Source organism: Adiantum capillus-veneris, chromosome 15 (genome assembly GCF_014529385.1).
Source record: "Adiantum capillus-veneris isolate H3 chromosome 15, ASM1452938v2, whole genome shotgun sequence".
In the NCBI taxonomy this organism is placed as follows: Eukaryota; Viridiplantae; Streptophyta; class Polypodiopsida; order Polypodiales; family Pteridaceae; genus Adiantum; species Adiantum capillus-veneris.
The window spans coordinates 111986084-112130262 of record NC_140945.1 but is presented as its reverse complement, the minus strand read 5'-3'; the positions used below and the strand labels follow the sequence as shown (position 1 = coordinate 112130262).

Genomic DNA, 144179 nt, shown 5'->3' with positions numbered 1-144179 from the left:
CAATTTGATTGCTTCTCACTAATGTACACTCTTAGCATATCCTCTAGCACTTGATCAACACTTGAAAGCTGCCCATCCATCTCTAGATGATCGACAATACTGATATTGAGTTGTGTTCCCAACCATTTACAACCAATCCTACAAAAATGACAAGTAAACATGGGTTCACAATTACTCAAAAAATTGCAGGATGATCTATATAACCGATATAGATTGTTAACATCCAAATTGGTTTAAGATTGGACTTGACTGGAATAAATTTACAAAGCTTATGAAATCTATCTACAAGCATCCATACCAAGCCATGATTGTGCATGGTGGTTGGTAGACCGAGTCCCATAGAGATACTAAACTTGTGGTGCTAAAAAGCTTCATAAGCTATCAAATTTGTGAAGTTGCATACCGCTGCAAATATTCCTTTGCTAAACACTAGGGTCCATAAAACCTTATGTGCATCCACTTAGAAAAAACCTATCCAAGCTTGGATTTCCATGACTAATGATTTGTAGTTGCCAATGCTCATGGCGGATGTTATGGTCATAGCATACATGAAAGATGAAGGAATAAGTGTGTGATTCTCTTTGAAAAGAACAAAATACTTCCCCTTGCATTTTTGAGATAGCACTGCTAAAACATTTGGACCATAATAGAATGTAAGCATATATCATATCTAGGTACAAATAATGAAACATTTTCATTAGCAGGACATAGCCTTGCTATATGAATGACATGAATGCAAAATTGCAACCTAAAAAGTTGAAACAACCATTCATTAATTTGGATTTATAATACTCTTTACATTAACAAGTCTTACTAGATATCTGATAATTTTTTGCCACTGAAATTGTTCTCGATTTCACGTGCTCAAAATGGTCTATAAAATAGATTTGACCAGAAACTAGGGACTCTGTCATGACACATAATTGAGGAAACAAGCACCAATGTCAACCCTAGAGACTCATATTCTCCATATGTGAAATATGTGTCACATATTGATATCAATAAGTATGACATCGATCAAGTACAAGAAGTACATGTGTGTGCAGATAAATGGAAACCCTTAGTGACATGAGTGAGAGAGAAATATGTCTCATATATTGGTATCAATAAGTGTGACATCCATCAAGTACAAGAAGTACCTGTGTGTAGAGATAATTGGAAACATTCAACGGCAGGAGTGAGAGAGACCCTCATAAACCTTGTTCCACATTGGCTAAACCAAACTCCATGAGTTCCTAGACCATGTTGTACACCTTGTGTGATTGAAAACATGTGCCAAAAAGGGAACGCCACCTTGTAAGCCTATGATTATAACAAGAGAGTTAACCACAAAAAGAGTATAAAATACCCAAAGTGGACCTATGATTACATCATAGAAAAAGTAATAGGAATAAAGAAATTTAGAAAAGGGAGTATCCGTCTTAAGAGAGGTAACAAAGAAAATAGTATAAAATAGCAAAAGTGAACCTATGATTCCATCATAGGAAAATTAATAAGAATAAGAAAATTTAGCAGAGGAAGTACCCGATACATCAACCTCTAATCCTGTCTATAATGACTACCATGTAGCTATGCATGACCATGTCATGTGAATCAAAACAATTTGCGCAACATTGTTGCACAACTAGGAGAAAACCTTGGTTTTCTTTTGTCCAAGAACCCTTGGTGTTTCCTTGGCAATCTAAACCCCTTGGTCAAATTCTGAAAAGAAACTCCTTAAACCATTAGGTAGTTGAGACCAGCAGAGGCTACCATGGTACCGATAATGATTGTACATAGATTAGTATGATGCACTTAGTCATGACCCTTTGGTAGTTAAGAAGGTCTTTCCTTGAAAGCCCAAGTGTGAAGAGGCCAAAAAGCAACCATTAGCACATTAAATGGTTTTTTCAATCACAAGTTAGGTTGTACCCAAAAAATGCGCTTCTATGGACACACTAAGTGTTGTAGACGAAGCGAGAGATCCTCTCAAGTTGGAATCATATTCACAATTGCATCTTTGAAACAATCATATCTCCCCATTGAAAGAAGAGAAAGATTTTCAAAACCCAAAGAAAATAGCCATACTATGTATTCTTTAGTTTTGTTGAAGATATGCCTTGCATATTGTAATGTAAACAAGAGATTTCCTACCTTGAGGCTCTCATAGAATATTCATGTAGCACATAAACTAGTTCCTTTATAGTCAGGCCATGCATGTCTACTACATAAGAAAATTAGCACCTATAGTGCATGCACCTTGTCTGTATAGCCAATGATATAGAGTGTCCATTGATACATTGATATGTGACGAACACAAGTAAATATGTCAGTCTCAATTGCTATTGGGTACAAGGTTATTATGAGTAACCCTTGCAACACTTTGAACATAAGAATTATCAATAAAAAATCACTAGAAATGAACAAGATCTTCTCTTGCCTTAAAAAGGCACATGATTCTAGTGCATATGGAGACTACGGTGAGTTGAATCCACCTTGACCATTAAGTCGATAATGTTGTCCTTGACAGAGTATTTAGTGTCATAGCAAAAGCTAAACATTTACTTTAGCACACAAATCTACGCATTGCTTCTTCCAAGTTTTCATGAAAACTTAGAAAAACATATATAGACTATGTGCATGCAATGCATGACTGTATAGCTTTGCAAAAACTCTCCGTATGAGAAAAGAACATACATGTATATGCCTCATGAATACACAAAATCATTCTTATGCTTACAAACTAGCACATCACAAGAGTGTAAAGAAACCACATGTGCATAAGCAAAAGCCTCAACATGAAAGTTCTTGAATTCAAAACGTATTTTCTTGCCTGCATGTGCATGCAAGAGCAAGAGTGCAAAATGCAACATGTAGAGGTTATTTTGCCTCAAGAAAGTGGAACACGCACTACATGAATGCTCCAAAGGATGTCCGACATGTAGATCTATGAAAGAAGCTCTTACCATAAGCACAAACACACCTAGTAGATCTTAAGACATCCGTAGAGTACTTTCCAAAGGATATCGGACATGTAGATCTATGAAAGAAGCTCTTACCATAAGCAAAAATACACCTGGTAGATCTTGAGACGTCCGTAGAGTACTGTCCTCTATACAACTCAAAATAAATTTTTGAGGGCATAAACGACTTCAAAAAGGGGTGAAACCATAGAACGCCAACTGGAAAAGTTTTAGGAATTGCGAGTATGCCTCCACAGTGAGCTCTATGAAAAAAAACCTAAAAAGTACGATCATGTGTGTGGTGCTTGTGTGGACCCAAAATTTGTTTGTAACCGTGCTTTGATACTAGTGAAAGGTCTAGGGTCCTACTGCACGCTCATCTCCACCCAGTCATACTCCTTTTATAGGCCCTTGGCCCTCCTGCAAGAGACCTCTTGACATGCATGAGTAGTTTAGGGCCTTGCCCTCCTTGGTCCTACCATAGGCCTGACAGGATTAGGAGCAAAGGAAAGAAAATTCCTCTACAAGAGAAAAGGCCTTTGTGGAAAATAGCCAAATCAGCCAAAAGGGTTTTGCACCTAAAGTTGGGAGTAGATCGACAAATTTGAGAGTTGTAGACTCTCACGTTTGGATCAAGGAGTAGGTTCTTGACGAGGGAACTTTGTGTCAAAGTTAGATAATGTCTTGATTTGATTATGATTTAGATATGATGATTTGAATATGGAGTGATTAATCTCTAATTATCATTATTTATGAGCAATGATGATAGTCTTCCTTCTAAATTTGTGATAATGGTGGTCATGCAGTTTAAATCCAAGGCACTTATTATTTTCCATGATTCTCGGTGTGCATCCATGCACAATTCGTTTATGCTCTCTGTGTGTGTGTGTGTGTGTGTGTGTGTGTGTGTGTGTGCGCGTGCGTGCGTGCGTGCGTGCGTGCGCGTGTGTGTGTGTGTGTGTGTGTGTGTGTCAATGTTACCATTACAAAACAAGCTTAGGCTTGTGAAGGTAGCTACACCTAGTAGCATCACGTAGGTTTCCTTTGAAGAGACAACATAGTGCACACACCATTGATCCCACGTGCTCACCTACTTTCTTATCACTACACATAGGTCACAAGTGCTAGCTAGGTCTTGCTCACTTCTATCACATTGTTTAAAGGTTTGAAGCAAAAATAAACCAAGCTCAATTGATTTTCATTTCACTAGAATGGATTCAAATGTTGAATATAGTCTATCTATGGAAGGTAAGCTAACCCAAACCTAGGATCAAAGGATCTCGATAAGTAGTGGCTCACTATGTTTAACTCCAAGTGAGTTAAACATCTTAAGCAAACCATTCAACGTCGGAAGCGGTGCGCTCTTGGTGTCTTGCGAAGCTTGGGCAACGGTTACGAGCTCATAGGCAGAAGAATAAGGTGGTTCGGCACATAGGCGGCGGAGGCAATCTTGTTGATCAAGCTACAGGCTAGGAGCCTATGTGCGTCCACTCTCACCCCCTTGCTTATGATCCTCAGTCGCTCGGTCAGCTCTGTGCGTCGTGCCCGAAATCGCAATTAGTATCTTCAATAACGCACTGTGAGCCTTAGTTAATAATCTCAAGTGCCTTTAGTTAATAATCGCATGCGCCTATTGTTCGTTACCCTCTTCATAACTTAGCTTTAGAAGTAAACTATTTTGCTTTAGCATCCTTATCCTCAACGATTATTAACTTTTTGTGGAAAAAAAAAGAGAGGAGGTCATTACACCCCTTCGGTAGGCTCGCTCAATTTTTGAAATGGGGTCTATTAGATGGAATCTTGTTTGATGCTTTGTTTTGTTTGAGGGGGAAAAGGGTGGGGGAGAGAGAGAAAGGTAGATAGACAGATTTTTTTGTGTGGATCGTAGTGGAGAAAAGAGCATGTTGCCTATTGTGTGTGTACGTCAGGCAAAACCATGCGAATCATTTTTGTATTGATTGTCATTGTGCAAGTGGGAGCATGTTGCAGAAGACGCAATGAGAGAGAGTGATGGTCCAGGGTTGTTGGTGAAGACGGAAACCAATTTCCGTATTGAGTGAGGTACTGGTTTGAAACAAGGTGAACGGTGATAACCCTCATCTGCGTGCAAGAGGTGTAGACATTATGGTGAGATGTGAGGTAGGGACGATGGGCCAACATCTCCACAACTAAGAGACAGTGGTGCCATGCCAAAAAACGCTTATGTGGGTGCTTATGCAGAATAAGAAAGGCGTGTGTGTCGTCTTGCAGACCATGACTGACGATCGAATTAATATGCTAGCCACAACAGGTATAGTGTGCCTTGGGATCCAGAGAAGGGGCAAGAGTTTGCAGATGGAGCCATTGTTGAGGAACTACAACAGGGGTTGATGGCGACAATTTGCTTGGGAGGTGCAGGGTGCATGAGTGAGAGAAGGAGAAGGAGAGAGAGAGACAGAGAGAGAGAGAGAGAGATGTTGCCCTACCTACAGAAAGATGCAGAGAGCGAGAGAGAGAAAGATAGTTTCTGCCCCATCTGCGAGAGAGAGATTCCGCCGCTTCAACCATTCCTTGACCTGCAAACGAGGGCCTCACAAGCCCGGACGCTCATGCGCTTGCTGCCACAACAATGAGCTGGAGGTCTTGTTGATTGTCTTTCACGAGCCATGGCAGGCGGAGCCAGATTTTTGTAGTGGATGAAGCAAAGGTTCTTTGTGTACAGAGAGTGGGAAAGCTTGAGGTCCATGCGATGGTCGCGAGCAGACCAGGCGGGGGCTGAGGTCTCCATGGCGCTTGGTCTTCGCAGGGGGTGTGTGCTAACGTGGTGTGGGATTTTACCTTAGAACTTTTTATTCCAGAAGGAATCTTGCCTTTAAATTAATTAATGAAAACAAAGTTAGACCGAATAGGCCCCTTCAGTATGTGGTCCTAATCTTGCAAGCAGGTGAAATTAACGGGAATGTTGGACACGACACTTGCTAATGGAACTCAATGTTCTGGCCGCAAGTGAGGACATCGTAAAATTTTCACAGATGTTAGCGGCGGGGAAAAGGTCCGAAATGGAGCTAGTTGTGCCAATGGATGTAGGCGGTGGCTCGGTCTTAAGGCCGATGCATGACACGAAAATGTCATGCCCCAGCTCGCCAAAGGTATTAACCATGAAAGAGGTCAAAATTGTCCTGACTGAGAAAATACCCTCTGAGGAAACAGGAGAGAAAATGAGCTCAGCGAAGGGTTCAAATTCGAGGTAAAAACCATCAAAGACGGGGTTCCGCAGGGTCCCATCTGTGCGAATGTAAATAAAGCGCCAAGTGCATCGGCTACTTGCAGGCCAGGTGTATCGTTTGCTAGCATACTCAAGGGTCCTAGCTCTAGGGATTATGGAAAAGGCGCAGCAAAAGGGATGTCAAGTGAAGAAGATATCAAAAACCTGCACAATACAAAAGCTAGGCTTCAACAAGAGCTCTTGGAAGTCAACAAAAAGATTGAGACCGGCCCTAACAACAACAAAAGAACCTGCTCCCATTTAGAATTCAGTGGTCTAGTAGATGACGGGTTGGCAGATCGAGCCTTCTCTGCTTTAAAAAAGTCTTTGCCACAGTAGGTGGAGGTTGCCGAGGCTATTACCATAGCGATTCCACCAGCACTTATAAAAAAAACAGCTAGCCAGACAAGCTAAGCTGACGCTTGTATTTGTGTTCAATGGAAGGATCCCGAACAGGTTTGAGATGATCCAATGGCTTCAGGGCCCTCAAATTCTTGGTCATGGAGGAGCAGTTGAAAGTACTTCCTACCTAGCTAAAGGTTTTTGCTCAGTGAAATTCAAAGAGGCCTCCAATATGGAAAAGATCCTTGACAAAGGGCCCCTAGTATTTAATAGGGCTATGGTGTGTGTGGTGCCTTGGGAGCCAGTGTTCGACTCAGCTGAATCTTTGCAAGCGTTTCATCCAGTTTGGGTTGAGTTTGTGGGACTGCCTAGCTGGCTGTGGGATAATCTCAGGATGCTTGCTAGCCAACTGGGCACTCCCTTGTTTATTCCTAGCAAGAGAGGGTTTGGCAGAACCTCAAACAGGGTTTGTATAGGATGGGATGCGTCTAAAATGCCACCTAGAAGCATGGTTATCAATGTCGAAGCTGGGCTTGTTACCATTCCGCTAAACTTTGGAACATACTTTGGGGCATGTTTCAAATGCAACAACTTCGGTCACTTCGCCAAGGATTGCCCCTTGAATTCTAATGGTACTGCAGCTCCAACAGCGCAGGCCCCCAATAAAATGGAATCCCCGATGGGAGGGCTGGAGAAGCAGGGAGACAATAACCAAGGGACTAATACAGTGAAGGATGAAAGAGAGATGGTATGTGAGAAAATGGATACGAAGATGCAAGAAAAGTTCGTGGAGGAATTGATCCCCATACAACGAGCTTCTGAAGGTACAGGCAATAATAATAGGATCATTACTCTAGCTACTACCCCCAAATTTATGACAGTGACAACGGCGATGGCTGTCCAAGTCCCTGGTCTGAAAAGAGCCAAAAGAGTGAAGGCAGTGGCAAGAGACTCCAAAGTGCTGCAAGTCATCAGAACACTAGAGGTGAAAGAATCTAATTCATCCTCCAACCCTTTGAAAGGAGGGGGGTTGAGTGTCCCTCTACACAATCCATTTGCAGCACTGCAAGAAAAGAAATCCTCTGACTTGGAACCCCCGAATTCTCTTGAGACCAAGGAAGGGGGGGGGGGGGGGGGGGGGGGGGGGGGGGGGGGGGGGGGGGATTTTGGATGCTGAAGAATTTGTTCCTCTATCCCAATGAACCCCGTATTAATGATGGAGTCTCTTACTATCCAAACTTGGAACGTAAAGGGGTTGAAAACCCGTAAGAAGAGTACCCTATTCTGGGAGGAAATAAAAAAGGAGAAGACAGTCAACTTTTGGGCCATCCAGGAACACCACCTAGATGCCCATAGCAAGAGAAAGCAGGTGCTAGGAAATAAACTCGTATTCTATGGAGAAGGAAATAACGGCCTCAGTGGCGTCCTCAGCATTGTGGACAAAGAATTTGGAGCCGAAGTTGGTTCTTAACCACCCATCCCGCAGAATCCTGGGGATTAGAATCAGATGGGAAGGGCATCCCCTCACCATTGTGAATGTGTATGGCCCTTGCAATGCAAAAGATAGAGCTAAACTATGGATGCATCTCAAAGATACCCCTATTGAAGGGGAGTGGTTGTTGGTTGGCGACTTTAATATGGTGGAAAAGAGCAGGGATAGAACAGGATCCTCTAGTCTGTTGGCTGGCTCTGAAAGGTCTAAATGGCAAAGTTTGTGCGAAAAGTGAGCAATGATCGACTTATGGGAAGTTGGCCCATGGAACAGCATGCTTGGATTCACTTACACAAGCCTCCAGTATGCCCGCACTGCCTCCAGATTGGATAGATGCTATTGCTCGCACCAAGCTGACTGGATACCAACGTTGATGGAAATTAAGGTGGTCCCAAAAACAATCCTCTCGGGTCACATTCCTTTGCACATACATTTTAAGAAGAATAAGGAGGAGGAGCAGGCCCCAAGAGGTGAGAAAAAACTATTGGTAACAGGGGCACGCCTATTCAAAGACCCTCTTTTCAGGAATCTAACCAAGAAAGCACTGGGTAAGCTAAAAAAAGATGTCGACCTCAAAAAACACAATGTGTGGGACCTCTTTGCTCGGAACATCCAAAAAGTAATCAAAACCGCGGGCCCCCGAATCAAGAAAGCTAGGGAGGATCACCTGTTGCATCTTACAGCGGAGGTATAATTGCTTACCTCTATAAAAGCCAATGGGCATGCCATTGAGGTCGAACACAAACGATGGCTTGAAGCCAAATCAAACCTTGCTAATGAGCAGCTAGAAGATATCAAAAAGTCTAGACTTCTCTCTAGGGAGACTTTTCTGCAACCGAAAGCCTCCAATCAAGCTCAGTTTTTTAGGGCTTTAAAAATCAAGAAGAGCCGGGGCCACGTCCGCTCGCTCGATGATGAGAAAGGGACAGCAGTTCATAACCAAGATGAAATGGCTAGTCTGATGCTGGGCTATCTCAGTCAAATCATTGGACGGCCGGAGTCCCAGTCCCAAGAAGTGGACGAAGCCAGAGAGACCTTACTTCAGAGTGTCAAGAAGGAAATTCCCCAATCAGAAGCTAATAACTTGGAACGCGCATTTTCTGAAGAGGAATGTTCACTAGCATTGCAAGCCCTTGGCAAGGAAAAGTCCCCTGGTTGGGATGGGATGACGGTGGAATTCTATAGAGAATTTTGGGAAGATCTCAAGGCCCCAATCACAAGGTTGGCCAATAAAGCCATGGTCGAAGGGTCGTTGGAGACAAGTGTGAAGAGAGGGCTTATCAAGCCCATCCCAAAACAGATCTGTTGTTCTAAACTAAAACATTGGCGCCCTATAACGATGATGTCGGTGGCCTACAAAATTATAACTAAAGCAGTGGCCCTCATACTGGCCCCCTTACTAACCAAGATCATCTCCCCCCATCAACATGGTTTCATAAAAGGAAGGTCCATTTATGATAACATCTTGGCAGCAATGGTGGGCATAGAATACGCAACTGTCATAAAGCAGGAGTGCATTCTGCTGCAGTTGGACTTGGACACGGCCTATGACAGAATAACATGGACATATATAGAAGCCGTCATGGAAGCTCTAGGCTTTGGTCCGCGCCTCTGTCGGCTAGTTCGTGTAATGGGGGCTGGAAGTCAGTCAGAGCTCCTATTCAACGATAGAATTGTAGGCTCTTTTGAGGTCAAAAGATCTATTAAACAGGGATGCCCTCTGGCCCCCCTACTTTTTGCCATAGGATCGCATCCTCTAATCACGACGCTCGAAGCTATTGCTGAACAAGGGGAGGTGCAAGGCCTTGTTTTACCAGAAAATTGCCAACTCCTGGCGAAACTTTTTGCAGACGATTCTCTCCTCTTCTTGAAGGCATGCCCCTAGGTCATTAGAAAAGCTCTGGAAATTGTACAAATGTTCTCAGTAGCTTCGGGGTCCCATTGTAATATAGAGAAGTCAAGGATGATTTCCCTATCGGAAAATGACTCATTTGACCCTTATGTCTGGTCGGGGGAGATTGTCACAAAAGGGAATATTTTTAGACATCTAGGATCCCCCTTGGGGGTGGATGTAACTCACAAGCAAAGATTCGAGTGGGTGCTTGAAAAAATCAAAACAAAAATGAGCAGGTGGGAGTATGCTCTTCTCCCATTCCCAAGTCAGATAAGAGTGATGAATGCCTTTATGATTCCTTATATTGCCTTCACTAGCCCGCTTCTCAAGATGGCTAAGTGTCAATGGAAAGAGTTCTTAAAATCAGTAAAAATATTTTTATGGAAAAATAACACGAAATCTTCCAGACCATGGCAATGGGCCCGTTGGGAATCAGTTGCTCAGCCGGGGAATCAAGGAGGCCTCAAAATTCTCAACCATGTGGCCCATGCGAAAGCTTGTTGCGCCAAATTTGTTGCTTCCTTGGCTACACAGGATCAAGTTTGGGCTGTCATGATCAGAGATATGATAGAAGCAGCTAAACTTGGCTCGAAGGGTGGCAAGTGGAGAGAGGTGGAGATTCATGACACACTGTTAGCCCCGACGTGGTGTAACTTAAGACTGGGCATCAGTTCAAGAGAATTGGTAAGAAAATGCAATAGAGAAGTAGGAGTCTTAAAGTGGGGGGAAGAAGCCAGATACTTCAAGAACTCCATCCTGCATTGGTCCCCCTAGCTCTCCAAAGTTATAGATCCACCACAAACTCCCTATTGGATTGAGACAGCTAGGAAGCTGAATAATAAGGGTCTGAACCGGCTTGAGCACTTCTGGGACAACGGCAACAAGAGTTGGAAAACCATTGACCTTATGGTTGCCTAGTACCAACTTAATAGCTTGGAGGTCTTGCTTGTCCACAAAGTGATAAAAGAGCTTGACAATCTAGTGATGCCAATTTGTGATTCGGAGTTGGACTGGAATGCCTGGAAATGGTTTGGAAGCAGTCTATTGTGGAAACCCCATACTAAAAGCATTTATCAGACAATGATGCAAAAGGAGAATTGGTCTAGCACCCTTAACAAGCTATGGAAAAAGCAATGGCCGGAGGAAAGGTGGGAGCATGTAATGGAGTACATTTGGAAGCCAAAGGTTCCGCAGTACATGAAGGTTTTCTTATGGAAGGTTGTTTGGGGTGCTTTACGGACAGGGGTGAAGATTCAGGAGAGAGGGATTGGGTTAGATCAATGCTTGGGGTGCAGGTTAGCTAGTGAAGATCTGGCCCACCTGTTCATGGATTGCCTAGCTATAAAAGGCCTCGCAGGGAAAGTATGCAAGTGGGTCCAGAGAACATGGAAAATTAGATTTTTCAAGACTGACCTATACCTTGGAGGGAAAAATTCAAGTAGTCCTGCACTCCTCGTCAGCACTCAGATCGTCAGATACTTCTTCTTTCATAATGTATGGCAGACAAGGAACCGCCATGTTTTTGAAGGAGGATTTGAGGTGCCAAGCTTCGCAAAAATTATACAAGAAAGCAAAGTGCTAATATGGGCACTCGGGCGCAAGCAGCACTCGGAGGATTGGTCTAGGACTACTTGTGCCTTGTTGTCAGCAGATGGAATGCCTAGGATGGGGGCAAATCTTGGCCATCGGTACATAGAAGATATCACTATGAGGCGGGGTTGTAGGGGTGGCTGCCCTCATTGTAACGATGATCCCTGGATGTTGTCATGGCTTAACATGAGCATGACAAAACCTTGTAATTTTTTGGGTTGCTCAATATAATCCACTCACAATTGTGAGTTTTGCTATTAAAAAAAAAAAAAGACTTTGATGGCAAAGAAGGTGAGGTGTTGCTGTTGCATTTGCTTTCTTAGGACGGAAATGCTTTTGATAATTTTAAAAGCCTATGTAAACGAATATGGCAAGTTGGTGCCCATAAGTTCTTTGCAAATGCATGGTGAAGATGTGGCAAAGTCTTGGACCAAGGTACATAGAAAATTGGGGCATGTAAAACTTGTAAGAGCTTAAAAGCTTGCAATCATTACTCTCCATATTCCTCCAAAACTAAAACTTGCTTTCGACTCTCTCTCTCTCTCTCTCTCTCTCTCTCTCACACACACACACACACACAATTTTTGACCCACCTTTTCTCTCTCTTGCCTCCCAAATCAAAAAAATTACAATATTATAATCAATTACCATTATCTTGGGGGCTGAACCAAGCCTCTCAAGGGCTGTAAAATATGCATATTCACTCCCAAAACCCATCTTTTCTTTGCCTATTTTGTTGTTCCATCTTCACACACTTATTCCCCATTGTACGCGGCGCATACACACACACACACACATTCTACTACTAGTAGCATGAAGAAACTTAACAAAATTGGCTATGTCTATCATGTGTATACTTCTACATTTCACATTTCTCTACTAGAATTCACCTCTCTCTCTCTCTCTCTCTCTCTCTCCCTCTCTCCCCCCAACCCCCCCCCCCCCCCCCCCCCCCCCCGCCCCACCCCTACTAACCATCAATGCTCCAATTATTTAATTTTTTCTTTGAATTTTATCTATAGAAAGTGCAAGAAAGAGGATGAAATTAGAAAAAATAAACCACATCTTATGAAAGAGAGGGACTCAAAAAGAAAGGCGCAACTCATAATGTCCTCAACACCAAATGGAAAAAAGAGAATAATTTTTTGCAATTTTGCTGATTTTCCACCCTATCTTTTTTGTCGTTGGTAAATTTTCCTTGACATTATCCATTCATTATGAGAATACTAATTACAATTTAAACTATTCATAACCTACTAATGTCAATCTTAGCCTTATGATCAATTTTTTTAACCAATTCACGTATTTTTCAAGAGGGGATTTAACATTTGAGAGTTTTTCACTTCAAGTTTTTTCGACGATTTCATCAAATTTTTGACTTTTTTGAATCAAACATGTGTCATAGCATTAAGTATTTATTTAATGTAATTTTCAATCATCATAAAACTCATATATGTGTGGTTGATGGAGAGAGAAAGTATAATTCTAGAGAGATAGTATCTATGTATGTGACCCTTGGAAGAAGAGATTATAAACCTTAGAGAGAGAGAATGACTTCTTTTCTAAAATCTTTAGAGAGACAAAGTAGAATTCTAGAGTTGCATATCACTGTGTACACCAATTCAAAGCTTATATAACTTTTGACAGCCAAATAAACCCTAAACCTTGACTACATTGGTAAGCTATCAAAATTCTGGCAGCATAACGACGTGAAAATGCAAATATAAAAAATTTCTCCATTCCTTACTTGCTTCCATGTAGCAGCTCAATGCTCACGGGAAGAAGAAAATATATACGCAAGAAAAAGATGTCATGGTATATAACTACATTGACGAGCTTCAAAATTTTGGCTCCATAACGGAGTGAAAATGCAATTTAAAAAAATCCCCATTCCATACTTACTTCTGTGCAGCAGTCCAATGCTCACGAGAAGAAGAAAATACATACGCAAAAAAATATATGTGTTGGTATATCATTGTGTACACCAATCCAAAGCTCGCCTAACTTTCATCTAGCATTGTATACATGAAACCATGATTACGTTTCCAAACATGATCAACACCAAAAATCATGATTATATTGACAAGCTATTAAAATTTTGGCAGCATAAAGGCATGAAAATACAAACAAAAAATATCCCCATTCCATACTTGCTTCCGTGACGCAACCCAATGCTCATGGGAAGAAGAAAATACATACGCAAGAAAATGTGTGTTGGTATATCACTTTGGTAAATACAAAGCTCTCACCTAATTTCTATCTAGCATAATAAATATGAAATCACGATCGTCATTGATAAAGACTATCAACACAAAAAACATGTCTTCAATCAAATCAAAAAAGTGGTACCCAAGTACCATAGTCATACATGGTCCCATACATATCATAGTCTAGAAAACACCATAGACAACACCAATGTAGATGCCAATCAAGGGCAATGTGATCCGAGCTCATATTGTTGCTAGTCGGTCTCCTCATCACTATATGCATCAACTGCTAGAATAGCACTTACACATTGAGCCTTGTAGAGTGCAAGATGTTGCTGAAAGACCTGTGGATCACTATCCACGCAGAGGCAATGTCTAGACAACTCAAAGCAGACATAGCCCAAGCCACCACATCCAGAAAAGATATCAGCGACGGAGGTGTATTCCGCAGTAAATGTCCACAAGAGCCAAATGAAAAGAAAAGAAACATGCGCATATTTACTTTGCATAACATAGTCTAACAAGACTAGTAGCAAGCATATCTTCTTACCGAAAGAAGGCAACGTTACGCTTGGCGGCAGCTCTAAGAATGCATCCTCCAATGTACTCTCTGTCAACATGCTCCACCAATATCCCGGATTTTGCATCGAAAGATTTATGTCCATGCTCTCTCTATCTCGTCGGTCGTAGATAGGACGTTGACCTTTATGATAAAACAATCCTAGCAATAGTGTTTCCACCTACAAGTTACAATTAGAGTGTGATCTAATTGAAGAAGCTTCAAGAAAACTACGACCATGCTTTTTTAATCAGCAAATAACTTTACTTACTCTCTCAATCTCAATGGTCTTTTTCACATAACCATCGAGGATCAAAATAAGGATGGTGTGCATTATTTGAATCCCATCTCAATGGCATGGCCAGAAACAATGCCAAAGTGATCAGTGGAGCTTAAGGTGATATACCACCCATTGTCTGCCACATACTTAGAAGCTATTATGGCCACTTTCTTACTCAATTTTTGAGAGAATTGATTCCATGGAGGGACTTGCATATTACGCATTGTAAATTTATTTAAAGTTCCAAAATTGTCATAGAGTAGAGGTGCCCATTGAGGTTGTGAAGAATGCATACCTTGTTCTCCGAAAATTGCTCAACTTTAAAATTGCTGAAAAATCCGCAAACAAAAGAGAGGCCACTTCATTGCTCTTTCCCCATCAACATTGGCTGAATGTAGACAATCCAAGATCCTGCATACAATTAAACACATGTATTTCAAACATTCACAACACACACCACATAGTCACTCTTTCTTCTTACATGTATTTACCATTTCTCATCATCGAGAGAAATTTTGTAAACATCTGTCATGTTGCCAATAACGGTCACATCATAATCTGTGGAGGGCACTGCATAACCTGAAAATCATCAAGACTTGTTGAGTAGATAGAAAGTGACAGCTAGATATATTTACAAGCAAGTTTACCTGTGGAACCTTGAGCACCTATTTTGTTCTTTTTGGGGGACTTCTTGGGCTTCTTGGATTTAACTAATGCCAATCGTTTCTTTGATCCCTTTGATCAATCATTTTCCCTTTGATCCTTAAGCATTGCTTCAAGAAAATCCCCAATACCATTCTTTACGCAAATACTTTCTAAATTTCATGGCACTAATATAACGCTCAGAAGTAACGTCATCTACATGACAATGCATCAAAGAGTGCAATATTTCCTTTTCCCTATAAAGAAGACAATAAAGAACCATAAATGCATTGATCCATTTTGATGATTTCGTGTGCATTTTTGGGCCAAGGATTATTACCTCTTTGGTGATATTTTAGAAGTTTCCAAAGAGTGGACTTTGTCTCTTGTAAGGCCCACCTGGTCCTTTTCTCTTACCCAATTGAAGTTAAATTACAAAGAGAAGAACCCTTGGCCATTGGCGGGGTTGGCAATGGCCAACATCTATGTTGCATTTGCACCAAATGAAATTCAATAAATAGAAAAGAAAAAGTAAGATCTTACAAAATTATACCTAGCATTAGAAATTACATAAAAAATATATTTTGAAGTTAAAAAGTATACCTTCCATATGAGCATTACCAATAAAAGAGTAGGAGAGTTGTACCAACTCCCTTTAGATGCCTTCTTCTTCCAAGCAAGCTCTACCTCTATCCATCGAATCCAATCTTGGGGAAAGTCTTTCATTAGAGAATCTTTGCTTGCCACGGCTAGTTTTTGGAACAAGAAAATCTCCTGACCAAATTTTTTGCTCATAGTGGTTTTACCAATCCTAAACCACAAAGTGACAAGCACATAAGGATTTGTCAAGGAAAATAGCAAGATAATGATATGTACATAATAATAGTAATATCTTTAAAAAAAAGAAATGAGCTTATTCATTCTGAGAGCGCATAGCTAGCATAAGCTCTCCCTCGGCACTTCTATCAGCATTGACAAATTCAAACTTGACAGAACAATGTCTCCACCTTATCATTGATAATTCTACGACAACAAAAGGGCAAATTAGATAGCACAATGTGAAACAATACAACGTTATATTAAACAAAGAACAAAGCACTTACACATTTTTATCAAGCACATCCAAGTTTTCAAGCGGTGATTGCCATCCCAAACAATAAATTTTTTTCCCCTAAGTCTTCCCACTCTAGAGGAAGGGAATTATCAAAATCATCGCTAATTTCTTGCCAAACAGGCCCCCATTCTTCTTTGTCTAAGTCAAAAACATAATGTTGATCATGGCAAGGCTTCTTAAATGACACAAGAAATGAAGCTCCAATCTCACTATATCTAGACATCTCAAACCTTTTCACTAAGCCCTCAGTGCCTAGACCCACCGCTCTAATGGCTTCGTTTATCATCAATCTGCAGAGAGGAATGTGAGGAGGTTCCCTGCCCACTTAGCCTTGCTTAGGACCTTTGTCTTGACAAAGGCATTTTATTTATAGTTATTTCTCCTTAATCTTCTACTAGTTATCAAATTATGGTTGATATCAAGTTGTAGAGAGAGAGAGAGAGAGAGAGAGAGAGAGAGAGGCAAAAATAGAGGGAAAAGTTGATAGAGAATAAGAGAGGGAGAGATAGATGAACAAAGAGAGAATTTGTTGAACAAAATCTATCTAATTACTTGCGCTCACATTATTTATTGTTTCCCAAAGAATGTGCCTTATTTAATAGGATTGTGAGCGTGATCCAAAGAGGTTTTTATGAGTAAGATCTCAAGAGACCCTCGATCGCATCTGGGTTGTGGCATCTCTTCTTATCATGTACATTTCTTCTAGGGAGGCCATATGAATACGGTCACAGGTCGTAGACCTCACAACACCCAAGAAATTTGAATATCAATGACTTATAGCGAATTCCTTCACAATAACATAGTTATAGCATCTATAATCTTTACAACATTGCTGTATGTTGAAAAGTCTTTCTTTATGATAATTATGCATATCATGTTTTAAAGTTGAATCTGTAATCATAAGAGTTATGGTAGATTGTACCCTTAGAAATCGTGATAATCCAAAATCTTCTCTAGTTTATGAGGTTGAATGGGTGGCTTGATTATGCTAGTCAAAATATCTTGATTAACAACATTCTCTTTATGTCATAACCAGTTACATAGATGGCTAACATGAAAAAGAAGGCGTATACATGAATGTGTTGAAAAATCCAATTTTTAATCACACTTAGCTATCTTCTTAAGAATCTTAAAAGGAGCACAATACCACGGTGAAATCTTAGGTGTGGGTCCAATTTTGAGACTTTTTGAACATTTTGGAACCTTCAAAAATACCAACTCTCCCTCCATTGAGGACACTTGTTGGTATTCCCAATAAAGTTTTTCGTAGCATTCCCAAGCTTGCCTAATATTTCCCTTAGCAATATTTAACATAACCAAATTTTATTTTAAGAAATCTTTTGCCAAATGCATGCATTCATTGGCCAAACTTACGAAAATAGGAGATCAAGGTTGATAACCATACAAGAGCATCAATGGACTAAATCCAGTGGAAAAGGGCTTTGCACTATTGCACACAAATACCAAGATTGGCATATAGACTTCCTAATGTGCTTGCTTCTTATTACTAGCACAAGCTTGTAGCATATCTTTTAATACCTGATTTATTTGTTGAGTATCTCCATCAGTTTGAGGATGATTGATTGTACTCAAATTGAGAGTAGTGCCTAACTTGCAAAGCATTGCTCTCTAGAAATGGCCATTACATTTTCTATCTTGATCGCTATCAATATTAGACAATACAACTTAATACATTCTCCACAATAGCCTTGCAAGGTCTATACTCTTGATTTTAGGCTTAGTAGGACTAAACCTACAGATATTTGACTCCTGGCCATGAAATCTCATAGGTAAAGCAACAATAAAATCCTTATAGATGCTCTTCCATTGCCTATTAGGGATCTCTAAATGATGTAAAAGCCCACCTACCTTGAGATGCTCTGCTTTTGTCACTTGATATTTTTGGCAATGCAAACATACTCATGTACATCTTTTGGAAACCTGGCCTATAATAATTCCTTTGAACTAATGCACGTGTATCTATAATACAAGGATGACCTACACTAGGATGGTCATGACACTCAAAAAGAATTTGGCACCAAGTGTCTTAGGGGCACACATGCTCTCCCAATGGGAGTAAATACCTATCTTCATAAGAAAAAATCTTCCACTGTTGTGGTTCTACTTGTGAAAAAGTAAAACCTTGTATAAAGTTAAGATTTACACTTTGGCATACCTTTAGCCTACTCATTTTCAGCCCTTTCCTCATCAAGTACATCATGTACATCTGCATCAGTAATAGGCTAATCTAAAACATTTTCAAAAACCTCCATAGGCTATACATTTGCCTCATTGGAACTTACTCCACCACTGAAAAGAGGCAACAAAGTGTCATAAATGTCCTGTGAGCTTACATTACTGTCTCTAGTACATGACAACAAAGGCTGAACAGAATCTTCCACAAACACTACATCCCGAGAAACCAGAATACGTTTTGTTTGCAGATGATACAACCTGTAACCTTTGCTTTCAGCACTATAACCAACAAAAATACATTTGATAGCCTCGTCATCCAATTTTCTGCGCCACTTGTGGCACCAAAGCATATGCCAAACAGCCAAAAACACGCATGTGCTCAATAAATGGCTTTCTATCATGCCATGCTTCATATGGAGTAATAGACTATAAAGCTTTTGTAGGACACCTGTTAAGTACATAAGTGGCACACATGATGGCCTCAAGCCAAAAAGAATGTGGTAAAGCTTGACTTTTGACCATACATCGTGCCATTTCCATCAGTGACCTGTTTTTCCTCTCAGCAACACCATTTTGCTGAGGTGTATAAGGCACTGTACATTGGTGTTTTATCCCACAACTAGCCAGAAATGCATTAAATTCATGAGACATATACTCCCCTCCTCTATCGGAACGGAGGGTGCCCATAGTACATTTCGAGACATTTTTAGCCATAGCCAGAATCTGTTTGAAGCACATAAAAACTTCGGACTTCGCTTTAAGCGGAAATACCCATGCATGCCTGGAGTAATCATCAATGAAAGTCACGAAGTACATGTAATTGGCCAAGGACAGAGTTTGCATGGGCCCACAAACATCACTATGCACAAGCTGCAACCTGCATGTGGCCCGAACTGAACCATCCTTTGGAAACTTAGAACGTTGCATTTTACCCAAAATACAGCCTTCACAAACATGTTTGATAGGTGCTTCAAGAGGTGGCAAAGAAGCAACCATATCAGATTTCTGCAAACACAGCAAACTGGCAAAATTCAGATGACCAAAACGTGCATGCCAAAGTTTTGCATCTGAAATAGCCCTTGAATCTGCAACAGCATTTGCAAAATTTTGTCCACACTTGTCATACAAAGTGAGCTTATACAGCCCACGGCACAAAAGGCCAGATGCAACAATTTCATCATCAAAACTGAGATCATGAACTGTACATCTGTCATCCACAAATTTGACTACAAGTCCAAGTCTAGCAAGTGCGGATACAGACAAGAGATTCTTCTTGATCCCAAGTACATAAAGTGCATCAACAAGTGTGAAAGAACTGCCATTAGCAGCAGTAAGCACAATCTTTCCAACTCTCTGAACCGGATAAGAGGCGTTGTTGGCACAAGTGACTGAATTCCCATGAGGGACAGACTCGAGAGAGGTAAACAATTCACGATGTGAGGTAATGTGCTTTGTAGCACCACTATCGAAATACCACACATGTGAATCTGCAGCAACTGACAAGCATGCATCATGGACAGCAAGATTGTAAGTGCACTCTGCGCTAAAAGCCCATTCTGCATCAACATCAACAACATAGTCTCCGTTCACAGAAGACTCAACAATGGCTGCATTTGTAGTGGAACCATCATTTGCAGTGGAACCACCCTCTTTCTTCTTAGCCTCTTTGGCCTTAAACTTAGGACACGACTTGATCAAGTGATCATTAGCTTTACAATAATGGCAACGCATCTTCTTTTTGCCCTTATCACCAGAATTGCCAGACAAAGTGCTGCCAGTAGAAGCATTGGGAAAAAAAGTTTTGCCACTCGCAGCAGAACCATAAGAAGTGGTTGCATTGCTGTTACCACCCTTTCTTTGAGAAGCAATAAAAGCATGTTCAACTGCACGCTGTCTAGTCCTGTTTTTTTTGGAAAGTGATTCTTGCAATAGCAATGTGCATAATGCATCAAACTTGACAACTTCTGGATTTCATTGGGTCATAAGTCTCCAAGTACTAGCAAAATTCTGGTAAGAATCTGGTAAGGCATCAAGAACAGTCTGCACAAGGGAACTGTCTGAAATGACTTCACCTGCAGAAATAAGTTGCTCATTTATATCCTTGACACTAGCAAGGAAAGTGTCCATATCATCTTCCTCATGCATAATCTTCGACTCCAGCTCTTTATGCAGCAAAGCAGTTTTAGCCTCATTGCGGCTTGCATAAAGACCTGCTAGAATATTCCAAGCCTGTTTTGCAGATTTTGCTAAACGGATGTGAGGAACAATGGTGCACTTCACAGACAATGCAATCAATGCATGAGCCTGCGCATCCTTAACATCCCAACGAGCTTGTTATGCTGTAGGTAAAACAACTCTAATAGCAGCAATCCTTGCAGCAAGACCTGCAACATCCTCAACATCGCCTACATCCTCAGAACCAGGACGTACATCAATGCCCTGCACAATGTTCCAGATGCCCTTTGACACAAGAACATGTTGCATCATATAAGCCCACATAGGGTAGTTATCCCCATCCAACCTGTCCTCAGCAGCAAACATCTTGGAACACATCTGTGTTGTTGTTGTCAGCCATGGTAAATGCTGCACCTGATGTGAAAACTGCCTAAAAATAGGAGAAACGAAACGGGAACAACACGTGCTATATAGCACAAACTGTAGAAGACTATAAGGCACCTGTTATGCAGAAAACGGAACTCACAAAATTTTTGCACAACATGACAAAATTGCCTGTGCAGACCTGCCTGTAGTGGAAACGAAGGCCGAAATGAGCCCGAATCAAAAATCTGAGCAGATTAAGCTCATTGAGCTTTCTCGAAATGTTTTTCGACCTTCGAACGCTCACCAAACCTCACTGAAATCGGAGAAAGTGAGCAGGCGTGTGCTGGAGCAGGCGACTAGGCCCGGGAGGACACAACCTTCTCTGATACCAATTGTTGGAATTAGGGTTGCAGAGAAATTCACACAGCTTGGAGAAGATGAAGGAAGCTCAAGGCACACAATAGAGAGTGTGTTACTTAGTGTGCAATGGAAAAGATAGATAGCCCTAGAGTGATGGGTGTATATACAATGCACGGGGGAAAAAACCTCCTAAAGAGGGAAAAAATGCCCCGACGGTCCTAGTGTGTTCACACACATCACTACCACATGTATATGGTAACAATGGTCCACTGCTTAAGCTACCCAAATTCAGCTGGAAAGAGTTCTTAAAATCAGTGATGAAAAGATTTCTATGGAAGAACAACACTAAAGACTCGATGCCTTCGCAATGGGCAAAATGGGAGACGATTGCGAGACCTGTGAAGCAAGATGGCCTCGGGATTCTTAAACCTAGTATTCATGGTGGATGCCTGATGTGCCAAGTTTGTGGTCGCACTCAAAAAACAAGACCAGGCATCGGATCTCATGAAAAAATCCATGATGGTCAATGCCAAATATCTCTACTCGCAAGGAGGCCAGTGGAAAGGGCTTGAGGTGCATGACAAATTCGTTGCCTGTTGATGGGTTAGCCTAAAACCTGGCAAAATAACATGCAAGATATCTAGGAAATGCAAGAAAACAACAGAGACACTTGAATGAGGAGAGCTAACTAGGTAATTTCTCACAATTTGGTAACTCACTGGTCCCCTTCTCTCTCTAAGGTGGGAAGCATTCTTTTGAACCCATTCTAGAGGGAGGTGACTAGAAAGGTCAATAACAAAGGTATCCAACGCATGGGTCAACTTTGGGATTATAGGAGTAGCATCTAGAAAGGATCAGACCAACTAACATCCCAATATAAACTCTATGGGATGGAAATACTATTGATCAACAGAGCCCTTGAACCGATTAGTAGTTGGTGCCTACCTAATTGCAAGTCCAAGTTCGAGTGGAAAGCATGGTGGTGGCCCAAGGAGATACATTTCCACAAGCCATAAACTAAGGAAGTGTACCACACCTTTATGTTTTTAACAGATTGGTTTTCCCCTTTGAACAAGCAATGGGGCAAGCATTGGAATGAGTCAAGATGGGAGGTTGTCGTGAAGAATATCTGGTGCCCTCAATGGCCACACAGGGTGGTCTTATTGTGGAAGGTATTATGGGGATCCTTATCGACTAGGGTGAAGATTTGTATAAGGGGCATTGGTCTAGATAGGTGCTTGTAGTGTAGAACTGCTAGTGAAGACCTCTCCCATCTTTTTAAGGGATGCCCGATAATTTGTGGCATAGCGGGAAAGATTTACAAATGGGTCCTAAAGACCTATAATATATGATTCTTTAAAAACGATCTTTTCTTGGGAGGGAAGGTGTTCAAGAGCTAAGAGATCCTTATTGTAACTCAAATTGTTAGATTTGCTACTTCAAATAGGTTTGGAAGGCCACAAATTGTCGAGTCTCTAAAAATACCATGGAAACAACTAGGTTCACAGAGATAATTCAAGGAGGGGGGGGGGGGGGGGGGGGGGGGGGGGGGGGATTATTTCCATTGGAAAACGGATACTGATGAGTGGAATAGGGCTTGTGGTGTAGCAATGACTGACCCTTCTACGTAAAAGGTGTAGGCCCTTTCAGGCGGTGTAACTATGGTCTTCTAAAGATGTCATGGCTCGGCACGAGCATGGCATGATGTTATATTTTATGGTCTTGATAATATAACCCACTCAACATTGTGGGTTTTGCAAAAAAAGAAAATATATACACTCCCGTCAAAGTGAGAAGGTGCCCTCCTTTCTACACGACTCCACACCTAACTATATGATGAATTTTGCTTGCACTTCCCTTGAAGAGAGGCCAAGAATTCACTCTTAATTTTTGTGAAAGAAAGAGAGGTTTTTTTTTTTTTTTGAGGAAAGTAGAATTGGATTAAAAGCGCAGAAAATGAAGTACAGAACCCTCAAGGTAGGGATGAGGGATGTCCCAGGATGAGAAAGGTGGAATCATACAAGGGAGCAAATTGAGTAAACCATGTCTAACCTTAGGTTAGAGTAAGAACTTTCTAGTAGAGGCTTCCATCTCTGCCAAGGGCAGTGTTTTTGACTGAAATGCTGAGAACCAACAATATCCCTCATGGGTTTGATGCTGTACTGAGCCAGTCTATGTATGTCAAATCTAAAAGAGTAGGATAGATCCAGGGCCTTCCCATGCAGAATTGCAGACCTATCCAGCCAGGTATGCCAAATGTATGAGGCTCTGATTTGATTCCATCGACAGATGCATGTGTTTACATGATCCCAAGAGGAGCTCCTCATATGTGAATTCCTGAGGGTGGATGGCAGACAAGCCTACTTGCAAAATGTGGAGCAGCTTCTGATTCCTTGGGCATGTGATGAAGAGGTGGGACAGAGATTCTTCTTCTGTGGAGCACCTAGAGCACAAATCCCTTGTGTGCCTGATTCGGTTGGCTTTGGCCCCAGACCAAACACCATTGTGGATGATGAGCCACAAGAGTATGGACTGTTTGGTGGGAGTAGGAAATGCCCATAAACATCTAAATATGTATCTCCATTGCTTGGAGCTCCAGTCCACATGCCATCTCTTGTTCAGCTTTGTCTTGAGCTGGTTGCTGACCTCCTTGACCTGCACAAAGCCAGAGTAGACAACAGAGGCAATACCACCTAGAGTTTGGGCTTTGATACATCTAACAGGAGAACATGAGATGGTATCCAGGAACTGCTTCAGGATGCCGTCAATCCAGCTGGCAGAGGGGTTGGAGAGGTTGAACTTCAGCTTGATCTCCTCCTTGGAGAGCCACTTTCCATGAGAGTAGAGGTCCCCCCAAGATTTTAATCCCTTGGAGAAGCAGGTGTGAGCCCTCCTGGATAGAGGAATCCTGAGTTTGGAGCCAATGGGGCCAAGCCAAATAGAGTCCTGAAGGATGAAGTGAAAATCCTGCAAAATACAATCAGGGATCATGGTAGCAGATTGCAGAGTGGCCCAAGAGAGCTAGAATCTGGATCCAATGGAAGAGCCTTTAGCTTTTATCTTATGTTGAGAAAGGAGGATTTCCCTCAAGGACAGGTTATGCTAGGCTTTGTATTTTTGGATGCAGAACAGGTCCAGCTGCTTGTGGAGAAAGAAGGCCCAATAATCTGAGTTGGAGGTAGCCCTCATAATCCACTTGGAAGCTAACTTGGTGGCTAGGTTCTCAATGTTAAGAATCCCAAGACCACCTGCATCTTTTGGAAGACAACAAGTGTGCCAGTTCACTTTAGGGATTTTGACTGTGTCTTCATTGCCCCCCCATAGAAATCTTCTAGCCAGCTAAAGAATTTTGTTGATCTGCACTTTAGAGGGTTTCTAGCAAGCAAAAAAATACACCAGAGATGATAAAAGAAAGTGGTTCAAGACAAAAAGTATGGCAGGCAGATTAGGTTGCATATTGTGCCAAAGGAACATTTTAGATCTGAATTTATTTAGAACCCATTCAAACCTTTGAGCCAGAGTGACCTTAAAGCCCATAGGGATTCCCAGAAGCCTGAATATGACTCCATCTTTTAGTTCCTGACATCCAGCACTAGTTACAAGGACTGGTTGAGAGGAGTCCCTGGTTTTATAACCTGTCTTTGAATGATTGATTTGGGATCCACTGGCCAAGCAGAATAGTTCAAGGCATTGCCAAAAGTGAGAGATCGTAGAATCCTGATTATTGAGGAGACTGTTAGTGTCATCAGCAAACTGCTGCTGCAGGCATAGTTCCTTGTCGAGTCCTGGAATTTTGATCCCTTGGATTTGTTTCTTGTTAATCCTGTCAAGCACTAACCATCCTAAGGAGTCAGAGGTAATAGCAAATAGCAGAGGTGCCAGAGGACTTTCCTGCCTTATGGATCTAGTAAGAACAATTCTCTGAGTTAGCTTACCATTGATGGAGATTTTAGCAACTGCATTACCAAAAAGGATGTGGACAAATCTTATGAACCTGTTTCCAAAGCCAATGTCAGCAAGATATTGAAGAATAAACTCCCATTCCATTCTGTCATAAGCCTTGTCAAAATCTATTTTGAAGAAGATAATGTCTTGATCTGATTCGATGGCATGCTCTATGGCTTCCCACAAGGTGATGATAGCATCAAGAATGAATCTACCTCTGATAAACCCTTTTTGTTCTTGGAGGATGATCCTGTCCATAATGGGGCTGATCCTCCTGGTAAGGGAGAGAGAAAAGATCTTATATATAGAAGTCAGACAGGAGATGGGTCTCCAGTTACCATGATCATCTTTAGAACCTCTCTTGTGTATGAGCTTAATGACACCAGTGTTAATAGAGGTGGAAAGAGCTCCTAGTCTTACAGCTTCTAGCCAGACTTTAAGGATGTAAGGAGTGAGGAAATCCTGGTATGTCTTAAAGAACTCGTTAGGAATCCCATCAATGCCAGGGGTCTTCCCATCCTTCATAGCAGTAATGGATTCTCTTATCTCCCCCTCACTGAGATCCTAGTCCAAGATTTTAGCCAATTCTTTGGACAAAGTAGGTTTCTTGATAAGAGCAATGTGGGCTCTTGCATCCCTAGTGGGGGGGGACCGAGAAGGGGGAGCAGAGAAAACATTAGTGTAGAAGGAATGGGCAACCTTAAGGTTATCTTTATGGTCAAGAGCAACATTTCCATCAAGTTTTTTCAAAAAGGGTATGAAGTCCCTAGCTTTCTTCTTCCTGAGGAGGTTAAACATTTCCTTGGTGGGCTTATCAATCCTGCCAGCCCAAAATTCTCTAGTCCAAGCTAGGGCACTGTAGGCATCTAGGAGCTCTTCCTGCCTGAGGGATTCTTTAAGATCCATTAATTCCTGAGAAGGAGGTTCTAAAGATGATGGGGAGTTCTCTAGGTGAGAGATTTTCTCCCTAATCATCACTCTTCTATTAGACCTTATCTCTCTAGCCCTTTTCCTGAGGTCAGTAAAGAGTTTTTGAATCTGCTTGACTGCCATGTCCCAAGCTCTGAAGGGAGAAATATTCCCTTGAAAGCATTCAATAAAAATAGAAGCCACCTTACCCCTGACAAACTTAAGATTGAGAAGAGACTTATCCAGATGAGGCCAACCTGACTTATAAATACCCTCTGACTGATCAAGAACAATGACAACAGGCATGTGATCAGATATGAGAAGTGCAGAGTCTGATTTACAGTCAATGAGCTTGTGAAGATGAACAAGATCAATAGTCATGTAAATTCTATCTAGTCTAGCTGCCCTGTAACAGCCACCTAATTGTTTGTTAGACCAAGTAAAGCCTGTAGCATCAGAGACATCAAAAAGATTAAGCTTTTCAGACATGTCATCCCACTTGGATTTTTCTATCCCTGCCATAGTCTGTCCCTGCCCTTTAAATCTGTCTTGAAGGGTTTCCACATTGTTGAAGTCACCTGCCAAGATGATTTTAGTGTCAAGAGAACTAAGTTCTGCCCATGTGGAGGCCCTACTAGAAATGGAGTTAGAAGCATAAAGACTGAGAACAGCATAATCAAAAGGTTTTGCCAGCTTGACTCCAACCTAGGAGCCCTTTTTAGACTGAAGAATATCTTGAACAAAACCCTGCATTTTAGTATCTATTCCAATGGCAGCTCCCCCTTTTCCTGAAGGGTGATCAGTAAAGTGCCAGGAGTAGTTGGAGCCCAGCCGCTTCAAGTTAGTTTCCAAAACAGAATCTGTGCATTTCAACTCCTGCAAGCAGACAATATCAGCAGACAAGGAGATATCCAACATCCAAGTTTTTATACTGGCTGACTTGACATGGTCTGTTAAGCCTCTGCAGTTGTAGCTCAGAATAGTGATTTTGGGAGCCTTCATTTTTTGCTAGATTTTGCTGGTTTGGATAGGACTATTGAAGATCTGTTAGGATCAATATTCTTTTCCTTTTTCCTTTTGGACTTAGTTGTCAGATTGGGTAGGGCTTCTTCTTCTTCTGCAGAAAGCATTGACACATCTTTAGTGGTGTCAGGGGAGGTAGCAAGCATAAGCTTTGTCCTTTGGTCGTCAATGGCAAGTTCCTAATCAAACTCGGCTTGAGTATCCACTATTTGTATGATAGGAGCTTGAGTGTTGGGGATAGAATTCCCTTCTTCATCACTGTCAGAACCTAAGGAGTTCATGAAAGTACCCCTTGCAAAATCGTTAGGACTAGGGGGACATTGAGGCATGTGTTGGTCAGGTGTCAAGATTGTAGAGGGGTTACCTTCAGCTACCTGGGGGATAGGTTGAGGAACAAAGGCTGGATTCTGAGGGGTATCCTCAGATGGGATAGGGAAAGAATCATGAGTAGGAGGTTGAGCTTGGTTAGGACCAGGATGATCTTTTTGGTCCTCATCCTGATCAGATCCATCATCAAAAATTTCACAGTTAAATGGGTCATATACCTTTTGCAAGTAGGCAAATTTGTTTTGATTTTTGGAAGAAATAGGTTTGTTCTTTTTTGGTGCTTTATTTACATTTCTCCTTTGGACCTGCTGAAAAGTTTTCTCTTTTGCCCCAGAGGTGTTTTTCTCAGATTGCTCTGGTTCTTTCGGGGCTAGATCTGAGCAGTCCTTGATCATGTGCCCATGTTTCATACAATGAAAACAGGCATTTCGATAGAGGATTTTTTGGGTATGTAGTAGGTGCCCCAGGGAGTCCTTGATGGTGACTTCATAGGTTAGGTTAGCAGAGGTGTCCAGCTCTATTAGGAGTTGAGGATCCCATTTGGGGTTAATACCCCCTCTCATTTTTTGGCCCAGAACTACACCCAACTGGGAACCCAGTCTCTCCAGCCAGGGATAGAAGTCCACAGGGAGGTCGGGGAAATCTACCCAAACAGGAACTTTGGAGGGTTTGTTTATCCTAGGGTTAAAGCCAGCATACCATTTGAAGACAGAGAGGGGAGTGTTTTTTATGATCCATTGACCTTGACTAATTACCTGAAGAGCATCAGAAGGTCTGTCAAAAAAGAACAGAAAGTAATTGTTGGGGAGGTATTGGACATTGTTAGGCCTGATGTTCCTACTCCCCCAGCGCTGATTCATCCATTGTTTAAGAACTTCTATAGGTGGTCTTGCCCCATGGCACAGCCCAATAACAACTCTTTCCTGGAGTTGACCATACCAGCTCTGAAGTTCCTCCATCTCAATGACAAGAGTGTTAAGGTTTTGAACAGTGGGAGAAGCATGAGACTCACCAGAATCAGAATAAGCTGGAGATGGGCTTCTTGGCTGGTCTGCAGCAGGAGGAGCTGTTCCAAGACTTGGAGTGGCATGTGAAGCAGTTAAGGGAGCTTGATTCCCATGTGCTGCCGAAGGAGAGGCTAACTGTTGAGGCAGCGGGATTTGCCCGCCTTGAATCCATAGAGGGGAAACACCTGGGGTAACTTGCGCATTAGATTGAAGGTGGAGACCCACAACAGAAGGAAGGTTGACAGAGGGGGGCCTTGCAGTGTGACCTGCCACAATGCCCGCATAGGAGGACTGTGGCTGCGGGCCAAAGTGTTGAGGTTGCAGGGGGCCAGAGATGTCAAAGATCGGGTTCCATGTCTGATGTAGATGAACAGAGGGATGACGACCATCATTAGCGGGGTGGGTGTCTGAGAAGTGGACAAAAGGGCCAGGAGCAGAAAAAGGCCCCTGGACCAAACGTTGCTGAGGGTAGCTTGACGTGGGGGACAAAAGGGCCAGGAGCAGAAAAAGGCCTCTAGACCAAACGTTGCTGAGGGTAGCTTGACGTGGGGGACAAAGGTCCTACTGAACAGGTAGCTCCTCCCGCCTGTGGAGCAAGTAGTTGTGTTGAGGCAGGTCCGACAAAGCCATCCCTGAGGGCGTCGTGGACGGCCATCCCTTCCCCCGAGGGGGAGGGGGAGGGGGAGGGTGCCTAGTACAGGAGCAGTGAAAGAGGGGTCGTGAAACAAGAGCGGGGTAAAGAGGTTAGACGCGAGCCGTACAGAATTTGCATTTAGGGTTAATAGCTAAGCTTCCATCGCTAAGCTAGTGGGCTTCCATCGCTCTCTCACCTCATCTTCTTCTCTCAGAGCTAGAGTTTCTCTCAAGCATATGACTTAAAGCTTTGGCTACAATGTTATATGTTATAGCGATCTTTAAGATGCTAGAAAGAACAATCATAGCCTTGAAAGATCTCTACCCTACGAGCCTTACAACCTTCGAATCTATTTGACTTGTAAACCATGTAATGTTGGCATGTTCAAAGACAATCTAAAACTCTGCATCGTACAAAGGATGCTGCCACTTGTGAAGAGCGTGTATAATGGCTTATAACAACACCATTAGTGGAAAAATCCCCTTTACCTTTATTTTTTTTTTCTTTATTTATCTTGCATACCAAGCTGAGATCAAGCCCAAGGATTATCGCACCAAAAAAACCGGGTGCAGGCATGACCCTCATCAACATCGACCAGCACCAACATCGCCTAGCGGCATCAACAACAATGCTCACATGGCTCGACAAGAATGTGACCAACTTATAATTTCTCATCATAGTGGAAAGATCCTTTTCAGAGGGTCGATCTCTAGAAGGCTAGCTTGGCCCTCTACATTGTGTCAACGACTAATTTTTATTTTCTTGAATGTCGACATCATTAAAGTATCATGATTGATTAGTGCAACCTGTAAAGGTTTACCATAGAGAAGAAGGGAGAAAGGTAGAGCCTCATATGACTTTTTGGCCTTATTACTAGCATTAAAGGTTTTGCTGTGATCAATAAAGGAGCCTTAGCTAAAGCTGTTTTAAGATTATCAAAATTACTTTGTTACTCATCTCGCTAAATAAATTGATGACCTTGACCCTTCAATTGGTCAACACATTTATCCTTGCATAATTCTCAATAAACTTATGATAGTAGCCAGCCACACCCCAAAAAATTTGAAGCTCTTCCAAAATTTCTAAAGAGAAGATGAACGTAAACCTTCAATTGGTCAACACAACTATCCTTGCATAATTCTCAATAAACTTATGATAATAGCAAGCCATACCCCAAAAAAATTTATGAAGCTCTTCCAAAATTTCTATGAGAAGGCCACTTCAAAATAGCATTTACCTTACTAGGATGCATCTTAAGACCCTCATCATAAATAATATGCCAAAGTATTTCACTTATGTGGGCCCAAAACCACACTTACTCTTCTTGACACGTAATGCATTCTATCGAAAAAAATAAAATAATTTTTTGAGATGCTCTAAAGGTTCCTCTTTGGAACGATTGTAAACGAGGATGTCATCCAAAAAGACAACCACAAACTTACCTAAATAAGGTCATAGGAATGTGTCCATAAGGGGCATAAATGAAGCTGAAGCATTTGTTGACCCATAAGGAATAACAAGAAACTCAAAACAACCAAACCGTGTGTGTAAAGCTGTCATAGGAATATCACTGGGGCCAATTAATTTGTAATTGATGATATCCACTTAAATCAATCTTTTGTGAAATATCTAGCCCCTTGGAGTAAATAAAAAAGCTCACCCAACTTCGGGCATAGGATATGTGATTTTTTTGTAACCTTATTCAAACCACGATATATACAAACATACACATAGAGCCATCCTTCTTATTCAAGGGCACTGGAGATGCCCAAGAAGAAGAATGTGAATAAAACCCTTAGTGAGAGAATCAACAAGTTGACGTTCTAAATCCTTAGCTTTGGATTGACTTAACCTATATGCTAGTTTGTTGATAGGTTTCCTATCTAGCTGCGCATCTATAATGTGTTGAATTTTTTCTCTGCAGGTAACCTTCGAGAGGCAAACCATTCGGAAACACATCTTAATAATCATACAAAACTTCATTAAGTTCATCACTTTGAAAAACAGAATCAGACAATGCTTTCATTTTTGTGTACGAACAAGTGAGACATGCATTAACACAAATAAAATTTCTCCCTTTCATATGCTTGTTATAATAATTGCGGCTCGACGATACATATTAGAGGAAAAGAGGGTACATCATGCTCTCCAAAAAGCAAAACATGGTCTCCATCATCTTCAAAGTAAAGAGTGTTATGTTCATAGCTACATTTTGGAGTAGGTCCAAGGTCATACAACCACTCATGTTCAATAACCACATTTTTGGAATAGGTCCAAGGTCATACAACCACTCATGTTCAGTAACCACATTAGGTCTTAACATGTTCATAACTTGAAAACTTAATGTCATTGGATGGCCTTGAACCTCCAACGGAACACCCTTAACCATGAAATCCCAAACATTGGAGCCTTGCCCTTGTGTAAGAGAGACAATATAATTATGTGTTTATAGTATTGGAAGTTTTAATCTCTTAACCAAAGCATAATTCAAAAAATAATGAGTGGCTCCATCATTAATAAAGATGTGCACCTTGTGCCCGATAATGTATCCTTGCAATTATGAGGACAAATTGGTTGCTACCACATGGAAGCTGCAAGTCAACATGCATGTGCCTCTCTAGAGTGAGAGACTTCCACATGAGAGAAGTTAGTGAACTCACTTAATTGCATGGTGTGCAGAGCCTTACCTTTTCATTTTATTGCCTCTTTATCATTGTTCTTGTCCTTGTCCTGATGTACATTTTGATTCAGAGAGCATTCTCCCTTGGTATGCTTGTCTAATAAACATCTAAAAGACAAATTATTCTTCTTTGTTCTTGCAAAATATAAGATAGATAAAGGGCCAAGAGGATCCTTCACCTTTTTTGTAGACTCTTGGCTTTAACACAAAGTCTTTCTCATCCACATCTAAACTTGTTCCTCTACAATGGCATCTTCTATAGTTTTAGGACGGAGATGAGTAATTTTAGCCTTAACATCATGATGTAATCCTTGTAGGTATCCTTGCACCTTGTGAAATTTGTTGAGACCATATAACGTGAGAATAACTTCTTGATAAGAGATATGTAAGTAGTTAGCGATAAAGTATGCATAAAACACTCATCCTAGGCTTGCCAATTTCTTTTTTTCCTCATTATTGGGAAGAAACTCCTTCTAGAACATTGAAACCGTGTCTAAGTTGTAGGCTTTTTCTTTGGTTTACCGACATGCACCACTTATAGGCCTTGCCTTCCAATGTTGAATTGGGTTCCATGGGACGTAAAGCATCTGGTGTAGCATGGAGATGCTAAACATTTCTCCACCTAGGCATGAACATGCTAAGTGCATCTTTATTATGCTCCCATTCTTCACCCCTGTAGACCGGTGGCTTCGTGTCCTTCACCCATGATGAAGTTTTTTTATTGTCATTCCCCATAGAACGAGACTCTGATGATGACGGGACTCCATTAGCATCCTAATCTGTCACGATTGAAATCTTCGATGGATCCATACCAACTTGCAACATAAAATTATTAACCAACTCCATGAGTGTAGTTAATTAGTACTAATTAGAGGCAAATTAATTTTCATTTGTTGACTTTGTCGTAGAAGAGCATTGAAATCGTGCATGTTGACGAAACCATGATTGTTTCTAGATCATTGTTGTCTTCGGCTCTCATATTTGGCATAGCTTTATTCGGCCTTGAAGGCGGAGTCAGCTTGGGGTTGAACCAATGAAAGTAGAAAAACTCTTTATATATTGAAGATATGTTGCTCTTGTTGTAGCGGAGTTACACCTTTATGTAACTCTACACAAAATTACAGCATCGTATTACTTAATTACCGTATGCACAAATTGAGAAAACAAAAGAAAACTCAAACTTGAAATGATATGCAAACACTTTCTTTGTTGGCATCTCCGAATTCTTGCCAGTCCTTGCCAAGGGCATTAAGCCCCTTGTGTGAATGCCCCTATGTTGAGGGTCTTGGCCACCATAAAGCCTCAAGCCTAAGAATAGAGTGTCCAACGTGTGAAATAGCTATGGAAGGTGGCCTAGTAGCCTGCGAGAGAGGAGAAGTGTTTTCTTTAAGGGTTGCTACTAGTTAGAGTCCCATTTTCTGCATTAAGGTTTGAACAAAAGCCATGTGAAGAAAAAAGAAGCGTTTTTGCTACATAGAGCTTTAGTTAGAGCCCCATTTTTTGCATTAAGGTTTGAAAAAAAGCCACGTGAAGAAAAAATCTTGGTGTTTGGCACCAACAATTACTCTTCCATGTCATTGGTGATGTTTGTTGTGCTCTTGCCAGGAATTGCCAATCATCCTCTACAAAGTACCATTATTATGTGGTTCAAAGTGGCTACTACTGTGATGTAAAGCTCCTAACGGCTGTTGAGTTGTGAGCCGTCCTTCTTCCACTAGTTGGTAAAGATGTAATGAGGGTAGTTCAAAGCCCACCCCTCTGCCAATTCTGAACCATGAAGTTGTCATAATAGCTAATATCTAAATCTCCTAAATGATTTTCTCATGTTAAACTGATCATTTAATATGGGGAAGTACCAGGGGAGAAAAAGCTAGAGTATTGGTTAGGCTGGCAGACTGGTCACAGTAGGGATCCAAAGTAGGGAAAATAGGGATCCAAAGGGGGGGGGCATCTACAAAAGAGCAATATGCATCAATGGGCTTCAAAGACCCTAATGTTCGGCCCATTAAGACTTCCAAAATGCTAAGGTTCCAAAATTCAAAGGTAATGTCCAATGGTCAAGCCTTAGGGTAAATTGCATGCTTGTGGAAAGACTCAAAAGTCTTCCCACATCCCTATCTAGGAGGGGGGGAGCCTTTTATGTAGGGGATAAGAGAGAAACACACACACACACACTCTTGCAAGCTCCCTTTACACAAAGGGCATAGTGGACACATGTCAACTCCCTAGCCTAGTTGCCCCCAAGGTGCATTCAAATCCTATTGGATGGCCATAGAGGTGGACCAATGAGAATTAGGCTAGAGTAAATTTAGTTTAATTCATTTAAAAACACTTGATAAAAGAACCAATAGAAATTAAGTTCTCTAGAAGACTATTGGACAGTCTTCCAAGGGTTCCAATGAGCATTGAGCAGCCCAATGGCTTGCCTAATTCCTATTGGCCAGAAGACTAAGAGGTCCAATGAGAGTTTAATTGCACCATTAAATGTGACATTGGTATCAGAGCACAAGGTTTCTCTTTTCTTGCTCAAGAAGAGAGGTCCTCAAGCTAACTATAAATGGTTGGTATTATTAATTGCAATTGAGTAAGTAGAATATGGATTTTTCATCCTTGCAGTGCGCCTGCTTCGTGCAGATAACGGGGGATCACCGTCGAGAGCTATGGTCATAATAGTGGAGTCCTACAGGACTTGCCTACGGCTTAACCACTATTGAGCTATTAGGAGCTTGACAGGATCCGGTACTATTTTGGTGGTGAAAGACCCTCTCTTCTATTCCTTGCAATTAATGATATTTGAGCCACGGGTACATGAGCTTGAGTGCTTTTCTAAAGGGGTTAAGAGGAGTAGCAACTAGGGCTTGAAGTGCCAAAGTACACCTAAAAACATTTACACCTAAAAGTTGTTAGAATGGTTGACAATAGTAAAGAGATGAAATTAATGTTGATAGCTTTGATTTTGCTAATGAACAGGCTACTAATGATGTCCCTATGTTTGTTAAATACCTTGTTTCTAGGCTTCAACAAGCCATGGGCAATCCATCCCTCCAAAGTGAAGTGCAACGGCAGCTACGTGCTCATGGGATTCTCCAAACTCCCCACCAAGAAGAGAGAGTACCTACCAAAAGAGGCCTCTCTCCGATAAGGGAAGAAGAAGAGGATCCCTACGAAGGGCTCAAAATTCTACTACTTGACGACGCATCTCCTTCCTAAAGGAGAACTCAAGTTTCAATGATAGAGCCCCGACCCAAAGAACGAGAAAGAAGTGAGTCCCCTGCCACCTCGACGAAGATGGCTCCACGAAGACGGTGGGAAAAACGCTCTCCAACACCCCCTAAACAGAGAAGACCATTGCACACTTCTCCACACCATAATTCAAAGAGGGATGATAGAAAACAAGAGAAGAAAAAAGCGAGAAAGAGGTCACCCTCTTCTCCATATTTTTCATCCTCTTCCTCTTATGAAGAAAGTGATGGTGCAGACAAGGAGGAACAAGCGAAGAAAAAGGCAAAAAAGAGGTCACCCTCTTCTCCATCCTCTTCAAATTCTTCCTCTTATGAAGAAAGTGATGGTGCAGCTTTCAAACCCCCAAGAAGAAGAGGCCATAGGAAATCCTATGCCACGTGGAAGAGGTCGTCCAAGCTCAAAAAGTTCAAAGAGGGAGGAAAGAACATTTCTTTCCTTACCTACGATGGCACCTTTGGTGCTACGGATAAAATCTTGGCCTTCATCCAAAAATTCGATGCGGCGTTTGGAGATGAGGGCTTCACGGAGTTGTCTAAGCTACGCCATGTAGCTATGCATTTTCAAAAGTCTGCCAGACATGGTGGTCTAGCCTACGGGCAAACGATGAAGCTCCACAAACATGGAAAGCTTTAACAGCTTCCATCATGAAGCAGTTTTTGAATGGCAAATCTTGAAGCTCTCTTTCTACGAATCTATTCACAAATATGTAGACAAGTTTTGGGACTTACATCTCAAAGCCGCTGTCTTCAAAAAGATGGATTTTGGAGAGCAAAAACAACAATTTTGTGCGGGTTTAACTGAAGATATGGCAGAGTATGTCAACTCCCAAAGGCCATGCACTATATATGCGGTCATACACCATACCATGGTGGCTTCACAAATCAATGGGGCTAAGAGAAATCTTAAGCCCACGTAGAACAAGGACCGTAATAACGAGCCTAAGGGGAAGGACATTGTCCAAAAGTCTCTTAAAGGCAATGCCAACAACAACAAAGCTAAGGAGAAGGGAGTTTATAAAGGCAAAAATAAACTCTCTCCTGAAGAGCTAGAGTGTTATCGTAAAGATAACCGTTGTTTCAAGTGCGGGGAGCACTTGTCCCCACAAGAATACACGAAATGAGCCTCCTAGAACTACCTTGGTCGAAATCCAAGAAGAGGATGCTCACCACAAAGGATCTCCTCTATGCCATGCTTGGGGAAAGGTAAGACAACATGAGGTTTTTATTCTCTCTGACCCTGGTTCTACTCACAATTTCATATCCAGAGAGTTAGCCACCAAGCTAGGCATCCAAGCCTATGAGATGGGAGATGTCCTACCCGCTAATGGTGCTTTCAAGGGGCAAGAAGCTTCAGTCATTCCCTTAATTGGGAAATTGAGGCTCCATGTCCAAAGCTATGTGGACAAGGAGGACTTCTTTATCTCTCCTCTCAAGCACGAGGATGTAATCCTAGGGGCACCATGGTTTGATCGCATGGTTACCAATGTTAAATTCCCTGAAAGGAAAATCTACTTTAGGTTCAAGAAAAAAGATATGTACATAGATGCTATGGAGTTGGGAAACACCATACCCATTGTACATACACAAGCTTTGAATAAGTCAATAAAGAGCTCTATTTCCATGTACGTGATTTTTGTTAAAGATTCCCAAAATGAACCTAATGCTTTAGCAAAAGAAAATATAAACAACCACAAGGAAATAGAGTTATCCCATTTTCTCAAGGGATTTTCAAGATGTTTTTATTGACGACATCCCTTACAAACTACCTCCTAAACGAGGCAATGATGACCATGCAATTGAACTTCTTCCAGGAAGTTCACCACCTAATAAACCTCCTTATAGAGTTTCCCAAGCTCAACGAGAGGAGATTATGCGGCAACTGCATAAGTTAGTTGAGAAGGGCATGGTTAGGCCTAGCTCATCTCCATTTTGTTCACCCGTGTTATTTGTGCAAAAGAAAGACGGCACAGATCGTATGTGTGTCGACTATAGAGCACTAAATAGAATCACTATCAAGAATAGGTTTCTCGTTCTTGGGTAGAAGACCTATTTGATAAGCTACAAGGGTCGACCTACTTCAATAGAATTGACCTAAAAAGTGGCTACCATCAAATAAGAATAGTTGATCAAGACATTGTAAAGACCGCATTTCGCACTACATTTGGTCTTTATGAATACATTGTAATGCCTTTTGGCTTGACCAATGCATCAGCCACATTTAATTGCTTGATGGAGAAGCTATTCACCGAACCTTTACTGGAGTGTTCTTTGATGATATAATCATCTACTCTAATTCACTAGACGAACACAACCAACATCCCTAGGTAATATTTCAAGTCTTACAAGAGAATAAACTCTATACTAATCAAAAAAAAAGTGAGTTTTTCTTACAAGAGATTCAGTATTTAGGTCACATTATCTCTCAAGATGGCATCCAAATGGATCCATCAAAGCTAAAGGTAATAAAAGGATGGCCTAATCCAAGGAATCTACATGAACTAAGAAGCTTTATAGGTATGTGTGCATACTATAGACGCTTCATAGAAAAGTTCTCAGAAATCGCGGGACCATTATATGACCTAATAAAAAAAAAATTTAGGTATACATGGTCTGTCAAGGAGAACAATGCTTTCAAAAATCTTAAAGAAAAGCTTATCTCTCAACCTGTGCTTAAACTACCGGATCTCTCAAAGCCATTTGAGGTCCAATGTGACACTTGTGGTGATTGCCTTGGAGTTGTTTTGCTCCAAGAAGGGCACGCCATAGCCTATGAAAGTCGAAGGCTCGACCCTGTTGAGCAAGCTCTAGGCATATATGAAAAGGAACTCCTTGCAGTTCTACATGCCTTAGACTCATGGAAGCACTATTTATTGGGGACTCCTTTCATTATACGAACGGATCACCAAAGCCTTAAGTACGTCATGACGCAGACCAAGCTCTCCGACAAACAAATGACGCAGACCAAGCTCTCCGACAAACAAATGAGGTGGGAAAATTTCCTTTCGCAATTTCATTTTCATATTGCTCACATTGCTGGCAAGCATAATCAAGTAGCCGATGCACTCTCAAGACGGTCGAGAGTGAATGCGGTTTCCATAGCAACTCACAATGATCTATATTCTATGATAGATGAGTATGCTATTGATCCCGATTTTAGAGATGTGATTTCAGTCCTTGCACTAGGCAAGAAAGAGGAACCATTTACCTTACAAGATGGTTATCTTCTCTATGGCAATAGACTATGCGTTACTAACTCACTACGTGAGAAAGTAATGTATGAATCTCATGCTTCTCCTTATGCGGGGCATAGAGGGATTTAGTCTACCCTTAAAGGGATAGAAACATATTTCTATTGGCTTGCCATGAAAGCAAGCATACAAGAGTATGTTTCTACATGTGTGGTATGCCAAAAGACGAAATTTGATAGAGGGAAGCAACCTGGATTGCTTCAACCTTTTCCAATCCCTAATTCACCATGGGAGAGCATATCCATGGATTTTATCTTTGGATTGCCTAAGTCTATCCATGGGAATATGGGAATATGGACGATAGTAGACGGATTCAGCAAACAAGCTCATTTTATACATGTCAAAAAGACTATCAAAGCCCATCAAATGGCAACCCTCTTCATATCACAAATCTTCAAGTACCATGGCTTGCCAATGTCCATAGTGTTGGATAGAGATCCTAGAATGACCAGTGATTTCTGGAAGGGTCTCTTTGAGAATTTAGGGACAAGGCTAAACTTCTGTTCGGCCTATCACCCTCAAACGGATGGCCAAAGTGAAATAGCTAACCTAAAAATACTTGATCTACTAAAAGCCTACGTAATGGAAGTAGATCAAAGGTCCCAATGGGAGAAGTACTTACCGTTAGTGGAGTATGCCTACAATAACACTATACATACCTCCACCGGAAAAGCACCTTCTGAGGTAATTAAGGGAAGATCAAAAAGTCCCGTGCTACTTAAGGTACACGAGAAGATCTTCGCTGCAAATGAGTATAGCCGAGACCTACAAGAATCTTTCCAAAAGATTAAGGATGCTATCACTATCTCACAGCAAAGGCAAAATGTTGCTGCTGATAAGCACTAAAGAGATCAAGCATTTAAACAAAATGATTGGGTCTTACTGAAATTTCCCAAGGCTCAATTAAGGCACACAACGCGCAAGAATTCACCAAAAGTACTATGCTAAATTAGCAAAAAGGTACTATGGTCCCTTCCGAATTCTTAGACCAATCAATGAGATGGCCTATCAACTCAAGTTGCCTAGTCATTGACTCATACACAATTCCATGTGAGCCTACTAAAGCCTTACAAAGGAGAGCCACCTCAAGAACCAACTATTGAGAGGCCCACTGGAGATCGAGGACCAAGAAGAGGTGCTGCAGCCCGAGTCCATTCTCTGACATGAAGACAAGGTATTGAGAGGCGGTAAATTATCCGACGATATCTTATTAAGTTTAAGAACTATCCTTTTGAAGATGCTAGATGGATGAAATGTAACATTTAATGGTCTAGTAACTTGTGTGTAGCGGAAAATAGCATGAACATAGTGAGCATTTCATTAGAATAGATTCCTAATGAGATTAACAAGAGTGCTTGGGTAAAGAGAGCAACAGAAAGCATAACACCTAGTTAGGTAGCATGAACAATACTTCAAAAAAGAGAGAAATTAAGCGATTGACAACAATTGAGGACCGGATTTGCATGGAGCCGGTCCCCCCTCCAAAAGGCTTTGTATTATGGTTTCTCCCATCAAGAGAGACATTTTACAATACAATTCTTTGTGTTCCTTCAATACTAGTTAGTGCAATGATGATGGAAACTTCATGCACTAAGTAAAAACACTTATCAAACACAACATCAATTCCCTCACGATCTCAGACCCAAGACCTCACACACCTTCGAAGATGGTGAGAGCTAGCGGGATATGAGAGTAGATTGAGAGGAAGAAGGAGTATTCTTACGAGAAAGATGTACATCTCCTCACATAATCGCTCATATTAGCATAGCTTAGCTTAGTAATTAGCATGGTAGAGGAGATGAGCATGCATTGAATCTTGGATCTTGGTTGGATTTGCATCACAAAGCCAAGAGTTGTTGGTGTAGGCCTCCCTTCTCACAAGCTTGGAGTAGGTGGTAAGCTTTCCATTAAAGCTTGAGAAGGAGAGAGATTCTTCTTTGCTTCATACATGAGATTGTGTGAGTGTGTGTGTAATAATGCCTTGCAAAAATCATCTCCCTCTCTCTCTCTTGGTCGACCCCCCTTCCAATTTGCTCTTGCTATAGTCCTATTGGACCTCCCCAGGCCTAGCCAATGGGAATTAAGCAGTATAAGTGATAGCCTCCTGACATGTGTCCCCCTTTCCCCTTTTGTGATAGCTTTAGGTAATTGATAAATGCAACTAAACTCTCATTGGACCCCTTTGCCTCCTGGTCAATAGGAATCAGGCAAGCCATTGGGCTCTTGAATGCTCATTGGTCCCCTTGGGAAACTATCCAATAGTCTTCTAGAGAGCTTAATTCTTATTGGTTCTTTTATTAAGTGTTTTTAAATTAATTAAACTAGATTTACTCTAGCCTAATTCTCATTGGTCCACCTCCAAGGCCATCCAATAGGAATTGGGTACACCTTGTGGGCATCTGGGCTAGGGAGCTGACATGTGTCCCTCATTCCCTTTGTGTAAAGGGAGCTTGTGTCTGTGTGTGTGAGTTTCTCTCTCATCCCCTACTTGCAAGGCTCGCCCCCTCCTATGTAGGGATTGATAAAGACTTTTGGGACACACACAAAGCATCCAACTCCCAATGTTTGACCTTTAGACACAACCTTTGAATTTTGGAACCTTAGCATTTTGGAAGTCTTAATTGGCTGAACCTTAGGGTCTTTTAAGCCCATTGTTGCACATAGCTCTTTTGCAGATGTCCCCCCCTTTGGATCCCTATTTTCCCTCCTTTGGATCCCTACTGTGGCCGGTCTGCTAGCTTAACCAATATTCTAGGTTTTTCTCCCCTGGCACTTCCCCATATTAAATTATCAGTTTAACATGAGAAAATCATTTAGGAGAATTAGATATTGATAATTATGACATTACCTCTCTCTTGAAATCATAGTCGTCCTCGACTATGGGGTAGAGAAGATAAAGCATATTCATTAGCCCTTTTCGTAGCGGGTAGAGGATCCCTATGTTACCCTACGACATCGTTCCAGAATGGATGACTAGTCCATTTGGCACTTGAGAGCCTAAGCTGCCACAAGCATGTCTGCACATTAGTCCTATCAATCTTCCATAGTAGAGTGACAAGCTCTACTTGGTGTTCGGGAGACGTCATCTCCGTAAACTTGATCTAAGCATGCATACTACTTATTTTTGTGCACAATAAAGAAAAAGAGAGTCTTATAAGACAAAAACTTTGTTCATTTTAAACATTTGTACATTTGCTTACTCTAGGGAAGCATTGTAAGCATTGACAAGGTTTAGGTTATCCTTTAATTGTATGCCTTGCATCCATCTAGCAGCTTCAAAAGGGTAATTTTTAAACTTAATAAGGTATCATCAGATAGTCTTATCGCCTCTTAGTACCTTGTCTTCATGTCGGAGAATGGACTCGGGCTGCAGCACCTCTTCTTGGTCCTCGATCTCCGGTGGGTATTCAATAGTTGGTTCTTGAGGTGGCTCTCCTTTGTAAGGCTTTAATAGGCTCACATGGAAAGCATTGTGTATGAGCCAATGACTGAGAAACTTGAGTTGATAGGCCATCTCATTGATTGGCCTAAGAATCTGGAAAGGACCATAGTACATTTTTGCTAACTTAGCATAGCACTTTTGGTGTCCCGTAGGATTCTTGCCCGTCATGTGCCTTAATCGAGGCTTGGGAAATTTTAATAAGACCCAATCATTTTCTTTAAAGGCTCGGGCTCTTATGTGCTTGTCAGCAACAGCCTTTTGCCTTTGCTGTGAGATAGAGATAGCATCCTTAATCTTTTGGAGAGATTCTTGTAGGTCTCGGCTATACTCATGTGCAGCGAAGATCTTCCCGTGTACCTTAAGTAGCAAGGGACTTTTTGATCTTCCCTCAATTACCTCAAAAGGTGTTTTTCCCCTGGAAGTATGTACAATGTTATTGTAAGCATACTCCACTAAGGGTAAGTACTTCTCCCATTGGGATCTTTGATCTGAAGTCGCGGAGCGGAGCGTGGGTCGACTCTCTCTCTCACACACACACACAGTGAGCTTACACAGTACAGTACGCAGAGATCTGTTAGAAGGGTTATCTCCCAAATCCTTAGTATTCACAAAGAATATGTTAGTATATACAAAGAGTTAGAGGTAAGTGAGTTAGGCGGGCGGCCGGCCATATCCGCGTAAGAGGCCACTTGGGCTTTAATCCCAACAACCTCCCACTTAAAGTCCAATGTGGCACTTTAAGTAACTGTAAATCTATGAACATAAATGTACAAAGATTTACATGGCTGCCATCTATCCAATGCCCAATAACTCACGACAATGCACAAAGCCCTCTCCTGGAAGTCCCTTTGTGAGTAGATCAGCAGGATTGTCCTTGGTGTGGATCTTCAGCAGTTGTATCTGCTTGTCTTCAAGTACTTCCCTAATGAAGTGATACTTCACATCAATATGCTTAGTCTTCGAATGGAACACTGGATTCTTTGCCAATTGTATAGCACTTTGACTATCACAATATAACTCTGGCATATCTGCATTGATTCCCAAGTCTACAACCAATCTACCAAGCCAAATAGCTTCTTTGCATGCCTCATTTGCTGCAACATACTCAGCTTCTGTAGTAGACTGCGTAACACAATCTTGTAATCGAGATCGCCATGATATGGCACCTCCAGCCAATGTAAAGACATAGCCTGATGTAGATCTCCTCTTATCCAAGTCTCCTGCATAATCTGAGTCAGTGTATCCTCTGACACTCAAATCCTGACTACCATAGCATATGCGCATACTCTTTGTATGTTTTAAGTATCTCATGATACCTTTCACTGCCTCCCAATGTTTCTTGCCGGGATTTGACATATATCTGCTAACCACTCCCACTGCAAATGCAATATCCGGACGTGTAGCAATCATTGCATACATCAAACTACCCACTGCAGACGCATATGGAATCTTATCCATTTCAGCCTTTTCTTCCTCAGACACAGGACAATCTTGTTTGCTAAGTTTCACATATGGTGGCAATGGAACACTCAATGCCTTTCCCTTCTCCATATTGAAACGTTGCAAAACCTTGTCAATATACTCTGTTTGAGATAACCAAATCAACTTCTTTGATCTGTCTCTCTCAATGCGCATACCAAGTATATGACTTGCCTCACCCATGTCTTTCATGTCAAACGATTTTGCCATCTTTGACTTCAAAGCTGAAATTTCTTCCAAGTGTTTGCCAGCAATCAACATGTCATCCACATACAAAATAAGGATCAGCCAACTGCCATCCTTAGCCTTCTTTGTATATAGACAGTGATCGAACTCACTACGTTTGTAGCCTTGAGAAAGCATAAACTGGTGGAACTTATGGTACCATGCCCTCGGTGATTGTTTTAAGCCATAAAGACTCTTTAACAACTGGCATACCAAATGTTCCATGCCTTTCTCAACAAACCCTTCTGGCTGCTGCATGTAAATTTCCACATCTAAATCACCATGCAAGAACGCTGTCTTGACATCCATTTGGTGCAACACCAAATCCAATATAGCAACCAATGCAAGAAAGCATCTCAATGTAGTCATCTTGACCACTGGAGAGAAGACTTCATCAAAGTCAATGCCTTGTTCTTGCTTAAAGCCCTTGGCAACAAGCCTTGCTTTGTACTTTGGCTGACTATCATGAGCGGTGATCTTATACCTGTAAACCCATTTACAAGGTAGAGCCTTTTTGCCCTGTGGTAATTTAACCAACTTCCATGTCTGGTTTTTATGCAGAGCTGTCATCTCTGACTGCATGGCCAACTGCCATTTTTTCGAGTCAACCACTTGTAATGCTTCCTTGTAACAAGATGGTTCTCCGCAATCTGTGAGCATGACATAATTTAGAGATGGCACATAACGATCAGGTGGTTTGGAGACACGCTCAGAACGTCTCACCACAACTGATTCTGCCTCTCTAGCCACTATAGGCTGTTCCTGAGCCTGACCATGCTGTCTTGATGTGCTAGCACTAGGTCCATCTTCCCTGAAGACAACTCTTCTGATCTCCTCTGTCTTCTCTGGCTTAGCATGAAACTTGGCTTCATTGAAATGCACATCATTGCTACGAATAAGCTTTCTGGACTCAGGATCCCAAAGCCGGTAACCCATCTCGCCCGATTCTCCGTAGCCAAGAAATATACACTTCTTGCTCTTTGGTTCTAACTTATTTCTGAACTCCTTAGGAATATGGCTATAAGCTTCACAACCAAAGACTCTGAGATGCTTATACGAAGATGCTTATATCCGCGTAAGAGGCCACTTGGGCTTTAATCCCAACATGATCTACTTTTGTTACATAGGCTTTTAGTAGATCGAGAATTGTTAGGTCAGCTATTTCACTTTGGCCATCCGTTTGCGGGTGATAGGCCGAAGAGATGTTTAGCCTTGTTCCTAAATTCTCAAAGAGACCCTTCCAGAAATTACTGGTCATTCTAGGATCTCTATCCGACACTATGGACATTGGCAAGCCATGGTACTTTAAGATTTGTGAAATGAAGAGGGTTGCCATTTAATGGGCTTTGATAGTCTTTTTGACAGGTATAAAATGAGCTTGTTTACTAAACTTGTCTACTATCGTCCATATTCCCGTATTCGCATGGATAGACTTAGGTAATCCAAAGATAAAATCCATGGATATGTTCTCCCATGGTGAATTAGGGATTGGCAAAGGTTGAAGCAATCCAAGTTGCTTCCCTCTATCAAACTTCGTCTTTTGGCATACCACACATTTAGAAACATACTCTTGTATGTTTGCTTTCATGGTAGGCCAATAGAAATATGTTTCAATCCCCTTTAAGGTAGACTGAATGCCTCTATGCCCTGCATAAGGAGGAGCATGATATTCATACATTACTTTCTCACGTAGTGAGCTAGTAACGCATAGTCTATTGCCGTAGAGAAGATAACCATCTTGTAAAGTAAATGGTTCCTCTTTCTTGCCTAGTGCAAGGACTGAAATCACATCTCTAAAATCGGGATCAATAGCATACTCATCTATCATAGAATATAGATCATTGTGAGTTGCTATGGAAACCGCATTCACTCTCGACCGTCTTGAGAGTGCATCGGCTACTTGATTATGCTTGCCAGCAATGTGAGCAATATGAAAATGAAATTGCGAAAGGAAATTTTCCCACCTCATTTGTTTGTCGGAGAGCTTGGTCTGCGTCATTTGTTTGTCGGAGAGCTTGGTCTGCGTCATGACGTACTTAAGGCTTTGGTGATCCGTTCGTATAATGAAAGGAGTCCCCAATAAATAGTGCTTCCATGAGTCTAAGGCATGTAGAACTGCAAGGAGTTCCTTTTCATATATGCCTAGAGCTTGCTCAACAGGGTTGAGCCTTCGACTTTCATAGCCTATAGCGTGCCCTTCTTGAAGCAAAACAGCTCCAAGGCAATCACCACAAGCGTCACATTGGACCTCAAATGGCTTTGAGAGATCCGGTAGTGTAAGCACAGGTTGAGAGATAAGCTTTTCTTTAAGCTTTTTGAAAGCATTGTTCTCCTTGGCAGACCATGTGTACCTAACATTTTTCTTTATTAGGTCATGTAATGGTCCTGCTATTAGTGAGAACTTTTCTATGAAGCGTCTATAGTATGTGCACATACCTATAAAGCTTCTTAATTCATGAAGATTCCTTGGTTTAGGCCATCCTTTTATTACCTCTAACTTTGATGGATCCATTTGGATGCCATCTTGAGAGATAATGTGACCTAAATACTGAATCTTTTATAAGAAAAATTCACTTTTAATTCGATTCACATAAATTTTATTCTCTCTTAGAACTTGAAATATTACCTGGAGGTGTTGCTTGTGTTCGTCTAATGAATTAGTGTAGATGATGATATCATCAAAGAACACTCCAGTAAAGGTTCGGTGAGGCCTGAATAGATTCTCCATCAAGCGGTTGAATGTGGCTGGTGCATTGGTCAAGCCAAAAGGCATAACAATATATTCGTAAAGACCAAACATAGTGCAAAATGCGGTCTTTACAATGTCTTGATGAACTATCCTTATTTGATGATAGCCACTTTTTAGGTCAATCCTACTGATGTAGGTGGACCCTTGTAGCTTATACAAATAGGTCTTCTACCCATGGAACGGGAAACCTATTCTTGATAGTGATCCTATTTAGTGCTTTATAGTCGACACACATACGATATGTGCCGTCTTTCTTTTGCATTAGTAGCACAGGAGAACAAAATGGAGATGAGCTAGGCCCAACCATGCCCTTCTCAACTAACTCATGCACTTGCCGCATAATCTCCTCTTGGTGAGCTTGAGAAACTCTATAAGGAGGTTTGTTAGGCAGTGAACTTCCTGGAAGAAGTTCAATTGCATGGTCATCATTATCTCGTTTAGGAGGTAGCTCACAAGGGATGTCGTCAATAAAGACATCTTGAAACCCCTTGAGAAAATTGGATAACTCTAATTCCTTTTGATTGTGTATATTTTCTTTTGCTAAAACATTAGGTTCATTTTGAGAATTTTTAACAAAAATCATGTACACGGAAATAGAGCTCTTTATTGACTTGTTCAAAGCTGGTGTATGTACAATGGGTATAGTGTTACCCATTTCCTTAGCATCTATATATATATCTTTTTCCCTGAACTTTAAGAAGATTCTCCTTTTAGGGAATTTAACATTGGCAGCCATGCGATCAAACCATGGTGCCCCTAAGATTACATCCTCATGCTTGAGAGGAGAGATAAAGAATTCCTCTTTGTCCACATAGCTTTGGACATGGAGCCTCAATTTTCCGATTAAGGGAGTGACTGAAGCTTCTTGCCCCTTGAAAGCACAATCTGGGGGTAGGACATCTCCCATCTTGTAGGCTTGTATGCCTAGCTTGGTGGCCAACTCTATAGATATAAAATTGTGAGTAGAACCAGGGTCAAAGAGAATAAAAGCATCATGTTCTCTTACCTTTCCCCAAGCATGGCATAGAGGAGATCCTTTGTGGTGAATTTCCTCCTCTTGGATTTCGACCAAGGTAGCTCTAGGAGGTTCATGCCGGTTGTTCTTTTGGGAACAAGCGCGGTACGCATGCCCTTGCTCGCCGCACTTGAAACAACGATTATCCTTGCGATAACGCTCAAGCTCTTCAGGAGAGAGTTTATTTTTGCCTTTATAAACTCCCTTCTCTTTAGCTTTGTTGGAGTTGCCCTTATGAGACTTTTGGACATTGTCCTTCCCCTTAGGCTCGTTGGAACCCTTGTTTTCCGTGGGCTTAGAACTTCTTTTAGCCCCCGTTTGGAAATTGATTCGAGAAGCCACCATAGTATGGTGTATAACCGTCGATATGGTGCGTGGCCTTTGGGAGTTGACATAATCCACCATTTCTTCAGTTAAGCCCGCACAAAATTGTTGCTTTTGCTCTCCAAAATCCAACATCCCAAAACTTTTCTACATATTTGTGAATGATTCGTAAGGAGAGAGCTTTAAGCTTCGCCATTCGGTCAGTACTTTGTCTTTGGCATCGGTGGCCAAAAATTGCTTCATAATGGAAGCTTTTAAAGCTTTTCATGTTCATGGAGCTTCACCGTTGGCCCGTAGGCTAGACCACCATTGCCTGGCGGACTTTTGAAAGTGCATAGCTACATGGCGTACCTTAGAGGACTTCGTGAAGCCCTCATCTCCAAACGTTGCATCGAATTGTTGGATAAAGGCCAAGACTTTGTCTGTAGCACCAAAAGTGCCATCGTAGGTAAGGAAAGAGATGCTCTTCCCTCCCTCTTTGAATTTCTTGAGCTTGGACGACCTCTTCCACGCGGCATAGGATTTCCTATGGCCTCTTCTTTTTGATGGTTCAAAGGTTGCATCATCACTTTCCTCAGAAGATGAAGAATTTGAAGAAGATGGAGAAGAGGGTGACCTCTTTCTCGCCTTTTTCTTGCCTTGATCTTCATTGCCTTCACCATCACTTGCATAAGAGGAAGATGATGAAGAAGATGGAGAAGAGGGTGTCCTCTTTCTCGCCTTTTGTCATCCCTCTTTGAAGTATGGTGTGGAGAAGTATGCGATGGTCTTCTCCGTTTTGGAGGTGATGGAGAGCGTTTAGGCCGCCATCTTCATGGAGCCATCTCCGCCGAGGTGGCGGGAGACTCACTTCTTTCTCGTTCCTTTGGTGGAGGCTCTGAGTTCTCCTTTGAGAAGGAGAGGTGTCATCAAGGAGCAAATGTCTAAGCCCTTCATAGGGATCCTCTTCTTCTTCCCGAATTGGAGAGAGACCTCTTTTGGAAGTCTCGCAAGGAGGCTTCCTAGGTGTTCTCTCGTCATGGTGGGGAGCTTGGAGAATCCCATGAGCATGAAGCTGTCGTTGCACTTCCCTTTGGAGGGATGGATTTCCCATGGTTTGTTGAAGCCTAGAAACAAGATAGTTAACAAGCATCAGGGCATCATTAGTAGCTTGCTCATTAGCAAAATCAAAGCTATTAACATTAATTTCACTCTCTTTATTATTGTCGGCCATTCTAACAACTTTTAGGTGTACTTTGGCTCTTCAAGCTCTAGTTGCTACTCCTCTTTACCCCTTTAGAAAAAGCACTCAAGCTACTATACCCGTGGCTTGAATACTATTAATTGCAAGGAATAGAAGAGAGGGTCGTCCATCACCAAAACAACACCGGCTCCTATCAAGCTTCTAGTAGCTCAATAGTGATTAAGCCGTAGGCAAGCCCCGTAGGACTCCACTATTAAGACCATAGCTCTCGACGGTGATGCCCCGTTAATTGCACAAAGGCAGGCGCACTACAAGGCTGAAAAATCCCTATACTACGTAATCACATGCAATTAATATTACCAACCATTTATAGCTAGCTTGAGGACCTCCCTTCTTGAGCAAGAAAAGAGAAACCTTGTGCTCTGATACCAATGTAACATTTAATGGTCTAGTAACTTGTGTGTAGCGGAAAATAGCATGAACATAGTGAGCATTTCATTAGAATAGATTCCTAATGAGATTAACAAGAGTGCTTAGGTGGAGAGAGCAACAGAAAGCATAACACCTAGTTAGACAGCATGAACAATACTTCAAAAGAGAGAAATTAAGCAATTGACAACAATTGAGGATCGGATTTGCATGGAGCCGGTCCCCCCTCCAAAAGGCTTTGTATTATGGTTTCTCCCATCAAGAGAGACATTTTACAATACAATTCTTCGTGTTCCTTCAATACTAGTTAGTGCAATGAAGATGGAAACTTCATGCACTAAGCAAAAACACTTATCAAACAAAACATCAATTCCCTCACGGTCTCAGACCCAAGACCTCACACACCTTCGAAGATGGTGAGAGCTAGCGGGGTACGAGAGTAGATTGAGAGGAAGAAGGAGTATTCTTACGAGAAAGATGTACATCTCCTCACATAATCACTCATATTAGCATAGCTTAGCTTAGTAATTAGCATGGTAGAGGAGGTGAGCATGCATTGAAGCTTGGCTCTTGGTTGGATTTGCATCACAAAGCCAAGAGTTGTTGGTGTAGGCCTCCCTTCTCACAAGCTTGGAGTAGGTGGTAAGCTTTCCATTAAAGCTTGAGAAGGAGAGAGATTCTTCTTTGCTTCACACATGAGATTGTGTGAGTGTGTGTGTAATAATGCCTTGCAAAAATCATCCCCCTCTCTCTCTTGGTCGAACCCCCTTCCAATTTGCTCTTGCTACAGTCCTATTGGACCTCCCCAGGCTTAGCCAATGGGAATTAAGCAGTATAAGTGATAGCCTCCTGACATGTGTCCCCCTTTCCCCTTTTGTGAGAGCTTTATGCAATTAATAAATGCAACTAAACTCTCATTGGACCCCTTTGCCTCCTGGCCAATAGGAATCAGGCAAGCCATTGGGCTGTTGAATGCTCATTGGTCCCCTTGGGAGACCGTCCAATAGTCTTCTAGAGAGCTTAATTCTTATTGGCTCTTTTATTAAGTGTTTTTAAATTAATTAAACTAGATTTACTCTAGCCTAATTCTCATTGGTCCACCTCCAAGGCCATCCAATAGGAATTGGGTACACCTTGTGGGCATCTGGGCTAGGGAGCTGACATGTGTCCCACATTCCCTTTGTGTAAAGGGAGCTTGTGTCTGTGTGTGTGAGTTTCTCTCTCATCCCCTACTTGCAAGGCTCGCCCCCTTCTATGTAGGGATTGATAAAGACTTTTGGGACACACACAAAGCATCCAATTCCCCCAATGTTTGACCTTTAGACACAACCTTTGAATTTTGGAACCTTAGCATTTTGGAAGTCTTAATGGGCTGAACCTTAGGGTCTTTTAAGCCCACTGTTGCACATAGCTCTTTTGCAGATGGCCCCCCCTTTGGATCCCTATTTTCCCTCCTTTGGATCCCTACTGTGGTCGGTCTGCTAGCTTAACCAATATTCTAGGTTTTTCTCCCCTGGCACTTCCCCATATTAAATGACCAGTTTAACATGAGAAAATCATTTAGGAGAATTAGATATTGATTATTATGACATACAAGGGATACAATTAAAGGATAATCTAAACCTTTTCAATGCTTACAATGCTTCCCTAGAGTAAGCAAATGTAAAAATGTTTAAAATGAACAAAGTTTTTGTCTTATAAGATTCTTTTTTTTTAATTGTGCACAAATGTTAAGAAGTATGCATGCTTATGATCAAGTTTGCGGAGACTACATCTTCCAACCACCAAGTAGAGCTTGTCACTCTACTATGGAGGATTGATAGGACTAATGCGTAGACATGCTTGCGGCAGCTTAAGCTCTCAAGCGCCAAATGGATTAGTCATCCATTCTGGAACGATGTCGTAAGGTAAAATAGGGATCCTCTACCCGCTAGAAAAAGGACTAATGACTAGGCTTTATCTTCTCTACCTCATAGTCGAGGACGACTATGATTTCAAGAGAGAGGTGATGTAATAATAACTAATATCTAATTCTCCTAAATGATTTTCTCATGTTAAACTGATCATTAATATGGGGAAGTACCATGGGAGAAAAAGCTAGAGTATTGGTTAGGCTGGCAGTCTGGTCATAGTAGGGATCCAAAGGGGGAAAAATAGGGATCCAAAGGGGGGGCCATTTGCAAAAGAGCAATATGCATCAATGCGCTTCAAAGCCCCTAAGGTTCAGCCCATTAAGACTTCAAAAATGCTAAGGTTCCAAAATTCAAAGGTAATGTCCAATGAACAAGCCTTAGGGTAAATTGGATGCTTGTGGAAAGACTCAAAAGACTTCCCACATCCCTATCTAGGAAGGGGCGAGCCTTTTATGTAGGGGATGAGAGAGAAACACACACACTCTTGCAAGCTCCCTTTACACAAAGGGCATAGTGGACACATGTCAACTCCCTAGCCCAATTGCCCCCAAGGTGCATTCAAATCCTATTGGATGGCCACAGAAGTGGACCAATGAGAATTACGCTAGAGTAAATTTAGTTTGATTCATTTAAAAACACTTGGTAAAAGAACCAATAGAAATTAAGCTCTCTAGAAGACTATTGGACAGTCTCCCAAGGGGTTCAATGAGCATTCAGCAACCCAAGGTTCCAAAATGTTAAGCTTCAAAAATGCTAAGGTTCCAAAATTCAAAGGTAATGTCCAATGAACAAGCCTTAGGGTAAATTGGATGCTTGTGGGAAGACTTAAAAGACTTCCCACATCCCTATCTAGGAAGGGGCGAGCCTTTTATGTAGGGGATGAGAGAGAAACACACACACACACACACACACTCTTGCAAGCTCCCTTTACACAAAGGGCATAGTGGACACATGTCAACTCCCTAGCCCAATTGCCCCCAAGGTGCATTCAAATCCTATTGGATGGCCACAGAAGTGGACCAATGAGAATTAAGCTAGAGTAAATTTAGTTCAATTCATTTAAAAACACTTGGTAAAAGAACCAATAGAAATTAAGCTCTCTAGAAGACTATTGGATAGTCTCCCAAGGGGTTCAATGAGCATTCAACAGCCCAATGGCTTGCCTGATTCCTATTGGCCAGAAGACTAAGAGGTCCAATGAGAGATTAATTGCATTATGTAAATACCTAAAGCTCTCACAAAAGGGGAAAGGGGGACACATGTCACAAGGCTATCACTTATGCTTCTTAATTATCATTGGCTAAGCTTTGCAGGGGCCAATAGGATGCCATCACGAGTAATTAGCAAGAGGGGTTGACCAAGAGAGAGGGGGGGCCTGATTTTTGCAAGGCTAATATTATCACACACACACTCGCACAATCTTATGTGTGAAGTAAAGAAGACTATCTCCTTCTCAAGATTTAATTTAATGGAAAGCTCATCATCTACTTCAAGCTTGTGAGAAGGGAGGCCTACACCAACAACTCTTGGCTTTGTGATGCAAATCCAACCAAGAGTCAAGCTCCAATGCATGCTCATCTCCTCTACCATGCTAATTACTAAGCTATGCTAAGCTATTAAGAGTGATTATGTGAGGAGACATACTTCTTTTTGGTAAGAATACTCCTTCTTCCTCTCGATCTACTCTCATACCCCGCTAGCTCTCACCATCTTCGAAGGTGTGTGAGGTCTTTGTTCTGAGACCATGAGGGAATTGATGTTGTGTTTTCAAGTGTAAACTTGGTGCTTGAAGCTTCCATCTTCATTACACCAGCAAGTTATTAAAGGAACACAAAGTATTGTATTGTAAAATGTCTCCCTTCATGGGGGAAATCTATAATACAAAGCCTTTCGGAGGGGGGACTGGCTCCATGTAAATCCCATCCTCAACTGTTGTCAATAGCTTACTTTCTCTCTCTTTTTGAAGTATTGTTCATGCCTATCTAACTAGATGTTATGCTTTTGTTGCTCTCTCCATCCAAGCACTCTTGCTATGCTCATTAGGAATGTAGTCTAAATGAAATGCTCACTATGTCTATGTTATTTTCCGCTACACACAAGTTACTAGACCATTAAATGTTACATGTAAAAATATTTGTGTGCAAAAATAGCCTCGACGTTGTACTCCTAAGGGGTTGCACTTGAAGAAGTCAAGCTGGCAAGCCAAAAATTTGTTAGCAACTACTGTGCGTGTGCGTGTGAGTGCTAGAGAGAAATCATCTTTATCATTTCTCTCTCTAGTCTAGAAAATTAATCTATGCTTTCAATTGATAATAGGAAAGCACCATATTACTTCATTTAGACTTTGAAAGTAAAAGTTTCATACCTTTTTAAAAAACAACACAAGATGATTGTGTGTGTGTGTGTGTGTGTGTGAGAGAGAGAGAGAGAGAGAGAGAGAGAGAGAGGGGGGGGAAGAAGAGACCTCAATGATCGATTAGATAAGTGTTGAGCTCAAAACGGGGATAACTAACCTACCACATGGGTCACAGAAAACTTTCCTCTCTCTCTCTCTCTCTCTCTCTCTCTTAACAGGTCTTGAGTTCAACTCCTCGTTGGCTAGATCTTTAAGGTCTAGTTTCCTACGACGTTAAAACTCTCTTCTTCTTCTTCTTCTTCTCTCTCTCTCTCTCTCACACACACACACGCACGCACGCGCGCGGTCACGCGTTAGTAGAGAGAGCATGGCAGCCGCGATGGCCGGTGGGCAGGCTGCTGCTCAGCAAGTAGGAGGAGGGGGAGCGGCGCCTGCAGGCCCACCTCCAAAGAGTGAAATGTCTACCATGCTGCAGCAACTCAACTTGGAGTCGATTCGCACTCGTTCCCACGACCTCTTCACTGCCATATCCTCCATCCTCCAGTCCTTCCAAACCATCCCTCACCACAAATGGTATCCTCTTTGCTCCTTCAATTCATCTTCCATTTTGTGCTGAAAACTTAAGGTAGCGAGGGAAAAGAATATCGTGAGGATGATGAGGATGAGGATGAGGATGAGAAAGATGAAGAGGATGGGATACCTCCATCTTTTGGTTCGACTTTTGGATGAAAACAGAACCACATTCTTAGGCCAACAATGGATGATGATTTGGAGCCGAGAAAGGCGAAGAAAAAATTCAAGGATGGTGGTCAAAGTGTCAAGTTTGATACTTCAGAGATATGAATGAGGCTTTGGCCTCAATTCAAAATTTTTGATACAGCTTTCTCAAGAGACAAGTTTACCAAAGATTCCAAAGTGAGAAAAGTAGCTTCTCGTTTGAAGGGAAATGCACAGACCTGGTGGTCAACTTTATTGTTGCACGGGAGGGCACCTCACAGTTCGGTAGGGTTTAAAAGACTTTTCATCCCAATGGTTGACACCAAAATACGAAGCAAAAATTTTGATTGCTTGGAATCATCTTCGGATGACAAAGGAAGACACATTTTCTATGTATAGTCAAACATTTTGGGATACTTTTCATCTTCTAGCTTCTTTCATGAAGATTCCTTTGAAAGAGCAGATGCACTGGCTTACTTGACGAACTATAGATTTATTGCATAAAGCACAAGTCCTATAGTATTTAGGAGCTTATGAGCACGTCTATTATTTACTCATAAGCTCTTGGAATTTTTAGACTGTTGCTCTGGTATGCAAGACAGTCAAAAAAGGGACTTTCGCAAGAAAGAAGAAGGGCAAGAAACCGGGAATTCCCATGTCGAAGTACTTCTTTCATAAAGTCATCCAACAAGATACTGTCAGCACATCAGTATCCTTGAAGTCCAAAGGAAAATTAGTGACTTTATTCCATCTTGGTAATTCTTCAGGTGTTTCGTAAATCTGGGGTCTCCGGAGTACTTGATCAATCTTTTCACACACTGTCAACTTGCAGTTGACGCTTGTACTTGGCTGTGGCAAACTTCTCCACCGAAAAATTTGCCCAAATCTTCATTCTTTTCTTCAATTCCCGTGCCGAATTTCAACTTTTTTTTTCCTGCCTATCCATCGAGAAGTATTATCTTTGTCAGATTCTCCGCAAGAACCCATGTGTAATCTGGAGTTTTTTATGGCTTGTGTCCTGAAAGACAGAGCGATGAAGACGGGAGCGCGTTCGATGCACGATATACGAAGGATGGGAGTGGCTAATAAGTACGAGGTCGGGGCACGAAGATTCTTTCACAAAAGCCTGCGTGTGCTGCAAAAAGGATTGGATCCTCCGTAGTAGAAGAATCTTTATGAGCTCTGATACCACTGTAACAGGCTTGGACACTCCAAGCGTGAAATCAATAGCAACACACGAATAGAAACTTCAAAATCACTGAACTTTAATACGAGAGAGAGAGAGAGAGTCGACACAGCCCGATGGAGTTTCGTGTCCATAGGTATTGGTCCCATAGTCTGGCGCCCCTTTCGGTATTTCTTTATCATTAATCATTGCAAAGTACAACTCCCGAAGGACCTCTGCTCTTAGACCCTGCGTCCAGGTGCTCTGCAGAGTGAGGCCCCAAGGGCTCTTATACAAGGGATGCCAAAAGCAGAGCCCCAAAAGCAATTAAACTCGAAAGCAACTTGTTCCATAAGCATCCGATCCCAAAAATTGTCAAAAAGCAGCCATCACAAATTACGGAATTTCGTACAGCCTGCCACGTGGCATGTCAACGCAAAACGCAGACCACGTCAACATGTCGGCGCAATCTTCGAAAATCCGTACTGTCGAGTTGTCCGTACTGCCACATGAGGAGTTTGTGACACCCTACACTTCCTCTTGAGTGACTTAAGGATCATGTCATCGACCTATTGGACGGAGCACAACCTGTAAGTTGGGGTGATAAAGCCCAATGTGTGTTGCGCCTAAGTGTTGGGCGGCCGGACACTAACGAGGAACTAACACCGACCATTCATTCTACATAAAACATAAGGACTCATAACCCTAAACACTATTGTGTTTTGAGTCCACCACAACCTGTGTCTCCTCTCTTCGTCTCTCTTCTCCATTATTGCACACACACTCTCTTGCTCGCGTACTTCAATTGGTATCAGAGCCTGAGGATTAGAGAGCACCATTAGAGCTCAGAAGGGAAGAAGGTGGTGAAGCAGCAAAAACATCAGCACGTTTTTGCAGATATGTTTTGGTTTGTCAAAAGGTTTTCGTACAGGCCGATTCCTGCCATTCCTGACCGATTTTTTCGTGCTCTTCAACTTTGCTGTAAGGTGCAACGGAGGTGAATGTTGTTCTTTCTCAAGATGAGTGACCCGATCGTGCTCAAGGTTCCTTTTACTTACAGAAGGGAGAGCCTTCCGTGCCCTTAATGAGAGAGTGCAAGTGATCACAAACAAAGTGAAGACACTGTGCGTGAAGGTGCTGAGACTGAGAGATAGAGATAGAAGAATACGACACCAGAGGGTTGTCAAACCCTCCTCCGAAGGCCCCTCTCTCGATGGTGAGAGAGGTCTATGCTATTGATTGCACAATCTGGTACAAGACACTGATGCAAACTTGGAAAGCTATTATGCAATGAGTGGATATGACGATGTCGACGACGACTTGAATCTCTACCTTCTGCTGTACAAGATGCTGATAGAAAACTCTGATCTTGCTGAGTCTTTTTTTCGCTGAATTTCTGCTGCTTCAAAAACGCCACTCGCTGCCCTTTTAATCTTCCCGAAAACGCTGTTTTACTGCTGTTTGAAAACGCTGATTAGGGCTGTTTGAAAACATTGAGTTTGCTGCTGTTAAAAACGCTGCTCTGTTGGTCCTATGCTTGCTGAATTTCCCTGCTGAATCGCTGCTGCAAACACTACTGAAATCGTCAAAGGCAGGGCTGAAAATGCTGATGTTGCCTGGTGGAAAAACGCCAGCCTAGGGGGGGAATCTTGCTTGAGAGAGAGAGGGAGGAACCTGCTGCACTTGTGCCTGTGTTCTCCTTGCTCTTTTGCCAGATTATGCTAGGCCTGGTTTTCTTCTATATTATCTTACTCATTTTGCCCTATCCAGTTTCTCAACAAAAGTCACTTAATAAAGAAGTGAAAAATGTCAAGAATAGGGATTATACACTGGAAACTGCTCCTGATGGATTTTGATGGTAATGCTGATGATCATGTTGTGTGCAACAGAGGATATGCATCTGCTCTAAGTGTTTGGGCATGCACGGTCTGCGAACAGACTCACAAAAGTGCCAGAATACTTCCTAAGCTAGACTGACTGGACTGAACTGAACCTTTATAACCGGCCTATACAACGCAGAGGGCGGTACTATTTCAATTACCTTGTTAACTTTACACAGAGCACTGAGAAGGGAAGAGAACACAGTTGCGTCCAGCGACTAGAATGTCACTGCGCACACGAGACCCCAAAGATTGGCGCCCCTTTCGGTATTTCTTTATTCAAATTAAGGAAGACGATCCGACCACTTAGCAGAAGCTTTCACAAAGCTGTCCAAACCTGGCGAGGGCTGAAAACGCAGGTTTTTGACCGGATTTCGACAGCATAATGGCGCAAAAACCCCTGTAGGTCAAAAACACCTGTCTAGGACGGATTCCCTCGATATCTGGAAGCTTTCTGGTGAGCTGTCACAGAAATTCAGCGGGCTGTAATTCTCTGTTTTTCACTGCCGGGAGCCCAAAAGCCTATACACGCATCCCAAGGCTCTCATGAGGCTCCCCCGATGTTCCCTTGCAGTTTAGGTGCGAAACCCTAAACCTGCAGAAAAACACAGCAGGCTGTAATTCCCTGTTTCGGATCGTTTTTAGCGGAGCGAACACGCCTACGCGTGTCCCAAGGGCTCCCGCACGCAATGGGACAGTTCCCCTGTGAATTGGACGAGTTTTCACGCGAGAAAACTCTCCAAACTCGCAATCTTTCGTGATGGAATTGTGCGTAGCTGTGGGGGATTAGCAATTAGCTAATCCGGTTCCTGTTCAGAAGGCTCTTGCCTTGGCAAACGCGCATAAACCCCCAGAACTGTACATAGGTCAAATGAGAAGCCCACTAGTGGGGCATAACATATTGTACGTAGGGGAGAAAGAGAGCAGTATGTAGCGTGCGGGGTATCACTCCCGTCACCATACTGTGCATAGAGGGCAAGGTAAGCATTCCATAGCTTCTGTACCTGCTACAATCCACCTGAGGCTGAAAATGGCGCCCCCTTTGTTGATATGCAACTCGTTTTTGCCTCCCAGAGTGGCAGAATCGCTCACAGGCTAACACGTCGCCCAGTTTCCAAGTTTGGGCTTTCCCTGCTAAAAATATCTCAACTGGTGCGTCAGTTGACTTGGCAGCAGAGCAATAAAATGTTCCCCTTGTCATTCTAGAGCTAATGACGCGAACACATTTTCCGGTCAAAAATAGCAGTTCCCTAAATTTTAGGAGATGCTTCCATGGCGTCCCTATCGGTCTCCTGACCATCATTGAAGACTACCATTTGACCAACATCTACAATGTGGGTTAATTTACTGGCCCCTTTCAACTTATAAATTTGCTGTGACTTGACGAGTGGCCCAAATTCCAGTTTGGCGCACACGAGCTTCCATACTCATCAGAATTCAGTGCTAACTGGCCCGGGCAGTCCCTGTCTGACCGACCTAGATCCCCGATGTGAGAAACCCATTTGGCTGCAGCCGTTTCACACTGGCCATGCAATGTCCACTTGCACCTTTTCAAGGGTTTTGGGACAAACAAGTAAAAATAAAATAAATATATCTAATACTTATTTACGGAAGGCAACAGGAAAAATACACCTCCTGGTGACAACCTTTGTCATGCTGTAGCTTGTCCACGGACACATAGGGTTGGATGTGTCACGTGACATCCCCTCCTTTTTAAAGTGAGGTACTGATACCGAGTTGCATGGCTTCCTTGTAGTTTGCCAACAACTCTGTGTAATCTTTAAAAAACTCTTTGTCGATCCCCACTGCTTCGTGGGTTCCTCGATCCTTGAACTTCAAAAAGTATTGTCTCACTTGCTTCTTCGAACTATGTCGGAACCGATGCAACAACACTTGCTCTGGTTCCATGATAGCTTCATCGATGATCTCCGGTTCTTCTTCTTCCGAAATGTCCTGCGGAGGTGTTCCCTGAAACACTTCCAACGAAGAAACATGGAAAACGTTGTGCATTGACCATGAGTTAGGCAACTGCAATTTCATTGAAACCTCATTTATCTTTTTAATGACTGGAAATGGACCATAAATCCTAAAAGACAACTTGGGACACTTCTTTTCAACTTGCTTAAGGCGTTGCTTCATGATTTTTAAATACACCCAATCCCCTTCCTTGATCGAAACATCTTGACGATGCTTATTAGCCTACCGTGAATAAGATTCCCAAGCCTTGTTTAGCCGAAGCTTCACACTCTTAAGAAATCTCGTGCAATGGCTGACTTTCAACATTGGCATCAGACATTTGACTGACTGAGCGAGTCATAAGTGACTGGAATGGACGGCCAAAAGCTGTCTCATACGGAGTTCGACCAATGGCAGAGGAAAAAGATTCATTTAAAATAGCCTGGACCAATGGGAGATAGAGCTCCCACTGAAACTGCTGATCATGAACATATGATTTTAAAACATTAAAAGCTAATTGATTGTAAATCTCTGTTTGACCATTTGGCTGTGGATGAAAAGCCGATGAAAAATTCAACTTAGTGTCGAAATTTTCAGAGAGTGCGCGCCAAAAATTGGACGTGAACTTAACATCCCTATCTGAAACAATTGATTTTGGCAAACCACAGAGGGGGTACCAATGCTTAATGAACAACCCTGCTACATCTTGTGCAGTGATCGTGGCTTTACAAGGAATCAATATGTAAAACTTGCTGAAACGATCAACAATTGTCAAACATTGAGTGTTCCTTGAATGCAAACTTGGTGGGAGGTTAGTCACAAAATCCATGGAGATATCCTGAAAAGGTCCATTGGGAATAGGTAGCGGAAGCAAGAGGCCTTGCTGCTTACCCCAAGGAGCTTTTACCTTTTGACATATAGTGCACCGTGTGACATAACGAAACACATCCTTTCGCATTTTAGGCCAATAAAAGAATCTTTCTATTTTTTCCAAAGTGGTGTTTATTCCCCTGTGCCCACCTGTGAGAGAATCATGTGCATCATGCAATATGGTTGGCGTGAGAGAGGGCAACACACATAAACGTTGACGAAAATACAACAAACCATCACGAATGAGATAGTTGCTTGGCCCTTGGGAAGCAAGAGCTTGTAACCATTGCTTACTAAACTCGGAATCTGCATATTGGTTCTTCATGCTGTCGAAAGACACACCATGGACAGAAACCGTGGATCTTGACTCAAGAGCCAAAATCTGTCCTTTGCGACTCAACACATCTGCAACAGGGTTAGCTTCCAGGCACATACTCAATCAAACCTCCAAATTGCTCAAAAAATTGTGACAACCGTGCTATAAAGAAAATGCTTCCAATGCTTAAGAGAGTGAATGACAGACAAAAGTTCTTTATCATAAACTAAATAGTTCTTTTTTGTACTATTGAGCTTCCAGCTAAGGAAAGCTACAGGACGATTATGCTGCTGAAGCACAGCTCCGATGGCGACATTGCTCGCATCCGTCCATACCTCAAAGGGGTCATCCCAAGAGGCAAGGATAAGACACGGTGCTTCTGTCACTGCAACCTTGAGAGCTGCGAAAGCCTCAATGGCTGCTTCGGACAAGTCTACGTGCTGATGGCGAGTCTTTACCCCTTTCAAAACATCAGTCATAGGTTCGGCTATGCGTGCAAAATTCTCTATGTGCGAACTATATGCTTGACATAAACCAAGAAAAGAACGCACTCATATGCGGTTTTGGGCAATTCCCAATTATGTACCTGTTCCACCTTCGTGGGGTCTAGCTTGACGCCTTCTGCAAAAATGATATAACCCATATAAGTAACTTCAATGAGAATTAACTCAGATTTCTTAGCTGCAATGTACAACTGACACTCATCCAAACGGGTTAGTACCCTCTCGACATCCTTTTCATGTTGTTGCCACGATGCAGAAAAAATGAGAATATCATCCAAAAAGATGAACACACATACACCGACCATAACGCCGAAACGGCGTACCATGAGATGATTAAATGTATCCACGGCACGTGTCAATCCAAAAGACATAATAACATACTCCCATTGCCCTCGCTCGGTGTTAAAAGCGGTCTTGAAGATGTCGCCTTTGAATATCGTACCTGATGGTATTGTAAGGTGTAGCGGAATGAATGTTTGAACTTTGCTCAAGATGAGTGCTCCATAATGTGCTCAAGGTTCCTTTTTGTTCTTATGGAAGGGAGAGCCTTCCGCCTTTAATGAGAGAGTGCAATGATCATAAACAAAGTGAGTGGACATCGTGCGTGCAAGTGTATGAGACTGAGAGGTAGAGAGAGAAGAGAAATACGACACCAAGACGGTTGCAAAACCCTCCTCCGAAGGTCCCACTCTCGTCGGCGAGAGTGGTCTACTATTGATTGCACAAATTGGTACAAAGTGAATGCATGTGACCGATGCAAGTCTAGGCTAGGTCGATGTCGACGACGGGGATGACGAGACGGACGCTATGGCTGAAATCTGCTACTCTTTATCTGCTGTCCAAAAATGATGCTGGTTGAATTCTGCTATGGCTGAGAACGCTATGGAAAACGTTGATTTTGCTGGTCTTTAGGGCTGAAAATCTGCTGTTAGTGTGGGGTTGAATTGGCTATGGAAATGGGTTGAAACAACCAGCTGAAAATCGTCAAACGCTAAAATGTGCAGCAGATACTACTTGTATGAAAAACGCTAGGTTGGATGAAAGCTTGGCGATGGATGTCTTCTGAAAACGCTATGTCCTGTGATGGCTTGGCGGTGAAGATCTGCTGAAAACACTATGTTGAGGTCTTCTTGCGGCGGAACCTTGATGAAAACGCCAAGGGATGAAAAACGCTAGGCTAGGGGAAGTCTTGCTTGAGAGAATCGCCCCCAAGGGGTTCTTGCTTGAGAAGTTGCCTGTTGAGCACTGGTGCTCCTGCCGCCTCTTATGCCAATTAGTGCTAGTATAGGTTTGCTTATATACAAACTTACTCAATTTGCCGTACCTACTTTCCACAAAAGTCACTTAAAAATAATAAGTGAAAAATGTCAAAAATAGGCTAAATGCATTGGAAAATTCCCCTGAAGGATTCTGATGGATTCTGATGGGAATGCTTATGATCATGCTGTGTGCAACCAGAGGATATGCATCTACACTAAGTGACTGGACATGCACGATCTGCGAATAGACTCACAAAAGTGCCAGATCACTTCTAAATCTAGACTGAATGGACTGATTGAACCCTGGTCATGATGTAGCTTGTCCACGGACACATAGGGTTGGATGTGTCCAAGACATCCCCTCCTTTTCAAAGTGAGGTACTGGTACCGAACTGTATGGCGTCGAGGGAGATCGCCAATAGCATCTGGAATCTTGGAAGGGACTCTTCGCCGGCCCACTATGATGTGTGGGTCGTGCGGTACTTGAACTTCATAAAGGTCTGCAACTCTTGCTTCTTTGGGCCGCGCCGAAAGCGACACAAAGTCTTCTGTGGCTCCTTCAATGCTTCAACTTCGTCGAGTGTCATGCTTCTTTCTTCTTCAAGAATCTCCGTGGCTGAAAATTCCTGAAACCATTTCCAACACAAAACCATGAACATACCTATTCCATGTAAGGTGAGTGGAAAAAATATTGTCTTCCTCAAAGACTGTGCATGCAATGTAGATGAACCAAGAGACAGAGTGCTAACCCGTTCACCACACACACGCAAACAATGAGATCGAATCGTTCTTTTAGGATCTAGAGCAATCACTGTGGCAATTCACAACGGAAATGCCCATGCTTGGTGCTCATACTTCCATGTGCTCTTTCTACGAATGTGTCATGCCAAGGAAGAGACATGGAATGTGACTTCCTTGAATGCATGCTTTTCAGCTTTTCATGAACAATCCGCATACATTCGTGCTCATTCATGAGTGAAACGTGCTCAACGTATAATATGTCATGCCTAGAAAAAGGGATCACATCAAGACGTTGACTAAAATAGAGGAAACGATCACGAATGAAACACTCGAACAATGCGTGCGTTGAATCATGCGAACACATAATATTTCCTGTGAGGTTTCTTTGGACCTAGGCTCGAGAGCCAAGATCTGTTCTTCCTAAAGGGGTGCTTTGGACCTAGGCTCGGACCTAGGCTCGAGAGCCAAGATCGATCCTTCGTGATTGATCGAATCTGCAACGAGGTTAGCTTCGCTAGCAAAAGCATTAGCTAACTCATCATCCTTATGAACAATCACATCATCTTCATGCAACTCATCATGCTTGTGAGAAATCACATCTTGATCATGCAAATCATCATGCTTGTCATTGTCATCCAAATCATCATGCTCATCATTATCATTCAAATCATCATGCAAATCATTGTCATTCAAATCATCATGCAAATCATGTGTGTCTTGCTTTGGAGGAGTAGAGATTGAGAGAGTCTCCGTCTCCTGAATCTCTTGCATTTGTGCCTGCACTTGAGAAAAGAGTCGCAAGAACTCTTTCATGTGTTGGTCGCTCTTTTCCTTTATGGCTTTGTACTCGCGATCAAATTTGGCTTGACTTTCTTTGTTTTCACGATCCAATTTGGCTTGTCGTTCTTTGTCTATGGCTGCCATGCTTTCTTCGTATTCACGATCTATGTATGCCATCTCTTCTTCGTAGGCCTTTCTGTTTGCTTCTCTTTCTGCTTTTCGTGCTTCGCGGTCTAACTATCGTTCCATAAACAACTACTCAACTCCTTCAAAGGAGTTAGTGAAATCCTTGGCGTAGATGGGGAACGGGGAGGGTCGGAAAAACCTCCTGGTGGGGAAAATTCTTCTTCGCCTCTCTCATGCTCATCACCTCCAAGCGAAGTATCCATTCCGCTTCGAGTGATGACCATTCTGAAGTCGTGGGTTCTTGTGGGTTCTTGAGTTCACGAGGAACTTGGGTTCTTGGGGTCTTGGTTCTTGGGATTCTTCAGGGTCTTGAGGTTCTTTAGGTTCTTCTTTCGCTTGCAATCTGTGTTAGAGAAGGATCTTCTCTTCACCCGAGTTCTGCTCTTTTTTGCGGGCGCACCCCTTCGCGGCCTTGGGCTCACACCAAGGTTGCTTTTTCCCACCTCATGTCGATTGGCCGGCCGCTAAGTGCACGGTCCGCTCTTAATGAGTGAAAAGAGGCACAAGGGAGGCTGGACAAGCCCTTCTTTCTTGGGATTCCTGTCACTCTTCAAAAACACGATTAGGAATCAACACGCCCAAGCGAACTTGGGTTCATGCGACCGCAACAAGCAAAAAAAAATCTTGTGATTCTTGTGGTTCTTTTCTTGAGTGATACAGAACACTGCCAAAGCTCTGATACCAATGTAAGGTGCAGCGGAATGAATGTTTGAACTTTGCTCAAGATGAGTGCTCCATAATGTGCTCAAGGTTCCTTTTTGTTCTTATGGAAGGGAGAGCCTTCCGTCTTTAATGAGAGAGTGCAATGATCATAAACAAAGTGAGTGGACACTGTGTGTGCAAGTGTATGAGACTGAGAGATAGAGAGAGAAGAGAAATACGACACCAAGACGGTTGTAAAAACCTCCTCTGAAGGCCCCACTCTTGTCGGTGAGAGTGGTCTACTATTGATTGCACAAACTGGTACAAAGTGAATGCATGTAATTGATGCAAGTCTAGGCTAGGTCGATGTCGACGACGGGGATGACGAGACTGGCGCTATGGCTGAAATCTGCTACTATTTATCTGCTGTCCAAAAACGCTGCTGGCTGATTCTGCTGGTCTTTAGGGTTGAAAATCTGCTGTTAGTGTGGGGCTGAATTGGCTATGGAAATGGGCTGAAAACAACCTGTTGAAAATCGCCAAATGCTGAAATCTGCAGCAGATACTACCTGTATGAAAGACGCTAGGCTGGATGAAAGCTTGGCGATGGATGTCTGTTGAAAACGCTATGCCCTGTGATGGCCTGGCGGTGAAGATCTGCTGAAAACGCTATGTTGAGGTCTTCTTGCGGCGGAGCCTCGATGAAAACGCCAAGGGATGAAAAACGCTAGGTTAGGAGAAGTCTTGCTTGAGGGAATCGCCCCCAAGGGGTTCTTGCTTAAGAAGTTGCCTGTTGAGCACTGGTGCTCCTGCTGCCTCTTCTGCCAATTAGTGCTAGTCTTGGTTTGCTTATATACAAACTTACTCAATTTGCCCTACCTACTTTCTAACAAAAGTCACTTAAAAATATCAAGTGAAAAATGTCAAAAATAGGGAAAATAGGCTAAATGCACTGGAAAATTCCCCTGAAGGATTCTGATGGGAATGCTTATGATCATGCTGTGTGCAACCAGAGGATATGCATCTACACTAAGTGACTGGACATGCACGGTCTGCGAATAGACTCACAAAAGTGTCAGATCACTCCTAAATCTAGACTGACTGGACCTAATGAACCCTGATCATGCTGTAGCTTGTCCACGGACACAAAGAGTTGGATGTGTCACGTGACAAGTATCCACTCTTGAGATCGACCTTACTGAAAACCTTTGCCTCATTGAGCCTATCAAGGATATACTTAATGCGAGGCATCGGAAACTTGTTCTTGACGGTCATCTTGTTCAAAGCCCTGTAATTAACACACAAACGAGACGAACCATCCTTTTTGCGAACAAACAAAATAGGAGCAGCAAAAGGACTTACACTAGGACGTATGAATCCTCTAGCCACCAACTCTGTGAGTTGTCGCTCTAATTCTTCCTCCCGTGTCTTGTTCAAACAGTAGTGTTAGGTGCAGTGGAATAAATGTTGTATTTTCTCAAGATTAGCGATCTTTATTGCTCAAGGTTCCTTTTAGTTCTTAGGGAAAGAGAGCTTTCCGTCTTGTAGAGTGCTGGTCACGAACAAAGTGAGTGGATATTGTGCGTGCAAGTGAATGAGACTGAGAGAAGGAGAGAGAAGAGATACGACACCGAGAGGTTGTAAAACCCTCCTCCGAAGGCCCCACTCTCGTCGGCGAGAGTGGTCTACTTTGATTGCACAAAGGTGTACAATGCGTATGCAATGGACTATGCAACTTGGTCTATGCCGACGGTGACGACGACGACGATGGCTGAAATCTGAGATCTTCTAATCGCTGAATTTCGGGACTGTTTCGTTGACTGAAAAAGACTGTTTTGGCTGCGTTTTCTTGGCTGAAAAATGAGGTTTCTTAGGGCTGAAAACTGATGGTCTTTACGGGCTGAATCTGCTACACTTTAGGTGAATATTGCCGGTCTTAATTTGCTGCTGAAATCCAAAAACGCCAGGGCTGAAATTGGTCCTTCTGTCGCCGGGGTTCTGCAAATGCAAAAATGCTAGGCTGATCTGCTGTGTCGTGATGACGCCGAGGCTGATCTGCTGTGCACAAATCGCCAAGGCTGATCTGATGCAAAAACGCTAGGTCTTCTATGGAGAAAACGCCAGAGTAGTCGCGGGGGTTGGTCTTGCTGAAAAGTTGCCTGTTGAGCAAGGTGCTCCTGTTGCCTCTTTTGCCATTTAGTGCTAACTTGGGTTTGCTTATATGGAAACTTAGCAAAATTGCCCTACCTACTTTTGTAGGAAAGTCACTTGAAAATAATAAGTGAAAATCCCAATAAATAGGAAAATAGGCTAAATGCACTGGAAAATTCCCCTAACTGATGCTAATGGATTTTGATGGGAATTCCAATGATCATGTTGTGTGCCAACTGGAGGATATGCATCTATGCTAAGTGACTGGGCATGCACGGTCTACGAATAGACTTACAAAAGTGCCAGATCACTGCAAATCTAAATTGACCGAACTGACGGGAACCCTGCTGTGGTGTAGCTTGTCCACGGACACATAGGGTTGGGATGTGTCACGTGACAAGTAGGGAGGCTTAGGCAAAGAATGCAAACCTTCCTCAGCACGAATGATGATGGGGGAGTCAGTCTTGGCATTTGGTGTGAGAGTGTTGGTCTCCCAATCAATGAGAGGGTTATGCTCACGAAACCATCTAATGTCCAAAAGCATATCACATCCTGAAAGAGGAGACACGAGAAATTTTCTACGGAAAGCAACTTGTTGAACTAGGCTAAAAACGCTGAGGTTTATGGCTTGAAAACGCTGAACTTAGGGCTTGAAAAACGTTGCTACAGGGGGTTGCAAGAGCGCTGTCCAAGGTTGCTGAAAACGCCAGGTCTTCAATGGTTCTTGCTTGAGAGAGAGAGGGAGATGCCTGCTCCAATTGGTGCCTGTGCTCTCCTTGCTCTTCTGTCAGAAATGCTAGCGCTAGGGTTTCCTCATATATTGTCTTAAGCAATTTGCCTTACCCAGTTTCCCAACAAAAGTCACTTAAAATAATAAGTGAAAAATGTCAAAAATAGAAAAAATAGGTTTATGCACTAGAAAATGCTCCTGATGGATTCTGATGGTAATACTGGTGATCATGCTATGTGCAAGCAGAGGATATGCATCTAATCTAAGTGTATGGACATGCACGGTCTGTGAACAGACTCACAAAAGTGTCATATTACGTCCTATTCTAGACTGACTTGACTAAACTGAACACTGGTCATGCTGTAGCTTGTCCACGGACACCTAGGGTTGGATGTGTCACATGACATCCCCTCCTTTTTAAAATGAGATACTGGTACCGAGCTGCATGGCTTCTTTGTAGTCTGCCAACAACTGTGGGTAATCTTTGAAAAACTCTTCATCTACCCACACTGCTTCGTGGGTTCCTCGATCTTTGAACTTGAAAAAGTATTGTCTCACTTGCTTCTTCGAACCATGTCGAAACCAATGCAACAACACTTGCTCCGGCTCCATGATTTCAGCTTATCGATGATCTCCGGTTCTTCTTCTTCCGAAATGTCCTTTGGAGGTGTTCCGTGAAACACTTTCAACCAAGAAACGTGGAAAATGTTGTGCATTGACCATGAGTTAGGCAATTGCAATTTCATTGAAACCTCATTTATCTTTTTAATGAGAGGAAATGGACCATACATTCTAAAAGACAACTTTGGACACTTCTTTCTAACTTGCTTAAGACGTTGCTTCATGATTCTTAAATACACCCAATCCCCTTACTTGATCGAAACGTCCTGATGATGCTTATTAGCCTGCCTTGAATAAGATTCCTGAGCCTTGCTTAGCCGAAGCTTCACACTCTCAGAAATCTCATCCAATGACTGACTTTCATCATTGGCTTGGGACATTTGACTGACTGATCGAGTCAAAAGTGACTAGAACGGACGGCCAAAAGCTGCCTCATATGGAGTTCGACCAATAGGAGAGGAGAAAGAGTCATTCAAAATAGCCTGGACCAATGGGAGATAGAGCTCCCACTTATGACTCTAAAACATCAAAAGCCAACTAATTGTAAATCTTTGTCTGACCATCTGACTGTGGATGAAAACCGATGAAAAATTCAACTTAGTGCCAAAATTTTCAAAGAGTGCGCCCCAAAAATTGGACGTGAACTTAATATCCCTATCTGAAACAATCGATTTTGGCAAACCACAGAGGGGGTACCAATGCTTTATGAACAATCGTGCCACATCTTGTGCAGTGACCGTGGCCCTCCAAGGAATCAACATGCAAAACTTGCTGAAACGATCAATAATTGTCAAACATTGAGTGTTCCTTAAATGCAAACTAGGTGGAAGGTTAGTCACAAAATCCATGGAAATATCTTGAAAAGGTCTATTGGGAATAGGCAGCGGAAGCAAGAGGCCTTGCTGCTTACTCCGAGGAGCTTTTACCTTTTGACATATAGTGCACCGTGTGACATAACGAAACACATCCTTTCGCATTTTAGGCCAATAAAAGCATCTTTCTATTTTTTCCAAAGTCGTGTTCATTCCCTTGTGCCCACCCGTGAGAGAATCATGTGCATCATGCAATATGGTTGGCCTGAGAGAGGGCAACACACATAAACATTGACGAAAATACAACCAACCATCACGAATGAGATAGTTGCTTGGCCCTTGGGAAGCAAGAGCCCGCAACCATTGCTTATCAAACTCAGAATCCACATATTGGTTCTTCATGCTGTCGAAAGACACACCCTGAATAGAAACTGTGGATCTTGACTCAAGAGCCAAAATATGTCCTTTGCGACTCAATGCATCTGCAACAGGGTTAGCTTTTCCAGGCACATACTCAATCAAACCTCCAAATTGCTCAAAAAATTATGACCACCGTGCTTGGCGATCACTCCAATGGGCATAGACTGGAGCCACTTGAGGGCTTTGTGATGTGTGGAACTGTAAACTCTCTACCATAAAGAAAATGCTTCCAATGCTTAAGAGAGTGAATGACAGACAAAAGTTCTTTATCATAAACTGAATAGTTCTTTTTTGCACCATTGAGCTTCCGGCTAAGGAAAGCTACGGGACGACCATGCTGTTGAAGCACAGCGCCTATGGCGACATTGCTCGCATCCGTCCATACTTCAAAGGGGTCATCCCAAGAGGCAAGGATAAGACACGGTGCTTCTGTCACCGCAACCTTGATGTTGGGTTAAAGGCCCAAATGGCCTCCTTTGTGTATAGTTTTAAAGGTTATTAACCTTTGGCCAAGTTCACATTGAACTTGGCCACGAACTTTAAATTGGTCCTATATTTTTAATAAAGGGAATGTGAGCCAATTGCTCACTAACTCATTCCCCAATATCGTGTAGCGCTCCTCTCCCTCTCTACAACTTCGATTTGCTAGCGCCCACTTCTCTGTTTGCACTTGCCCCTCTTCAAGGTACACACCCTGCACATTTCCTCCTGCTCTTTCACTTGCACTCTGTCGCAAAGTGATGACGTGGCGGATAGCAGAAACCCTAATTTTTGCCAAAAATCCTAAAATTCCTACAAACCCTAATTTTTGCCAAAAACCCTAATTTTCGGAAATCGCGGAGGCTATTAAATTTTTATTTTTTAAAAAAAATGATGAGCGACGCAAATTTGCTTTTTCTCTACAATATGAGAAAGAGAGAGAGAATGCTTTTGCTTTCAAGTTTTGTGAGAGAGAGAGAGCAATTGCTTTTAATTTGAAGCTTTTGGGGCTCTGCTTTTGGGAATCCCTTGTAACCTTTAAATTAGTGGTGAGGGCCTCACTTCTCAGAGCATCTGGACGCAGAGTCTGAGAGTGAAACCCTAACCACTCTCTTGTACTTTGATGATTGATTAATATAAAAAGAAATACCGAAAGGGGCGCCAGTCTTTGGGGCCAATATCTCTAGGCACGGAACTCCGCCGGGCCAATGCAAATCTATTGTGATCTGTGAATTGTTTTGAAGTGGTTATTTGGTGCTGTCGCGGTTGATTCTTGACTTGGAGTGTCCAAGTCTGTTACAGTGGTATCAGAGCACGGCTGATTTCTCTTCTACGGGAAATCCGATCCCCGATTTTTTTTTTTCCGCGGCACCTATGGCTTCAAGCAATGATCAGTCGACTCCCTCTGCATCTGGAGATGCGGGCTGGGATCACAACGAAAATTCAGACAGAGAGTATGGCCCGCCTCGGCCTACTCAGGCGGAGCAACGAGAGATGGAGCGTCGTCAATTGATTGGCGATGCAACAAAGATGATGCTCAATTTTGCCAAGGACCCGAAGATGGCAAAATATATGAACCAGACCACTTTGGAAGAGGTATAGATGGAGTGGCAAAGAACCACAACACCACTCCCGAAACCCGCTCTCAAGAAACACGGAGAAGGAACTAGAGAACGTGGTTGATGCACGGATTGCTTAGCTTTTCGACGTGCAAAAGAAAGGCAAAAAGCACGGCAAAAAGGAGAAGAAAGGCACTGACTTCCCGGGATATTTGGGTCGTCGGTTGACATTTGACAAGGCAAAGAAACAGAAGAAGCGTGTTCGATTTGAAGGAGTACCCAGTTCTTCTTCTTCTTCTTCTTCTTCTGACAGTTCTTCTAGCTCTTCAGATTCGAGCGAAGAAGACAGAAAAGGTAAAAAGCGAAGCAAGAAACAAAGCTTCGGAAAGGGCAAGAAGAAGGCTACATCTCGCCCAGAGACTGACAGTTTTACTGAGGACTTGTCTACAGACAGCTCAGATTCTGATCATGAAAACTTTTATGCGAACAAGAAGAATTTTTACAAAGCCAACCAGTTTGACTTTCTCGAAGATGAAAGCAAGAAAGTCTGAGTGTTTAAGGAAGGTGGCCACTCGATCAAGTTTGATACTTTTCAGGATACTCAGATGCTTCGAAGGCTTTGTCTTTTATACAGCAGTTTGACATCGCTTTCGCGGGAGGACGCTATTCAGAGCACTCCAAGATTCGGAGAGCTACCTCTTACCTTAAGGGGAATGCTCGTACTTGGTGGTCCACGCTTCTTTTAAACAAGACTGCGCCAGTTATATGGCTGAAATTTAAGAAGCTTTTTATTTCTTCTTGGTCAACGCAAGAATATGAATGAGATATACGAGCTGCTTGGAACCATCTTCGGATGACCAAGAAAGATACAATCAATGCTTACTGTGAAAGATTCTGGAGCTCTTTTCTACTCGCCTCTTCATTCAAGAAGATCTCGTTCAAAGAACAGATTGAGCGGTTTACCTTGGGTCTACCTACAGAGATCCGAGATCACTGCTTGGAACAGAAGTCAGCTTCTATTCAGGAGTTGATGAGTCATGCGAAGCGGGGCTTTGCCATTCACTCTGACAGTCTGACCTACCCCACAGATGAGGCCATGACACAACGAGCCGAACAGACTTCTGGGAATGAAAGTAGAAAGAAAAAGAGCAACCCAGAGAAAAAGGATGCACGACCCAAGCTTACTCCTGAGGAGAGAGCTCGCTTCATCAGAGAGGGAAAATGCTTTGGATGCGGGGAACATGGACATATCTCCGCGAAGTGCCCTAAAAAGGCACAGAAAGAACAGAATGATAAAGACGACGACAGGCCTGAGAGTTCGAGAGCAACTGAGGAGCGTGGCAGAAAAGGCAGATAGAAAAACAGAACTGGTACCACATGGCGTGGAACCTGCACCGAATCTAATGAATGAAAGTACAAACTTTGCCGCTTTTTGGGGCAAAGTGAAGGATCAGGAAGCTCTTTTGAAGGAGCCAAGGCCAACTTCTTTTCACTTGGAATTGGCGGCTCGATTTGGAATTATGCTCGACAGACTGACGCCACAAGCGAGGGTAGTTCGACTGGCACCCAGATGGGATGTTGCCATTACACCGAGCATTGGCAAACTTCGTTTGCAATCACAGGGGTGTTCAGGCACGCGAGTGACGTTCTACTCAAAATCCCTTGGTACCACAAGAACTACACCGTGGTTGACTACCGGGCCGAGAAAGCGACTTTGATAAATGAAGGGCTTAGAGATTGTACTTGATGAACTTCAATTTCTTACTCATTCTTTTGGGAGAGAACTGAGCGATAGATAAAGGTTGAATATGTTTTGACCTGATCAAAAGAACGCCAGGATTTTTCTCCACACTCATGCCGATTGCTTTTCAGAGGGCTTGAAGATCAAACCATTGATCTGATACCTGGAAGCACGCCACCGAATCGGCCACCTTACCGTTTGAGCCGAGTACAGAATAAAAAGATTATGAACCCAGTGAAAGACCTCTTGGAAAAGGGTCTTGTCCAGCCTAGTACTTCACGGTATTGCTCTCCAGTGTTGTTGGTTTTGAAGAAAGACGGATCTTGGAGAATGTGCATCGATTATAGCACTCTCAACGAAATCACCATCAAGAACAGATTTCCGATTCCTAGGATCGATGATATACTCGACAGGTTACAGAGATCCTTGTGCTTTAGCAGGATTGACCTGAAGAGTGGATATCATCAGATTAGGATAGCGCCAGGAGATGTCCACAAGACGGCTTTTCGGACGACTTTTGGGTTATTTGAGTTTTTGGTGATGCCTTTTGGCTTGACCAATGCTCCGGCGACATTTAACCGGATGATGGACAAGATTTTTCGAGAGTACAGGCTATTTGTTGGCACTTTCTTCGACGACATCATTGTTTTCTCCAAGAATGAGGCAGAACACAGAGATTATCTGCTTCAAGTCTTTCAGGCATTACGAGATCACACATTAGTGATTAATGCAAAGAAAAGTGAATTTTTTCTACTAGAGATACACTTTTTAGGACACATTGTGTCAGCAGGAGTGCAAATGGACCCGGCCAAGATAGAGACTATCGTGATTGGCCCGATTTGAGGAATGTCCATGAAGTTAGAAGCTTCTCGGGACTGTGTTCGTACTACAGGCGGTTCATACGAAAGTTTGCAGAGGTTGCTTCCCCTTTGCATATCTTGACACAGAAAGGAGTACCTTTTTTGTGGGGACCCACAGAGGTGACTGCCTTTTGGACATTGAAAGAGAAATTGACTATGGGACCTATTTTGACTTTACCGGACTTGCAGAAGTCATTTGAAGTATATTGTGATGCTTGTGGTCGTAGTCTGGGTACGGTCTTGATGCAAGAAGGCCATGTCATAGCTTACGAGAGCCGTTTGTTCTCTAGGCCGGAGATGACAGCACAGATTTATGAGAAAGAGCTTTTGACAGTTATCCATGCTCTTACTCAATGGCGGCATTACTTACTCGGACCGGATTTTACTGTCTTTACAGACCATCAGAGTTTGCGCTACTTCTTGTCACAGAAGCAGCTTTCGGAAAAGCAGATGCGGTGGGCGAACATCTTGTCACAGTTCCACTTCCAGATTGTCCATGTGCATGGACAGAAGAATGTGGTGGCAGATGCTTTGTCTCGGAAACCGTTGGTTCTGGCTGTTTCTGCGATACATCATAGGAGCTTCGAGGATATGGTCGATCAATATGCCACAGATACAGATTTTGCAGATATTTTCACACGGATACGGGATGGGGAGACAGTAGCTGGATACTCCCTTAGGGAAGGCTACTTGATGAAAAAGACTATGTTGTGCGTTACACAGCCGTTAAGGGATAAGGTGATGACTGAATGCCACTGTCCACCTTTTACGGGTCACCGCGGCATTGCTACCACCATGAAAGGGGTAGAGAGATACTTCTTTTGGCCGTGACTCAAAAAAAGGACGTGGAAGAGTTGTGTGCAGTATGTCAGAAGGTCAAGTTTGATAGGCATAAGACACAGAGATTGTTACACCCTTTTACCCATACCCACCCGCCCCTAGGAAAGTATTGAAATGGATTTCATTTTTGATCTCCCGATTACACAGAATGATCACGATGATTTCCGATTACATGGCACGTGTGAGACGATTGTCTCCGACAGAGACCCCAGATTTATGAGTTTGTTTTGGAAGGCAATTTGGGAGAACATTGGCACGCGGTTGCAGATCTCGTCATCATTCCACTTGCAGACTGACGGGCAAGTTGAGATTGCCAATTCATTGATTTTAGATTTATTTAAGTCTTGTATCTCGGATCAGAAGACTCAATGGGAAAAGAACTTACCTTTGGTGGAATTTGCCTACAATAACACGATACACTCTTCGACGGGGAAGACGCCATTTGAGATTGTTGAAGGTGCTGCGAGGGTTCCACCCTTCCTGAGCACGAAAGATAAGATCTTTGAAGCGGATGAATATACGCGAGGTTTGGATACGGCTTTTGCCAAGGTTCGCGAGACCTTGCAGAAGTCTCAAGAACGACAGAAAAAGGCAGCGGATCGCCATCGTCGCGACTTGAAACTGAAGGAGGATGGTTGGGTGCTCTTACTTTTGAGAAGGCACGCCTAAGAAAGAAAAAGGGAAAGGAGAGGCTTTTTCCAAAGCTTAGTATGCGATACTACGGACCTTTCCAGATAACTGAAAAGATAAATGATGTCTCCTTCCGATTGAAACTGCCAGATACTTGGAGGATTCACAATGCATTGCATGTGAGTCTCTTGAAACCTGTTAAGGGTGATGTGCTTGATGATGGGGAGCCTGATGAGCAACCTGCAGTGGAAGAAAACGAGGAGACCCTTGTTCCTGAACAGATTTTGGCACATACAGATACGAAGAAAGGTAAAGTCCGAAGGCGGTTCTTGGTTAAGTTCAAGAACTTTCCTGCATTTGATGCGAAGTGGATGGAGGAGGAGGACCTAGCAGATGCTCCTCGGATTGTGAAACTTTACCTTGATGTTTTGGTTTAGCATAGTCTACTCCAAACGGAACCCAGAAATTCAGCTTGGCCGGAGGTCTGGTGCAGTGGGATGCACAAGAGGGGAGTTACTCCACTCCTTTGTCAACAGATGCCTCGATTTTGATACTAAAGTCACTGATGTCTCTTTGAGCTTCAGGGATACTGATAGCTGACAATATTCTACTGGATGACTTTATGAAATGGAATTCCTGATTATCATACTGATTTGTTCTTGACTTCTTGTGAGTGCAGGAACCGACAGACGACATGATTGTAGCATTTTGGTCTGATTGATCTCGAATAGACATGGTTGCAATAGGGGTTAGTCAATCGGACATCGATGAGGTCCCGATTGGACCTATATGTGATTGCTAGCTACATTGCCGATAAATCATGGTCTAAGATCCGAATGAATGTTGAATGTCATGTGATGTCCTGTGATGTTTGGTGATGTCATGTGATGTCGTGTGATGTGACTGTCGATTTTATACATGTGCTAGATGTGTGTTCCTAGTACGTAGGTACTAACAGTCAGTGTCTGCTAAGACGGTTTATGGCTTTTGTCGGTTTTGCAGGCGTAACCGCGGTCGATTACAATGCTTTCAAGAGGGGCGTATGTCACAAAGTGATGACGTGGCGAATAGCAAAAACCCTAATTTCTGCCAGAAACCCTAATTTCCGGAAATCGCGGAGGCTATTATTAAAAAAAAATGAAAAAATAATTTTTTTTTGAAAATGATGAGCGACGCAAATTTTGCTTTTTCTCTACAATATGAGAAAGAGAGAGAATGCTTTTGCTTTCAAGTTTTGACTCTCTGTGAGAGAGAGAGAGCAATTGCTTTTGATTTGAAGCTTTTGGGGCTCTGCTTTTGGGCATCCCTTGTAACCTTTAAATTAGTGGTGAGGGCCTCACTTCTCAGAGCATCTGGACTCAGAGTCTGAGAGTGAAACCCTAACCACTCTCTTGTACTTTGATGATTGATTAATATAAAAAGAAATACCGAAAGGGGCACCAGTCTTTGGGGCCAATATCTCTAGGCACGGAACTCCGCCGGGCCAGTGCAAATCTATTGTGATCTGTGAATTGTTTTGAAGTGGTTATTTGGTGCTGTCGCGGTTGATTCTTGACTTGGAGTGTCCAAGTCTGTTACACACACACCTCTCCGCGCTCATCAACTAGTATCAGAGCCTAATTAGGGTTTGCTCCCAAACCTGCAAACGTTGATTTTCAACCAAGGAGGTCAACTTTCACGCGGGATTTTACAATTTCATCGCCAAAGGACTCGTCCTCGGACATTAGAGAGCTCCCGACAAGTAAAATTGACCTAAAACAGGCTGAAATTAGGTCAAAATCAGCAAATTACAGGTTATGACAGCAAAATACAGGTTTTGCAAATCATGTATTAAGGTGTGGGAACATCTTTGCTAGGTCCCCGCTACTCGAAAACACTGAAATTGCCGAAAAACAAGTCCCAAAACAGGTGTTTTCAGCAAATTTCAGATTTACTCAGGTTTTTGCAAGTGTATTCTTGATGTGTCTACATTGGGGAAAGTGCAAATTGATGCAATCTACGCATATTTGACAAGTTTTGGCTATGTATGACCATTTGTGGCTCAATTTCGTGCAATTTGATGCTACAAATTGGGGCTTTTGCTCATACATGCTTCTAAAGGTTGTGCATTAGCCTTATGTATGTTCTGTGAGGCTAAAAACAACTAAAATTGTTGTTTTTGAGCACAAATTCGTTCGCTGAAATTTCCTGCGTATAAATTTCAGAAATTGTTTTTTGTGCCTAAATCAACCTATTTTACCCCAAATTGCTTCTGTGACCATTTGGATCTATATTGCACACCTCTGTGAGGCTATACTCCGGTTTTTGTGCATTTTGTCCAAAAATTCAGCGTTTTAGCCCTCTTATTCGTGCAACTATGGCCTTATCTTCTTCGGATGTGAAGAATCTCTTCGAAATTAGAAGGTTCGATGGAACAGGTTTCGACCTTTGGAAAGACAGGATCTAGGGATTCCTATTTCTTAAGGATTGTGAAGGGGCACTTGAACAGGTAAAGCCACAGAATATGACGGATGAAGCATGGGTTAGCGTGAACAGGAAGGCTGTTACATACATTAAAATGGCCATGACTGATGAGACAATCATTGATATGAAAGGTCTCACAAGTGCTTTTGATGTGTGGGAGAAGTTAAAGGGAATGTATGAGAATACAACGCCTGTCAATCAAGTGCATTTGATGCGAAAACTTGTTGGCATGCAACTAGATGAGTCCAAGAGCGCTGCAGAGCACTTGTCGTTGTTCGCAGGTACTTTGTTGCAGTTACAGGATTCTGGCTTGCCTCCTTTTGATGATAAGCTGAAAGCATCTTCTTACTTATGACCTTACTTGAGTCATGGGAAACATTGGTGGTTTCATTGTCGAATAACCCCAATTTGACCTTTGATGGTGTTAGGGGTTCTATCTTGAATGAGGAAATCGGGAGGAAAGCAAGTGGAGAGGGAGGCAACTCTGCCAACATGGTTAGAGGCAGGACAGAGAAGAAGAATGTCTATGCTCAAAGGAGTAAGAGTAAGAGTAAGGAAAGGGGAAATGCAAGCAAAGGCAAGGGTGATGTGACTTGCTATCAGTGTGGCAGGAAAGGTCACAAGAAACCCGATTGTAGGTACTATAAAGCCGAGTTAGAACGGAAAAAGAATGGCGGAGACAAAAAGAAAGAGAAGAAGGAAGTCAAGACAGATGCACAGGATAGCTCAAAGGACAAAGAGAAGGCCAATGTGGCTTCTAGTTTTGTGATTGAGGAGCTGTCAGATGTAGAGGACATCTTGTGTGCCACTTTGTCAGATGATGATGCTTATGACTTTGATGCCTCTCTTAATGTTCATTCACAGGACATGCAGATCACCAAGAGTGATCTTATTCATGCTTTGTTGACTGTCAATGATGCATTATCTCAGACTTGGATAGTTGATTCCGGTGCTTCATGTGACTTCTATTAAGGAGTGTTTCTCTACTTTTGATGCAGGCAAGCATGGCCATGTATACCTTGGAAACAATCATGCATGTTCCATTGAGGATATTGGCACGTGCATCTCTCCATAGATGGCACAAATGAGCTTGTCTTGCATGATGTTAGATATGTGCCGGGAATCAAGAAGAGTCTGCTTTCTGTTGGTGAGATGGATATGCATGGGTACAACATCTTGTTTGAGAGAGGATCATGGAAAATGACTAAAGGCTCAAGGCTGATTGTAAAGGGCACAAAGAAAGGGACACTTTACTGTATGCATGGAAAGGCCGTGTTGGGCAAATTTATTGCATTGGCTGAAATTAACTCTCACATGGAGTTGTGGCACAAGAGGCTTGGCCATATGAGCCAAAAGGGCCTTTATAAACTTTGTACTTTGAACAAGCTTGATGCTAAAGGCACAAAGCTTGACTTTTGTAATGAATGTCAATATGGCAAGCAAGTAAAGCGTTCTTATTACTCTGGTGTCTCTCGTAAATCTTGTGTTCTTGATCTTGTACATTCTGATGTATGTGGCATGCCTACTAAGTCTATGGGAGGTACATGCTATTTTGTTTCCTTTGTTGATGATCATTCTAGGAAAATTTGGGTTTATTTGCGTAAGTCTAAGGATGAAGCCTTTGCTGCGTTTAAGAAATTTCATGCATTTGTGACCACCCAAACAGGTAGAAAGCTAAAATGCTTGCGTATGGACAATGGGGGGAAGTTCACAAGTGCTGAATTTAACAACTTTTGTGAAAATTTGGGCATTAAGAGGGAGCTTACTATGCCATACAACTCCTCTTCTAATGGTGTGGCTGAAAGATTCAATAGGACACTTTGTGAGAGGGTGAGATGCATGCTGTCCACAGCTAATCTCTCTCATGGATTTTGGGGAGAAGCTTTGAAAACTGCAGTCCATATATGCAATCGATCCCCTCATATGTCTTTAAAAGGTGACATCCCTGAAGAGGTTTGGTATGGCAAGCGTGCTTCATATGATCACTTACGCATTTTTGGTTGCGAGGCTTTTGTGCATGTTAGATCTGAGTTGAGGAGTAAACTAGATGCCAAATCCATTAAAGGCCTTTTCATAGGATATGGTGAAGAAGGCGAAATGGGTTACAGGATTTGGTTACCTCAGCTCAAAAGGGTTATACGCAGCCAGGATGTTGTTTTTAATGAGGCAAGGCTGCTCCAAAACAATTGTGCCTCAAAGCATGACCATAAAAGGGTCAAATTTCAGCATGACCAGCCACCTGTTAGGCCTATTATTGACCCTCAGGATGCACCACATATTGCTGAAAATGTAGATGATCCAATGGTGTTTGAGCCAAAAGATGTTGGGCAGCAAATTGAGGCTCCTGAAGGGCATTTACAGCCACGAAACAATGCTGAAAATGGTGCTGAAAATGATGTACAACAGCCCATTGTTGATGATTTTATCATGCCGCTTGATGTAAACCCATTGCTGGATAATGTGGATCATTGGGTGAGGTGGTCTACTCGTCAAAGACGGCGTGTGAGCAGATATGATCCCTCTTTGCATTACATTATGTTGACAGATGAGGGAGAGCCTCTTACGTATAAAGAGGCAAAGACATGTGAGCACAGAGACAAGTGGGAGCTTTCTTTGCGCAATGGTCCTGTGCATTCAGAGGGTATGCAACTAATCTCAAGTGTTTGGACATGCAAGTCCTTCGTACAGGCTCACAAAGGTGCCAAAGCACTTCCTAGGCTGTCCTAAACCCTAGAAGTAGGAGTATAGCTTGTCCACATGCACATAGGGTTAGATGTGCATGTGACAATGGGTCATGGAATGTCACGATCGTGACATACTTCATCCATGTGTGTCCTTGCACTTGATCCTGCTGTATTTACAAAGATGGACGAGAATGGAGACCCCTGTCCTTGTAAGGGTGTGTCTCTTTGTCCAACGGCTACACCTCTTCATTCGATGGTTGCACCCTTACGTCGAATGGTCATGTCTCTTCATCAATAGACATGCCTCTTCGTCTATGTCTTTTCATCTTCTGTATAAAGGAGGAATTTAATCAATTTCTCAAGATACGAGAACACTTCTTTAATTTGTTCGATTGATTGAAATGTATACATAGCCTCCTTTATATAGGAGATGAAAGACACATATGAAGAGAGAGACATGACTCTAGCCCAATAGTTACATCTTGTGACGAATAGTTGTGACCAGTCACTATACATGACCATTTGGTGTAAGGGTGCAACCATTCAATGAAGAGGTGTAGCCATTGGGCAAAGAGACACACCCTTTCGAGGACAGGGGCCTCCATTCTAATCCAATGTGCAACATGATCAAGTGCAAGAAGGTAACATATGGATGAAGTACGACACAATTGTGACAATCAGACACGAAGTGGTGGAGTTTCACTTCGAGATAAACTTGCCCCAAAGTCTGGTGCCCCTTCGGTACTTTTTATATTGATAAGTCACAGAGTACAATTGCTGGGGAGTCACTCAGCAACTATGCAACCATGCATTGATCTGCAGATTGGCTCCCAAGGCTTTGTATTTAAAGGCATTGAAGCCAAAAGCAACTGATACAAAAAGCTATGCGCCTTCTAAAAGCAACACTGCTAAAAGTAGGTTGGCCCAAAAGTCAACTGCTGTATTTTGCCATGTCAGCTGCTATACAGCCTGCCATGTTAGCACCCACGAATTGTGGTGCGATTTACGGCCGGATTTCTGGGACTTCAGCCACGTCATTTTCTGCCAGCTCTTCTGTTGTGTGCAGCCATGTCTCACTTTCTGACATTACTCCAATTCTACGAGGAGGGAATATTTAGCGTAAGTGCTGGCCAACCTCAGGCTTGTCCAGACTCCCATAGAAATTAAGGTGCCTGCAAAATTGGCTAACATTGGAGGGGCATACACAGAGCAAACCATTACACAGACGGCAGGCCGGGCAAGGATGGCTAGTCATAGAAAAATGGGAGAGAACTACCTCACGAATGGCCAGCCACAGCCACAAAACAGTCCACATTCACCTTGTCACCACTGGGAGATAGAGCGCCATCTAGGGGGTGTTAACTTTAACTATAGCTTCAACATCCTAGTACTTTGAACCGTTTCGATTTTTATCTTCAATGTTGCTGTTCTGAGAACAGAGTCTCCTTGTCCACCGGCATGCCTGTAGTGTTCCAGCCGTTTTGCTAGCTGGGCAGGGGTGGAACGGCGTTCCAAACCCTGTATTCCTTTGTTTCCTGTCTCTTATCACTTGGTGCTAATGACTTGAGAGCTAAATAAATCTTGCTTGAGTGCTAGTAATTGTTTGTAATCTACTAAAAGTAGTTGCTGTAAAGTTAAAATAGAAACCTCCTCTTTTATGCGTAAATGTCTCTCTCTTCATTGTCTGTTTACTGTTTGTGCCGGTGTTTTAGTTCTTTCCTGACTGGGACACATTGTTAAAGCAGTTTATCTGGCTGAAAAGAATAAGATTGCTTTGGCTCTTAACACCAGTGCTTCTTATACGTGTGTACAGGCCTGAGGTACTTGGTCAATTTTCTATGGTGAATGTCGAGTTGCTAAATCTGGTAGAAGATATAAAACCAATTTTGAAAATGTTCGTTGTTCATCCCAAAAATGTGAATGCAGAAAACTCACAGAGTAAGTATTAACAACACAAGCTGAGCAGTTCCTTGGTGTCATCGCCTGTGAAGGAGGGGATTTTGATGAGCTGGTCCTCCTGGTCGTTCTATGTGCAGTTCTGCCTGTAATGCTGTCATCAAAGCTGTTGCCAGAGATGGAATCAGAAGAGGCTGCTCTTAAGGAACAAATTCTTGCTGGAGTTTCTAATCTGCCACTCCAATTGCAAACAGAAAAGCTTCAGGTGTGTGAAGTTCTTGTGGCCTTTATTAACAAGATGTGTATTCTATTTGCCAAAATGTGCAAACACTGATGACATTAGTCATCTTCTGTAGTCTCCCTTAAATTCCCTCCTTTCAGCCCACCCACCCTTCTCATCTCTTTTAACTGTCTTAGTTTGTGATGTTAGTGTGTGTGCAACATTATTTGCATTATTTCTATACACAACTATAGACGCAATTAGGGTTTTCACAGCTTTTTCTGGTGGTAAAATATTTGTAGAAACAAATTGGAATGGTGATAAAGGCATGTGAGTTTGCGGAGAAAGCGCTGACGGAAAACAGGAAACTTTATGGTTTAGGGTCCCGCCAAGTCCCAGCAATTATTCCTCCACTTGATAAAGCACAAGCAGCTAAGATTGCAGAGCAAGAGAAGCTTCTGCGAGCTGCAGTCAACATGGGTGAAGGTGCGTGGTACATATATTGATATCCAACTCTCTCTTATTTCTAGTCATCATTTATTCTTCCCGAACATGGCATTGGTACATGTCCTGTTCTTTGCTGTGTTTCTTCTCACAGTGTCTTTGTATAGAGTTGGACTTGTATGCCAAAAACCTGCCTTTCTATTATTTTAGTCAAGAGAGGCTTGAAGTATTTGTTTATGACTTGTTTATTGTGGCGTTTAAGATTTTATAGGGTATTGTGGCTTTTAAGATTTTATACAATTCAAGGAAATACATGCATAGCAATACCAAGGTTCTAAGCATTCATTAAATTTGGCAACCATTAGGAAAGCTAGCATAGGGTCCTACACTTACAGTTGTAGTGAATTGATCTTGACATCAAAAACCCTTTCAAGAGTGGTGACAGCTTTACTATCTTTCTTGCACTTATTATGTTTCAAATTCTATTTTTGTGTATCCAAGTAAATGGCCCAACATGGGACATATGTTCCACGAGCTTCTGACAGTAGCGGGAATAACGAAGCATCATCTCAATGGAAACAGCTCACTATCTTAGCTATATGTAGTCTATCTACCTCGTTACATGGAGCTTATAGCGCTTATACCAAATGCATTTTGTTCTCACCGGGTTTTTGGCCTTTGGTTATGCAAATACCAAGATCCCAGCTTAGGTTCTTATAGAACACTCTCTATTTCAATAACATCTCTTGCTTGTAAAAAACAACATTCTCTGGCCTTGATCTCAATGACAACTAGAAACAAGCTCAAATTGGTGTCAACCAACACCCATGGACGACATTGAAGTGACAAAAGTATTGGTAAGCCATTGGTTATTGAGACCTTTACATGTGGTAGCCATTAATACCTTTCTGACACTTTGCATTAACTTCATCATAATCACAATTACTATGGCTAATTTATTCGTTAAAGTGCTTGCTATACACTTGAACGACTATTTGCAACATTTCTTGCTTCTTTATTTCTTCTTGTTGAGATCCAGTTCACTTAACAAGGCGCAATGTTGAGAGGAAAGATGTGGCGATTATATTTATATGATGATTTGCGGGCCTTATGAGGGAAGTCAATAAGGAAGATCTGCATTTACTCAGGCCGAATCTCACCTTTGTGGGTAACACTCTTTTCTTCTTCCCTGAAAAAATAGATCTTCATTGGTATAGTGTCTCCATTTACTCCAAGGCATGCCAAGTATCGCATCCTCATCATGAAGATCTCCAATGCAAAATGTGTCTTCGTCTTTGAAGCCTTGAAGCTTGAACTTAAGCTTGCAGATGTAGGGTACAATGGTCTTCATTGTGTCACCATCATGAGTATTTAAAAGCTTGGTGAGTCTCCATATCTTCACTCTTCAAGCCTAGCACTTTGGCAAACAATTGAACTGAAAGAGAGAGACTTCACACGAGACACATGGTGGCATAATTCCACTGCTAGAGTGCACTAGCCCCGATGTGTGGTGCTCCTTTCGGTATTTCTTATTGCTTCAACGAGGTATGACACCGGTGGCTTTGCTTTGCATCTCCCGTAGGTAGAATGCCAAAGAGTGAGCCCTTGTATGTATTTAAAGGCCCTTGGCCATCCAAAAGTAGTTACATGAAAAGCATCAAGTCTAAAGGCATTTGGTCCTAAAAACTAGCGTCCAAAGCTGCCCGCGGAAATTACGGAATTCTATACAGTTGCCACGTCAGTATGTTAGTGCAAAAGGCGGGCGTCTGTACAACAGGCTGCCACTTCAGAAAGTCCACGCAATTTGAGAGAGAGAGAGTGTGTGTGTGTGTGTGATATTAATTTAGGCCCCATCGACCAGGGTTCCATAAGGTGTTGGGGGGTTAGGATTTCTAATTCTAGCCCATTTTAATGATTGGCCACTTGACGAGGATCTCTAAGTTGGCGAGGACTTCTTCTTCTTTTGCTTCTGCTAGGGTTTAGGCCCCTCGGCGGGATCTGCAGGTTGGCTAGGGTTAGGGCTAGGGGGTGCTAACCCTCTGGGTCGTCAGTGTCTTGACATGTCAGCAGTTTGGGAGGCCCCCCCTTCTTGAAAGTAGAGTAATCGTCCGCGATTATATCTGCAAAACAACTCAAGCTAGCTCAAAAATATCCAAGGGTCATTCAGTTTTCTCATTCCATTTCGAAGCTGTTGATATTTTGGCGTAGCAAAATTAGCCATCACACTGAGACCACGTTGATTTGTAACGGGTGTCTTGATGCGCTACAGTTAGATGCCAGGCAATCTCACCCAGTTAGATGCGAGGCAATCTCACCTAGTTTGACAATTTAGTGGATGGCACATCATGATGCAACATAGAGGCTTACATATGCATGTTTCAAGACACAGAAACAAACGGTCTCCGATGGACACTCCCCCCCCGCAAATAACCATCTAGGTTTGGGCCATGAGCTATTCATTGACTCCCTCATCACTCCTCTACAAATAACCTAAAAAGGTCCGGGCTATGAGAGGCCTTTCCAGACCGCAGCTTGCGTTGCTTTGGAGGTTCCAAGAGTAAATACTTCTCAGATTGTATCCAACTTTCTTTTCAATACTCCTCACACAAATAACCAACAAGGATCGGGCCATAAGTACAACACTTTTTAATCATTGAATATCCCTCTCGGGAAGTCGGAGCCATGAAATATTCAGACATTATCAAACATCAATTCTTCTTTTTAATACTCCTCCTTAGAAAGCCCGAGCCATGACTAAAACACAACTTTGCAATCACAGTTTCCTTCTGAGTTCTCCTTCCAGGAAAGCACGAGCCATGAGTATCCAAAAGTGTTCCCAAAAGCATTGAAACTAGTATCAAAACCAGAATCAAGCAATCTCAAATTTGCACCAGAACAAGTTCAAAACAGATAAAATCCATTTCAAACAAATTGTGAATAGTATTCTCAAACAATTTCTCAAGCAAAATTTCAAACAGATGGTTCCTCTCTCAAATGCTTCTAGTATTATCTTTTGTCTGCAAAAAGCACCCAAAACATAATTTTGACCCATGGTGCAGAAACTCTAATTTGTTGCTAAAAACCCCAACTTTTTGTACATTGTCGGAATCAAAATCCGCTCGCGTCAATGTGTAGGGCTCATCGAGAGGATCAACTTTGAGTTCTGCTGTATATCCCCTCTTAACTGTTGAAGAGATTTTTAGAGGCCTCTGCAACACAGAAAAGCGTCAAAAAGCATGTTTTTAGAGCTTTTTAGGGAAAATATGAGCTCCTTCTCCTTCATCTCCTCCTTCTCTTGTCGTTTCTTCTTCATCCCATCCCATAGCTTCCATCTGAAGGTTCAATGTAGCTCCGGTTTTCCAGAAAAGGGTTTTTTTTTTGTAGATTCTTGAAACGCCATCCTACTTCGTTTGCTCTTGAGGGACCGGTATGCTTTTAGAAAAGCATGCGACTGAAGCTCTGATACCATTGTAACGGGACATGCACCAGGTGCCAATGGAAAAGAACAAACTCAAAAGACTTTAGACGCTTCAAAACAACCGAACGGAAAGAGAGAGACTTCACACGAGACACTAAGTGGCGTAGTTCCAACCCCAAAGTGCATTGATCCCAAACTGTGGTGCCCCTTTCGGTATTTCTTTATATTGCTTCAACGAGGTACAACACTGGCGACTCTGCTGTGCATCTCCCTCGGGTAGAATGCCAGAGAGCGAGCCGTTGTACATATGTAAAGGCCCTTGGTCATTCAAAAGCAGCTACATGAAAAACAGCAAGTCTAAAAGCATGTGATCCCAAAAGCTAGCGTCCAAAGCTACTAGCGGAAATCACGGAATTCCGTATAGCTCCCACGTTAGCATGTCAGAGCAAAACGCGGGCGTCTATACAGTAGGCTACCAATCAGCAAGTCCATGCAATGTGTGTGTGTCTTTAATTTAGGCCCCATCGAATGGGATTCCATAAGTTGTTGGGGGGTTAGGATTTTTAATCCTAATCCTTTTTAACAATTGGGCTACTCGACGAGGATCTATAAGTTGGTGAGGACTTCTTCTTCTTTTGCTTTTGCTAAGGTTTAGGCCCCTCGGTTGGGATCTACAGGTTGGCTAGGGTTAGGGCTAGGGCGTCCTAACCCTTTGGGTCTTCAGTGGCTCGACACGTCAGCAGTTTGTGACACAATAGCTTTTGGGGTTTGGAGCTTTTGAAAGTAGAGCTTTTCACTTTGTATGCTTTTAGGCCAAGGGCCTTCAAATAGATTGCCAGGGCCTCTCTTTGGTAGATTAGCTTGGGGGCACTACAGAGAGAGGAGCCTTGGACATTGTACCTTGTGAAGCATTAATAAGAAAGAAATACCGAAAGGAGTCTTTAGGGCCAGTACATCTGAGAATGGAACTCCACTGGTCTGTGTCGACACTCTCTTCTCCTTCTCTCTCTTTTCAAGTTCAATTGTTGCAGTTTTCTCACATGTTGTTGTAGATTTCTCGCTTGGAGTTTAAGGAAGGTGGACACTCGATCAAATTTGATACTTTTTCAGGATACTCAGATGCTTCGAAGGCTTTGTCTTTTATACAGCAGTTTGACAACGCTTTCGCGGGAGGACGCTACTCAGAGCACTCCAAGATTCGGAGAGCTGCCTCTTGCTTTAAGGGGAATGCTCGCACTTGGTGGTCCACTCTTCTTTTAAACAAGACTGCGCCAGTTAAATGGCTGAAATTTAAGAAGCTTTTTGGTTGACGCAAGAGTATGAACGAGATATTCGAGCTGCTTGGAACCATCTTCGGATGACCAAGAAAGATACAATAAATGCTTACTGTGAGAGATTCTGGAGCTCTTTTCTACCCGCCTCTTCATTCAAGAAGATCTTGTTCAGAGAACAGATTGAGTGGTTCACCTTGGGTCTACCTACAGAGATCCGAGATCGCTGCTTGGAGCAGAAGTCAGCTTCTATTCAGGAGTTGATGAGTAATGCGAAGCGGGGCTTTGCCATTTACTCTGGTAGTCTGACCTACCCCACAGATGAGGCCATGACACAACAAGCCGAACAGACTTCTGGGAATGAAAGTAGAAAGAAAAAGAGCAACCCAGAGAAAAAGGATGCACGACCCAAGCTTACTCCTCAGGAGCGAGCTCGATTCATCAAGGAGGGGAAGTGCTTTGGATGCGGAGAACACGGATATATCTCCGCGAAGTGCCCTAAAAAGGCACAGAAAGGACAGAATGATAAGAACAACGACAGGCCTGAGAGTTCGAGAGCAGCTGAGGAACGTGGACGAAAAGGCAAGATGAAAACAGGACTGGTTCCAGATTGTATGGGTACTGATCCCAACACTATGAACGAGAGTACAAAACTTTGCCGAGCTTGGGGCAAAGTGAAAGATCAAGAGGCCCTAATCTTCTTTGATGGAGGAGCCAAGGCCAACTTCATTTCACCGGAATTGGCGGCACGGCTCGAGATCACTCCCGATCGGATGGGACCACTTGCGGACGCATTTCTAGCGGCACCCGGCACGGATGTAGCCATTACACCTGTCATTGGCAAACTTCGGTTGCATTGTCAAGGGTATTTGGGGCATGAGGACTTCTTCATAATGCCTTTGGAGGGTTGTGATGTTCTCTTAGGGATTCCCTGGTACCACAAGAACAACGCCGTGGTCGACTATCGGGCGAGGAAAGCGACTTTGACTACAGAGAAGGGCAGAACCATTGTACTTGATAGTAAACTGAAGGGCGAGTCTGTTCCTATTGTATCGGCTTCGGCCATTTCAAAATTAATGAAATCCAGTCTGTTTGTTTACTCGATCTTTATGAAAGAATTGAGCGATAAGGATAGGAAAAATATGTCTAAACTTGATAAAGAACGCCAAGATTTTCTCCACTCTCACGCCGATTGCTTCTCAAAGGGCCTACCAGGCGAGTTACCACCTGCTCGTCCTAAAGATCGTATTATTGATCTGATACCTGGAAGCACACCACCGAACCGGCCACCTTACTATGTGAGCCGAGCACAGAATGAAGAGATTATGAACCAAGTGAAAGACCTCTTGGAAAAGGGTCTTGTCCAACCTAGTACTTCACCGTATTGCTCTCCAGTGTTGTTGGTGTTGAAGAAAGACGGATCTTGGAGAATGTGCATCGATTATAGAGCTCTCAACATAATCACCATCAAGAACAGATTTCCGATTCCTAGGATCGATGATATACTCGACAGGTTACAGGGATCCTCGTGCTTTAGGAGGATTGACTTGAAGAGTGGATATCATTAGATTTGAATCGCGCCTGGAGACGTCTACAAGACAGCCTTTCGGACTACTTTTGGGTTATTTGAGTTTTTAGTGATGCCTTTTGGCTTAACCAATGCTCCTGCGACATTTAACCGGATGATGGACAGGATTTTTCGAGAGTACAGGCTATTTGTTGGCACTTTCTTTGACGACATCATTGTTTTCTCCAAGAATGAGGCAGAACACAGAGATCATCTGCTTCAGGTCTTTCAGGCATTACGAGATCACAAGTTAGTGATTAATGCAAAGAAAAGTGAATTTTTCCTACCAGAGATACACTTTTTGGGACACATTGTCTCAACAGCATGAGTGCAAATGGATCCGGCCAAGATAGAGACTATACGTGATTGGCCCGATTTGAAGAATGTCCATGAAGTTCGAAGCTTCTTGGGACTGTGTTCGTACTACAGGCGGTTCATACGAAAGTTTGCAGAGGTTGCTTCCCCTTTGCATATCTTGACACAGAAAGGAGTCCCTTTCTCGTGGGGACCCACAGAGGTGACTGCCTTTCAGAGATTAAAAGAGAAATTGACTACGGGACCAATTTTGACTTTGGCGGACTTGCAGAAGTCATTTGAAGTATATTGTGATGCTTATGGTTGTAGTCTGGGTGCGGTCTTAATGCAAGAAGGCCATGTCATTGCTTACGAGAGCCGATTGTTCTCTAGGTCGGAGATGACAGCACAGATTTATGAGAAAGAGCTTTTGGCGGTTATCCATGCTCTTACTCAGTGGCGGCATTACCTACTCGGAGCAGATTTTACTCTCTTCACTAACCATCAGAGTTTGCGCTACTTCTTGTCACAGAAGCAGCTTTCGGAAAAGCAGATGCGGTGGGTGAACATCTTGTCACAGTTTCAGTTCCAGATTGTCCATGTGCAGAGACAGAAGAATGTGGTGGCAGATGCTTTGTCTTGGAAGCCGTTGGTTCTGGCTATTTCCGCGATACATCATAGGAGCTTCGAGGATATGGTCGACCAGTATGCCACAGATACAGATTTTGCAGATATTTTCACACGGATACGGGATGGGGAGATAGTAGCAGGATACTCCATTCGGGAAGGCTACTTGATGAGAAAAACCATGTTGTGCGTTACACAGCCCTTGATGGAGAAGGTTATGCTTTTACGGGTCACCGCGGGATTGCTACCACGATGAAAGGGGTAGAGAGATACTTCTTTTGGCCGAGAATCAAAAAGGATGTGGAAGAGTTTGTGCACAGTTGCTTAGTATGCCAGAAGGTCAAGTTTGACAGGCATAAGGCACAGGGATTGTTACAGCCTTTACCCATACCCACCCGCCCCTGGGAAAGTATTGCAATGGATTTCATTTTTGATCTCCCGAGAACATAGAGTGGTCACGATGGTATCTGGACTGTTATTGACAGATTTAGTAAACATACTCATTTCATTCCAGTGAAGAAAACAGTCAAGCCGGATCACTTAGAGAGACTGTTTGTGGCCCAGATCTTCAGATTACATGGGATGCCTAAGACGATTGTCTCCGACAGAGAACCCAGATTTACGAGTTTGTTTCGGAAGTTCTCGTCATCGTTCCACCTGCAGACTGATGGGCAATCTGAGATTGCAAATTCAGTGGTTCTAGATTTATTGAAGTCTTATATCTCTGATCAGAAGACTCAATGGGAAAAGTATTTACCTTTGGTGGAATTTTCCTACAATAACACGATACACTCTTCGACGGGAAAGGCACCATTTGAGATTGTTGAAGGTGCTGCGAAGGTTCCACCCTTGCTAAGCACGAAAGATAAGATTTTTGAAGCGGATGAATATACGCGAGATTTGAATACGGCTTTTGCCAAGGTTCGCAAGACTTTGCAGAAGTCTCAAGAACGATAGAAAAAGGCAGCAGATCCCCATCGTCGCGACTTGAAATTGAAGGAGGATGATTGGGTGCTCTTACGTTTTGAGAAGGCACGCCTGAGAAAGAAAAAGGGAAAGGAGAGGCTTTTTCCGAAGCTTAGTATGCGATACTACGGACCTTTCCAGATCACTGAAAAGATAAATGATGTCTCCTTCCGATTGAAACTGCTAGATACTTGGAGGATTCACAATGCATTTCATGTGAATCTCTTGAAACCTTTTAAGGGTGATGTTCCTGATGATTGGAAGCCGATGAGCAACCCGAAGTGGAAGAAAACGAGGAGATCCTTGTCCCTGAACTTATTTGGGCACATAAGGATACAAAGAATAAAGGTAAAGTCCGAAGGCGGTTCTTGGTTAAGTTCAAGAACTATCCTGCATTGGATGCGAAGTGGATGGAGGAGGAGTACCTAGCAGATACTCCTTAGATTGTGAAACTTTACCTCGATGCTTTTGGTTTAGCATAGTCTACTCCAAACGGAACCCAGAATTCAGCTTGGCCGGAGATCTAGTGCAGTGGGATGCACAAGAGGGGAGTCACCCCACTCCTTTGTCAACCGATGCCTTGATTTAGATAGTAGAGTCACTGATGTCTCTTTGAGCTTCAAGGATACTGAAAGCTGACAGTATTCTGCTGTATGACTTTATGAAACGAATTCCTGATTATGATACTGATTTGTTCTTGACTTCTTTTAAGTGCAGGAACGGATAGACAAAATGACTGCATCATTTTGGTCTGATTGATCTCGAATAGACATGGTTGCAATAGGGGTTAGTCAATCAGACATCGATGAGGTCCCGATTGGATCTAGATGCGATTGCTAGCTACATGTCTAAGATCCGAATGAATGTTGAATGTCATGTGATGTCCTCTGATGTCGTGTGATGTGACTGTCAATTTGGTACATGTGCTAGATGTGTGTTCCTAGTACGTAGGTACTAACAGTCAGTGTCTGCTAAGACGGTTTATGGCTTTTGTCGGTTTTGCAGGCGTAATTGAGGGCGATTACAATGCTTTCAAGAGGGGGGTATGTCACAAAGTGATGACGTGGCTACCGAGAGCAGAAACTGCCAGAAACCCTAATTTTTGCAAACCTTAATTTCTGCCAGAAGCCCTAATTTGCAGAAACCCTAATATCTGGAAACCCTAACCCTAACTGCTGGCTGAAACCCTAAATGTGGTGGAAACCTTGATTTTGGCGGCTGAAAATGCCACGTGGCCAGCGTACGGATTTCCGGAAATTGCGGCAGCTTTTACGGGCTGAAATTCCAGCTTTTGGGCGACGCAATCTAAGAAAGATGGAGAGAGAAAGTTTATTGCTTTATTTTTACTCAGAGAGAGAGAGAGAGAGAGAGAGAGAGAGAGAGAGAGAGAGAGAGAGAGAGAGAGAGAGAGAGAGAGAATTTTCACTGCTTTTGTTTTGAAAGCTTTTGGGGCTCTGCTTTTGGGCATCCCTTGTAATCTTTAAATAAACGGTTTAGGGCTCACTCTGCAGAGCATCTGGACGCAGAGTCTGAGAGTGAAACCCTAACTGCTCTCTTGTACTTTGACATTGATTTAATACATAAAGAAATACCGAAAGGGGCGCCAATCTTTGGGGCCAATATCTCTAGGCACGGAACTCCGCCAGGCCAGTGCAAATCTATTGTGATGTGTGAATTGTTTTGAAGTGGTTATTTGGTGCTGCTGTTATTGATTCTTGACTTGGAGTGTCCAAGTCTGTTACACAGTGAATCCACCAAGAGAGAGAAAAGTGTTTCACTGACTACCCAACTTCAGGGAGATGAAGAGCACTCCAATCCTAGAGGAGGAGCGAAGGAAAACAACGAAGATTCCAACGGGAGCTGACCTCCTTCCAAGGAGTGGGAGAAGACCATGGCCCGTTTCCGATGGCAGATCTCGACAAGATGGAGTACTCTAAATGTAGGTTGACACATGTGCCAGAAGGATGATCAAGTACTCCAAGGACCTGTTTTAGGACCTGAAATACGTAAAGTATCTGAAGAACCACCCGCGTCACGAGGTTCACTCACGTTGGCGAGATGATGTTCATGCACCTGTCAAGTCGGCAATGAAGTAGAAAGCAAAGCTGAGTGCAGAAAAGCAGAAACTGTACTTGCAATAAGAGTTCGACGATGCTTTTGAACAAAAAGTCAATTAGTTGATGAAGACTACAAAGCATTCTTGGAAGAAGAGCCATCAGAGGAATATCCCAACTACCTAGGTCGGAAATCCACTTTCGAGGAGGCTAGTAATCCAAGAAACGTGTTCGTTTCAAGGATGACCCCAATTCTCCGTCTTCGTCATCGTCCTTCAAACAGCTCAGAGAGTTCTTCCTTCTCTGATTCAGGAAAAGAAGCGGAGAAAGACAAAGAAAAGCGTATTGTAGAAGAAGTCTAGAAAGCACCCCCAGCATTCTAGCAATTCCGAGGAGGACACTTCATCCTCTTTTGACAGTTCGGACACCGATTCCCACGCATTTGGGACTATCCATGGAAAGAAACTGTCACCAGCGTGTGACTACTATCTATCCTTTTTGTTGATTTCTTTCTTATTATCTATTTATTTTCACTTTTTGGAAACACCCCTCGGGAAATCTAACTGCCCTGCATTGCATAGCTAGTGTGGAACTGTCCAGAGGGAGTCCAGGCCTGAGGGCAAGACAGCACTAAGGTTGGACAAGGACTATGGTTAGCCAAGTGGGGTCATTGACTAGCCAAAGTGGAATCCTTTGCTACAGAGGCTACATTTCAGTTCTGGATGTGGCCGCAGTGTACAAAGAGGGTCGGATGACCTAGAAAGATACAATGGCAGCATCTCCTAAAATTTAGGGAACTTCTATTTTGGGACCTGAAAATGTGTTGACGTCATTACCTCCGGAATGACAAAGGGAACATTTTCTTACTCTGCCGTGAAGTCAACTGGGCAACCGGTTGGGATATTTTTAGGCGGCAACTCCGAAACGGGAAAATGCTTGTAAATGTGCCAAGTGGCACATTCTGGTGCACTTGCCTCATGCAACAAGAAGTGGCGCTGAATTTGAAGAGGGGAGAGCCTCATTTTCAGATTTTGTCACAGGTTAAGAGCTATGGAGTGCTTGCTTTCCCTCTTATGCACAGTGCGGTGCCAGGAGTGATGCCCTGCACGCTACGCACTGCCCTCTCTCTCCCCTTTGGCAGTATGTTATGCCCCTCTAGTGGGCTCTTCATTTGACCAATGTACAGTTGTGTGGGTTCATGCGCGATTGCCGAGGCAAGAGCCTCTTGCACAGGTACTGGATTAGCTAGCGGCTAATCCCCCCCGCAAGTACAGGTGAATTCGGAGAGGTTTCACGCCAGAAATCTCGTCCGATTCAAAGGGCAAGTAGCCCTACAGGTGCGGGAGCTCGAGGACTTGCTAAGGATGCGACTGGCACGCGAAACGGAGCCCGAAACAGTGAATTACAGCCTGCTGTGTATTTTTGTAGGTTTAGGGTTTTGGCCCTAAACGGACCCTAATACCCCCAGGAGGTTTGGGGATGCAAGGGGACCGCTGTACAGGGGATCTGGCGCATTTTCAGGGCTGAAAACAGAGAATTCAGCGTGCTGCAGATTCTCGCCAGGTTTTGCAAAGTGCCCGTATGCGTCGGGAAAGTCGACCAATGCGTGGGAATACTGACTGTGAAGGGTTCTAGTACAGTTATGTTACCGAAATCGGGCTGGAACAGTGGAAATTCAGCCGAGTTTGTGCGGGGCAGCTTGTAGGGATCCACAGCGTATATTCCCTCTTTTGAACAATAAAGAAATACCGAAAGGGGCACCTAAGTTAGGGGCCAATCTGGTGTCGGTCTTCTCATACAGGTGCATTCTAGCATCTGTATCCCATTCCCCTCTCTTGTGTCACTATAGCGCAGGTAAAATAGACGACTAATAATGGGTGAAAGCTAAATCAAGGTTTAAAGTAAAGTCTACCGCCCTTGTTGGATTGAACAGGCCGGTTACATGGTTCCATCGACGGGATTAAATCACTTTTTCCCATAGAAGTGAGCCTTGGTCAGTTTTGGGCTTGAAGACACAGGGGATCATAGACCAGACACAGGGAATTGCAATTATGGCTGACAGACCAGATGATGTGACTGAAGAGGTTTCCTCTTCACAGGGCCAACATACACATGAAGTGGGTGAGTCATCAAGACCACCACAGACAGATGACGATATATTCAGGACCCAGTTGGCTACTGTTGTGGCTATGTTCACACAAGTAATGCAGAATCCGAGGTTTTTAGCCTTTCTGCAACCTCCTGTTCCGTCTCAGCAAGTTGGGTCACTGGATCATATTCAAAAGCCCGTTAAGGCTCGAGCACAGGTGATTCATACCGCACAGTCAATGGAAACACCTGTACACTTGACGGAGAACATGCAGTCTCCACAACCTGTGCCTAAGGTGCAAGAACAGGTGGCTAAGATGCCAGTTTTTCAAGCTGTACCAGTTCAGCCCGCCACCTTTCAGCAGCCTATAGCTGGTTCTAATGGGCAGGGAAGCAACCTACAGGCTATGCAACAGGTCTTCCCACCACCTTCAGTACACCCTGGCTATTTTGGAGGTGGATCGGTATTCCAGAGCATGGCTGGTCATGCACCTGGAAATCAGTTTTACACGCTAGGAACAGTGTTTGGGGGTGCTCAAACGATGATGCCTAACCCCATGTACAGTGTCATGGGTATGCAACCAGGGTTTCAGAGCACTCAGGGCCAATTTGGGATGCCACAGGCAAATTTTGGTATGGCTGGAATTATAAATCAGCAGCCAAATATGGCATTTCCAGGTCAAGTTAATAGCGGCCAAGGAACACAGATGAACCCTAATAGTGTTCCCATGTTTCAGTCACTTCCATATGACCATTTAACGTCGCTAGAGAGGCCAACTCCGTACAAAGAAGGTGGCAAAGGTGTGTCATTCACGACCTTTACAGGGTTTGATGACAAGAAGAAGGCTCTCTCATTCCTCCAGCAGTTTGACAAGGCCTATGCAGGGGGAAACTTTACAGAGGCTTCAAAGGTCCGTAAGGCAGCCACTTTCTTGACAGGGAATGCGGGACAATGGTGGACAACTTTATTGCTTCAAGGGCAAGCTCCGTCCACATGGATTTACTTCAAGCAGATTTTTGCAGCAGCATGGTTATCTGATGACTTTGAAGCAGATGTCATGACAGAATGGCACCAGCTTAATGCTGCCACTTGCAGAAATCTGGATGATTACAATTGGAAGTTTTGGAAAGCTCTACTTCCAGTAACTTCCTATAGGTTTGTGCCATTGACAGAACAGATTGAAAAATACTGTTGTGGCCTGCCTAAAGGATTGAGAAAGTACTGTACGAAGACAAAAGTCACTACTTTGACGCAGCTCATCGAGGTAGCAAACACTGGCAATGGTTTGCTCAAGGGAGAAGATTGTGAATTTAACACTGGCGTCAAGGTAGGATCAGGCAAGAAAAATTCAGCCAAGAAGCACGTTCCCAATGAGGCTCCTAAAGGGACTCAGGAGTCAGCCAACGCAGGGAATCATGGATGCCTACAACAAAAAGATCACTGTACAGAGCAGGGGAAAGACTCACATTCTGGATGTAAAGCTTAAAGGGGAGTCTATTCCTACTGTATCAGCTTCTGCTATTACTTCTGTAATGAAAAAGCATCTTTCTGCGTACTTGGTTTTTGCACGTGAAGTGTCAGATTGTGATGAATCAAATTTATCTATGCTAGATAAAGAAAGGTCAATGTTTTTACAACAGTATAGTGACTGTTTCTCCGATTCATTACCATCTCAATTACCGCCAGAGAGACCTGAGGACCATGCGATAGATTGGTGCCAGGCAGTAGCCCACCAAATAAGCCTCCGTACAGGGTTAGTGCGGCTCAGCAGAAAGAGATAATGGGCCAAGTACAGGAGTTGTTAGAAAAGGGGCTGATTCAGCCCAGTTCATCTCCATTCTGTTCTCCAGTGTTGTTGGTGCAGAAAAAGGATGGCTCATGGCGTATGTGCATCGACTACCGTGCACTGAACAAGAATACCATCAAGAATAGGTTTCCTATACCTAGAATTGATGATATTATGGACAAATTAGAAGGAGCAGCTATGTTTAGCAGGATAGATCTAAAGAGTGGGTACCATCAGATCCGCATTAGATCAGAGGATGTGCACAAGACTGCTTTTAGAACGACGTTTGGCTTTTACGAATTTTTAGTGATGCCCTTTGGTCTCACAAATGCTCCTGCTACGTTCAATAGGATGATGGACAGAATTTTCCGTCCACACCAGCAGTTTGTTGGTACATTCTTTGATGACATGTTAGTCTACTCAAAGAATGAAGAGGAGCATAGGCATCACTTGGCCATTGTGTTCAAAGAGCTACGCAGTCATAGGTTGCTCATCAATGCAAAGAAAAGTGAGTTTTTTTTGGAAGAGATTCACTTTCTGGGACACATTGTCTCAAAGGATGGTGTCAGAATGGATCCTGCAAAAGTTGAAGCGATCAAGTCATGGCCACATTTGAAGACGGTGCATGATGTCCGAAGCTTTTTGGGACTATGCTCCTATTACAGAAGGTTTATCCGAAATTTCGCTGAGATTGCTTCACCTTTACATGCTCTTCAAAAGAAAGCAGTCACCTTTAGATGGACATAAAAAGAGATTTCAGCTTTTAATCTCTTAAAGGAAAAGATGACTTCAGATCCAGTCATTGTGTTGCCAGATCTTAGGAAGTCATTTGTGGTCCAGTGTGATGCCTGCGGTAGTAGCATTGGTGCAGTGCTAATGCAAGATGGCAGGGTAGTAGCCTATGAGGGCAGAATTTTGCAAGGACCAGAGATGACCATGCAGGTCTATGAGAAAGAGTTACTGGCTGTGATTCATGCGCTCTTAAGTTGGAAACACTACCTGCTAGGTGCAGATTTCGTTGTCCAAACGGATCATTAGACCTTGCGATACTTCTTGACACAAACAAAGTTATCTGAGAAGCATATGCGATGGGCAAATATCTTGTCCATGTTCCATTTTCAGATTGTGCATGTGGAAGGCAAGAAGAACGTTGTGGTTGATGCCTTGTCTAGGAAGCCACAAATTTCAGCTGTGTCGATTCCTTATCATCATGAACTTGATGATATGAGAGAACAGTATGCAAATGATGAAGATTTTGCAAGGGTCTTCGAGCAACTAATGGATGGACAACGTCATGAACACTATCTCCTTAGAGACGGGTTCATGATGATGCATGGCAGATTGTGTGTCACAAAGCCATTGCGACGCAAAGTTATGGAAGAGAGTCATGTCCCACCGTATGCAGGGCATCGTGGTATTGATGCTACAGTTAAAGCGGTTGAGACATTCTTCTACTGGCCTACATTGAGAAGAGATGTGGATGCCTTTGTGCGAGAATGCCTAATATGCCAAAAGGTCAAGTTTGACAGGCAAAAGGCACCAGGGTTATTGCAACCACTACCTATTCCAGATAAACCATGGGAAAGTATTGCTATGGATTTTATCTTTGATCTTCCGAGAACGCAGACAGGAAATGATGGTATTTGGACCATTATTTGTAGATTCAGCAAACAGGCTCATTTTATTCCTGTCAGGAAGAAGATAAAGCCAGATCAGATGGCACGCTTGTTTATGAGCAATATTTTCAAGTATCATGGCATGCCACAGTCGATTGTTAGCGACCGTGATCCACGCATGACAAGTTTGTTCTGGAGAGGTTTGTTTGAGAATATGGGCACCACGCTCAAATTCTCTTCGTCATTTCATCCTCAAACAGATGGGCAGTCAGAAGAGGCAAATTCTACTGTCCTAGATCTGCTGAAGTGCTATGTGTCAGAGCATAAAGGAAAGTGGGAGCAGTATTTGCCATTGGTGGAGTATGCATACAATAATACAGTGCATTCATCAACTGGCAAGGCACCCTTTGAGATAGTTGAAGGTCGCAAGAAAGTTCCTCCCATACTGCATACAAAGGACAAGATATTTGAAGCAGATAAGTATGTTCAGAACATGGATGAGATGTACAAGAAGGTCAAAGTGGCCTTAGAAAGGACTCAGGCAAAGCAAAAGAAAGCAGCTGATCGTCACCGTCGTGAAGTGGTATATTCACTAGGTGATTGGGTGCTTTTACGCTTTGAAAAGGCAAGGTTAAAGAAGATGAAGGGCAAGGAAAGACTGTTTCCAAAGCTCAGCATGCATTACTATGGGCCTTTTCAAGTATGCGACATAATCAGTGATGTTGCATATAGGCTGAAATTGCCTGACAGTTGGAAGATTCACAATGCGTTTCATGTGAGTCTTCTCAGACCCTATGTGGGTGATGTGCCAGAAGATATGCCAGTTGAAGATTAGCCGGAAGTCGAGGAACTTGACGAGATCTTGGTCCCGGAACAGATTTTGGCACACAAAGAAAGGAAAGTGAAAGGCAAGGTTGCTAGGCGTTACTTGGTAAAGTTCAAAAACTATCCACCAATGGATGCTAAGTGGATGGAAGAAGGTGAACTTGCAGAGTCACCAACTGTGTTATCACTTTACGTGGAAGCCTTCGATTTGCAACCTACCTTGACCCCTTGAGTTTCAAAGCTAAATGGATTGTCAGTGTGACAATGGCTTCTGAAACAAATGATGTACAAGGTATTTAAAGTGAGCTCAAATGAAATACCTGTTACATGAATGTTAGAGCTGTACAGATTGTCAGTTTGGCAATTGCTCTTATGGAATGTCCAAAAGTTTCGTTAGTGCTATAGAAGTGAGTATTTCTTGTCAGTTTGTCAAGGATACAGTGATTGCTTCTATTCAAGAGTACATGTGTAACTGCATTCTTAAACTGTCGGTTTGGGTATGCTCGAAAGTGTTACGGGATCCAACGTGTACTATAAGACAGTGGCAAAATGTGCAGCTACCATTTTGTCATTGGAAAGTTAGTGACTCAAAGCAATGGCACAGTGCGCAGCTACCACTACGTCATTGGGACAGGGTTCACACGCAGGCAATACATGAGTCGACGAGGTGTTGAATACACCAGGGTTGACAATGAGCATGTATGTGTCGTATATGTGTCGACAGGTGTTGAATACATCAGTGTTGACAGTAAGCATGTACGACATAGATGCAAACGAGGACGTTTGAGATTTCAAGAGGGGGGTATGTCACCAACGTGTGACTACTATCTATCCTTTTTGTTGATTTCTTTCTTATTATCTATTTACTTTCACTTTTTGAAAACACCCCTCGGGAAATCTAACTGCCGTGCATTGCATAGCTAGTGTGGAACTGTCCAGAGGGAGTCCAGGCCTGAGGGCAAGACAGCACTAAGGTTGGACAAGGACTATGGTTAGCCAAGTGGGGTCATTGACTAGCCAAAGTGGAATCCTTTGCTACAGAGGCTACATTTCAGTTCTGGATGTGGCCGCAGTGTACAAAGAGGGTCGGATGACCTAGAAAGATACAATGGCAGCATCTCCTAAAATTTAGGGAACTGCTATTTTTGGACCTGAAAATGTGTTGACGTCATTACCTCCGGAATGACAAAGGGAACATTTTCTTACTCTGCCGTGAAGTCAACTGGGCAACCGGTTGGGATATTTTTAGGCGGCAACTCCGAAACGGGAAAATGCTTGTAAATGTGCCAAGTGGCACATTCTGGTGCACTTGCCTCATGCAACAAGAAGTGGCGCTGAATTTGAAGAGGGGAGAGCCTTATTTTCAGATTTTGTCACAGGTTAAGAGCTATGGAGTGCTTGCTTTCCCTCTTATGCACAGTGCGGTGCCAGGAGTGATGCCCTGCACGCTACGCACTGCCCTCTCTCTCCCCTTTGGCAGTATGTTATGCCCCTCTAGTGGGCTCTTCATTTGACCAATGTACAGTTGTGTGGGTTCATGCGCGATTGCCGAGGCAAGAGCCTCTTGCACAAGTACTGGATTAGCTAGCGGCTAATCCCCCCCGCAAGTACAGGTGAATTCGGAGAGGTTTCACGCCAGAAATCTCGTCCGATTCAAAGGGCAAGTAGCCCTACAGGTGCGGGAGCTCGAGGACTTGCTAAGGATGTGACCGGCACGCGAAACGGAGCCCGAAACAGTGAATTACAGCCTGCTGTGTATTTTTGCAGGTTTAGGGTTGTGGCCCTAAACGGACCCTAATACCCCCAGGAGGTTTGGGGATGCAAGGGGACCGCTGTACAGGGGATCTGGCGCATTTTCAGGGCTGAAAACAGAGAATTCAGCGTGCTGCAGATTCTCGCCAGGTTTTGCAAAGTGCCCGTATGCGTCGGGAAAGTCGACCAATGCGTGGGAATACTGACTGTGAAGGGTTCTAGTACAGTTATGTTGCCGAAATCGGGCTGGAACAGTGGAAATCCAGCCGAGTTTGTGCGGGGCAGCTTGTAGGGATCCACAGCGTATATTCCCTCTTTTGAACAATAAAGAAATACCGAAAGGGGCGCCTAAGTTAGGGGCCAATCTGGTGTCGGTCTTCTCATACAGGTGCATTCTAGCATCTGTATCCCATTCCCCTCTCTTGTGTCACTATAGCGCAGGTAAAATAGACGACTAATAATGGGTGAAAGCTAAATCAAGGTTTAAAGTAAAGTCTACCGCCCTTGTTGGATTGAACAGGCCGGTTACAGAAACCGAACCACCTGATGTTACCAACTTAGTATAAACGTCTTCAAAAGGTCAAAATGACCTACGAGAGCAAAAGTTACATCCCAATAGAATCTGTTTGGAAAGCTATGAAAATAGAAAATGAACAGTAAATCTAAAATCTAGGTTTGTCATACATTGATGGGTAGGTGGGAGATGAGAGCTAGAGGCTATCATGTATATTAGTACATCAATACATGTGAGGAGTGGGGGAATAGGGGGTAGAGGTTCAAGGTGACAGTATATATATATATATATATATATATATATATATATATATATATATATAGAGAGAGAGAGAGAGAGAGAGAGAGAGAGAGAGAGAGAGAGAGAGAGAGAGAGAGAGAGATAAAATGAAATGAAATGTTATATTAACGTCTTCAAAAGGCCAAAGTGACCTATGAGACCAAAATGTTACAATGTGGTGGATCTGATACAAAGTCAGAGTAACAAGATGACAAAACGACAGAATGACAAAATAGAATACTATGGAATCCTAAACTGCTAGGTGTGAACTAAGCGACTAGCTGGGATAGCTAGATCACAAGGGATCCAGCATCGGTCGCTGGTAGATCTCATCAATCTCCTCCATGGTCAGTAGTCTGACCGAGCGTCGTGCATGTCGGGCCAAAGTGATCCGAATCCTTTGATGCAGCCTCCGCCGATGCTGTGTAGTCCTCCGCAGTCGTTGGCGTATGGATCTCCCTAGCTCAGTCGCTCGGTCGATCAGTGTGCCTCTTGTGTGAGGCGACGAGCTCTACTGTGGTAGTAACTCCTTCGGGTGTCCAGTGGCAGCTCTAAAGAAGTCTGTGATCTATCTCTGAAACTGGCTAGCCTCTCCTCTTATCAGGCTCTCTCTGTGTTTGCGCAGCTCGAGCAAAAACAAACCCAAGCATCTCTGATCCTCGTACCGCATGACTTTGGAGAATGGTCCAAAGCCCTCTCTGAACAAGCAATGGAAGCGGCCTCGTATCTCGTAGGAGACGGGGCAGTGGCATGTGTAGTGCAACTCTGTCTCAAGCTCGATGTCACGCAGGGGGCATGTCCTGGCCTCTGTTGGTACTCCGCTGTATCTCTCAGTCTCGATCCGCAGCTGGTGTGAAGATGTGCATATCTGGCCAATAGCACATCGTATCCCATGACACAAGTGGGTGTCCATGTATCTGGGCCTCGTCACAAAACCATCCACCAGAAGCTGGAGGAGATGCTCTCTGTAGAAAGCCATCTTCGTGCCCAGCTCCTGTGCTGGCTATATCCATGTCCTCCTGGTGTCTAGCTGAGTCAAGTCCTGGCGGATGAACTTGGTGATCTCGGATTGCGTAAGAGTCAGAGAGGGTGCATCCAGTGAGTATTGGAAGGGTGGCAATCTGTCTATGCTGAACCCATGCGCCTGAAACCATGATGTCATCTCCCCATACCAGCATGCTGTATCTCCCTGCATGGCTAACTGTCGAGAGGACTCAAGTGCAAGGCGGGCATATCTGGCTCTGGGAAGTTCCCACATGCAGTGTATGAAGGAGACAGATTTGGTGAACGCCTCAACCACTAATGGGGGGGGGGGCAGCTAGCTCTACTCGGACAATAGCACGTGGTACTGAAGCCTTGGCTCTAATGAGCCGCGAGATCATAGAGACGAGAGGCTTCTCCATGTCCCCCCATCCATCACTGCAGCCTGTCCTCCCGTGATGATCCAATGAAGGTCCCCAAATCTCAGCTCCATAAAGAAATGCAGAAGCCACCAAAGTGTCAAAGAGCCAGAGCTTCGTCCGAGGCTCCTAAAACTGAACCTGTGAACACATCCTTTCCAAACTACCCAATGTTGCACGGGCTTTGGTCAATCTAGTCTCTGTTGTCCTCCTCAATGAAAATGCTGGCCCACTAAAAACCACTCCAAGGTAAGTGTAAGCATCTGTATACTCAACTGTCTCCTGGTCGTATGTGAATGCTGGCGCTGACCTCCTGATCCACTGTGGGGTGGTATTAAATACCATGACCTTGGTTTTACCAAGGTTGACGGACAAACCACTTTCCTGAGCAAACCTATGCAAAGCATCCAAGTGACGTTGCATCCCCTCCGGAGAGTCGGAGATCAACACAATATCATTAGCATATAACAATAGTGGAATCCATGTCCTTGCCAGCTGTGCACCTCTATCACTATCTCTCTCAATGTAGTCAGAAACCTCATCCACATACATATCAAATAGAGTAGGAGAGAGCGGGCAGCCCCGCTTCACCCCAATAGTGGAGTGAATCGGTGTGGATAGACCCTCTGGGGTGCGTACATCCCCCACTACTGACCTCTGACCCCCCAAATGAGCTCTGTGGGTACTCCCATCTGCTGTAATCTGCGCATCAATCTAGCTCTGGGCACTGTGTCAAATGCTTTGCGGAAATCGACAAAGCTACAATAGATCCGTCTCCCACGCGATCTGCCCTCCTCAATGATGGCTCTTAAGTGTCAAGATATGGTCAAGAGTAGAAAACCCTCTCCTGAACCCTGCTTGCCCGGCTGCGCGTATCCCCTTCCCCTCTGCCCATCTACTCAGCTGTTGCTCAAGAATAGATGCGTACAACCGTGCCAATGTGTGTCCAATCATGATAGTGCGATAATTCCCAAGCTCCATAGGGTCTCCCGACTTGAAGATAGGTACAATAGTAGATAGGCTCCAAGTATTAGGCAAGCCCTCACACATGGCACAGTTAAACATAACTGCTAGAAGCTCTGCTAGTAGATCTCTGGCATGCGTGAAGTGCTCAGCCACTAAGCCATCATGATCGTATGCTCTCCCAGTCCTCATCCTGTCAATGGCCTTCCTCACCATCTCAGCGGTGAAAAAAGCACATGTGTGGGGGCATGGATCGGGGGTTTGGGGAAGGGGGGGCTGCTCAGGAACTGTGTACAGAGATGATGCGTACTTGCCCCAGTCCTCTGTAGAAATGATAGCGGGGGGGGGGAGTGTTCTTGAAAGAGCCGCCATGCCTCACATGAGACTTGACTCAAGAATAGTTGGTATAGATCTTGCTCTAGGCGAGCCAAAAATGCTCTCTTCTTCTGCCGCACTAGGCATCGGAAGTCAATCTGTGACTGTCTGTGAGTGATGTCCCCCAAAAGCACCTCCCTCTGAAGTCTAGCTCTAGTGTCCCGGCATTCCTCATCATACCAACTGTTTTGGGGCATGCTCCCCGAGCAGCGTCTCTACTCAGGCTGGGTATGTGGGTATGCCTCTGCTGCTGCATCATGTAGTGTCTGTGTCAATATAGTAGTAAGCTCCTCCAGAGGTCGCCCTGGCTCCTTTGTGCACAAGCGTTTGTAGATCCCATCTATGTATATAGAGTCCATCTCCTGTGTGAAGGTGTAGCGAGTAGGGGCTGCTGTCTATAGCCTGTGTGCTACACCAAGAGCATGATCCACTGCCACACCAACAGGTCTGGGCGTAACCGTGAGATCTTGGATACTAGAGATGAGGCTTGGCTGTGCCATGACATAATCCACTGTGCTGGATCCATGTCTGTGTGGAAAGCATGTAAAACCCCCCGCAGCGGGAAATCTCTGTAGGCCATTCAAGATGGCCAATCCATGTGCAGTCCCCATGTCTATCAAGTGTCGTCCATACTCAGTGTGTTCTCCATCTTGTGATAGTCTGGATAGGCCCGTCTCTGCAACATCGAGCTCTCTCAGCATCTCCTCTGAAGTATCATAAAATACTGTCTGATGATGGCAGTCCTAGCATAGAAAACCCCTAGAATGATGATGTCATTATCTCTAGAGAACTCCCATATGTCATCATCCAAAATAGAAAAGGGGGACTGTCCTCTGGGTGGGTGCATACACTGACGTACTGGGGGGAAAGTAGCAAATAGCAATGTAAAGATATCTGTCTATCTCTGCTCTCAATCTCACCCACATGTACCTAGCTTGCTCATCCTTGCGGGCTATATGTATCAATGGCTGCAACTCCTCCCTGAATAACACTGCTACTCCTCCTGAGCTCCGCCCTCTATGCTCTGATCGTGTCTCTTGTCTAGAGGCTGTCTCCCATCTATATCCACTAATGTGAGGCATAGACTGCCCAGGGGCCTGATGTGTCTCAGATTAGAAGACGATGTCTCTTCTCGTAAAACTATCCTCAAAAGCCCCCACATCAAGTCACATAGATCCATTACAATTCCAAGTGGCAACTTTGAGTGTGGTCCCATGGGTCTCGCACCGTCATGTGGAGCGCCCCTCTACAATCACCACCCGGCCATCTCTGTAGAAGGCTGTCTTTCCCTTCTCCCTTGCCGCTTGAATCTCTGGCATTCTCTCTCTCATATGCGCAAGCTGTGTGAGAGTGAGGTCATCTCCAAGGAATATGCCCGTTTTCTTTAGTGTAGGACGCTTCTTCAAGAAGTCCTCTCCATGGATGGGAAACGGATGATTAAAGCTCTCCCTTTTGAAGTCTCCCCATTGCCTTGTGTCTTCTTCCCCACCCTCCATGCCTTTGTATGAGTAGCCTCACTACCCATCATGCGGAGAAGTTCTTCAACTTCCCCTTCCACATCATCTCGGTCTTTTAGACCGGTTACTCTTATATGCAAAGCTCTAGTTTTCCTTCGCTGTTCTTCTTCTAGAGTCATGTTGATGATTATAGGAGTTGGGAGAGATGTGGTTTCTTTCCCTTTCCCTTTCCCTTTCCCTTTCTTAGCGACTTCTATGGCCTCATCCGCCTTCTTTTGCGTCTTCGTGATCACATCCATCCACGAAGACGTCTTTACCACCTTCTGTTTCTCCTCCTCTTTGATCATCCGTACCTGCTCCTTGATGACCTTCATTTCCTCTATCACCAAAGGCTGGAATTCCCCTTCCTCTAGTCCACTGCTTGCTCTATCAGCAAGTTCTCGCTTGAGGGCTGAGACCTCTTCTTTAAGTGCTTTGGAGTCCGCCTTAAGTGCTTGTAGCTCTGCGTGCAGGTCCTCTTTCTCTTTCTTCCATTGCGTACCTTCGTTGAGAAACATTTGAAGAAGGTTGGCCTTCTCTTTCCACCATCCCTCCGTATCTGCTTTCCAGTCTTTCATCTCCCTTTCCATTTGTGTTATCCGCTTGTTTGTAAGCACAAAGGTTGCCTTCGGATGGGGCTTACACACTGGCGCTCATGACCTCCATCCAAAACACAATCTGCACTTCTGCAAGGCCAACCCACTATGTCCACATCACACAATACACCCACTCGAGGGATCAGCAACCCCGAAACAGCTCAACACTCTAGCTCAGCTGAGTCCAGCCGGAGAAGTAAAATAACCCAACCCGGTGCGGGTATAGCTCGACACTCTGGCTCGGCTGAGTCCAGGCGGAGAAATGATCCACAACCCGAATGCGGGTATCTGCAGTACCACAGCCCTTTGCGGGCGCTCAATCTGCTCTGCCGAATATCCTCCTTTTGGATTGCTCACGGTACCTGCACCTGCTAATAGAAACAAGAGCACACAGCTCCCACTGATGATAGCCTCACGCTCGCACAACCAAGACAGCACGCGGCCCCCTTGTTGGGTCAGCCCACGGCGAGAGAACTTCCAAGTATCGAACCTGCTGTGCCTTACTGTATTCACGAAAAGCCCCTGCGCAGCAGCCTGATTCAGGCGCTAATGAAAAAACAAAGGACAGGCCCCCTGCTGCCCCTCCAATCTGCTGGTAATGGCAAGTGAGCGTACGCAGCCCCCAACAGGGTCAGCTCGCGACTCAGACAGGCCCCTGCCGGGCTCTGGTTCAATCTACACGCGACCCCCTCTGTGGGAGAAGCTCACGCCCTGTAATACACTCTGTTGAGCAGCAATAACCTGCTGCCCGCAACTCCTGCTGTGGGATTAGCCAATGGCCTGCTGACGCGAATAACCTGTGAAGCAGAGGGCGAAGCCCTGTTGACAGAGGCAACAGGACAGAGAGAGAGAGAGAGACAGAGAGGCGCAGGTCACGTCGCACAGCAGGGGCAGCCTTTGCGTCGCACAGCAGCCTTGACGAGAGAGAGAGAGAGAGAGAGAGAGAGAGAGAGAGAGAGAGAGAGAGAGAGAGAGAGAGAGAGAGAGAGTATAACCGGCCTGTACAACGGAGAGGGCGGTACTATTTCAATTACCTGTTAACTTTACACAGAGCACTGAGAAGGGAAGAGAACACAGTTGCGTCCAGCGACTAGAATGTCACTGCGCACACGAGACCGACACCCTGTAGGCCCCAAAGACTGGCGCCCCTTTCGGTATTTCTTTATTCAAATTAAGGTAGACGATCCGACCACTTAGCACAAGCTTTCACAAAGCTGTCCAAACCTGGCGAGGGCTGAAAACGCAGGTTTTTGACCGGATTTCGACAGCATAACGGCGCAAAAACCCCTGTAGGTCAAAAACATCTGTCTAGGACCGATTCCCTCGATATCTGGAAGCTTTCTGGTGAGCTGTCACAGAAATTCAGCGGGCTGTAATTCTCTGTTTTTCACTGCCGGGAGCCCAAAAGCCTGTACACGCATCCCAAGGCTCTCACGAGGCTCCCCCGATGTTCCCTTGCAGTTTAGGTGCGAAACCCTAAACCTGGAGAAAAACACAGCAGGCTGTAATTCCCTGTTTTGGATCGTTTTTAGCAGAGCGAACACGCCTATGCGTGTCCCAAGGGCTCCCGCACGCAATGGGACAGTTCCCCTGTGAATTGGACAAGTTTTCACGCGAGAAAACTCTCCAAATTCGCAATCTTTCGTGATGGAACTGTGCGTACCTGTGGGGGATTAGCAATTAGCTAATCCGGTTCCTGTTCAGAAGGCTCTTGCCTTGGCAAACGCGCATAAACCCCCAGAACTATACATAGGTCAAATGAGAAGCCCACTAGTGGGGCATAATATACTGTACATAGGGGAGAAAGAGAGTAGTATGTAGCGTGCGGGGCATCACTCCCGTCACCATACTGTGCATAGAGGGCAAGGTAAGTATTCCATAGCTTCTGTACCTGCTACAATCCACCTGAGGCTGAAAATGGTGCCCCCTTTGTTGATATGCAGCTCGTTTTTGCCTCCCAGAGTGGTAGAATCGCTCATAGGCTGACACGTCGCCCAGTTTCCGAGTTTGGGCTTTCCCTGCTAAAAATATCTCAACTGGTGCGTCAGTTGACTGGGCCGCAGAGCAATAAAATGTTCCCCTTGTCATTCCAGAGCTAATGACGCGAACACATTTTCTGGTCAAAAATAGCAGTTCCCTAAATTTTAGGAGATGCTTCCATGGCGTCCCTATCGGTCTCCTGACCATCATTGAAGACTACCATTTGACCACCATCTACAATGTGGGTTAATTTACTGGCCCCTTTCAACTTATAAATTTGCTGTGACTTGACGAGTGGCCCAAATTCCAGTTTGGCGCACACGAGCTTCCATACTCATCAGAATTCAGTGCTAACTGGCTCGGGCAATCCTTGTCTGACCGACCTAGATCCCCGATTTGAGAAACCCATTTGGCTGCAACCGTTTCACATTGGCCATGCAATGTCCACTTGCACCTTTTCAAGGGTTCCGAGGAAAACAAGTAAAAATAAAAATATCTAGTACTTATTTACGGAAGGCAACAGGAAAAATACACCTCCTAGTGACACACCCCCCCCTTGAAATACTGCAAGCGACCTCGCTTGCATGCCAATAATACATGCAGATATCTCCTCATATCACATATATTCTATGATGGGAATCCAAGATATACATGCTTCCGGAAATGTAGCGTTGGACGATTAAACAATCCCACCAACCTGGCTACGACACATATATCAAGCATAGAAGTCTTCTAGTGTACTCTTGAGCACAAACTTCTCTAGCTAAATTCTGTATGGAAAGAGTAGATACAATTGCTTAACTACTCTCTTGAGCATCATGAACCATGCTCTTGCCTTGCTCCAAAAAGGCTGCATCAAGTCACTGTGGGTTCCATTTGAAAGGCTTCAAGATACAATTGCAATAGCTGAGGTGAATCAAGCAATTCAGACTCTTCCATCCATTTGGCATCTAATGATGGATAGTTCTTGAACTTCACCAAATAGCGTCTTGCAACCCTTCCTCTAACCTTTCTTCTTTATGTGCCAATATCTGTTCAGGAACAAGGATTTCATCAAATTCTTCCACTTCGGGTTGTTCCTCATCAAGCATATTCTCTGGCACATCACCAACAAAGGGGCTTAGAAGGTTGACATGAAAAGCATTATGTATTTTCCAGCCTTCTGGTAGCTTTAACCTGTAAGCTACATCGCTGATCTTTTCTGAAATGTGAAAAGGATTATAATATCGCATACTGAGCTTAGGAAACAAGCGTTCCTTGCCTTTCCTTTTCCTTAACCTGGCCTTTTCAAAGCGCAAAAGTACCCAATCACCAAGTGAAAATACAAGTTCACGACGGTCACGATCAGCAGCTTTCTTTTGCTTAGCCTGAGTTTTCTCAAGAGCAATCTTTATCTTCCTGTATGTTTCATCCATATCTTGCACATACTTGTCAGCCTCAAAAATCTTGTCCTTAGTCTGCAAAATTGGCGGGACTTTCTTCCCTCCTTCCACTATCTCAAATGGTGCCTTACCTGTTGACGTATGCACAGTGTTATTGTAAGCATATTCAACCAATGGGAGATGGTGTTCCCAAGTTGCCTTGTGCTCTGAGACATAACATTTGAGTAGGTCCAAGACAGTAGAATTTGCCTCTTCTGACTGTCCATCAGTTTGCGGATGAAACGAAGAAGAGAACTTGAGCGTAGTGCCCATGTTCTCAAACAATGCCTTCCAGAAAAGACTCGTCATACGTGGATCCCTGTCACTGACAATTGACTAAGGCATCCCATGATATTTAAAGATATTGCTCATGAATATCTTGACCATGTGTTGTGGCTTTATCTTCTTCCTAACAGGAATGAAATGGGCCTGCTTACTGAACCTACAAATGATAGTCCAAATCCCATCATTTCCTGTTTGCGTCCTTGGAAGATCAAAGATAGAGTCCATTGCTATACTTTCCCATGGCCTATCAGGGATCGGCAATGGCTGCAACAATCCCGGTTGCTTTTGTCTGTCAAATTTGACTTTTTGGCATACTAAGCATGATGTTACAAATGTGTCAACATCTTGACGCAAAGCTGGCCAATAGAAGAATGCCTCAACCCCTTTCACTGTCGCATCAATTCCACGATGCCCAGCATAAGGTGGAGCATGACTTTCCATCAAAATCTTTGGCCGTAACTGTTTAGTAACGCATAACTTTCCATGCATCATGAGAAAGTCATTCTTAAGCATATAGTGCTCATGATGTTGCCCATCAACAAGCTGGTCATAGATCCTTGCAAAATCTGAATCTTCAGCATATTGTGTCTTCATTTCGAATAGTTCACAATGGTACGGAATTGACACTGCTGAAATTTGGGGCTTGACCTTGGTTCAACAATGCGGTCCACCATTGAAGCGCATTCCCTTTCAAGAAAGTGGCAGCCTTGCGTATCTTTGAAGATTCCGTGAAGTTGCCTCTAGCATAAGCTGCATCGAACTGCTGTATGAAGGTCAAAGCCTTTAATTGGTCGTCAGTTCCTCTGAAAGTTTCAAACGTCACTCCCTGCCCACCTTCCTTGTAATCCTTAGGCTGACTCAAAGGAGCCACATTATCATAAACAGGTGCCTGTAACAATGGTGCTCCATGAGTGTTCATTCCAGCACTCGCATCAACTGTTTTCCCTGTCATATCTGCATTTTGTACGTATGGCTGCGAAAAACCAGCCATACCAAATTGTGTTCCAGGCACTCGAAACTGGCCATAGGCACCCTGAGAACCTGGGTGGACACCCATGTTCGCGTACATAGGGTTACCCATCCCTGTTTGCATTGTCCCGAACACATTCCCTGGCATATAACGTGTGGAACGTCCAACCATAGCTTGAAACACTGAACCACCTCCAAAATAACGAGGATAAGTATTAGGTAATGGAAGGGTCTGACGCATAGCTTGTTCATTGCTCCCTTGACCATTCACAAACGGTTCCTGTCCAGCTAAAGCAAGTTGCTTTGGATCATTGGACACCGCTAGTTGCTCAACCACATGGGCTTTCCCTCGAGCATCATGAGTCCTCTGCGCATTGGAAATCTCCTTTTCTTGCAACGGCTCAGTCATGCAGTGTGTAGGAGGCTGAAAACCCTGTGTCGGAGCCTGTAAGAATTCCTGCATCCTTGGGTTGTTAGCCAACTGCTGAAACATGTCCATGCAACAATGCAGTTGAGTTCTAAACAACCTATCCTCTTCTTGAAGAGTTGAAGGAATTTTCTCTGTGCCTTGTGAGGAAGATCCCTCTTCAGGTACTTGGTCTCTCTTCTCTGCCATATCGACAAGCTCTGTGTTGCTTTCACCCACAACAATCCACGCTGCACTTTTTGAAGAAAAAGTGACTATCCCGTTGATGGAACCATATAACCGGCCTATACAACGTAGAGGGCGGTACTATTTCAATTACCTGTTAACTTTACACAGAGCACTGAGAAGGGAAGAGAACACAGTTGCGTCCAGCGACTAGAATGTCACTGCGCACACGAGACCGACACCTTGTAGGCCCCAAAGACTGGCGCCCCTTTCGGTATTTCTTTATTCAAATTAAGGTAGACGATCCGACCACTTAGCACAAGCTTTCACAAAGCTGTCCAAACCTGGCGAGGGCTGAAAACACAGGTTTTCGACCGGATTTCGACAGCATAACGGCGCAAAAACCCCTGTAGGTCAAAAACACCTGTCTTGGACGGATTCCCTTGTTATCTGGAAGCTTTCTGGTGAGCTGTCACAGAAATTCAGCGGGCTGTAATTCTCTGTTTTTCACTGCCGGGAGCCCAAAAGCCTGTACACGCATCCCGAGGCTCTCACGAGGCTCCCCCGATGTTCCCTTGCAGTTTAGGTGCGAAACCCTAAACCTGAAGAAAAACACAGCAGGCTGTAATTCCCTGTTTCGGATCGTTTTTAGCGGAGCGAACACGCCTGCGCGTGTCCCAAGGGCTCCCGCACGCAATGGGACAGTTCCCCTGTGAATTGGACAAGTTTTCACGCGAGAAAACTCTCCAAACTCGCAATCTTTCGTGATGGAACTGTGCGTACCTGTGGGGGATTAGCAATTAGCTAATCCGGTTCCTGTTCAGAAGGCTCTTGCCTTGGCAAACGCGCATAAACCCCCAGAACTGTACATAAGTCAAATGAGAAGCCCACTAGTGGGGCATAACATATTGTACGTAGGGGAGAAAGAGAGCAGTATGTAGCGTGCGGGGCATCACTCCCGTCACCATACTGTGCATAGAGGGCAAGGTAAGCATTCCATAGCTTCTGTACCTGCTACAATCCACCTGAGGCTGAAAATGGCGTCCCCTTTGTTGATATGCAGCTCGTTTTTGCCTCCCAAGAGTGGCAAAATCGCTCACAGGCTGACACGTCGCCCAGTTTCCGAGTTTGGGCTTTCCCTGCTAAAAATATCTCAATTGGTGCGTCAGTTGACTTGGTAGCAGAGCAATAAAATGTTCCCCTTGTCATTCCACACCTCTTGGTGACACACCCCACCCTTGAAATATTGCAAGCGACCTCCCTTGCATGCCAATAATACATGAAGATATCTCCTCATATCACATATATTCTATGATGGGAATCCAAGATATACATGCTTCCGGAAATGTAGCGTTGGACGATTAAACAATCCCACCAACCTGGCTACGACACATATATCAAGCATAGAAGTCTTCTAGTGTACTCTTGAGCACAAACTTCTCTAGCTAAATTCTGTATGGAAAGAGTAGATACAATTGCTTAACTACTCTCTTGAGCATCATGAACCATGCTCTTGCCTTGCTCCAAAAAGGCTGCATCAAGTCACTGTGGGTTCCATTTGAAAGGCTTCAAGATACAATTGCAATAGCTGAGGTGAATCAAGCAATTCAGACTCTTCCATCCATTTGGCATCTAATGATGGATAGTTCTTGAACTTCACCAAATAGCGTCTTGCAACTTTTCCTCTAACCTTTCTTTCTTTATGTGCCAATATCTGTTCAGGAACAAGATTTCATCCAATTCTTCCACTTCGGGTTGTTCCTCATCAAGCCTATTCTTTGGCACATCACCAACAAAGGGCCTTAGAAGGCTAACATGAAAAGCATTATGTATTTTCCAGCCTTCTGGTAGCTTTAACCTGTAAGCTACATCGCTAATCTTTTCTGAAATCTGAAAAGGACCATAATATCGCATACTGAGCTTAGGAAACAAGCGTTCCTTGCCTTTCCTTTTCCTTAACCTGGCCTTTTCAAAGCGCAAAAGTACCCAATCACCAAGTGAAAATACAAGTTCACGACGGTCACGATCAGCAGCTTTCTTTTGCTTAGCCTGAGTCTTCTCAAGAGCAATCTTTATCTTCCTGTATGTTTCATCCATATCTTGCACATACTTGTCAGCCTCAAAAATCTTGTCCTTAGTCTGCAAAATGGGCGGGACTTTCTTCCCTCCTTCCACTATCTCAAATGGTGCCTTACCTGTTGACGTATGCACAGTGTTATTGTAAGCATATTCAACCAATGGGAGATGGTGTTCCCAAGTTGCCTTGTGCTCTGAGACATAACATTTGAGTAGGTCCAAGACAGTAGAATTTGCCTCTTCTGACTGTCCATCAGTTTGCGGATGAAACGAAGAAGAGAACTTGAGCGTAGTGCCCATGTTCTCAAACAATGCCTTCCAGAAAAGACTCGTCATACGTGGATCCCTGTCACTGACAATTGACTGAGGCATCCCATGATATTTAAAGATATTGCTCATGAATATCTTGACCATGTGTTGTGGCTTTATCTTCTTCCTAACAGGAATGAAATGGGCCTGCTTACTGAACCTACAAATGATAGTCCAAATCCCATCATTTCCTGTTTGCGTCCTTGGAAGATCAAAGATAAAGTCCATTGCTATACTTTCCCATGGCCTATCAGGGATCGGCAATGGCTGCAACAATCCCGGTTGCTTTTGTCTGTCAAATTTGACTTTTTGGCATACTAAGCATGATGTTACAAATGTGTCAACATCTTGACGCAAAGCTGGCCAATAGAAGAATGCCTCAACCCCTTTCACTGTCGCATCAATTCCACGATGCCCAGCATAAGGTGGAGCATGACTTTCCATCAAAATCTTTGGCCGTAACTGTTTAGTAACGCATAACTTTCCATGCATCATGAGAAAGTCATTCTTAAGCATATAGTGCTCATGATGTTGCCCATCAACAAGCTGGTCATAGATCCTTGCAAAATCTGAATCTTCAGCATATTGTGTCTTCATTTCGTCTAGTTCACAATGGTACGGAATTGACACTGCTGAAATTTGGGGCTTTCGTGACAACGCATCAGCCACCATGTTCTTTTTCCCTTGCACATGCACAATCTGAAAATGGAACATTGACAAGATGTTTGCCCATCGCATGTGTTTCTCAGACAACTTCGTCTGTGTAAGAAAATATCGCAAGGTTTGATGATCCATTTGGACAACAAAATCAACCCCTAGCAAATAGTGTTTCCAACTAGTGAGAGCATGAATTACTGCCAGCAATTCTTTCTCATAGACTTGCAAGTTCCTTTCAGTCTTCAAAAGAATTCTGCTCTCATATGCGACTACTCGGCCATTCTGCATTAAAACTGCACCAAGACTATGGCCTCACGCATCACATTGAACCACAAAAGGTTTAGAAAGATCTAGCAAAATAATTACCGGATCTGAAGTCTGCTTCTCTTTCAAGTGTTTGAACGCTAAAATTTCCTTGGTTGTCCACTTGAAAGTAACTCCTTTTCCTTGTAGTGCATGGAGTGGAGAAGCAATCTCAGCAAAATTTCGGATGAACCTCCTGTAATAGGAACATAAGCCTAGAAAGCTTCGAATGTCATGTACGGACTTCAAGTCTGGCCATGACCTAATTGCTTCCACTTTAGCGGGATCCATGCGTACCCCATCCTTTGAAACAATGTGCCCAAGGAAGTGAATCTCTTGCAAAAAGAATTCACTCTTCTTCGCATTAATGAGTAGCCTGTTCTTACGTAACTCATTGAAAACCGTAGTCAAGTGATCCCTATGCTCCTCTTCAGACTTTGAGTAGACAATCATGTCATCAAAGAAGGTACCCACAAAGTTTCTATGTGGTCTAAAAATTCTATCCATCATTCTATTAAATGTGGCAGGAGCATTTGTGAGACCAAATGGCATGACAAGAAACTCATAGAGACCAAATGTTGTCCTGAACGCAGTCTTATGGACATCTTCTGGTCTAATGCGTATCTGATGATACCCGCTCTTTAGGTCTATTCTTGTAAACAATGACGCTCCCTCAAGCCGATCAAGAATGTCATCTATCCTCGGTATGGGGAACCTGTTCTTGATGGTATTCTTATTCAAGGCGCGATAGTCAATGCACATGCGCCATGAACCATCCTTCTTCTGCACTAAGAGTACAGGCGAACAAAAAGGGGATGAACTGGGCTGAATCAGCCCCTTCTCTAAAAGCTCGTTGACCTGACCCATAATCTCTTTCTGCTGGGCTGCACTAACCTTGTATGGTGGTCTATTCGGTGGACTAGAACCTGGCACAAGATCTATAGTATGATCCTCAGGTCTCTCAGGAGGTAACTCCCCTGGCAAAGAGTCCGAAAAACAATCACTGAAACCACTCAAAAAAGTTGACCTGTCTTTATCTAAGGTAGACAAATTAGATACAACTTGAGGAATTTTTTTGCAAAGATCAAGTACGCAGAAAGATGATTCTTTATTACAGATGAAATAGCAGAAGCAGAAACAACTGGAACAGACTCGCCTTTAAGCTTTACATCAAGGACATGAGTCTTTCCTCTATGTACAAGGGTAATCTTTTTGTTGTAAGTATCCACCATAGCATGCAACCTGTAACACCATGGGATACCCAATAACACATCACAGCCCTCAAGCGGCATAATATGAAATTCTTTCGCATCCACATAGCTCTGAATGTGCAGACGAAGCTTTCCCAGAATGGGAGTAACAGGCTCTGAATGTCCTGGGCATGCCAAACCTGCTTCGCCTGTCATACCCATCTCCTCTGCACGAATGCCCAACTTTGATGCCAATTCTGGTGATATGAAATTTGTACGGGCTCTTGGATCAAAGAAAACCAGCACTATCTGGTCTCTAACTTTGCCCCAAGCTCTGCACAACTCCGTGGCATCTGTGTTTGGCTGAGCTCCAACCAAATCTGGAACAAGTCCTGCACTCGGCTTTGGCTTCTTCCTTTTATGGTCTGACTTGTCATCCTTATCCTGTGACTTCTTCTGTGGGCACTCAATGTAGCATTTCTTGGCCTCCCTAAGAGCTTTCCTTTCTTGAAAAGTTTTGCCAGAAAAATACCTTTTTTGTCCTTGTCCTCGTTCCGAAGAAGATTTAGACTGCTTCTTGGACGTGTCAGCTTCTTCAGTGGAGGGCTTCTTTGTGGGAGGCTCAGAAGGCTTTGCTGCAACATTGCCCTTGGCTGAAAACTGTTTGCCCTGGGACCCTTTCTTGTGGCTATTAAATCCATCGGAATCTCCCTTCGACAGATTGTTGGCCACTCTTGCATTCTCTATCAACTGAAACATATTCATGACAGTAGTCTTTGTGCAGTAGTCCCTGATTTTCTTGGGCAATCCGCAACAGTACTTCTCAATCTGTTCTGACAATGGCACAAACCTGTAAGAGGTGACTGGCAACAGTGCGGCCCAAAATTGTTTATTGTACTCTTCCAAATTCGCACACTGTTTAGCATTCAACTCGTGCCATTCTGTCATCACATCCACTTCAAAAGTGTTTGTCAACCATGCAGGCGCAAAAAGTTGTTTGAATTGGACCCACGTTGTTGGGGCTTGACCCTTGTTCAACAATGCGGTCCACCATTGAAGCGCATTCCCTTTCAAGAAATTGGCAGCCTTGCGTATCTTTGAAGATTCCGTGAAGTTGCCTCCAGCATAAGCTGCATCGAACTGCTGTATGAAGGTCAAAGCCTTTAATTGGTCCTCAGTTCCTCTGAAAGTTTCAAACTTTACTCCCTGCCCACCTTCCTTGTAATCCTTAGGCTGACTCAAAGGAGCCACATTATCATAAACAGGTGCCTGTAACAATGGTGCTCCATGAGTGTTCATTCTAGCACTCGCATCAACTATTTTCCCTGTCATATCTGCATTTTGTACGTATGGCTGCGAAAAACCAGCCATACCAAATTGTGTTCCAGGTACTCAAAACTGGCCATAGGCACCCTGAAAACCTGGTTGGACACCTATGTTCGAGTACATAGGGTTACCCATGCCTGTTTGCATTGTCCCGAACACATTCCCTGGCATATAACCTGTGGAAGGTCCAGCCATAGCTTGAAACACTGAACCACCTCCAAAATAACCAGGATAAGTATTAGGTAATGGAAGGGTCTGACGCATAGCCTGTTCATTGCTCCCTTGACCATTCACAAACGGTTCCTGTCCAGCTAAAGCAAGTTGCTTTGGATCATTGGACACCGCTAGTTGCTCAACCACATGGGCTTTCCCTCGAGCATCATGAGTCCTCTGCGCATTGGAAATCTCTTTTCTTGCAACGGCTCAGTCATGCCCTGTGTAGGAGGCTGAAAACCCTGTGTCGGAGCCTGTAAGAATTCCTGCATCCTTGGGTTGTTAGCCAACTGCTGAAACATGTCCATGCAACAACGCAATTGAGTTCTAAACAACCTATCCTCTTCTTGAAGAGTTGAAGGAATTTTCTCTGTGCCATGTGAGGAAGATCCCTCTTCAGGTACTTGGTCTCTCTTCTCTGCCATATCGACAAGCTCTGTGTTGCTTTCACCCACAACAATCCACGCTGCACTTTTTGAAGAAAAAGTGACTATCCCGTCGATGGAACCATATAACCGGCTTGTACAACGTACAGGGAGGCACTATTTCAATTACCTGTTAACTTTACACGAGCACTGAGAAGGGAAGAGAACACAGTTGCGTCCAGCGACTAGAATGTCATTGTGCACACGAGACCGACACCCTGTAGGCCCCAAAGACTGGCGCCCCTTTCGGTATTTCTTTATTCAAATTAAGGTAGACGATCCGACCACTTAGCACAAGCTTTCACAAAGCTGTCCAAACCTGGCGAGGGCTGAAAACGCAGGTTTTCGACCGGATTTCGACAGCATAACGGCGCAAAAACCCCTGTAGGTCAAAAACACCTGTCTAGGACGGATTCCCTCGATATCTGGAAGCTTTCTGGTGAGCTGTCACAGAAATTCAGCGGGCTGTAATTCTCTGTTTTTCACTGCCGGGAGCCCAAAAGCCTATACACGCATCCCGAGGCTCTCACGAGGCTCCCCCGATGTTCCCTTGCAGTTTAGGTGCGAAACCCTAAACCTGCAGAAAAACACAGCAGGCTGTAATTCCCTGTTTCGTATCGTTTTTAGCGGAGCGAACATGCCTACGCGTGTCCCAAGGGCTCCCGCACGCAATGGGACAGTTCCCCTGTGAATTGGACGAGTTTTCACGCGAGAAAACTCTCCAAACTCGCAATCTTTCGTGATGGAACTGTGCGTACCTGTGGGGGATTAGCAATTAGCTAATCCGGTTCCTGTTCAGAAGGCTCTTGCCTTGGCAAACGCGCATAAACCCCCAGAACTGTACATAGGTCAAATGAGAAGCCCACTAGTGGGGCATAACATACTGTACGTAGGGGAGAAAGAGAGCAGTATGTAGCGTGCGGGGCATCACTCCCATCACCAGCATTCCATCGCTTCTGTACCTGCTACAATCCACCTGAGGCTGAAAATGGCGCCCCCTTTGTTGATATGCAGCTCGTTTTTGCCTCCCAGAGTGGCAGAATCGCTCACAGGCTGACACGTCGCCGAGTTTCCGAGTTTGGGCTTTCGCTGCTAAAAATATCTCAATTGGGGCGTCAGTTGACTTGGCAGCAGAGCAATAGAATGTTCCCCTTATCATTCCAGCGCTAATGACGCGAACACATTTTCTGGTCAAAAATAGCAGTTCCCTAAATTTGAGGAGATGCTTCCATGGCGTCCCTATCGGTCTCCTGACCATCATTGAAGACTACCATTTGACCAGCATCTACAATGTGGGTTAATTTACTGGCCCCTTTCAACTTATAAAGTTGCTGTGACTTGACGAGTGGCCCAAATTCTAGTTTGGCTCACACGAGCTTCCATACTCATCAGAATTCAGTGCTAATTGGCCCGGGCAGTCCCTGTCTGACCGACCTAGATCCTCGATGTGAGAAACCCATTTGGCTGCAGCCGTTTCACACTGGCCATGCAATGTCCACTTGCACCTTTTCAAGGGTTTTGGGACAAACAAGTAAAAATAAAATAAATATATCTAATACTTATTTACGGAATGCAACAGGAAAAATACACCTCCTGGTGAGAGAGAGAGAGAGAGAGAGAGAGAGAGAGAGAGAAAGAGAGAGAGAGAGAGAGAGAGAGAGAGAGAGAGAGAGAGAGAGAGAGAGAGAGAGAGAGAAATGAAATGTTATATTAACGTGTGCAAAAGGCCAAAGTGACCTATGAGACCAAAAAGTTACAATGTGGTGGATCTGATACAAAGTCAGAGTAACAAAATGACAAAATGACAAAACAAATATACTATGGAATCGTGGACTGCTAGGTGTGAAACAGGGCAGAGCAGCTAGCTGGGGTAGGTAAATCACTAGAGATCCAGCATCGGTCGCTAGCGGATCTCATCAATCTCCTCCATGGTCAGTAGTTTGACCGGGCGTCGTGCAGGTCGGGCCAAAGTGATCCGAAGCCTCTGATGCAGCCTTCGTCGATACCGTGTAGTCCTCCGCAGTCGTGGGCGTATGGATCTCCCCAGCTCGGTCGCCCGGTCAATCAGTGTGCCTCTGGTGTGAGGCGACGGGCTCTGCTGTGGTAGTGTCTCCTCCGGGTGTCCAGTGTCTGCTCTAAAGAAGTCTGTGATGTGTCTCTGAGACTGGCTAGCCTCTCCTCTCATCAAGCTCTCTCTGTGTCAGCGCAACTCGAGTAGAAACAAACCCAAGCATCTCTGATCCTCGTACTGCATGACTTTGGAGAGTGGTCCAAAGCCCTCTCTGAACAAGGAGTGGAAGCGGCCTCGTATCTCGTAGTAGATGGGGCAGTGGCATGTGTAGTGCAACTCTGTCTCTGGCTCCATGCCACTCAGGGGGCATGTCCTGGCCTCTCCTGGTACTCCACTGTATCTCCCAGTCTCGATCCGCAGCTGGTGTGCAGATGTGCGTATCTGGCCAATAGCACATCGTATCCCATGAGACAAGTGAGTGTCCATGTATCTGGGCCTCGTCACAAAACCGTCCTCTGTAAGCTGGAGAAGATGCTCTCTGTAGAAAGCCATCTTCGTGCCCAGCTCCTGCACTTGTTGTATCCATGTCTTCCTGATGTCTAGCTGAGCCAGGTCCTATCGGATGAGCCTGGTGATCTCGGACTGTGTAAGAGTCAGAGAGGGTGCCTCTAATGAGTACTGGAAGGGGGGCAATCTGTCTATGCTGAACCCATGCGCCTGAGACCATGATGTCATTTCACCATACCAACATGCTGTATCTCCCTGCATGGCTAACTGTCGCGAGGACTCAAGTGCAAGGCGGGCATATCTGTCTCTGGGAAGCTCCCACATGTGGTGTACGAAGGAGACAGATCTGGTAAGCGCCTCGACTACTAGTGGGGGGGCAGCAAGCTCTGCTCGGATAATGGGACGTGGTACTGAAGCCTTGGCTCTAATGAGCCATGAGATCATAGAGACCAAAGGCTTCTCCATGTCCTCCCACCCATCAGTGCGACCTGTCCTACCGTGATGTCCAATGAAGGCCCCCATATCTCAGCTCCATAGAGCAATGCAGACGCCACTAAAGTGTCAAATAGCCAGAGCTTCGTTCGAGGTTCCTGAAACTGAACTTGTGAACACATCCTCTCCAATCTGCCCAATGCTGCATGGGCTCTGGTCAATCTAGTCTTTGCTGCTCTCCTCATTGAAAATGCTGGTCCACTAAAAACCACTCCAAGGTAAGTGTAAGCATCTGTGTACTCCACCGTCTCCTGGCCGTATGTGAATGCGGGCGCTGACCTCATGATCCACTGTGGGGTGGTATTAAATACCATGACCTTGGTTTTACCAAGGTTGACAGACAAACCACTTTCATGGGCAAATCTATGCAGAGCATCCAAGTGACGTTGCATCCCCTCTGGAGAGTCGGAGATCAACACAATATCATCAGCATAGAGCAATAGCGGAATCCATGTCCCTGCCAGCTGTGCACCTCTATCACCATCTCTCTCAATGTAGTCAGCAACCTCATCCACATACATACCAAATAGAATAGGAGAGAGCGGGCAGCCTTGCTTCACACCAATAGTGGAGTGAACCGGTGCGGACAAACCCTCTAGGGTGCGTACATGCCCCACTTGTCACAAAAAATACGGAAGCGTAAACTAACGTTTAATTGCACTTCAAATACTCAAGAGAATTAGAGGGAGCGAGAAAACTTGACACTTCATTGGGGACCAGAAGATGGGCTGGTCCCCCCCCATAAAGAGAATATCTTTATTACTAAGGGAGAATCTTTACAAGCACAGGAACGGGGCATACGCCCGTCCTCTATTCTTTCTTCTGTTCTGTTCTGACTACTGACTGAGAAAGTGTTTCCACTTTCTTTCTGCTTAGGGGATTTCCCATCTTCTGCGAGACTGGTTGGAAGCTCTCGAAAAGAGAGTCTATCTTCCAAAACAGCTCATCGGAAGCTCTCACAGAGGAGAGTCCATCTTCCGTTATGTATTGCCTTCATGCTCATTCATTCATGCATCAAACACAAAAGAGAAACAAGCAAAATGCACACGCACATGCTTGCTGTAATTTTCTGCACATAACCTGAAATTCTTACCTGTGCGCACCCCTACGCCGAAACAGAGGTCTTCTTCGCGATGGAATCGCGCCAAACTTGATGTAGACTTAGGATAAGGAGAGAGAAGAGGATTTCTATGGCTGATCTGCTGAAAACAGCCCTAATCGAGGTGATTAAGGGCTGAAAACAGAGAATTTCAGCAGCCGCACTCTGCTAAGAGAGCGTCTACGGCAGCTTCTTGCGATGAAACTTCACCAGAAGGTGTCTATGACTGTGAGATCCCTTGTTCTTGACAATGGGAGCACAAGGCTACCACATATGTCGCAAGGGGCTGCTCTCAAGCTTCAATGGAGGGCTCCACCGCGTAGAGCACGCTCGCATTAGGGGGGGTAGGTGCACTGCCAGCCCTGAAAATGGGGGAGGGGGGGCTCCTAAATAGCCATCAGGGAGAGGGGGCGCTAGGAAGAGAGAGAGGGTGAGAGTGAGAGAGAGAGAGTTAGTTTGCATTGGTAAGTGTGCCACTTGGCACACTTACTTTAAAAACTTAAAAACCATTCAACTTTTGACTTTAAAAACTTCTAGCTCATTAATTAAAAATGTGCAATTAACTAACAACTGCTACCAATGATTCTTTTATGAGAACACCAAAGGTCTGCCGGCGCAATGCCGCACGGGCACTGCACCGCCTTTACCTGTTCACACTTGTCCGGCCGCCCGCCCGGACACGGACCGCTAAATTTAATTTCACGAAACTTACCCTAAGGCTTTATTAGCTTTATTAGCCTTAGGGTCACTGTTCTAAGGACCCCATCTCATTCATGTGCTTGTACTGACGCGCGTATTTTTTTGAGCCTAAAATCTGAGGCTACTGCTTACCCCTTTCTGAAGACCCGATTTCCCAATCACTAGGGCTTCAGGGTAATTTCTGCTAAGGTCCCTCTGAGGTGTTCTAGCCCGCATTTAGGCTCACCTGAGGCCTTAGAACTACTAGGTCTATTCTGGTGTGCACACAACTAATTAGATAATTCTTTTCTCGTAAATAAATTAATTATTTACAAAGTCTGACTTAGTTACACCACTACTGACCTGTACAATGCCAAGATCCCCCAAATGAGCTCTGTGGGTACTCCCATCTCCTGTAATCTGCGCATCAATCTAGCTCTGGGTACTATGTCAAATGCTTTGCGGAAGTCCACAAAGCTACAATAGATCCGTCTCCCATGTGATCTGCCCTCCTCAATGGTGGCTCTGAGTGTCAAGATATGGTCAAGAGTAGAAAAGCCTCTCCTGAAACCTGCCTGCCCAGCTGCACGTATCCCTTCCCTCTCTGCCCATCTACTCAGCTGCTGCTCAAGAATGGATGCGTACAATCGTGCCAATGTGTGTCCAATCATGATAGTGCGATAATTCCTAGGCTCCATAGGGTCTCCTGACTTGAAGATGGGTACAATCGTAGAAAGGCTCCAAGTATCAGGTAAGCCCTCACACATGGCACAGTTAAACATAACTGCTAGAAGCTCTGCTAGTAGATCTCTGGCATGCATGAAATGCTCAGCCACTAAGCCATCATGATCATATGCTCTCCCAGTCCTCATCCTGTCAATGGCCTTCCTCACCATCTCAGCGGTGAAAAAAGCACATGTGTGTGGGCATGGATCGGAGGGGTCGGGGAGGGGCGGTTGTCCAGAAACTGTGTACAAAGATGATGCATATTGGCCCCAAGTCTCTGTAGAGGTAATGGCAGGTGGGGGGGATTGCTCATGAAAGAGCCGCCACGCCTCACGTGAGTCCTGACTCAAGAATAGCTGGTAAAGATCCTGCTCTAGTCGAGCCAAAAATGCCCTTTTCTTCCGCTGCACTAGGCGTCGGAAGTCAATCTGTGACTGCCTGTGAGTGATGTCTCCCAAAAGCACCTCCCTGTGAAGTCTAGCTCTAGTCTCGCAGCATTCTGCATCATACCAGCTGTTCTGGGGCATGCTCCCAGAACAGTGTCTCTGCTCAAGCTGAGTGTGTGGGTATGCCTCTGCTGCTGCATCATGTAAAGTCTGTGTCAGTATAGTAGTAAGCTCCTCCAGAGGGCGTCTTGGATCCTCAGTGCACAAGCGTTTGTATATCCCATCTATGTATACAGAACCAAAACGTGCATCAGAAGAAGCTCTCTCTCTCTCTCTCTCTCTCTCTCTCTCTCTCTCTCTCTCTCTCTCTCTCTCTCTCTCTCTCTCTCTATATCCCCCCTGCCCCCCCCCCCCCCCCCCCCAACAGCGCTGCTCCTGCTGCCTCGCGTGCTGACCCTACACCCGCCCCCTGCTCGCACGTTGTCCCTGCACCCGCCCCCTGCTCCCGTCCTCTTCTCACCCGCTGCCCCTGCACCCGCCCCCCGCTCGCGCGTTGGCCCCTGCACCCCCGCCCTTTGCTCGCACGTTGCCTCCGCACCCGCTTGTCTATCGCGATGTCTCTCTCTCTCTCTCTCTATCGCACTGGGTCTATCGCGAACCCCCCATTTTTTAAGTTTCTTAACGTTATGTTTTAAGTTTTAAGTCTATCGTTTCTTTCATTTCTTAACTTTAAGTTTTAAGTCTATCGTGTGCTGCCTCTCTCTCTCTCTCTCTCTCTCTCTCTCTCTCTCTCTCTCCTACCTACCCCGCGCGCTGTCCCCCCCACTGCCTCCCTCCCCCCCCAAACAGCGCTGCTCCTACTGCTCCACTGCAGCATCACCCGCCTGTAGCTGCTGCTTCAGAGGTCGACCCACACACCGTTACACACACACACCCAATCGAGCATTCCGAAGAGCCCTGCAGGTAATTGAAAACAAACAGAGAGCACAATATTCGGAATTTTACAAGGAATTACAGGAAACTCAAAAACGGCAGACCTCGTTTCTAGCGGCGACCAAGCATGAGGAAGCAGAATGATAAACCCGATCCTTTAGAGGATGCAGTTCAAAAATGCAAAGAAGAAATGACAGAAACTATTAACGAGATTAACCGCAACCTGCTAGGCACAATAAAAATGCTCGAAGATCGTGTGTTTGCCCAAGAAAGCAAGATCACTGCAATGGGAGATCATGTGATGGCCCAAGACGAAGAGATTGCGTCACTCAAGAAGGCGCTCGCAGAGGCACAATCACGAAACACACTTGAAGAGGGAGAACTGCAACCCTCAGTAATAGAAGAACTAAACTCAATCAAAAAGCAAGTGCGAGCCATCAAAGAGGGGGAAGAGAAGCACAAAGAGATGACGACTTCCTGGGTGGACGTTATTACAAAGACTCAGCAGAAGGCAGATGAAGCCCAGAAATGGATTGAGGTGGCCAAGAAAGGAAAAAGCAAGGAAACAACGTCAACACCCACCATTATCAACTTGACGACGTGTGCGCTCTCTACATGTGAGAATCTGCGGTCTTAAAGACAAAGATAATGTAGACAAAGAGGTACAAGAACTCATGGCTTTGATGGGGGTTCATGAGCCGATGCACTCAAGAGCTTGGAGAGTGGGCAACAAGAAAAATGGGAGCAATGGGGAAACCTTGAAAGAAAGGGCACTCATCCTCCGTTTTCCCTCCATGGAAGCAAAGAAAGACTTTTTGAAGAAAAGACCAACTCTTTAAAAAACGGGTATCTTTCTCGGGGATGACCTTACCCTCTCACAGATCGCTCATATGCAGGAGGTAATGCCAGAGATTAGAGCGGCAAGGGAAAAAGGCAAGATTGCCTTTTACCGAGATGGAAGAGTGGTGATATTGGAGCGACGCTCCACATGACGGTGTGAGGCCTATGGGACTGCACTCAAAGTTGCTACCTGGAATTGTAATGGATCTATGCGTCTGGATGTAGGTGCTTTTGAGGAGAGTTTTTCCGGGAGAGACATCATCTTCTACTCTGAGACGCATCAGGCCCCTGGGCAGTCTATGCCTCACATTAGTGGATACAGATGGGAGACAGCCTGTAGACAGGAGACACGATCGGAGCACAGAGGGCGGGGCTCGGGAGGAGTGGCAGTGTTATTCAGGGAGGAGCTGTAGCCATTGATACATATAGCTCGCAGGGATGAGCAAGCTAGGTACATGTGGGTGAGAGAGAGAGAGAGAGAGAGAGAGAGAGAGAGAGAGAGAGAGAGAGAGACCCTGCTTATGTCAGGATCATGCATAATCTGTGATTGTATACAAAATATAATATAAAGATGCTTTCCAAAAAAGAGAGAGAGAGAGAGAGAGAGAGAGAGAGAGAGAGGCTTTCCAATGAACCGCCCATTGTTTGAATGAAGGACTCCGCTTGTTACCAAGTGAGCGTCAACAGCCTGTCTCTCTTCCACAGCACTTAGTCGCAGCACTACAGTCTAGTGATGGTGGCTCGACTTATCATAACACAGGTGCACACTTTTTCATAAAATGTGGCATGTCTCATCGAAGCAAACTTTGAATTCAACAGATACTGTAATGTTTGGTCATATGATTTTTTTGCACGTATTGGGGGGGTTGGTGTGTGTGGGGGGGGGGAATTCTAAGCCGCTGAACCTGCGGTTGCTTACTTTTTGGTGTCTTTGGTTCAATGAAAGAAGGAGCTCCAAAGGGTTTATCTCAGCCGTCAATGGGTGCACTTGCTGGTGTTTCACAACAGGTGCATTTTCCTGTCTATAACACAAGTTTTCAATGTGTGTGCTCTCGAGGATCTTTGTAGGGTTCTAAACATAATATAATGGGAACGCCGAAGAACATGCATCGGGTGCATATTTTTGCAAAAGATGATTGAGCTTGCAAAATTACGTTTGTTCATTCGGCCTTCTTGGCAGGTTGCTGCTGCTCAGATTTTGAACAGAAATGTGCCCTCACCGATGCCTACAATGGGTGCCACAACCCTGGATGGAGCAGCTGCTTCCCCTATGTTTGCAAATTCCCCCAGGTCAGCCAATACAATCATCACAGATGCTTCACCACAACAGCAACAGTCAATTCTACAAAGGCAGAAGGTACGTCAGATACAGAAACATCAGCAAATGCAGCAGCAGCAACAGCTTAGACAACCAGCGACCCCGCCAATAGGGCAGGTCTGGCTCACTGACTACCCTTAGCTTATCTCAATTATATAGTGATGGGATGCATTGGGCATGGGTACTAGCCATCACCTTCACAGTGTACTACATGCATTTGCATCCAGCTCTGACAATGCTATGTATTGTAATTCTGCAAGCCCATTTATGCCATTTAATGCTCATTTGTGCAGGCCACCCATTTTCAGCATTTACAGCATCAGGCTCAACTACAGCTTCATGTACGGGTATTCATATCAGTTCATTCCTCCTGAGATTGTTGTGGCATTGTTGTCATGATTGTTTTTTTTTGAGTTGGGCTTCTACTGGAGTATGTCTGTTTTTTAAATTTCCTGCGTTACTAGATGCCATGCACAAGGCGGTTACTCTGCCTAGCCACTGGACTATTACTTGAGGCTTTGCCATAATGTCACAATCTTTATTGTTAGCTAGATTTTGCCCCACTCCCCAGATTTAGTCTTCGTTTGCCTCATCTTTATTGTAGCCAGAATCTCCATTGTCAGCCAAAGTGGTCCTTCGATTCAGTGGCAATGCAAGTTCAGAGGGATGTTGCAAGCTCATGAAGTAACGCTGATCTCCTTCTGGCTGTATTTTTTTCAAAATCAGGAAAGAAACCACCTACAATTGCAGCATTTCCAACAGCAGTGCCTACAACAGCAACAACTTCAGAGCAACTCCCTTCAGTCAGGGCAACAACTACAGCAGAGTTTAGGGCAGAACCATTTGGTAGCTGGCCAAATGAAACAACACTTGGGCCCAATGGGCTCCAATGCTGCAGGCTCTTTATTTGGAAACACTCAGATGTCGTCAAATATGGTAAACAAAAAGAAGCGTATTTTAACTTTTGTTTTACATTTAGACTATAGCTTAGCAGGCAAGTGGTGACCAGTGTGCATAAAGACTCCCTGATTGGTGATGGCATTGCGTAACAAAGGCACTTGCATTAGTTGTTCAGTATAATAAGTGGTGTTTGGCACAGATGGTGAATTTGGGTACAAATATTCAGCCTCAAACAGCAATGCTACAGCAAAGACTACATGTAAGTTCTAATTTCTTCCAGGGGTAATGTTGGTTTCATATTATGCAGAACATGGTAGACTTATTTTCTTTTTCCATGTGTTATGGTTGTTGCGCATAAAAAAAGCTTCAAGGAGTTGGAATGGGTGCCACAGGACAACCGCAGCGTAGTCTACCTTCTCAACTCCTAGCTGATCCTAGTAAGAATTTGGTTTTCAATTATGTAGTCACACTTAAGGATCTATTAATGTAGCATTTATGCCACTTTTTGGTATTCTTGCTATATGTCCCAATAATCATGAGTGACTAGATTAACCCTTGTTTTGTCACTCCCTCATGATGTAGATAGAGGTATCCATAGCTCCAATCTTAAACAACCATAAGTTGTCTCATGAAAGGCCGCCCTCAAAATGACTTGGTAGTTGGGTTCCCTGCCAACATCCACAATAGCAAATGTGTGCGTATATTTCACTCCACAGCCAGTGACTTGAATGCTCTAAAGTAGGCTACGAGCTAGCTGAAGGACAGTTCGAATCTTTCTTAGCGCTAGTCTTCCCCCCTTTTTTCCACCTGTCTATTCTCCTGCCTTACACCATTTTGCATTTGTTTTTGCAGTGTATAATATGGGACTCGCAGGGAATCAAAATACTGCTAATCTGGGGTTGCCATTGCAACAACAATTGGTTAGCCAATCAAACTTTAACAACATTCTCAATCCCAATCAGACTTTGAACTTCGGGCAGCAGAGGCAGCAACCACCACCACAATAACCCAATTTTACAGACATGGGTTTGCCCCTTTTGTAAGCTCAAGGTTGGCCTTGGTCCTTCCCCTGTAAAGAACAAATGTGTCAGCATCAATGTGTCGAGAAGAGCTCAACCTGTTAACTTGATGTAAAGAGCTTTGAAGCACATTCAACGTCTAAAAAAACCTTGGGAAGGAAATACTTAGGCAAGCACTTTGGTAGTTCTTGTTGTAGTAGATGCCCCCAATTCATTTTTATTGACAAATACATGAATAGGCTAAGAATGAGAGAATGGAATGGTTTAAACCTTACAGAGAAGAAAAGAATGTAAATTTTTTTTAAAAAAAATCTTGAAAGGGGTATGTGTTCCTGTAATTGTAAGTGTTTTTTTGGTTCCAATGACTTGGCCCATTTAGCTAGTTCCTCTGTTCTTTTGTGAAGTTTTTCTTCATATATACCATCAATGATGATCATATATCACTGTGGGATGCCTTGAATGATGAACTTCACCAAAAATGTGTAACATAGAGAGGGCCCTTGGTGACTTAGTGGTAATGCCCACATGTTACATGGTGCACTGTGGGAAATAAGCATTGATCAAGGCTAGAACCTCTCTAAGAGTGGCACTTCGTTGCCTGTTTCTTTAAAAGTAATTATATAGTCTTTTATTTTTGTGCTGCGTGCTTGTAGGTAATTGTGGGTGATTGCCTCTCTTAGAGGCGATTGTCGGTTTCAGGTAAGGACATGACATTCTCAAGTAGTAGTAACATTCATAGCCTTCTCCTGATTGATTCTCTGTCACGCATGTACGGGATATAATTTGTCCTCTTTGATCTTGAACACAATATAAATGTTTACCTATCATGTGAATTTTAATAATAGTATCAGAGCTAGTGGTTAGCAATCGGTTTGATAATCTTTAGAGAAAGCGTGGCATGGTAGGTATAATATATATTACCCGAATATCAGACGATTAGAAATCTTATTTGAAGTCATCAGGTATTTCATCCTTGCATTGTGTAAACATGGTTAGCTTTCCTGCTCTTTGGCTTGGAGAAAGGAGTTGTCATTATGTTTTGTCATCAACATCAAACAACTTCCGGAGTTCATTGATGTAAGAGGATTGTGAGTAATCAAGCTTTGATTCAATAGAGTCGTACATTACTATTAACTCAAATGTTTGGATTTCTTTTCAAAGATAGGATTAGAAGACATCAGTCAAACTTGTATTTGGAGGATCCCATTTCATTTAGCCACAGGTTAGGCTACCTTGGTGTCACAAGCTTCATTGACATCAAGTTATTGGACTATCACTTGAATGGCGTAGATGTATTTTTTATGAAGGAAGAGTTAATTTCAAAGGCACAAGTTTGTGTGTACATGCTAGGTGTACACAAACTTGCCTTGAAGAAGTTTAAGGCGTTTTTTTACAAAGGAAGAGTCAATTTCAAAGGCACAAGTTTGTGTGAACATGCTAAATGTTGGATAATTTCTTGATTGGAATTGCTAACATTGATGATTAAAATCTTCTTGTCCATCTGTGGCAATGTGGCATTATTATATTGTATGGCCTTGGAGGGCTTTGTCGAAAAGATATGTGCATATTCCACTTAGGAAACATCCTTTAGTTAGTGGAATATACTAGATTCCATGAAATATGCGATCCCCATAGCAAATTCTAGATGCCTAAGGAGGCTCCCGTTTTAATGGCATCTCCCAAAAGCTTTCCGGAAACTTCTACTATACTTTAGCACTAGATATCTCCTATAGATATAGATATTTCCATGTGAGATATCTTCCATCTGGGCAACGACAGATTTATAGATTGAAACCAATCCCTAGTAGATACTCGGCGTGCACTTACACATTCACTCCAAGTATTTTTTTATTAATAACCAAAGCTATTGCAGTCCATTGCTAGTCCCTTTTCTCATTCTCTCCATCTTGTAGTCACCCTAATCAACATATTAATTGTGCACTAGCTAATTTGTACATTGGTATCACACCTTATTTGAGTGCATTTTGAGCCTTAGAGCTATTCTTGAGCCATCTTCATTACACTTGCTAAGGCTTTATTATAGTTATTTTTGCATTATTTGTAGGCTAATTCACTGAACTTTTGAGCTTCTTTTTCCATGTTCTCGAATACACTCATCTTTTCCTTCTTTATCAAGACTAACCGATTGAGCCTTTTTTTGTGGCACACTCATTAAGCTGATTTTGCTATGTTATGCGTAACTCTATTACCCTCTCCACAATTGCTCTCATTGTGAAACGGTCAATTATATTAGGCTTAGAAAGACTTGGATGCACTAACATCTGTGTACCAAGTCAATAATCAAGAAAGAACTGCATTTTTAAGAAGGCAACTACAATTAGAGAAGATGCATGAAGGTCAAACCATAACAAATGACCTCACTAAAATGCAAGACCTTAGGAAAAAAGTACTAAATATTGATGAAGACAAGGTCAACAAAGAAATGATCACTTACACTTCCAACCAGTTCCGTGGATCTTATCACAATTTTCATGTTGAAATGTAAAGCTCAACATGTACTACTCCCGGATGACTATCATCAACAGTCATCATCAGTGGTGTGCCTTGGTGAATACGCATATCTTCGCCAGTGATACCACACCTATACTACACTGATTTTGTCTACCTACTGGAGTGATGGCATACTTATCCATCCATCTCACTCGCTAGTTGTTCACACTAGACCGATGTGCTAGTTTTCCGTTATGTTGTATTTCCTCCTTTATGCATTAAGATTCTTATCTTGAGTTGGTGAAGAAGAAGGAGGAGGTTTTGTCTCCATGTGTGTGTGTGTGTGTGTGTGTGTGTCTGTGCGGGTGCGCTTGCAAGAGCTCAAGCTCTCTCTTTCTTTATCTCTTAGCATGGTATTAGAGCTTGGTTGTGTCTGAAGAGCTTCGAGTAGCAAGCGAGATCAACTGAAGAAGCGGTCTCGGGATTCCCCAAAGCCATCCCCAAACGAAGTGAAATTTTTTGGAGGTTGTGCATTTTGGGTTTGTGCACTCCATTGGGCTATGATTGTGCAACCAAGTTTCCACTTTGAACATGTTTCAACTCCCGTTTTGGAGTTAGAGTGCGTTCAAATGGAGAAATGCTAAGGTTCGAAATTCTACATATCTACATTTTGGTGGTGCAAAAAGTTTGTTTTGCCTGCAGTTTTCACATTTATTTTTTAGAACTATAGAACGAGTGTATGTACGCACATTGTGATTACAGACGGTAACTTACTATTTTTTGCAGGTTTCGTAGAGATAGTGGAGAGTAGTGAAGTTTTGCAAGTATGTCATCGAGTAATGATGGACTTAATGAGATTGTCAGCAAGAAGATGGAAAAGAATAAATTTGCTTGGAAGTTCAAAATGACCAATTTTCTCATAAGAATAAAGGTTGTTGGGAGTACATTTTGGACCCAGAGAGCTCGGACAATCATGTATTGGGCTTTTGTGAGGGTGCAAGATGCTATGACTGGGCACATACAAGATGCTTTTCCCCTAAGGAGGCCTAAGACACCTTACTGTCACTGGATATAACCAACACAAAAGCAAAGAAGCCGCAGTTGAAGACTGCGCTGATTACAATGGAGAAGAAAAACCTGTCTATCAATGATCATTCACTAAAGGTAAAGAGCATATGTGAGTTCCTTGCATCAATTGGTGTTACAATAGATGATGATGATAAGGTGGAAGTATGTCTGTGACGTTCGAGTTCAGAACACAATTTAAAACTCGTATCCATCTTTGAGAGAAAATTTTGGCATTGATACATTTAGTGTGTTGATTGTGAAAGAGAAGGATCTTGAGAAAGAGTGCTTTATTTAGGGCAAAAATAATTCTAAACGGGTCATTTTCAAAACTAGAGGAAGAGGAAGGGACCACGGTGCAAGTCATCGAGGTGTCATGGAGATGGTCGAGAAAGAGATAACCACCAAGCACAACATCATAATAATTTTCATAGACAAAACACAGGTGGTCGAGGAAATTTCTGAGGCGAAGGGAACCCAAAAGGTTGTGGAAAGCATAGTGTAACAATACAAATCATGGGAATGTTGTGTGCTTAGTGTGGGAGACTGTCACTTTAAACATGACTATCCAAACAAGAGACACCAAAATAATTATGCTACCACTAGCAGGAATACAGATGAGCCTGAGAGACTATTTGTGGTGTACTATGTTTGAAAATTTAGCAAAGTTTGGTGATAATGTATGATATGTGCATTCAGGTGCGTCAATTCACATGACTAGTTATGGTGAGTGTTTCAAGGAAATGCAGACTTTACAGAGTCCTAATTATGTAGAGACTAGGAATGATATTGCAGATCCCATTATGGATATAGGTGACACATGGAAAAGTAAAGTACCTGGATGATGTGTTTCATGTATCTAATATCACAAAGAATTTGGTTTTTGTTGGGCAGATGGTTGAGCAGGGTTATCATATTAGGTTTAACTCTCATGGTCTCTATATCAACGAGTACAAGAAGAACAAAAAGTTGGTTGCATGGGAAAAGACAGTGGGCAAAATGTTTACTTTAGTTGTAAATATGCCTGAGGTAAATGCAATCATGTTTGCACAAGGTGCAAGAATTATTGCAGATACAGAAATCTGGCACAAACAAAGTGGTCATGTGAATCTACAATGACTCAAAACCATGCAAAATAAGGAGATGGTCACAAGTTTGTCAGCATTTAAAGTTGTTGACATGAAAAAAAAATTGTGAAGCTTGTCACTTTGGAAAGCAAGCAAAAGCATCATTTCCTCATGATAAGCATACAAGCAAGCATGTATTGGAATTTATACATACATATATATGGAGTCTGATAAATAATGTATCTTTGGGTGGATGTAGATACTACATGAGCTTCGTTGATGACTATATAAGGAAGGTATGGGTCTATTTCATGAAGAAGAAATAAGTGTTTATGCACTTCCAAAATTTCAAGGCTATGGTTGAAAAATAGGGTGGGAAACATGTAAAGTGCCTAAGGTTAGATGGAAGGGGAGAATAATTCTAAAAAGGGCTCAACAGTTTTCTAAAAAAGCATGGAATTCAAAGATACTTTTCATGCAAGGATACACCAAAACGGTGTTGTAGAGTGGAAGCAGAGGCACATTGTAGAAGTTGCTAGAGCTATGATAAATGAAACGAACAAGCCTCATTGTTACTAGACCGAGGTTGTTGCTACCGGTGTTTACATTATGAACATGACCCCTAATGCTATAGTGCATGACATGACACCTAAAGAGAAGTTTAATGGTGAAAAACTTGATATGTTAGATTTCAAAGTGTTTGGTTGTATTGCTTTTGTACATGTGCCAGATGAATTGAGAAGAAAGCTTGACCAAAGACTTGATCAGAAAGGATATAAGTATTACAATCCTCTTATAGGTAAAGTGAGGGTGAGTAAAGATGTTTTTGATGAAATAGCAAGTTGGTATGCTGATGTAAAGGATGATTGAGGGCCTGATGTAAGAGACAATGTGGTCACAAAAAATGTAGGTGCACACTCATAGGTTTTGAGTGGGCCACAATGGTCACGTAGTGCTGGTTTTGGTGAGAAGCCATGGAGTAGCAAGTTGCATGAAGGTGTGTTTATTGCAGTGTCTATAGCTTTAGGATGGGTGTTGAAAAAATGGATGTAAAGAATGTTTTCTTGAATGGATACTTGGAGGAAGTTTCATATATGATGTAGCCACAAGGTATGCGAATATGAGTTTAAGTGACCGTGTATGTAAGTTAAAAAAGCACTATATGGGTTGGAAATGTTAGGAAATAAGGCGTAGCTAAGTAGATATTAGAGTAGTTTACTTAATGGGGAGAGAGATAATTTTCACACACGAGAGATTATAGAGTAGCAGTAGTAGTAGTAGTGGTAGAGAGAGAGAGAGAGAGAGAGAGAGAGAGAGAGAGAGAGAGAGCATGATATACATAGTTTAGCCCATGTGGGCTACGTCCAAAAGAAAGCAGCCACACAATGGCTTTAGTACTTCAAACTAGAAGTAGGTTACAAAGGGATTATACCCTTAATGGAACTCCCGCCTTGCTTCACTCTCACCACCTCACATACACCTTGTTTCATCAACTTCACAATGCAAAATGTGTGTAGAAAAGGCCTCTTTTTATAGGCCAAAAGAGCTGTCCTCTCTCATGAGAGACAACCGTGTGTAGCCGCCCTTGTCTAGACAAGTCCAAGTTGGACTCTCCAATGTGTCCATGTGTGGCTCCGTCCTTGAGAAGACAAGTCCTCCTAGAAATCGACCACTGTCCAGGCCACCGGCCAATCGATCGATCATTTTTCAACCACTTTTTGTCTACTATCCGACCATAATATTCCGACGGAAAGAAAATATTTTGGCGTGATTTTTTTTTTTCGGTGAGTGATTTTTCTTCCGCATGATTGCTTCTCCTCATAATGGGGGCCTTACAAATGTGCGTTTTAAAGACTAAAAAATTACAAGGGGTAAATTAGGCTCCATACTTAACAATCTCCCACTTGGAGATTGATCTCCACACCAATCATGTGATTGCTTTCCATCTTGGCTTCTTATCCTTTAATGCCAATTAAAGATGAGCAAAAGCTCAACTTCTCCTTGTTGACCACCTTTGTAAACATGTCTGTGGGATTTTCACTTGTGTGTACCTTTCCTAGCTTTGGCTATCCCCTTCCAAAAGAGTACGTATGAAGTGATATCTCACCTCAATGTGCTTTGTCCATGAGTAAAAGACTGAATTCTTTGCAAGATGAATGGCGCTTTGACTATCACTGTAAAAGAAACAATTATCGTACATTGCAAACCTTTCTAGTATCTTCTTGATGTAATCCTATTGAGATAGCTTTACTGTCTTTTTCCTTGTGTCTCTTGATATCTTCATACCAAGTATCTGCTTTGCAACACTTAAATCTTTCCTTGAAAAAGATTTAGACAACTCCTCTTTTAGGTCTTTGATATCCTGCATGTTAGCACTTGCAATGAACATATCATCAACATACAACATCAGGATGATAAACTTCCCATCTCCCAAATTCTTTGTGTTGGGATGCAGGCTTTTGTTGCATCTCTTGTGTGAACAACCTCTTCCACCTAGAAAAGTCATGTGTCAGTAGCCCATGTGAAGAACCTCTTACATTCTTTGTATAAAGCACAACCATTTGTATTTGTTCATAGGCAGCCACATCTTGTTTGTGCATAGGCAGGCACATTTTATACCCATGTGTCAAAAGGTTGTCTCTTTGTATATGCCTATATAAAGGCACATTAGGCTGAATAAATGTAAGTTTATCATACTCTATTGTACTATGTATCCAATATCAAGTCCTAAACTAACTCTACTCTAATCATGCTTATGCCATGAATGACACACTAACCCATCTACCTTAACTCAACAACTGTATCTAGATTAACATTTTCTAATCTATTAGGTCCTAGGCATTCTCTCTCTGCTAGATTGCATTGGCTTTCATCATCTCTCAAATATTCCTCCTTTCGAGTCAATTAGCGATGGGATATGTACTATTCAAGTGCCACTACCCACACTAATTTGATTAGCTAAAGGAATTTGTGTTAGCATGCACTCTTTTCTCCTATCAATTAAAACTAATTTTGGCATTTTTGCGTACATTTTGGTTTGATTTATTGCTAGAAACAAATGCCCATTTCAATTTTTCATGTGTGTGCACTTGCAATTTTTCACACAAGTTCTAATTAAAACCCTTGATTTCCAGTTTTGGAGCTCACTTGATAATTTTGTGTATGTGCGTGGCTATAAGGACAAAGCCTTTTGTGGGAGCCACCTCCAAATTTTAAAAGAAAACCAAGGAACCCTTGGAAGTTGGTGGGAAAATGCATACTGGAAAGGCCAAAGGTCCCACCTGGCTGCGGTACAAGCCCATCCACACACATCATTCTCGGCCACCCCATTACCTGCCATTTGCTGCAACATCCTCGACACACTGTTCACATCCAAGTGATGAGCTGTGTCTCACACTACACGGGAACCCTCCTTCATCACCACACTCATTTTCGAAACTTTATACCACTGTCGGGTCTGTGAGTACTCACCGTGAGCAATCATATACGCCCCACTTGCAACCACTGCTCAGTTCAAAGTTGTCAGCTTTTGCATCCAAGCTGTATCATCATCAAAATTGCCACCGTTGGGTTGCAATCTGCGTTGTCTTATCTGCTCAAGCTCAACACTATCATTTGCTAGCCCTCGACATCCCCTACCTGCACAGTTGTGAGTGGCCGTTTTGCATCATTAACGCATGCCAGACTCCAGTGCTACCGAACTCTGTCAATCTCAAAGCCACACACCGACCTCGAACTCTGCTATTTTTGATCACTCACAACAGCATCCAGAGCCCCACAGTCTACCACCAGTCCTTGGTGCCTCTTTCAAGCTCACAAGTTCATTGCCCTCGGATGCCAGCTGGCTCGTGGACCCACCTCCCTCGTCACCTTATCGTCAACATCTGTAGTTAGTGTGCATTATTCGACATTTACTTTTTAGCATTAAGCATTATTAATTTTTTGAGGCCCGTTCCCACCTAGCTTCTCATCCCACCCTAGAAATCGTCCCACTGAGACTGGCCAAGTTTCACTTTTTCTGCTTCCACATAAGCTAAAAGTCAATGCATATCTTCAAAGTTTTTTTTGAGGCATCTAGCCTTGTTAACCGCCCTTGCACACTGAAAGCATCAAGGATCGATTCGAACTTCATATCTAAGGCTTCACAAAATTTTTCAAATATTGCAAATATCAATAGCAATTCAGCTTACGATAGACACATGACCCCTAGGCCCCTTGGGCTTCTTGGATGCATCAAATGCAACTACTATAAATTTCCTCATATTGTTTTCATGAGGTGGTCGTACATTTGCATGTGCAGTGTCACACACGTGAGTGTTATGCAATGCTTTTTCATCATGATCGACCTATATATGCGCTTGCACTATAGCTTCCTCAAGTGTCTTAGGGTCCTCGGTTTTAACATGCTTCTTAAGCTCTGATGCTAACCCATGGACGAGCCCACACAAGACCCACACACTTGCTAAAAGGTGTCTAGACCCTCCAACTTTAGAATCACATCACCATAGTGTAATATATACTCTAATACCATCTTATGCTCACACATAGAGCACTCGTTTCATGCAAACCAATTTCTGTCCAGTTCATTTGCTCTAAAAGCATCCTCAAAGGCTAACCAAGTCTGTGGTATGATGCCCTTATCTCTTGAGCGACATCCACCATTTATAAGCCTTACCTTCTAGTGTTAGACTTGGTTGTAGTGCCTTGACTGCATCTGGAGTGCATCTAAGATCATGAATACCATGCCACTTGCTCACGAGTATATTCATAGTATCTTCCTTGTGCTCCTTTTTGTGAGGGAAGGTACAATCTCTCTAGATTGGAGCCTTGCTCTTGTAGAATAGGTGTGCTCCTGCTAGGCAGAGGGGTCGTACAAGCCCTATCCTACTCATTAACTTTGCCCTTGGCTAACTATTGCATGAATTGCACAAGCATATCAGACATCTTAGTGACATTTGCATTCAATTGTGCAGAATTATACTCTAAAATAGTCATAAGTGTTTGCAGTGCCCTAAACTCTTGGATGTCAAGCAATTCGATGCTATCATCCAGCCTCGTTGTCACACATGCACCCTCATGAGAGTGGTTGGCCATGGGGAAATAGCGGGCAGAAGCGGGGGAGGGTTCTCAAAATCAAAGGTATGCTACATGTCAATATCCAAATCTATGACATTATGTGTTGTCCTTGTGGGAGAATATAAGTACCTTGTGGTAAAAATTGCTTGGGAAAATCAAAGAGTAATCGCAAATGAGCGACCACAAAATAAATCAAAGTATGCTACATGTCAACATCCAAATCCATGACATTATGTGTTGTCCTAGTAGGAGAAAATAAGTACCTTGTGGTAAAAATTGCTTGGAAAAATCAAAGAGTAACTGCAAATGAGCAGCCACAAGATAAATCAACTAGCCTTGCTAAATTGAAAGCGTCAATTTGTAATAAATTTTGAAATTGATCTTGAATGTCGAGAATCAAAAAGCTAACCAAAAAAATTTAAAACCCCATCAAAATTGATTGTGTCAATCCAATGAAGAAGAAGCCTTGCTATGTATGGTCGACCTTAGTTGAGCACTAATCTTTGTTGAAAAGGAGAGAACCAAAGTCAAAAAATTCTTTCAATTCTTTGAAATGGCAAAGATTTATGAGTCAACTCTGTCACTATTGACTACCACCCTTTGCAAACCTTAACTCAAATCCCTCTGCTCTTCACAGTATTCACAAGCTAGGAGAGGGGGTGTGCTCGTGTGGGCATTCTCCCTTATTGAATTTAAGGTGAAAGTGACCCTTCGCTTGGGTGGCCCGTTTGAACCAAGCTCTCAATAGCCCAATGATGCCATCTGCTACCTATGTCAAAGAGAAAAGTGGAGATAGAGGACGCTACAGTGCTCCATGAGAACTGCTCCATGAGCGTGAAATGTTTGTAACCTACCTCACCTCCCAACCTCTTGCCCCTTTTATAGGCAAACCTCCAAGCTTGGTTCATACTAGAATGTGGCCTCTATGCCCTTGGCCTGACTCCATCGGCTATCGCTCATCTATGCTTGAGGGATACTAGTATGTTATGAGCATAGTTTCTCAAACAAAACATAAGAACAATAATAGGATTATAACAGCACAAACAAGAAAAGGCAAAGTGGAAAAACCCACAAATAATCTAGGACTAAAAGCATGCTTTGGTGGTTTTTGAATCTATCTATTTGGTGCTTCCACAATATTTCAATGGGTTATTTGAATGAAATTTTAATAGAATTAAAACAACTAAAATATATATCCTTATCCATGGGGGAATACTACTCCCCAAAAAGGCTTTGCTATTGTACAGTAAGGATTTGGTATTGCACATACATGCTTTGGTGTTGCTATGTGAATATTTGGTACTCTACATAAATGGCTTTGGTATTGTATACTATTGCTTGGTACTCTACAGAAAGTCTTTGGCACTGTACTTTGAGGTTTTGGTACTCTACATAAGTGCGTTGGTATTGTACAATAAGACTTTGGTCTCTACAAAAAGGCTTTGGTACTCTACAAATAGCCTTTGGCAATGTATAGTGAGGTTTTGGTACTTTACATGAAGACTTTGGTATTGGACGATGATTCTTTTGGTACTCTACACGGATTTGATACTGCATAGAAAGTATTTGGTATTATGTCAGCCTTTTATACCGTACAAAAAGGCTCTACTATTGCACATGTGGGATTTGGTACTTTTATGTGAGTATTTTGTACTCTGTACATAAATGGCTTTGGTATTGTACAATAATCCTTTGGTACTCTACAATGAGGTTTTGGTACTCTACAAAAGGGCAATGGTACTTAAGAGTAATGCTTTGGTGCTCTACAATGAGGTTTTGGTACTCTACAAAAGGGCAATGATACTTTAGAGTAAGGCTTTGGTCTTTATAGAAAGGCTTTAGTACTCTACAGAAAGTATTGGGCACTATACAATGAGGTTTTGGCACTCTACAAAAAACCTTTGGTAGTGTGCAATAAGGCTTTGGTACTCCTCAATGATGTATTTTTGGTATTGTATAGATGCTTTGCCATTTCTATGCAACAAATAATTGAGTTTGGTACTACTGTGAAAGATGACAAGCACAAAGGTTATATATGGCTGAAAATTATGATACCAAAAAGAGCACCCATTTTTGTAGCCGGTTGCTACATTCTTCATCATGATTCCCCCTTTTATGCTTACATGGATAAGGATCAACCATTTTTCGATCTAGAGGAGGATATTACTTATTTTAAAAGTAAAGGTGATGTTATTGTCTTTGGGAATATGAATGCTTGGAAAATGGACCCCGAAATCAGACCATCGGACCTTATGTATTGAGCTTCCATGTGGAGAAGCAACTAAGCATCATTATGTATGGATTTCAAATGGGTATCAATGTACATTGAAATGGTTGAGCAAAAGTTATGGATGACAAAGCTTCAGCATGATGCACCTTTGGAAACTAAATGGGAAGTTTTCAAGAAAGTTATTTGTTCTTCTGCCGAAGAATTCTTTTCCATAAAGCATGTCCACGGTATCAACAAAGATAGATCATGCAAAAGGTGGTTTTATAAAGAATTCCAAGATGCTCAAAAGTCCTTGATAAAGCTTGATGCAAGTATGGAAAAAGAAAACTATCAAAGTCATTTGCATACAAAGAAGGTATTGATTCAAAAGAAGAGAAGATGATGGGAAGTAAAGCAACAATTGTTTCAAGTCCAAGAAAAGGCACATGCATGTGGAAGATTTTGGAGAAACTTGAGGGACAAGCGGGTTGAGAGTTTTGGTAACTTTAGTCTCATGGATATGTACACACATTGTAGGCAGAAATATGAGCAACCAAATGCTAGAAAAATGCCATTTTATGGTTCAATTCCATGTATGCCCTCTTTTTTTTAACTATTGAGGATGTATGTGGTGGGCTCAAAAAGTTGGTCACTCACAAAGCGGCAGATCTTCAAGGTATCAAGCCGAAAATGGTTAAATGGATGGGAGATTTTACACATGAGTGAATTTGTGATATGTTCAACCTTGCACTTCAACATGGTATGCCTATGATTGAGTACTAATTGGGTCAAACCTTTGCATAAAGGAGGGGATGTAAAGAATATAAATAACTACCGGACTATAATGATTGGGTCTCTCATGGAAAAGTTGTTTGGGTGCAAAATGGAGATAAAGTTGAGTGATTGGGCTAAAGAGAATGGCAAGCATGCAAAAGGACAAGCAGGTTTTTGTCGATGCCATAGCACCATTGATCATCTTGTCACTCTTCGTGTTCTCATGGAGAAAAGTCAAATGAAAGGCAAGAAATTATATTGTTGCTTTGTGGCCTTTAAGAAAGACTTTGATATGATTCCACATAACGATTTGTGGAGAAGGATGGAAGAACTCCAAGTGCCAAGTGAGTTTATGCTTGCGGTTTCTTGCATCTATGAGAAGGTGATGAGTCAATTACGCATGGAAAGAGGAATTTCAAACAAAATTGCAAGCACTATTGGGGTTAAACAAGGATGTCCTTTGTCACCTACTCTCTTTGTTCTATGCATCAATCAATTGGAACAAATGGTACTTGACTTTACGCAAGAAGAAGGCATTGAAGAGGTCACTAATTGCAATGTGATAATCATGCTTTTGTTGAATGCATATCATGTAGTGCTTCTAGCACACACTTTAGAGGATGCACAAAAGCTTATGGATGTCCTTTAGAACTTTTACTTGCATAGTGGGCTGATTGTGAATGAATCTAAGACAAAGGTTATGCTTGTGAAAACCAACCATAAAGAGAAGCCATGAATTGTGTACAACAATGAGACACTTGAAGTTGTTGAGAGATTTAAGTACCTTGGCCTTGAGGTTCCGTCCGATCATAAGTGGCATGAATGTGCTATGCATTATTTGGAAGCGAGAAAGAGAGCATATTATGCATTTGAGAACATGTGTAATGCGGGAACCATCAAGTTTTGGGTTTTGAAGAGTACCTTTTGACGCATTGGTGACACCGGTTCTTCCTTATGGAGTTGAAGTGTGGGACGGGAGCATCTTAAAGTTTACTTGGAAAGAGTTTGAGAATGCCCAAAAGCATTTTCTTACAAAATTTCTCCAAGTTAAGACACAAACACCATATATGCTCCTAAGTCCGGATCTCTTCCAATTGAGGTTATGGGCATGGAAAGGTTTGTGGAGTACATGATAAAGATGCGTCAAAACCCCTCACATCAAATTCCTACAATTGCATGGGAAGCAAGCCAAAAAGAGTTCAAAAGACGCATAAAAGCAACATCTTGAGCACAGGATGGATGCAAGACATAAAGAAGTGGTTTGGGAGATAGGATAGATTGCACTTGCTACATGATGGTTCAATTGACTCCCAAGTGGATAAAGCTTTTCTACAATGCCAATGTATTACATCTTGGGAGAAATCCGGTTGGTCATGCTTCATACATTACACCACCCATATTGCCCCCAACTACAAAACCATGTTCTTCGCTGAAAGATGAAACCGTACTCACACTTACATGCTTGAGTCGATGTAGCAGACATGTCCGATGGTGGAGAAAGGAGAATCCCATACAGTGGCTTTGCTTCCATTGAAATTATGTAAGCTATGGTTGATGAAAATGATAGTAAATACAGCTATGAGGTGGACAGTTGAGCAGGTGCAGGGGTCCATGGTTGAGGCCTCCACTTTACTTGGTTGGGAGGGAGGGTCAGACACAAGCTTGGTGTCAAGTACATGTTTTTTTTATGGTGATATGCTTGACGGTTTGCTGAGGGATGCATGGAGAGTTGAAACCAGGCTATGGGCAACTTATATACTTGATGGTATATGTGACGGGGTACGGCACTATGGTGAACAATTACAGATGGGTGGAAGACACCAATGGAAGGTGTTTGATCCAGGCGGAAGCTATGTGATGCAGGGGGTGGGGCAACCTACTTAAAGTTTTGGCATTAGGATGCAGTAAGACTGTGTAAATATGGTTTTGGTTTTCTTATAGTGTGTGCCAAGTTTTGCTGTTAGAAGTGGAATAAAGTTCTTTTTTGGTTGAGCATGAATGTTCAACTAGGGGGTGGGCGATGATGGTGCAGCCAAAGTGTGTTGACCATAGAAGAATATGTGCAGGCTAGCAGAAGCATGGCAAAGGGATGGAGGAGATAGAAATATCATGGGCAGACAGGTAGCAGGAGAGATGTATTGTTGATGCGGGGTTTATAGGCCAAGAAAGGCTCCAAAAGGGGCTAATTTGGGTCCAAGAATGTAGAGCTTGAGGTGCTGAAGGAGCAGGTCCAGATGGCTCATCAAATAGAGCTATGGAGCCCAAGATATTGAAGTTTGAAGGTCAACTACGTTGCAGATTCTTACCGGATAGAGTAGCTGGGGACAGGTGGCCCAAGTGGATGTCAGTGTATAGGCATGTAGTGCTCGATTTATGGAGCATGCTTGTCCTTTCAG

The 144179-nt window shown here is 43.3% G+C and overlaps 1 protein-coding gene across 4 annotated transcripts; it reads left to right on the top strand.

Moving 5' to 3' along the window:
- Positions 1 to 53810: 53810 nt before the first annotated feature.
- On the top strand, positions 53811 to 129479 carry MED8 (mediator subunit 8). Of its 4 annotated transcripts, none has more exons than XM_086482969.1 (12): positions 53811 to 54106; positions 81852 to 81976; positions 82075 to 82199; positions 82457 to 82640; positions 126560 to 126664; positions 126851 to 126912; positions 127085 to 127339; positions 127516 to 127569; positions 127949 to 128158; positions 128322 to 128381; positions 128487 to 128559; positions 128975 to 129479. In XM_086482969.1, exons 1-12 carry the CDS (start codon positions 53901 to 53903, stop codon positions 129127 to 129129), a joined length of 1614 nt encoding a protein of 537 aa, XP_086339095.1. In that variant the 5' UTR covers positions 53811 to 53900; the 3' UTR covers positions 129130 to 129479. The 4 variants fall into 4 exon arrangements, with proteins under 4 accessions (XP_086339095.1, XP_086339096.1, XP_086339097.1 ...); XM_086482970.1 differs by having other exon boundaries at positions 53812 to 54106; positions 126854 to 126912; XM_086482971.1 differs by having other exon boundaries at positions 53812 to 54106; positions 127516 to 127563.
- Positions 129480 to 144179: the final 14700 nt, after the last annotated feature.

What these genes read in the sequence shown, in the direction of transcription:
- MED8 (XM_086482969.1), top strand. Translation starts at nt 53,901, where the DNA reads ATGGCAGCCGCGATGGCCGGTGGGCAGGCTGCTGCTCAGCAAGTAGGA. An exon ending in ACCATCCCTCACCACAAATG is followed by an intron (nt 54,107 to 81,851) that starts GTATCCTCTTTG and finishes ACGTGTGTACAG; the next exon opens with GCCTGAGGTACTTGGTCAAT. An exon ending in TCAACTCCTAGCTGATCCTA is followed by an intron (nt 128,560 to 128,974) that starts GTAAGAATTTGG and finishes TTGTTTTTGCAG; the next exon opens with TGTATAATATGGGACTCGCA.